This window comes from Melanotaenia boesemani, chromosome 13 (genome assembly GCF_017639745.1).
Source record: "Melanotaenia boesemani isolate fMelBoe1 chromosome 13, fMelBoe1.pri, whole genome shotgun sequence".
Classification (NCBI taxonomy): Eukaryota; Metazoa; Chordata; class Actinopteri; order Atheriniformes; family Melanotaeniidae; genus Melanotaenia; species Melanotaenia boesemani.
The window spans coordinates 16,994,473-17,116,368 of record NC_055694.1 but is presented as its reverse complement, the minus strand read 5'-3'; the positions used below and the strand labels follow the sequence as shown (position 1 = coordinate 17,116,368).

The 121,896-nt window shown below is 39.0% G+C and overlaps 4 protein-coding genes across 6 annotated transcripts; 2 read left to right on the top strand and 2 right to left on the bottom strand.

Annotated features, from left to right (window-relative positions):
- Nucleotides 1-702: 702 nt before the first annotated feature.
- On the top strand, nt 703-46,710 carry dip2ba (disco-interacting protein 2 homolog Ba). Of its 2 annotated transcripts, XM_042003589.1 has the most exons (39): nt 703-961; nt 22,914-22,985; nt 24,679-24,834; nt 24,945-25,070; nt 25,276-25,512; nt 25,606-25,734; nt 26,112-26,123; nt 26,470-26,589; nt 26,717-26,914; nt 27,182-27,273; nt 27,357-27,467; nt 27,743-27,866; nt 28,277-28,386; nt 28,682-28,784; nt 28,905-28,969; nt 29,073-29,166; nt 29,387-29,506; nt 29,619-29,733; nt 30,308-30,447; nt 30,564-30,700; nt 31,194-31,274; nt 31,775-31,902; nt 32,058-32,172; nt 32,636-32,837; nt 33,385-33,497; nt 35,244-35,324; nt 35,494-35,617; nt 35,785-35,906; nt 36,320-36,431; nt 37,559-37,668; nt 39,644-39,774; nt 39,856-40,024; nt 40,405-40,575; nt 40,753-40,814; nt 40,949-41,006; nt 41,120-41,194; nt 41,387-41,561; nt 41,870-41,993; nt 42,106-46,710. In XM_042003589.1, exons 1-39 carry the CDS (start codon nt 877-879, stop codon nt 42,356-42,358), a joined length of 4,752 nt encoding a protein of 1,583 aa, XP_041859523.1. In that variant the 5' UTR covers nt 703-876; the 3' UTR covers nt 42,359-46,710. The 2 variants fall into 2 exon arrangements, with proteins under 2 accessions (XP_041859523.1, XP_041859524.1); XM_042003590.1 differs by lacking the exon at nt 26,112-26,123.
- Nucleotides 46,711-49,339: 2,629 nt separating this feature from the next.
- On the bottom strand, nt 49,340-54,162 carry LOC121651411 (transmembrane protease serine 11D). 2 transcript variants are annotated; one of them, XM_042003591.1, is made up of 6 exons: nt 53,917-54,162; nt 52,931-52,968; nt 52,496-52,679; nt 51,234-51,511; nt 49,671-49,813; nt 49,340-49,589 (listed from the first exon to the last, which is right to left on the bottom strand). In XM_042003591.1, the coding sequence occupies exons 1-6, from the start codon at nt 54,126-54,128 to the stop codon at nt 49,347-49,349; spliced, it is 1,098 nt and encodes a 365-aa protein (XP_041859525.1). In that variant the 5' UTR covers nt 54,129-54,162; the 3' UTR covers nt 49,340-49,346. The 2 variants fall into 2 exon arrangements, with proteins under 2 accessions (XP_041859525.1, XP_041859526.1); XM_042003592.1 differs by lacking the exon at nt 53,917-54,162 and having other exon boundaries at nt 52,931-53,119.
- Nucleotides 54,163-57,600: 3,438 nt separating this feature from the next.
- Nucleotides 57,601-101,509, top strand: scn8aa (sodium channel, voltage gated, type VIII, alpha subunit a). Its single transcript, XM_042003579.1, has 27 exons — nt 57,601-57,698; nt 60,345-60,678; nt 64,881-64,999; nt 66,362-66,451; nt 67,425-67,553; nt 68,411-68,502; nt 72,467-72,688; nt 72,961-73,024; nt 73,171-73,312; nt 74,912-75,118; nt 75,211-75,492; nt 76,217-76,531; nt 78,042-78,177; nt 78,415-78,653; nt 80,683-80,856; nt 81,173-81,529; nt 81,614-82,087; nt 82,721-82,841; nt 83,429-83,583; nt 84,095-84,268; nt 88,660-88,782; nt 94,193-94,477; nt 94,855-94,908; nt 95,279-95,416; nt 95,512-95,616; nt 95,720-95,990; nt 96,110-101,509. Exons 2-27 carry the CDS (start codon nt 60,400-60,402, stop codon nt 97,267-97,269), a joined length of 5,907 nt encoding a protein of 1,968 aa, XP_041859513.1. The 5' UTR covers nt 57,601-57,698; nt 60,345-60,399; the 3' UTR covers nt 97,270-101,509.
- A 2,829-nt stretch (nt 101,510-104,338) lies between these two features.
- LOC121650988 (exendin-3-like) lies at nt 104,339-105,438 on the bottom strand. Its single transcript, XM_042002821.1, has 4 exons — nt 105,329-105,438; nt 105,093-105,189; nt 104,579-104,719; nt 104,339-104,393 (listed from the first exon to the last, which is right to left on the bottom strand). The coding sequence occupies exons 1-4, from the start codon at nt 105,384-105,386 to the stop codon at nt 104,354-104,356; spliced, it is 336 nt and encodes a 111-aa protein (XP_041858755.1). The 5' UTR covers nt 105,387-105,438; the 3' UTR covers nt 104,339-104,353.
- Between the last annotated feature and the right edge of the window lie 16,458 nt (nt 105,439-121,896).

Sequence of the window (121,896 nt, the reverse complement as noted above, 5' to 3'; positions counted from 1 at the left end):
TTTTTTTTTTCCTTTTTTTAATTTATTTTTTAATACTTTCGTTCTAAACTCCAGCATTCATGGAAATATTGATGTCTCATGAAAGAAACAAAATCATAAGTTTTTTGTAAGTGGACTCCACTTATTTAGGTTGTGGTCGTAAAAGTGTAATAAAGTGACCTTCAGTGTGTATCCCAGAGGAACAGGTGAATTCATATATGAACTTTGAGACAATGAAAAATTCAGCTCTTCATGCAGAGAATGATCAAGGTGACCTCTAGCCCTGGGAAAATCCTGGAAGTGATTTATGTGCTCAACTTTAACAACCCATCACTTCCTGTGTAAAGTTTACATTTTTTTAGTTTTGTCAACTGAATGTGCATTTCCACCAAAGTGCCAGTCACATTAGAAAAACTAACCTAACCACAATACTATAACACACACACACACACACACACACACACACACACACACACACACACACACACACACACACACACACACACACACACACACAAAGAGTTCTTTTTGTGAGGAAAACTTAATGAACGCTACATTATTTTCCTGCAGCTCAGAGTGAAAACAGTGTGTGTGTGTGTGTGTGTGTTTGGCGACGTAACGCCAGAGGGAGCAGCTCCTTTAGTGTGATTCTAGGCTCGGATGCGGTGAAGCAACACGGAGGCAGGCGAGGTAAAGGCGGTCACGTGACCGCACGTTACCGTTGGTGAGTTTCCCCCATTATGGCGGAAGGACCAGCCGTGCGGATGGACCGTCTCTCCCACTCTGATGCTTGTTTTGTGTCTTGAGGGAGGGGTTTTATTTTTGTTTTTTAAACATTTCCCCGCAACAGCCTGGTGTCTTTTCAACTAGACTTTACTCGTGTTTCTTCGCGAAGTCATGGCGGACCGCAGCGTGGATTTGTCCGCCCTGCCAAAGGAGGTTAGAGACCAGTTGGCGGAGTTGGATCTGGAGCTGTCTGAAGGTAAACGAGAGGAGGGGGCTGATGTGGCTGATGGAGGATGCTATAGTAGATTTTCAGACTAGCATTAGGTATGTCTCTCTCAGCTGTCTTAGTTGACCAGCTTTGTTTGAATCTCAGTTTGTAATTCTCCTGATTTACTTTGTTTTATAATGAGCTAAATAAGAGCACACGTCAGGCTCTGCCACCTAGCTTATTTGGTGCTAATACAGGATGTGGGTATACGAGCTAGTAGAGCATGACAATCAGCATTGTACAGGAGGCGAAATGCTTTCATCCTTTTGTCCGTTTTTCAACAATCAAACGTTGTTATGAAGACGCATGTATGTCAAATCTCTTCCTTTGTTTTGTGACAGAATGTCAAATCAACAGCTCATTGTGTGTAGCTGCTTGACACTGGTGGCCACAGGCAAGGTCTGGCTATCAAGGCTCGACCTTTCTCTTACCATCTTCCTCATGTCTTTATATTAATTTAACATGTGGCCTCATGTTCATTCAGTTGGACATGATATGAATCTTAGACAGGGTGTGTTTATGTTTAAGTTTCCGCTTAAGACATGCTTTATTGCTATAAAACTATGAGTCACTGATTAGTGTTTACATGAAACGACTACAGGCCTACAGTCATCATTTGATGTGTTGTCATATGACGATTCAGTCTGTTGTCACACGTAGTGTGGTAACATTCACTTAAGGGATAGTATATACAGTACCTGATACAACAATGCAAACCTGTCATTAGAAGAATTATAGGTTTACCTGGCTATGCACGTCATCCTCCCACAAACAACAAAAAAAGAAATATATTCTTTGTAAGGTGGGTGAATGGGCTCTCATATAGGTGTTGTATGGACGTGTGTGTCTATTGTGGTGTACTAGTATGTGTACAATCCATTCATCCGTCCAACCAAGACATAGTCTTAGCCAGCCCCTCCCCCAGAGCAGCTGCTCAGCCCCTCTACACCACCAATGACACGCTGTCACACATCCCTGTTGGTATCCTCTCTGCTTTTCTTCATGGCAGCTAGGCTAATAGATCCAGCTGAGTCCAGTCATCCTGTTTAATGACCACTTAAGGTCTACTTTTTCATGGTGTGTGAGCAGATATTTTATTTTAGATGTAAGACTTTTATTTCTGATAACCAGCATTTCCACATTTTCCTCTGAGACTGGCAGATTGTTAGTATAAATGCTTTATGAACATTTCAGACATGTTTGTAATAAAACCTTTATCAAGGGTCATTGGACAGTAAAAAACAAAAAGAGGCTGAGAATGATAATCTGAAAACATAAAATGAAAGCTGGATGTTACACCTGGGTCAAGATTGTTGCTGAATAACCACTTCCACTAACTTGTAATGCAAATAAAGCAAGTAGCTCTTTTCACATATAGGTCGCACCGTAGTGGTAGAAAAAAGAAAAAGAAGTCATTGTTAACCTGTGTCTGTTTCTCTGTTAGTTTACACATGCTAAACAAAGACAGCTCAACCCTGTATATATTATGCTTATTTAGCCCATTGTTGGTTGGAGCAGCACGTTCTACTATCCACTATCCCATGCTGAGTTGTTGTGTTTACCTTGCTGACTCAGAGGCTTACCAAGGACAGATAAACTTTGATGCCCCATGCCACGTCTGAACTTTAACTTTCATTGCATGAACATCATCCTAAGGTCTTAACTAAATGAATTTGACCTGATTTGGTCAATGGTTGGTCATGTTTTTTTGCAAACCATGACATCATTGATGGGCAAAAGCTGGGTTCATCATCATCTGTAATACAGGCTACGTTTCAATAAAGTTAAAAAAAAAAACAAAAAAACACTCGACCAACTAATCTGTAAGCTTAAAGTGAAGAAGAAATGCTGTGTAAGTTAAAAGACTGGGCTATTAAAGACATTAGGTTAACTACATACTATCCCTTGAAAATAAAGTTCAGACATGCTAACATAGATCAGTCAAACAAAGGAATATATCAATTTGCATAAATGTTGCCTATAGGTAATGCTTTGTTGCCTGGCAACCAGTTGAAATTTCAGTTGACTAGACTTACAAAATCACTTTACAGTTGTGCTTATGCACCAATATACTTGGGACATTGTGTAACATTTTTGCTGTTTACTGGTCAAAATCGATGTCTGCATGTATATATGTGTTATCATTGGTGTATTATAACCTCTACTAATGATCTAGCACATTCTCGTAAACAAAGTAAGTAAGTAATTTATTTATAGAGCACCTTTCAAGCACAACTGCAACTTAAAGAGCTTCACACAAAGAAAACAGTTTAAAAATGCAATCAAGCATTACAATAGTATAAAACATGAAGATAATCTAAAACTGTTCAAGAAGGTGAAAGATTTTTAAAGGGATGCTCAAGTTCCCAGCTTTCTTCTTCACAAGTATGTCAACAGTACTGCCTAAATGAACCTAAAACTAACCTAAAGCTAACTCGTTGGTTTTGTTAGACAGTGTTGCTCGTTACCATGGGCAGCATAACAGTAGCTTCTGCTAAAATACACCAGCCTCGTTAGTACAGAAGTGTATGTTTACATGGTTTCAGTTGCTTTCAGTTGCTTTCATAGTCATGGTAAAGGCCAGCTTTCAGTTGTGGCAAAGCTGGACGAAAAGCCGGCGGGAAGGCTTTATAAGCTGGCTTTTACATTGACAAAGAGCTGGTATTGTGTCAAGGCCAAACAACAAGCCATCTATATATATATATATATATATATATATATATATATATATATATATATATATATATAGATATATTTTTTTTTTAGGTCAAGATCTAAAACCACTAAAGATGCATCCACGTTAATGTGGTTTAATTTCCAGTACATAACCTTAGCTACACTTAAGGTTTGAATTAATCAATACTCAGGCATTTTGAGGCCCCCGAAGTGGAGACTTTTTGAAAAATGGTTTATTTGGTCTCAGTTTTCAAACTTCAGCATTGTTTGGTAGCCAGGATGGGCAAATCCAAATATGGCTGACATGTCCATGTAATTATTAGATAGTAAGCCTGAAGATTAGACAGACAGTGGACCTACATAATATGTCTGATTGTATCCTCATGCTCCTTTCCCATTAGTTTGGATTACTTTGGCAATGGATCATGCTGTCAGTGGGTTTCCATATTTCCTTGGAAGGAACCCCAATTTATATTTTTTGTGGCCTCCAAGTGTTTCTTTTAGAAGTAGTCCCACCAACTATTGTTCATCCCTTCCTTTTTTAATTCTAAAGAATTCAACACCATTCAACCCATACATTTTTAGTGGTGATTTTGAGAAATGTTTATGCTTCTGTGGACAGATTCTTTACAAAGCTGTCCACAAGCACTCATCTGGAAGCAGGTGTGTTTCATTTTAAAACTCTGGATTAAAGGTTTGCATTAAAAATCCTAAAGCAAAAAGAATAAAAAAGAAAAGATGCATCTTCAAAAGCAAATATTTTTTTAAATTAGAATATTGGCAATATCTTTTCAATGGTGAATCAAATGGACTGTTACTGCTCCTTTTAGCATTTTGATGGTAAAAGGTAATGGAAGGAGCTAGAAAAATGTGGATGCAGAAGAACTTGGCTAAACAGAGCAGCACGACAGTTATTCCAAACTACTTTAGTTAAAAGATAGATGACACACAACAAACACAAGGACTCAGAAAAACATGTTGAATACATGTGCCAAACATCTGGGGACACAAGTTTAATCTCCGCCTTTATTGCGAGTCCTAATTAGCTCGTATCTGCTGACAAGGGCAGCGCTGTGAATATCTGGACTGATGACGTTAGATAGCGGTCCACCTTTACTGACGAGGGTATCTTATCAGTTATTCTGTTGTTCATATTAGTCATCGGTCCATTAAGGTCTACAACTCTGCTTCATCTGACAGAAACTACTTTTGACCATAATAACCACATAATATAATTCATCAAAAATTGGTAAAGAAACATTTTCACACTTTAGCAAAGGCTGTCAATTTTTTATTTTATAGTCTTTAGGCCGAAGGACACCATATTACATAATCTGTTTGTGTTGCTGAACAAATTAGTTTTTATTAAGATAAGTTACTAAAATCTAGCATTAGCTAAAACAAGCTACTAGCATTATTAAAGCACAAGCTATAAAGTTAAGCAGATGTCTGTGCATGAAAATTTTGCCAGTGGAGCACCGCAAGAGAAAACATAATAGCAGCAGCTTTATTTATTATATTTATTGCAGGTCATATCATCACAGCTGTCAACAGTGTTATCGCATGTTTTCCTGATATTCTACAGCCCTACTGTATATTAAATTAAATGTTCTTGAAACAAAATGAATAAAAAATACTTTTTCAATGACCATAACAAAAATACAATTGTGCAAAATGCAAAAAGAAAAGATACTTTTAACTCAAAACAAGCTATCTCGATATAAACGATATTCCATCATTCTATATAGCATATGATAAAGTCTTGATATACTTGAAAATCTCAATGCCCAGCCCTACTTGTTAGGAGAGTTATTGATTATAAATCAACCTTATTGTGAGTATGAGCATGAGTGGTTGCTGGTCCTGTTTTTATAGCAGGTATAGAAAACTGATATCTGACATAAATCATATATGATATGTTTCTTCAGCACAGTTTGATCATATTATGCTGCGTTTTGAGTAATCATAGATGTGACGGGAAATTGAAAAAGCATTTCGACAGCTGTGTTTATTCTTTGGTAACTGTTATATTTGCATCGATGTGATTGAGAGTTTGTGTTTTCTGGACTCTTATTTGCATTGAAAATAAACTTTAGTTATGTTCCAAGAATTGTACATGAATGACATAGTAATCTGTTAATATGGATTCAAATTTCATACATGAAGTGATGGATAGTTTAACTGGTTGAGCGGCTGTTTCATGTATAGAGGCCAAAGCTCCACTAAGCAGACAACATGGGTTTGAGTCCCAGCCTGTAGCCCTGTGCTACATGTCATCCCCTTCTCCTAACCAGCTTTCCTGTCAAACAAGTTTTAAATAAAATTCCTCAAAATCTATAAAATAAACAACAAACACAAAACAAACAAACAAACAAAAAAAAACAATATCTATATATATATATATGTATATGTATATATAAAATTATATATATATATATGTATATATAAAATTATATAGATTATTTTTTAAATACTGCCTACCCTTGTGTCTTTGTAATTGTGTTTTTTTTGTTTTTTGCATGTTTTTTGTCTGTTGATGCTACCTTGTGACAGAATTTCTTTCATAAACTTGTGACAGTTCCTTGTTGTGATCTTTGGTCAGTTAACCACAGTAATGTGGCTGTCATCGTGCTAGTGTTCTTCCTTGTTGTTCAGTCGTTGCTAATAAGAAGTGTAAGAATTTAAAGTTGGTTGCCAAACATCTTTTCTCAAGAAGCAAGTTAGTTCACATTATTCTGGTATTTGTTTTTATGCTTTATGTGTTTGTCTTAGAAGTTAGATTGTCAGCGAAATGCTTTTTGATTGCACTCTAAATCATTTCATAAAGTGGAAGAAAGAGCTGTGGTAGTTTTGATATTTCAGTATTTTAGCAAGATGTAAACATAAGCCTCCTTGTTCCTTTATGACTGGATGTTTGCCTCATGTATTTGATAGGTTATTTCCTTGAATCCACAACAAGCCTTAATGTGGACCAAGTGGAAATTCCTGTTTCTGTGTTGCTCGGATAAGAACACAGGCCTGCCAAATGGCCTCTTAAAAACAGCTCGGTTCTGCTAGCCCCCTGTGACCATGGGGACACAATGAGAACTATTCAGCTGTTCGGAGCTGTAGTGGCTAGGAGCTCTGCTACCATTTAGGCCATTAAGTTAAACCCAGTCTTTATGTGCATGTTGGATTGAGCTGCAACTTTATGAAGAGAAGAGAGTAGCTGGTAACTGGTCATATTTGAGAAGATGATGCCTAGTGTGTACCCGTGCAGGGAGTGGCTCCTTCTGCCATGCACAGTGGCTAGGCTCTGCAAGGAAAGGAGTAAAATGCCTCATCTCTGTTTCCAGCATACTTGGCTGATGTGCTCTATCATATATATATATATATATATATATATAGAGAGAGAGAGAGAGAGAGAGAGAGAGACAAAGAGACACAAACAACCATTCAAACTCACACTCGCTCCTAGGGAGAATTTAGAGTGACCAATTAATCTAACATGCATGTCTTTGGACGCTGGGAGGAAACTGGAGTACACAGAGAGAACCCACGCATACACGGGGAGAACATGCAAACTTCACACACAAAGGCCCCTGTCCCACAGGTTCGAACTTTCCCCCAGCTGAGGCTAAACCAGCGACGTTCTTTGAGGCTGTGGTGCTAACCACCACACCACCGTGAAAGAAGAAAAATATATATATATATATTTTATTTTATTTTAATAGTACACTATAATGTGTGGAGTGCTTATGCTTGTTCATATGGACTTGGATTTCTATGACTGCTAGTTGCTTCTTTTCTAGGCCAATGTTAGATGCAGCAGAAATAGGCTATGTGCATCTGTATATCTGTATATTAAGGGTAAGCGTCCTCAGCAGAGGGTAACTTCACTAATATGTACCCAGTCTCCATGAAATAGCTATTATCTTGATCTTGGTCAGTGACAGTGTGTGTAGAACAAGCCTGATGTATCTTTGAGGATGATTCTCCTCCCCATCAGGAAGGAGGTTTCTGAAAACATCTCTTGCCTATATTATTTATGACTTGGCATACAGAAAACAGCTTGTCTGACAGAGTGCTTATTTTAAAACAGATTACAGACATTTGATACCCACTTCCTCAAACTAATGTGCATATGGAGCAGCACTCTTGTTCTAAATTGTGGAGGTCTACTTTGCACTTGTACAGAATAGGGGAACAAAGACCTCTGATTGAGAAGGTAGCATTTTTTTAATCAAATTAAAATACTTTCCCATTCTCACAGATTAATTACTAAATGATGCTCCTGAAAGTAGTTTTTGAGGGAAGAGAAGGGATAATTTTGGAAAAATCAATTTAAGGATAATAAAGAAGAAAATGAAGATTTATAAAATATGTATTTTATTAGTTCTGCTTGTAAGAAAATATTGGAGCATTTCTCCATCATTTCTCACCATATTTAAATAAAGCTTAGATAGTTTAAATAACTTTCATATCAGCTCAATGTTTGTTTTCATATATTGTTGTAGATACTCAAGTCAACTGAGCTTTGCTGGGTTTATAATAAGCTCTCTGTAGGTTAGATGCCAAAAAAGCTCAAATTGGCTCCCTTAAAACCCCAGAGCCAGGCCTTTAGGGCTAGCAGATGGCTGAATACTTTTGGCAAAGTACTTTTTGTGTATTGTGCATGTACAGTATGTTTGCACATACAAGTGAGTGTGCATCTGACATAATACTGTTTATGTTAATAGTTAATGATGGTTGCAGTCCTTGTTTCTCCTCCAGACTGAATTATTCACATGCTTTCATTAAATACCAGGGCACCCTCACAGAGCAGTGTGGGTGGGTGTGTTGGTTGTGTGGTGAGCTTGACTTTTTTATGTTCCCCAGATACAAGTTGAGGCATGAAAAAGACCCAACCTCACATCTTTGAGTATTTGCCAGGAGCTATATTGACGTCCCACTCATCAGCTGTTTAAAGGTGCGCTGTAACGGTGTGTGAAACATGCAAATTTTTTTAGGTGGCTCTTAGGTGGGGCAGGCTAGTATGGCAGAATCTAACTAAAGAATGTAATTTATATGTAGATGGTTCCTATCTTTTGACTGATACTAAATATATGATTCTGATATTCTAATTAAAAAGATAAGTTGAAAGAATTTCCCATTAGAAATTAAATTTAGATTTTTTTTGTCACTGCAGTTACATAAAGAATTACCTCAAATAATAATCAGGAGTTTAATTATTTTTGATGATTTTTTTCTTGAAGTTTTTTATTCATGAAAGAGTTTATTATAGAGTGGTAGTACTGTGTAATTAAATTGACAAAACAGTACACCATCAGCTGGGTCATGTTGAGTTGCTGCCCAGCTTCAGGATTCAGAAGCCATTAAAAGTGGAAAAGTGTGGACTGAATAACATTAAAGAAGTGAGCTGAAGTGTTTGAAAGCATCCACTCTTTTCAAGCGTCCTTGAGCAGCACTGACCGTTATGTGTATGAATAGAGGTTCACATTATATTAACACTTGAGCTAATTAGCTCACACATGTGTCTCAAGTAAAAGTTTAGAGAACGGACTTGTTTACAGTCTAGACATGCCTGTCCCTGTGCTGTTGTAGATCTGTTAGTCACTGCAGCTGGGTGTGTCGTCTTCTTTAGGGCACATTCATCCACCACAAAGCGAGAAAACCTGTTTTAGTCTCAGTATTGAAGGCAGATGTAAACTGTGACTCATCATCAGGGCAGAATGAATGAGGATTTTATGATATCAAACATTCCCTCTTAGTCTGCACAACAGCTTCAACCATCACTTAATCAACCTGTCATCTTAACTGGGTTGTAGGTGATGATCCCACACCTCTGATGTTGCACAGGCTTTCCTCTCAGTCATTTAGGAACAGTCCAAGTCAATGTTGACTGCTAAGCATCACGATCTCTATTTTATTGGTGAAATTGCAAGCAGAGTGGTTCAACACAGAATTTTCTTTTCTTTTTCTTTTTTTTTTTATATATTAAGTTGTCATTTTGAGATTTGCTTCAGAACCCCTTCAATCTATTGCTACTCTATATCCATGGTCCAGGGGGCCACATGACTGTGCTAATGCTCAAGAATGCTCTTGTGAATATAAATAGACCGAGCTGGCAAGGCAAATTCACTTTCCTGCCCGAGGAAGAGAAAACAAGCATCTCTTTGACACAAAAACCTCACCATTATTGCAGTGGAGACCACCCTCTTTGAGTCTTAAGGAGTCAGTAATTGTGTGTGTGCCTCTCTTGCTGATGCAAATTCTGGGCTGGTGAACAACAGCTAATAGCAAACACATATTAGCCCAGCTATCTGGCTGGTGGGCTGCTAGATGTGAGTCACTGTAAAATATCCCAGCTTGTTTGAAACAGCCTTTCTTAGACCAATCAGCCTCTTCTCTGAGCCCCTCAGAATTATTATTAGTGTGCTATTTGTTAAAAAATAAAACCAGTGATTTTATTCATTTTTTTAGGTTCTTACCTGTAAGCAGTTTTTGATTTCATGCCAGTTTACTCCAACAATCTGTATACATTCTTTTATAACCTGTTAGTGTAGTGTTTTGGTCACCTGGCCTGATGTCAGAGCTACCTTAAACACAATTTGAAGTCACATTTTATTGCTGTTCAAAAGAAGTATTTGTTTGTGCGTCTTTCCAAAGGAAAGTTGACAGCTTTACATAGTTTACTGTTTTGTAATCAATAACTGTTGCCAGTAAAATTTACAATCTAATGCCAGAATGAATGTACCATATCTTGCTTGGTAAACAAAGTGGAAAAACAAACCCAAAACAAAGCCGTTACTAATGTAATTGTGGAGGTTAGTTAGCCTGTTAGCTTCCTAGAGATAGCATGTTGAAGGTTAATAAGCTTATCTGTAAAAGTAAATTTTGCTGTTAATTTTAGTGGCTAAAACTGTGGCTTGCACCACAAAAACAATTAGAAGCAAAGTTTACATGTGACCAACAAATGCTGCTAACTCAAGACATGACCAGAATTATGACCATAAGGTTTCTGGTTGTTGTAAAGTCTCATACACTGTCCCCACTTCTCTGTCACATTGACTCTGTTCTCCATGTGGTCTTCAGCTGATCACACACACAGCTGACCACTGAAACTTTTAAGTGGGTGTGAGGAGCATGAAGTATTTTCTCAGCAGCCAGCCAGTTTCTATATATGAAAACTGAGGCCTACGTCACAGAAAAAGCCTGGTAGGGGAAGCCAGTGGTTGAGGGTAAAATAGTCCTGTTGTAAATGTACATTGAGTTTCCAAAAGGTCAAGTGCTTTCTTTGTTAGCTGCTCATTGTTAGTTTTGTTTTTCTTTTTTCTTTTGGACGTATGCCTTGCATTTGAATAGTTCTCTTCCTAATTTTTGTGCAGAGCCAAAGGGTTATCAAAAATTCCCAGTGAATAGAGGAGAAGTTCTCAGGAAACTCCTTCGACGATATGATGTGTATCTTCCCTCTTGGCACCTCAGAACACATTGTGCTGGAGCTTGGCTTGTAGTCATGGACCCCTTTAATTTAAGTCCCCAGAGAAAGAGGTAAAACAAAGACCTTGAATTATATTGAGTGGCGGTTGCTTTAGTTTCTTTATTTCCATTTGCCAATAGTGCCGGTCTTTATGGAAGTCCACATTTAGCATGTTTATTGTCTTGAGTGGAGGCATTAGGTTAAAATTCTAATTCCCTTGATAGAGTCATCTACAGATCTGGGAGAGCAGGCATTAGTCATTTCCTAGAGATGAGCTAAAGTTGATTATTTGCCTGTAAGCATGATGTGTCAAGAGTTTTTGGAATACGTTTTGCAATGCTAAAGTTGAGTATTTCTGGAAATATAAGCAACATGTTATGTTGAATGATATCATCATACCAACGCACAGTATTTTTCACACTTTGACATGGGTAGGAGGGCCAAGCTCTGAAGGAGGTTTGTGTCGTGTCTGAAATACTCCCACAGGCAATGACAACACACTGACAGTTGTCTGGTTGTTATTAAAATCACTTGGCGGTGATGGCGATGAAACAGTCAGTGGAGGTAAAAATCACAAAAATATCTAATAAATTACCTCTTTAGTCTTTGCTGGAAATAATATGGATCTGATAGCTCACTTTTTATTCTTCTGGCCTCCTGCCAGAAACAACTAATTCTGGGCCGTCCAGTCACAACCACTTATCTTATAAAGGGTGGGCCTGATTTGATAGACGCCAGTCAGGGCATGTTGCTAAACCTTATGTCACAACTTTGATTGCTCTGAATGGTTGGGCTGATAATGATCTCAAAATTTGATTATGATTGTAACTAACAATAAAGTAATACTTTTTCTCTTTGTTAACATATTTCACACACTTAATTCTAAATTCTAACCACACAAGTTTCGGACTACATACATTCACCAAGGCTACATAACAACTTCCTGGATGCAGCTGTGTGCTTCTCTATCTATTGCCAAGCATCGTTAAGTCACACAAGAGTAAGATCACTGTTGTTATTGGAAAAGAATCATTCAGGATCATAAGCTGTCACGAGAGTGTAACGTAAGCAAATAGGTCTGCAGTGTCACCTTTAGACTCAACATCCCAGAATACAAGTTTTTCTCAAAGATTACTCATGGTTTGCTTTTAATATTGATTCAGGGAGTCATCCGCCACAGTAATTAGTTCTACATTAGGGTTAGCTTTTTACTTAATAGCAATTAAACAAAAGTAGAGAGCAGCATAATGCACTTTACGAACTTAACAAAGAGTTCATCCCAGGTCCATCCCACATTTCTGATCCCTGAATCTCTTTGCCACAACTCAGCTGCACTGAAGCCTGAGATCACTTTCACCACTCAAAGTGGTTACCCAGCAATGCTGAAATACCAGTCTGTCATGCAGTTGGGATGCCAGGGTGCCTCTAAATAAGCATGCTCTCTATGTTTTTTTTTTAATTGTAGTTTGCTGAATTATGTCAATCAAGCTGCTGACCTGATTACACTCTCCTCTAGCGTAGCATAAATGAAAAAGAAGATTATGTAATTTATGTTCCCACATTGCTCATTTTATATCAGAGAGCAGATATTTTGACCTGTAATAGTGTTTACTAATAGCATTGTTGGTTGCCCAGCTTAATTCAAGTGTCCTTTTAAGTTAGTAATTTGTAGTAATGTGATAGGAATGTGTGACTTCTGGGCTAAACCAGCAATTTGGAATTCGGCCAGCTCTGATTTTATGGTTTAAAAATTTGCTTTTGCTTAAAGATGATTATTTGATATTGAAATGCAACATCTTAGCTAAGGAACTTTAGAGCTTTCTTTTGGTAAATGATTCATATTTTTGAGCATTGAACTTTATTTGCATACTGCAGTAGTAACAGACAGGAAATTAAAGAGAAGAGGCAAATTGCATTCTGCAGAGGCCAAGCTGCCTGGGAGTCAAACCACTGACTTAAGTGGTGAGGGCATTTTAGCTTATGTGGTAAGTGTTGCACAGACAGATCCATCTCCACAGTGCTGTGCCAGTGATAAAGAATGGCCTGGTTGGAATCCTTTGACATTCTTTGTGGGAGTGGGGGCTATATAGCTGGTTTTTCTCTCTCTTGGGCTGTGCTTTTTCCATGATGCAACAATGGTGTCCTTACAGAATTTCAAAATATTTTTGGTGGAACCAGTGGGCAAACTTCCCTTAAAAAAAAAAAAAAATTCCTCTATTAATGACTTGTTTTATTGCGTGATCTTGACCTTAAACAACGCGTGTCATTACCAACTCAGATGTTGTTTGAGTTTCTGCTTTAGTCTGTCTATGACTAAAGCTAGGAGTAACAATGGTCCTGAGATCCCAGTTCAGCTTTCTGTTCATGGACTTTAAAATTTGTAGCAACTGTTAATGTAATAATGGCCAATAACATAATACCTGCCAATAATGTAATGATTTTGGATACTCAGGTGCCCCTTGAGGATTCTTTATAGTTTTATTTTCAGGTCCAATGTGAAAATCTTGAATAACTGAGCTTATGTGTAGTCCCTAAATACACTCGATAAAAACTTGATGTGTGATTTACCCACATTATCTTAAAACAAAACTAGAGGTACCATATAAATATATATAATAATAATAATAATAGCACTGCTACATAGCCTTATGCTAACATCGGGTTATATATCCTTACATAACGTTAGTAGTTGTACTTGCAAAGGGACAAAATCTCCTTTAGAGATGGGCAGCTCAATGTCATTACTTTTCAAGGAGGACTTCAGAGTGTTGTAGTGATAGTGGTAATCCAGTGCTGGAAAGGCACCTCTGTCCTCCCATCATCTGAGATGGCACCTGGGGTGTCCAAACAGATTTCAGAGGTCGCCAGGGACTAACTGTTTCTTTACCAACTTTTGATAACTTTTTATTATGAGATTTGCCTTTTTATATTCCAGTGTTGATTGCCAGATGAATCATGATTTACATGAATGCATTGATGCCTAACTAATATAAATAACAATGATTTTTCAATCTCCAGAAAACATGCAGTTAATAAAAACTGTAGACCACTGTCTAACATTGTCAGTCCAGATATTCATGCTCTTGTCCATGTCGGCAGATACAAGGTAATTAGGACTTCCCAACACAGTAATGACGGAAGCCGGATTAGTACATTCTTTGTAGAAATTTTAAATAAGAAAATTATGTGGCCACACTCCATTTATCTGGTCAGTGCAGGAATAGTTCGTGTTTCATAAATAACATAAATGATGCTGATATTAGAGAGAGGTCTGTACATTATGTCCCCGACCCTGGAAATGTTTTTTGTAATCTAACTAAAACACCTCTGTTGTCACTTATTTGAAAAGAATCATCTTTAGTAAAATTCAAATAGTTTGGTTGGTCTCAGTGACAGATGATCTGTAAGGGATATAATTGCACAATCTATTGGAGCTCTGGATAATCTCCAGAGCTCCAATAGATACAATTCCTAACAGCAAAGGAGGTTTATCTGACGAAAAATTAGTTAAACCTATTTTGCTGGGATTTGACTTTTTGACCTTTTTGGCTTTACTCTATGCAACTAAAACAAACTTGTTACCTAAGAACACACTGCAGTCAGTTTGCTTTATGGCAGCACAACTGAAAATTGTAAAGATGTTCTTACTAAGTTGATTCAATTTTTTCTCCCTGACGTCATTTGTCTGATTCAGCAATCCAGTCTCTCAGCTTTTTAGTCATCTTATCACTTTTAATAAAGTCATGTAATCTGTAGAATAGCTTGTAGCTTCCAAACTTGAACAACCTGCTTGTTATTGTTTCAAGATTAACCAAGTGACCCAAATTAGTGTGTGAAAGTAGCACACTACAGTAACAGAAAAGAGTTTGGATAAAAAGAAAACAGAAAATGTACCTTTTATTATTGCTTTTTCATAGAGGCAAATCAACATTTTAATCCTGTATTAGTCTGCGGCCCATTTATAGTACAGTCTTACTGGTTTTGACGTGTATGCATATCCTTATTCTTTGTAACTGAGGCAACTTTGTTTCTGTTTTTCTCAAGTTTACTGTCTTGGTAATGTGTCATCTGGACACATTAATATGGTTTCGTTTCTAGAATCAGTACTTCTCACACCCTTTGTTACATCCTTGTACTGCATGCAATCTTTGAAATCTCTGGTTATTACCAAATTGTATAATGGCAAACGCATTAAAATTCCCCTAAGCTGTAGAACCCCAACAGGAACTTATCATTTGTACTTGAATGTCTCACTGAGTTTTTAGTTCTCTTTAAATTTTGACGGTTTTAATTTTTTAATCAAAAGGGAGGCAACAAGCAACTCTGTTACCTGAATAGACAATTGAAAAACTAAACTGATTATTAGATTATTAGCTGGTGAACATATTCACCATGTAATAGATTGTGCCCAATATTTGACACAAATATATATATATTTTAACTATTTCTGTGAAATATTTTTATTTGAACTGTTTGAGAAAGGAGTTGATTCTATTCTCAGAACAGGAAGTAATTTATGATACTCTTGATACTGATGCATTTTGTCAACCCATTTCACATGACTGAGGTAATCTGCATTAGTAGCACACATTGTTTATATTTTTGTACCCAGTAAACTATTAGGTGAACAAATATTTTAAGCATTATTCACCACTGGAAGTGTGTTCAGCAAAAGAGATGGGAGATTACTGTAATGGCTGGCAATTCTTTGATTTAATAAACATTGGACAGGACAGTTTCCTGTCAAGATCTCATAGCAACCAAATCCAGTCTCAGTTGAAGTATGTCAAAAAATAGTTAATTTCATCCTTCACATAGACTTCTTGGTTCTCACAGAAAACGCGAGCTTGGTTTTGGATTGGAATCCTAAAGGTCTATGAATAAATTTTTTATTCACCACCAAGATAAGGATAAAATATGCTATGATTGAGAAATTGTGGTTGTGGATTGTTAAAACTGTGATTCAACCTCTGATAGAATATGAAAAAGCTATAAAAACAAAAAAGGTACTATTCTAAAATATACTCAAGACAGTGAGCGACATTGCATCATCTGTGTATTTTGGCATTGTATTTAAAAATGAACTTAAATGAGGTTTCAGAGGAGTTCACTTATTCTTCTCTCAGTTGTCTGATTGTTTCAGTTATTGTTCATGGTACTAAAATAGAGTGAATTTCAGCTGATTTCAGCTTCCGGTTTTAAACATGCATGGTTTAAATAACCTGCCTAAATCTACTTTAATAATCACGTGCCATTAAATGGCCTTGGTGTCAGACACAGTCATTTACATTTACTGCAAAGTGCTATTTACCCATGTTCTCAGAACAGCCTGCCTATTGTTACTGTGTTTCTACTGAGTCTCTATAAATAAGATCTTGTGGGTGACGTTAGTTCCTCCTCTCACAGCCGCTGTATTACATGTAAATCTGAATATGGTGGCTGTTTGTGTGAGAATGTTTTTGTTGGTTGTTTGGTCCTATCTTTACTTGCAAAGATTCCCCAGTTTGTGTTGTTAAGTCCTTGTGTGATTATACAGAAATATTTGTGTTGAATGTTAGATTAGTCACAAACTGTTAAACAGTTACCAAATTCGGTCAGAAAACTGTCCTCTATTGTAGGGTTGGATGCTAGACTTGATTAAGACAGAGAAATGTAATCTGTTTGGTTAAATGTAATCTCAAATTACAGAATATGAAGTAACCTTGATCCAAATGTGCTGTCTAACTTTATTTATATTGACTACAGTTGGTATTGTGAAGTACTTTGGACAACTGAAGTTTTAATGTGCTATATAAATACATTTTTTAATTTGAATTTGAATTGAGTACAAAATGTGTGGATTTGCTATGTTTTATCATTTGAAAGGAAAGTTTCTTATCTTAATTTTTTTTAACTGATACCTACATAACGTGGCCTCTTAGCCCTGTTGAAATGTGCATATGTCGGTAGAGTTATGTGCAAGCAAGACACCTGTCACGTGTTTGTCTGTGTGTAAGCAGTAAACGGAAGTGATTCAATGAGACAAGAGGAAATTGTGGGTGGCAGTCACAGCACTTACTAATCTGCTCACAGTAATTATGCAGTTCGCTGGGGGGTGGGGAGCAAAATACTGTGTAAAAGTATGTATGTGTAAGCAGGATAGGCTCCTAGTGTGTTCTGCACTTTTATGCATTGGTTTATGCAATAAATATTCCATCAATATTCTTATGTTCCATTGTCAGATATGCACACCGCCCTCTACCGTATTAGATGCGTAGCTCGGTCAGACTGGAGCCGAAGAATTAGAAGAGGAAGAAGAAGGGCGGCCACTGACGTCGCTGTCCTGCGCTGCCTGGGATTGCAAATTCAAATTGAAATTTTCAACATGTTTTGCGAGGCAGACATGAAAAAGCAATGTCCTTTATGTTTTCTTTTTAGTTGTCATAAAAAGAGCAGTTTTAAAGTTGAAAATAAAATGCAGTTTGGATGACTCGCTATTATTTTTTTTGTTTATGAGTCAAATAATGTAATAATGACCTTGAAATGAAAAAGCCTTTCTGCTAATGCATTTTAATTTTCAAGTTTGACATTTCAAATTGAATTTTGGGACTTATTTGCTGCGGCATGTTTGGAAAATTAAATCCTAAATGTCCTTTTCTTTATCATTTTAATTAAGTTACAAAATGAGCAGTCTTGGAGAAGAAAATGAAAATTCAGTTTGTATTATTTGTTAGTCATTTTATTTCTGAGTCAAAAAATGCAGCTATATGCTGAAAATGAAAAAGCACCTCTGTTAATCCATTTTAAATTGAAACAAGAATCAATTCCATAATAGGGGCGCATCACTGGGTAAATGGCAAAAGTTCTGTAGTGCGTCTTTAATCCAGAGAGAGAGAGAGAGAAACCCAATTGCTTTTATTCAGGTTCTTAGGATCACCATGACTGAGAATCTACACCAACATGACATCATTTTTTTAACTTGACAGATATGTAGAGAAAAAACTGTTTTGTTCATGTAACATAAACATGTGAGTGCTGGAAGGTTAGTCAGATGATTCCTAAGGCATTCGCTGCTCTCACCACACAGCATACACACAGCCGTTATCTTTTGTTCCATAAAGTGCTCTTCTGACGTTGATTTGATTTGTGTGTGTGTGTGTGTGGTGAGTTGGGTTGGTGTATGGGCATGTGTTAACTGTACAGTTCGGACTCTCTCTTCTCTGCTAGCATCAATTATTACTTCCTATTAGAGGGATGTTGGCAGTGTTCTGTCCTAATATCTCTTGTAGATTTTGTTGTGAAAAAGCTAAATGTTCTGTCGTTGATAGTATCCTGAGACATCTTTTTCTTAAGTGTATCATCTACAGATAACTCAGTATTTTAGCTGCTTGGAAGTACTTTTGGAAACAAATTCTGAGACATAGCTGCTCTTTGTCTTGTTATGGAATCTGATGTTTTTATTCTCCATAATTCCTTAAAAATCCAGTGCTTATCCATATGTTGTGAATCATTTCTCTTTTTAAGAAAACATCTATGTTGGTTAAATGATATTGAAATCTCACTTATATATATATCTCAACTATTCAAAGGTGTTTAGGCTGATACAAAGGTGTCATTGGGAGCTAGAGCTTATCCGTGTTCAAAAAACTGTTACCACTGTTGCACATCCTCTCCCCCAAAATATAGACAAAGTTTAAATTTGATCTGAACACACCATGCCACTTACAAGTTCAAATCACAACCTGCTGGGAAAGATTTGTTGTTGAACTCAGATGACCTGCAAAAACACAAAAGACTCCAATGTGCTGGATCTCTGTGGAGAATGCCAGTGCAGATTAAAAGTGAAGTGGTCAGTAGTGTCTGAGTGTGTGGTTTATACTGTAAAAACCTTTTCGTGTCTAAATCTGTTTTAGTTCACCGCATTGGCTTGTGTGACTGGGATCGGGGTTTGTGTGAGTGTGTTTATCCTCTCTGTGACCCCATACTGTCAGCTGTGAGGAGATCAGCCCTCTTTCTGGCCTTAGGTCAGAGGTTTATAGCAGCAGTTGAAAGCAGGAGTCAGAGGTTTGCTGTTGTATTCTCTCAAAAGATGTCTGAAAACATCACACTGTTGTTCCTGTTGTACACCAGCCTGATAAATTCAAATTTTTAAAGCCTGGATAACAAAAAGAAAATTATTATGTTTTCTGTGTCTGTCAGCAACATAACTCAAAAAGTTATGGATGGATTTTGATAAAATTTTCAGGAAAACTCAGAAATGGAATAAGGGAACAAGTAATTACATTTTGGGCATGATCTGGATCACCATCTGGATCCAGGAAATTTTTATATGATTCTTTGCTATTGGGAGATTTTGCCTTTACAGCTGCTAACTCAATATATAATTTCCAAAATCACTGGCAAACAGAAAAAAAAAATTAGACGATGACATCCAGGAAGATGTTAAATACACTAACAGCTAACACAGATTGCCGCCATTAGAGAAAATGCACATTTCTTCAATAACTTCAAGACTATTATAAACATTTGCTTCATCTTGGTGTCTAAGGGTATGTTTCCAGGGTCAAGGATTCTATATGAGATGCGGCATCTATCCAGGTGATGGAAATAGATAGTGATATTAGCTTGAAGTATACTTAAGAGTGTTGGCATATGGTTGCTAACTGGGTGGGTTGTTGGGTCTTCTGGGGTCTGGGTCTTTTCTCAGGTGAATGACTCTAGTTCGGCGGAGGTCTGCTCTCTGAGTGCTTCTAGTTATTATTATTTTTATTATTATTATTATTATTATTATTATTATTATTAATTTTTATAGAAATAACCTTAGTGATTGAATTTAGGCATCTGAGAGACATAGTATGTTCAGACTCTACTTCAGTATGTAAAGTAGGTCCATCTTATCCCTGGATAAAACACAGTCTGATTTGACATACTGACACACATCTCAGTGAAGGCTTGAAATGCAGATGTCCTTCAGGCTCATCCTCAGCATTAATTTCTCTGAGTTCTGTTGCACTCTTTAACCTGCACCAGCTGCGTACACAGACACACACAGATACATTAGCTTTCTGCACCTCAGGAGATTTTTTGACCAATGAGCAAGCTCTCTTGGCCAGTTGGCCATCTCTGTTAGCACGGTGTTTTCCAATCAGCACATTCCTCTTGCACCAGACAGGCGCAGGGAGACAGTTTTGGCAGCATACACACAGGGTGGGGTAATGCTCATATCCTGTCCCCTGACCTCAGATTACACACACGCACAGTTACTGTACTGTGTTGCTCATGCTTGCACTCAAAACACCACATTCTTTCTCTTAAAACATGCAGCTTTTCTTCTGTTTTAAACCAGCTGTTAGAGCCAGTCTTTTAATCCATATTCATTCAGTGTCCTGATGTCCACTGTCAGCCACAGAGTTGGTGTGGCCGTGCCAATCTGTGCCTGTAGTTGTGCCCCACACCAACACAGACTCTCTTCTGTATTTGTTAATGACTGCCCTCCCTTCGTCTTTCCTTCCTCACACCAGAACTGGGCTTTGCATAACCCCGTCTCCAATAACAATGATGCTCCAGCTCACCATAATTAATTTGCTGCTGATTGCTTTGCTATCTACCTATAAGTATTTTCCTCAACAGAAACAAGCCTGTAGCATGTCTAAGAAATGGGTTAACAAAGAAAAAGAGACTGTAATACACATTTCCTGTTGTGTTTTTCATCCTGAATAAATTTCAGGCCAGTGTGTGCACCCAGGCGTGAACTCGGCTGAATGCTGGCCCTCCCAATTTGAGTTTTTTGCACAGAGAATGACAAAGCATCGAGCATTCAGTCGTACGCTCCCTCTTGTGCTAAAAGTGTCTGACTTTGAATTGTTGGCCTTTTCTCTTCAGGCACTCCTTCCACTTCCCCTTGTTTCTAATGCTTCTAATGTAGTGAAACTTGAAGAGTTTTCTGTATGGAAAGGATCAGATATTAAAGTCTGTATAACTCCAAAGTAACCCATAATGGCAATCTATATAGTCCATTCAAGAGGAGCTTCCTTTCTGATTCAGTTGTTTATCCAGTCAAATCCCACACTCCCATGGATAGTGGCCAGACTGTGAGAAAGCTTTGAGACACAACACACACTATCTGGGACTCCCCACCCAGCTCCAGCTTATCCAGCCCACCTCCCTCCATTCTGCCTGTTGAACTTTGGCACTCACTCTCTCCTCTTATTTTCTTTCCATTGTTGGGTCTCACACATGCACGCACACACACATACACACGTGCACACACACACACACACACACACACATCAGACTATTTTCTCCGCTGTTGCCTCCAGTGGCCTTCAGTATGTGTTTATCACTCCCTTTCACTCAAACTGTAATGTGGTTCTCAGGTCTTTCTCCCTTCTAGTTGTTGAACTAGTGTCTTCTTGTCGTTGTCAGTCCAGAGTAGGTGTCAGGTGATTGAGGTTATTTGTTACTTGAGACTCTTTGGTTCATTGCACTTGACACTGCATACCTCATTATCACTGGGCACAGAAGAAGAATAGATGTGCAGAGGATTGCAGCATTAGGATTGTTTGTGTATATAAGGGGGTGTGTGCATGTTAACTCTGGCATGCATGTTTGTTGCAAAGTAGATTGTGTATTTTGGGGTCCCAGATAGATGGTCTTTGTCATACCTCTGTTGCTTTTTGATAGAGTCCTGCCAGTCCAAGGCCAAATGAGGAAGGGGTCTTGCTGAGACAGCAGTGGAAAAAGGGGATGAATAGTTGAGCACCCATGTGAAATTTGTTCACATGGCTTCCTTTTTTGCTTTACTTACTATCCCGATTGTTCCCAAACTTATTCAGTTTTGTCACTGCGCTCTACCTAGCAGTTACAGAAATCGTACTTGGGCTTCATGGCAACGAGGATGTATTTGTTTACTAATAATGCTCTACAATGAGACCAGAGATGGTCTACGTTAGTGATGAGCTTAGCACCACAGTGGTGTAAACGTTAGCTTGTACAGCGGTGAAAACGTTAGGTTGTTACTACCTTTGTATTAAAAATATGTTAACTTTATCAGATTGGCTCCACTGAAAGTGTTCAGAAGAATTTACTGAACAGTTTCCATAAACAAATGATTTTGCCATGATGAAGTTAAACTTGGACCAAACTGAATTCACTTTAATCGTTTTTTTAATTTATATTAATTTCATATTCAATAGCATTTAATTTTAATTCATTTTTAATTAATATTCAGTGCGAACAAGCTGAACAGAAAATCTACATTGTGCCATCACACATCAAGCAGGTGAATATATATAACTTTTTCTCCACAGTGACTAACACTACTGTCTGTAGTCCCAGTAGCTACATATAAACAATTAAACTGAACGATTGCACTTAAAATATGTACAGTTCACCTGCTGTGGCCTGAACACACAGTCTCACACCTTCCCCCTGGTCTGCATGGATTTGAATTGCACAGCCGTTTGTGCATGATCAAATGTCTTGTTGTACTTATTACAACCAAAAATGACTTGACTTGGACTTGAGACTTGACTTGGACTTGCATAAAAGGACTTGAGTACATGTCTGATTGAAACTAATGTAAGGCAACACAATGGTATTATCTCTTTGCATAATTTTAATTAGCCTTAGCTGGCAACATATGAAGTTGATAAGATTTGCTTTAAAGAGGATTATTGATATGACTCAACCACTGCAAATGTATTAGCTGAAGAAGTTGTGTGTGTATCTGAGACAGAGGAGTGCCGCGTGTGTGCAGTTGCCTGGTGTTTGCGTGGTAATTATGACTAACATAACAGTTTGGTGTTGCTGTCCGCTCTCTCCTAGGTGACATCACACAGAAGGGCTATGAGAAGAAGAGAGCCAAGCTGCTGGCCTCCTACATCCCCCATTTGCCAAGTAAGACCAGCTCTTCTTCTGCTCTTTGTGTTTCCTCAGCATACTTCTGAATCTTCCTTATTTTTTTAAATGTTTAGTATTTACTTCTTACCTCAGCCTTGTTGTTGAGCCACAAACTTAAAAGTAATTTTTTCAAACTCATAAAGTCAGACTTTCATCAAGGTGGAAAGGACATTTTATACAATGATTCTCTCTCAACTGTAAAGAGAACTGGACTGAAATAACAGCTTTGTTGATGTGGTAGTGTAAAGATTTATAAGGTTTTCTTACTGACTTTAGAGAGACTTTAGTTCTCTTTGTTCAAGTTGGCCAAAAGGATTTTTTAGCTTTCTGTGGCACTCTAGTGGCCAAAAGGCAAACTGCATATGTGACTTCATGTGTAAACCTAAAGTAACATGAATGACTCTTCTAATAACCGCGCTGTCATTTTTGTGGATTTAAAAGAAATTTGACAGTGACTGGGAAGTACCAGTTTCTTGTCACTTTAAGCCAGTCACCTTTGTACTGATTAGAGAGCTGAGCTGTTAGATTTCTCCCAGTCAGCTGCTGCACACAAGGGTGCCGCGTTTCCTCAGGATGAATTGCACCACATTAGCAATGGCGTGAAAAAAAAATCCTTCTTGATGTGTCACTGTAAGCTAATGTCCAGAGAGAAACACTAAACTTCCTCCTCTCTTGCTAGTTTACCCTTGGCCTGCTTCTGCTTGTGCTACCACATGATTCATGTTGAATTATTACACCCAAAGGCAATGAAATGACCTGTATAAATTTAGATAGTTTAGATAGTTTATTCAATATTTAGGTGGTATTTAGTGGCTTCTGCTTTTTCTTGCATTATTGACAACTTACCTGAACAGATACCGAGGAGCTTTGTTCACTCAAGGGTGATTTGGTGCTCTTGTACCCATTTCCTTGGGTTAATTTATTCATCAAAGCTATCTGCTCTGCATTGCCTCTAATGCTACCTCCCTCTGGAAGATGAAGACTAAGAATACATTTGCTTGAATATACAATAGCGCCGCTTAAAGATGCTCTACAGAACTTTTGCAATTTTCTCAGTGATGCGCCCCCTATTGACAGCTAATTCAGCATCCATCTTGCACCTTACCTGTACTGAGTTCTCTCCAGCCAGCAGTCTTGTCTTGACTCTTGTATTATTGCTTGTTCTCTATTTCTTTCTTTTCCTCTCATACTCTGATAATGTCTTCTTGCGTTTCTTTGCTGAATCCGCCACGATGCTCATTCAAAACGACCTCTCTGTTTATATTTGTTTGCTAGCATGTGACGCAGTGCATAAAGCGAAACTTGGCTGCAATGTCACGCGGCGTCCTGGATGAAAACCTGCATAGTGCAGTTTCTTAGTTTCGGGATGCTGCTGGGCAGCCATCATTCCAGAAATGCACATGATAAGTGTCACTGCGGCATCAAAAGAGTCCGAAAAGTAGAGTTTTATGGTTGGAAGGTTACGTAGTGTATTTGTAATATGCTCTTTCAAGTATCAATCAAGTATCAATCAAGTTTATTTCAGTTTTAAGTGTCTGAGGCTCTGTAATGCAGATCCTTACAAATACCTTTCTATTGACATTATGTTCAGTAAGAGCATGCTCTTTCCTAAAGCTCAGGTTTGTTTGTTTTTTATGTTGACCTATACACATTTGTATTGAATCTGTACATGCTTGCCTCTATTTTGTAGATGCAGATCTTTCTCTGCCAGATGTACAGCTTTCCCCAAGCCACAGTGCCGACCCCAGCCCAAGTCCTGAGGCCCCAGGCCCCTCCACGTCTTCAGCCTCTAGACACCATCGTGCACACCGCAGTGGAGGGGCCAGGGATGAGCGCTATAGATCAGGTACTACACAATAAAAAGATCCTCTATGACAAAAGTAAAATGATAAACCTGCCAGTTTACTATTAAAATTAGTTTATTCTAGTTTGTCTTACTTTGATTTAATCTTGTAGACATTCACACAGAAGCTGTACAGGCAGCTCTGGCCAAACACAAAGAAGAGAAGATGGCACTGCCTATGCCAACCAAAAGACGCTCAGCCTTTGTCCAATCTCCCACAGATACCTGCACACCTCCAGGTAAGCATAATTTATTACATAGTAAGCTGGTGGCTTTAGGTGATTATGACATAAACGGCTAGAAAGTACCATGGGTTAGAATACTATGTTCCCGCCAAATGCAGTTCAATACCATAAATAAATAAAATATTTGAGACTTTAAAGAAATAAGAACCAGAAAACTGAATTCAGCCTATTTATGGTGGGCAATTCTTGTTATTCTCAGACACATCCTCTGCATCAGAGGATGAGGGCTCACTGCGCAGAAAGGCAGCTCTCAGTGCAGTGCTTGCCCAGAGCCTGCAGAGCCCCGATTATTGGATCAATCGCTCCGTCCAAAGCTCTTCCACATCCTCATCTGCTTCCTCCACCCTCTCCCATGGAGAGCCCAAGACTCAGCCTCAGCCACAGCCTCCACCTGCTGCTTCTGTGTTAGCAGATGTACTGGCCCACACACGCATAGGTAAACTTTGATGGAGATTGCCGCTGTTGGTTGATTTAGCCCAGTGATATTGTTTTAGTCTGTTATGGTGCAAAATTTTCTCTACTCCAACAGAAAACAGTGTCCCGCCAGATGTGACATCCTCCACTCCTCAGGAGAGAGGATCAAGAGTGGACCTTCCCCCAGCAGTCAGGGGCATGAGCCGTGGACAGAGCCGCTCCAGCATGCTGGATACTGCTGACGGTACTTTTACACAAACTAGGATGTGTATAGATGACTTTTGATGGCATACAGTGGGGAGAAAAATCTAACTTATCTACAAATTTTTAACTTGGGTTACTGTCATCTGCTTCTTTCTTGATCAGGAGGTTACACCACCATTTGCATGTTTTAATCATGGCAGCTGAGTAATTTATCTGTTTTTGTCTTGAACTTGGGTTCACAGCATTGCAGCCAGAAAGCTGATTGAATGTCCTCAAATCAATGAGAAATGTTGATCTAAAATCACTTCCAGAATCATCGTCATTTCACTGTGGTGAACGCTCCTAATGACAGATATTTTGTGTTCTTTCTTTTGGGTCCATTAATCCTGTCCCTGTCTTGCCTTTCATTTAAAAAAGGAAAAAGAAAAGGTAATATACTTCGAACCTGGGGAAGGGGTGGGATGCTGAAGAGGCCCGAATTAGCTTGCTTTCCAGCCTATCTCTTTATGTTTGTTTCGTGTTGTAGGTTTAGAAGTAGAAAACTTCCTAAATTTGATTTTCCAAAAAATTGTCTGACCTGTGTCTCTTTGCGTCCAAATGTCCCCTTTGAATCCTTCCTCCTGCTCATCCTGACTGTGCTAGTGCATAGGATTCTGCCTGTATGTATGAGAGTGTGTAATGATGTGGAAATATGTTTTGGAATAGAATGCATGTGTGTGTTATTTTGCCTGCTTACATATATTGGTGACCGCTCTTGTTCTTGCTGTTTGTCCAGGAGTCCCTGTCAGCAGCAGGGTGTCCACTAAGATCCAGCAGCTGTTGAACACACTCAAACGGCCTAAAAGACCTCCACTTAGCGAGTTCTTCCTCGATGACTCTGAGGAGATTGTAGAAGGTGAGACCCATAATGTGGATCTATTTGCAAAAGCACGTTTATCATGATTAATTTCAACATTCTGTAAGGTCATATCACATAGTCCTGATCTTTAAGAAGTCACTAATTTGTGCCTCTTTATGTTTAGTTCCCCGGGCCGATCCCAACACCCCCAAACCCGAAGGACGACAGATCATCCCAGTAAAGGGGGAGCCTCTTGGAGTGGTCAGTAACTGGCCTCCTGCCCTGCAGGCTGCCCTCGCCCGTTGGGGGGCCACCCAGGCAAAGAGCCCTGCTCTCACAGCCCTGGACATCACTGGCAAACCCCTCTACACACTCACATATGGTGAGTAGTATGTGGATGTTAGACAAATAAAGATTTTGTTGAGCTTTCTTAGTTTATGATTTATTTAAATAGTTTTTATTTTATAATTTCCACCTTATGTGGTCTTCTTTATGATGTTAATCAACTGTCTAGATATTATCTGGTCTGAGCCAAATAGGTCTTATTTATCAAGCATAAAGGTAATATGACTTAATGAGTTACAACACAATAACATGTTAACAAAGTTAAACTGGACATTTAAAAAAATATATTTTGTTTTTCTCACAGGAAAACTATGGAGTCGCAGTCTGAAGCTAGCTTATACACTTCTAAATAAATTGGGCACCAAGACAGAACCTGTCCTACAACCTGGAGATCGAGTAACTAAGAATTTGTTTGGTGTTTCTTGGTATCCAATATGGAAAGGAACATATGAGTGAAAACAAGTTTTTTTGCCTCTTAGGTGGCGTTGGTGTATCCAAACAGTGATCCTGGCATGTTCTGGGTAGCCTTCTATGGCTGTCTGTTAGCTGAGGTTATCCCTGTGCCCATTGAGGTGCCGCTGTCACGACAGGTAACAATGTCTCTGTTTCTTAGTTGATGATGCTGCAGTGATCTCAGCAGAATATGAAGTAGATGCAATTGTTTGTTGTCAAATAACAGACTAGATAAAGTATGATGGAAAACCCCATAGTGACTAATAATTTAATTATCATCATAAACTGCTAACTTTGTTATTTGACTGAATGGTTATTTTTGCTTTTTATCTTGTCTGGTAGTTTGTGTTTGACCTGCAATGATTACCTGCCTGTATCTCCTCAGAATCCTGACCTTTGTCTCTATCCTTAGGATGCAGGCAGCCAGCAGATTGGCTTCCTATTGGGCAGCTGCGGTGTGAGTTTGGCCCTGACCAGTGAGGTTTGCCTTAAAGGGCTGCCAAAGACACCAAATGGAGAGATCATCCAGTTTAAAGGTCAGCTGTCTTAAGAGCATTTGCCAGGGTTTTTGGCTATTTTTACTGTGATTTAATGATTTGCATTATTAGACTATAAGTAGGGTTAGAGGGTAATATTTTAGATTTTGTTTCCACATATGTCATTTTAAGTTTTTTGTTCTTTCTGGGTTGCACTTGAGCATGAAAAGTGCCACATAAGTAAAATTTAGCTGAGCCAGCACTACAAAGGAGCCATCTTTGTCTCAGTTTGATGGACTAATTTAGAAACATTATCTCATATATAATATGATGTGCACTGGTCAATGTAGTCCCAGAATTGTTGGGTTCCAATTAGTATTTGCTCTGTACTGTTGACATTTAAAATATCTCATAAATGTCAAATGTTTGTGTTCCATCTTCTTTACTGTAATTACCTGTGCATTCTGCAGGATGGCCGAGGATGAAATGGGTTGTGACAGACACCAAGTACCTGACCAAGCCATCCAAAGACTGGCAGCCTCACATCCCCACTGCCAACACAGACACTGCCTACATAGAGGTACTTTGATAACATAAACTCAAACTGTAATGCAGTAAGTTTAATAATCATTTTAATATTGCACAGATCTTATTGTATCACTGCAACAAAGATTTCTGTTAACGAAAATTAACTACACAGTAAAAGATCTTCATAGTTAGCATAGCAATATTTTTTGGAAACATATGTTTCTGTTAGATAGTGTTAGACTAAAGGGAAAATTACTTATTTGTCAGGAAAATAGTTTTAATTATTGTCTTATGTGATTTTCATATGCCAAGTTAACATTTGCGTGTCTGTTTCTTCTCCATCCAAGTACAAAGCAAGTAAGGAGGGAACAGTGATGGGAGTTGCTGTGTCCAAGATCTCCATGCTGACCCACTGTCAAGCCCTGACTCAGGCCTGTAACTACTGTGAAGGTCAGAACATTACGTAACATATGTTACATATTTATTTTTTTATGCTCCTTTATTTATGTACTAATGAGATGCTGAAAACTAAGTGTACAACTTGACAAAGGTTTGTGTCTTCTATCTTAGGGGAGACATTGGTCAATGTGTTGGACTGCAAGAAGGATATGGGCTTGTGGCATGGTGTCCTAACAGTAAGAATAGATACAGAGATTTCTAAATCCAGACCAGATACTACTGATGTCCATATTGTGGTATACCATGAAATTAACAATGTGTGTTTTTTCCCCCTTGCAGAGTATTATGAACAGAATTCACACAATCACTGTGCCATATTCTGTAATGAAAGCCTGTCCCATGTCCTGGGTGCAGAGGGTCCACATTCACAAAGGTTCAGGCAAAACGATTTCTTATTTTCGTATTAAGTTTTACATTGTTATTGTTTTTGTGGGGTTTAAGTAGATTTGTTTGAAATAATTATATATGACATGAAAATGACCATTTAGAAGACATGTGATACCATGTTAGAAAATTGCTTGGAAAATGTAAAAGGGATGTACTCCACTTTATGTAATCGTGCCGTATATAACATGCCGCTCTTACTCTCAAAGCACGTGTGGCCTTGGTGAAGTGCCGTGACCTCCACTGGGCTATGATGGCCCACAAGGATCAGAAGGATACCAACTTGTCTTCTATACGTATGCTTATCGTAGCTGACGGAGCCAACCCTTGTCAGTAACTCCTTTTACGATACTAATAAATGTGAGGGTTCTTAGTTTTGAATATTGTTTAACGTTTTGTTTTCTTGTTTTTTCCCCCTTTTTTATATATATATATATCTAGGGTCTGTGTCGTCTTGCGATGCCTTCCTAAATGTGTTCCAGTCTCATGGTCTGAAGCCTGAGGTCATTTGTCCATGTGCTACCTCTCCTGAGGCCCTGACTGTGGCCATACGCAGGTGCTACACCTAAATAAACTCCTGTTCTGAGAAGAAATACTCTCATAATAAAAAAATATTTGTAGGTTTACTTGGAAAAGACACTGGAGTTTTTTTGCATGTGAAACTCCCCAAAGTTGCATGTCACTTGAATTTTAGTTTGTCTTGACATTGGGAATCATAATGTTTATCAAATACAGACTAGTTTTATTTTATTGTTGATGTAAAATTTTGCTAAACTAGTACAGGAAAATTGTAATAGACAGATTGAACGATAATGCAAGCACATCAATACTCACATTTATTTATTAGATTAAATATTTTCACAGCTTAGCAGACAAATTAATGCCACAAGTATTATCTAGATTGATGGGTATATAAAAGTAAATAGATCACCTTACTGTTAGGCTAAATCTAAATACACTTTTTAATTCTGTTATACTGAGGCTTAATTTAAAGTTAAATCAATCTGTACAGCAAAATAGGAATTTATTTGTGTTTTCTTAAACTAATATATGATTAATTCACATTCAAAATGTTGAAGCTGATATATAAAACGTATATGGTTAAACTTCATCAATTTTGCTGTCTTCAGGCCTGGTGCACGAGGAGCTCCACTACCTGCCAGAGCCATCCTGTCCATGGGGGGGTTGAGCCATGGGGTAATTAGGGTCAACACAGAAGACAAGAACTCTGCTCTCACTGTACAGGATGTGGGCCACATTATGCCTGGAGGTTAGCTGCTTTCAACTGGCAATGTAGAAGAGCAGTAGCTGTCATTTACTGTAATTTTTTCCCATATAAGGAGCTTGAACATATGCAATGTAAATGTTTTGACCTGTGTGTTCCAGCTCTGATGTGCATTGTGAAACCAGACGGGCCTCCACAGTTGTGCAAGACAGATGAGATTGGAGAGATTGTTATCAACTCGCGAGCTGGAGGCACCATGTACTACGGTCTTCCGGGTGTCACCAAGAACACATTTGAGGTCTGTCAGGGACAGATGTTGAATTTTGCTGGCACAGTCTCCACATATTTGCCAATTATTTTATTTTGGGTAGACCGTACTCTTAGCATGTGATAGGGTGTAAGTGATAAAATACTAGTATGAAAGAGCAACTCTCTCTGTATTATATTGATATGCACTGTGATAATTTCTGGTCCTACCAAAACTTGCAGTATGGAAAACATTGACAAATGAGAAAGGAGCATTACTGTGTAAATATTGCATTTGACATAATATTTTAATTGTATTAATTCTCTTATCTGTTAATAAGAGACATAATAAGAGTTTAAGTTTCCATATCTTCTCAGTTATTCCTTCATCCATAATGTGTTTTTATCTGATGTTAAAAGAACATTATCAGTATTAGTGAAGCTAAAATAAAATTGTACTTGCATACCTTTTAGCATCCACTGTCAAGGATCATTTTTACTGTATAATTGAGTACAGTGTCTCTAACCGCTAACCATATTCACAGGTGATTCCTGTCAACCAGGCTGGAGCACCCATTGGAGAAATTCCCTTCACTCGAACTGGTTTACTTGGATTTGTGGGACCGGTAGGGAACATATTTACAGTAGTTCTTTATGTATGATTGTATTTGGGCTTGTATTCATCTTGCTGAATTAAATCAGCCAACCATAATGTCATAGATGAGAATCTAAATATTCAAAATGCCTGAAGTTTTTGAGTAGTACAGTAATAAAAGAAAACTGGAAAGGAAAACCTCTTTTTTTCCCTCCTGTTTGAGTTGTTGGAAGTTTTTCCTTTAAGCAAAACTTAAAATCCTGTTCATACTGCCATCAGAGTCTTAGAAAAGTCCCAGACTTTTAGTTTATCCCATCATATATTGCATGATATTACACTGTAGGTGTTAAACAGATGCCATTCATGGCATTTTCACTTAAAATACGTTGGCAAAGATTTTTTGTGCTTATCAACATTTTACACCCAAATGTTAAAAGAAAAGGGCCCCAGCTGAAAAACTGCAATTTCAGCTCAAGTCAAATACTTTACAGGGGGTGACCCTTGGCTGAGATAAATATGTCTGCTCCACAGGGAAGTCTTGTGTTTGTTGTTGGGAAGATTGAGGGACTCCTGATGGTGAGCGGTCGACGCCATAATGCTGATGACCTGGTGGCTACTGCGCTAGCAGTGGAGCCTGTCAAAACAGTTTACAGAGGGAGGTATGACACTGCCTGGCCTATTCACACAATTCTCTGATAAGAGTGTGTAGATGCACACTCTGGAAAAAAAAGTTCCAGTAAATATATACACAAAGGTTTTTTGAGAAGAGGCCTGTATTTTTCAAGTGCTCCCACCCTCATTGTCATCCATCCAGGATTGCTGTGTTCTCAGTGACAGTGTTTTATGACGAGAGGATAGTGATTGTGGCAGAGCAGAGACCTGATGCCAGTGAGGAAGACAGCTTCCAGTGGATGAGTCGAGTTCTGCAAGTAAGTCATATATCTTCTGAAATTCTTTATTTTTTTGCAAATCATAGTATCCACAAAATAGCATTAAGTACCAATAAAACCAGCTTAACAAATTGGTTATTCATAACTCAGTTGTTATTAGAAATGTGACAAAAATTACATTTTATTATCTGAAGAATATTTCAAGAGCCCAGTGGATTCTCTCTTAAGCTAATGCAGACCTATATAATATACTATACTATAGTATACAATATACTCTTATTGCCTGAAGGATTGATTTCTGCTATCAGGGTCATGTGTATCACAGCCACACCTGGTTAAAAACTCAGTAGCACTAATACTGGCTAAGACCACAGAGAGTCCATATTACATATATTTTAAAGACTCTCGATCAACTACCTGTCAGCTTGAGAGTGAGTTTCATTATGTTATACTGTGATTTTTCCATCTATTTAATATCGCTTGATGCATATTTCATCTAAAGGCCATCGACAGTATCCACCAGGTTGGCCTTTACTGCCTCGCTCTTGTGCCAGCAAACACCCTCCCAAAGACACCACTTGGAGGCATCCACATCTATGAAACCAAGCAGAACTTCTTGGATGGAAACCTACACCCCTGCAATATCCTCATGTGCCCACACACCTGTGTAACAAACATGCCCAAGCCACGTCAGAAACTACCAGGTGAGCCATCTTAGACATCATCTAAGCAAGCACTGTTCCTGGGGTCTGGTCCTAAACACATTTATATTCAGTATATTAAAAATAAATAAAAAGTGGTTGCTTCACTGACTTGATGTGCCTTTTCCGGTTCTTCCACTGGAGATTGCTGTTTGGCCTCTGAAATGTGTCCATGCTTTCCAACCCATTCATGAGCCTCAAGATGAAAGCTTGAAAAAATTCAGCTTGACACAGAATTTGAAGTATTTTCTCTTTGAAAGTTTGAGCTTCGTTTCTGAAATTACAAATGCACAACTGATAGGCAGTGCCTTCAGAAAAAAGACAAGATTTTCAGGAAATGTTCAAGATCACAATGTGTCTGTGTCTGTGGGAATATTAACCAAATTCAAATATTTATTTTTTTTTAATTTTTTGCTTTTTAGACAAACTGATCAATTTGTTCGCTTCTCATAATCCAGTTATCACTAAGCGTTTTTGAACCTGTGCTGTTGGTACCACATTAGCTGCTCCTCACTGTTGAAAGTTTCTTTCTTGTTTCTGATCTTTTCAGTGGAAGTTGGTCCAGCCTCTATGCTAGTTGGAAATTTGGTGGCGGGGAAGCGGGTTGCTCAGGCTACAGGAAGAGAGCTGGGTGTGGTGGAGGATCAAGATCTCATTCGAAAGGTACTTCAACAGGGACTAGAAAACATCCTTATAACACACTGTCTCCCTCAATCTGACTTAAGACAGGAAGTAGCTTCTTCCAGCATTGTTTCAGGGAAATGGAGCGTTTTTTAAGTGAGTTTTTCTGCAGTTCGGTTTGTGAGCAATCCTTCTCTGCTACAATAATATCAGTACCATTGCTTAAATTTTGTTGCTTTTATTCACAATGTATTGTCCAACTGATTAGTTTATTAGATAACAGAAAATTAAAAAGTTATTTTGCTAATTATTACAAAAAAAGCCAAATATCCATATTTTTAATCTAGACTTGTAAGACTTGTAGACTAAATGACAATCGTTGAACTGACACATTGATAGACAGTAATTTACGGGTCTGTTTATTACTTTTTAACTGACAACTTGGGAAAAGCTTTGAATGTGTTTGCCAAGTTAAAGATTATCCTGAGGGAAAATGGATGCTGATGTTTCATCTTAAACCTCTGTTGTTCTGCTTTTACTTGGGTTGGGCTTAAGCTCTGTATGTGGCCCACCATGATGGTAAGGCTCTAGTCTGGCCCCCTCCCACCCGTCTGTGCTTGTGCTGCTTCTGTTGGTCACATGTGCTTCTGCAGCTGCAACATCCTGACGGCGTCCAGTGGCAACTTGCCCCAAAGTGATGACAGTCCTGGCTGGCCCCTTTGCCAGCAGGGGTCCACACATTCAACTCTTACAAATAAATAAATATAATAAATAAATAAAGCTAGGATCTATGTTTCTGTGTTCTATTAAAGAAAGTATGCCCACCTTAAGCAAATAATTATCAACAGCCTACTTGCTCACAAAAGACCACTCCAAATAAATTCATAGGCGAATTATCGTGTGCACCTCTGCTTGCTGTGTCCACCGTGATGCGCCCACATGTAGCATGGCTTGCTCAGTTGTCAGGGAAACTGGTCTGCATGATGTCACTCCTGATTCAGAGCAAAACACATTGTTTGGCACGAAAAGATGACTGAAATTTATGGTTTAAATATGTCAAAAACACTGCTCAGTATTACTGTCGTGTGTCTAGAGAACATGGTAACTTTCCCTTTATTCACTTCCTTTTTGTTTGGTTTTTTATGTGCTTCCTGATGATTACTTGTCTTCTTCCTAAACAGTTCTTTGCTTACATGTTCTGTCTTGTTCTTGTCCCTTAACTTTTTGCTACCTCAAATATAGAAGCTTATGATTTACTATAAAAAATAGCTGGGGTATTGTTCCCTTAAGGCATTTTTTATCTAAACAGTGCTAATGTTACAGGCTCTAACACGTATGTGATATTTTTTCTAAAGCCAGTTAAAATAATAGTGGCTCTTTGTATCTCGTAAGTTTTTGACAGAGGCTCCAATTGGTCTCTTATCATGTGATAAGACATGACATGACCCTTCACTGGGCAAAATAATTCTCTGGACCCTCTTGTTCTCCTGTTGTAAATAGTTTGTGTTTGTATGGGACGTAAAAAACAAACCTCCTTCTACCGATTATTTAAAATGTTTGGTGTTTACTATACTGAAAGTAAGCCACAGAGAGTACGCTCTGCTTTTGGCTGTTGGTTGTTCAGTGGAACCTTATTTTCAAGTGTTTTTATATCATTATAATTTAATATATTATTATTTGTTAGTGATACAGCTTTATGTAATATTAAATTATGCAATTTAAAAAATATCTGTTTTTCAGATTAATCTTAGCCAGATTAATGAAAATCTTCATTGATTTTTTTTTCAGCACCAGTTCTTGTCTGAAGCTCTGCAATGGAGAGCTCAAACTGACCCCGACCATGTTCTCTATGTGCTGCTCAATGCCAAGGTAAATTAAACACATACAGTCTGAGTAATCATTAAATAATAGGAGCCTGAGCATCTAAACATTTCACACAAATCATGTGTAATTTTTACCTTTTGACATGCTGTAGTTTCACAATGGTGATCCATTTTGTTGTGTGAGTTCAGCTGTACCTACCCTATTTTTGCACTAGGGGGTAGCAGTATGCACAGCCACTTGTGCTCAGCTACACAAGAGGGCAGAGAAAATCACGGCTACCCTGATGGAAAGGGGAGGCATTAACACAGGGGACAACGTGGTGCTGCTGTATCCCCCAGGTGAGCATACATGTTCAAACAGCCTACGCTCTTGTAAATAATTTAGTTATCTTTCACTGTTTTTTGTCCTTTCATTTAAATGTGATTTTTTTGTTTTTTTCATTATTATTTTTTTATGTGCCATAATATTTTAGCTCACAAGGTTCTGTTGCGTCTCTCCACTGCAGGTATTGACCTGATAGCTGCCTTCTATGGCTGCCTCTACGCAGGGGTCATCCCTGTGACCGTGAGGCCGCCCCACCCACAGAACCTGGCTGCTACGCTCCCTACTGTCCGCATGATCATTGATGTGAGCTCACAAACAAATAAGATAGTATAAATTTGTTATATGTGTATTTTAATAAGGCATTTCCACAGCATAACTGAGTAATAAACAGAATTATTCATGTGCCAGAAGCATTGCTTAACCTTTACATTTTTAATTTTTTTTTATCTTTCTGTTTTCATTTTTATATGTCCACATTTTTTCAGGTTCAAGAACAAACATAACCTTCATATACTTTAAAATGAATCTTTTTCTTTTTATTAACCCTTTTAAATGATGCATTTCTCTGGAGGGATGCTAATACGATTGAACTTTACAGCAGGGAGCAATTCACTGTCAGTCATTAAATGCATTTTGGAAATCTCTACACACAGTGTTTTGTGTTCTTCAAGGAGCAAACATAAACATGTTTTTTTGTGTGTGTGTTTGTTTCACAGGTGAGCAAAGCATCTTGCATCTTGACCACTCAGCCCCTCATGAGGACCCTCAGGTCCAGGGAGGCTGCTGCCAGTGTCAATGTCAAAACATGGCCAACCATCATTGATACAGGTGCTGGATTAGAATAGTGTTAGAACCACAGACATGATGTGAAGCAGCTAAATCTTGGTTATTTTGAGATCTACCTTGTCTACTTTGTTGCTTCTATGACCCAGGTTTGGGAATCTTTAGGTACATTACAATTTAAATGGCTATTTAAATGGCAGTGATGCAATTGGCTGGGCAGATTTCACTCTCAGCCATTGTGTATCTTATGTGCACGCTCCGCAGCACTCCGCTGCTAATCGCTCTTCACTGGCTTCCAGTTGCAGTGCTCATCAAATTTAAAGCTCTGCTTCTGGCTTACACAAACAACAACCCAAATGACTCCTGTCTACCTCCACTCCTTAATCCAGAGCTACACTCCCTCTCGACAGTTACACTCTGCCAGTGAAAGACGGCTAGTGCTCCCACCACAACGTGTCACAAAATCAGTGGCTAGGTTCTTTTCCTCTGTTGTTTCCCAGTGGTGCAACGATCTACCGAACTCTGTCTGATCCGCTGAGTCCTTATCTACTTTTAAAAGAAAGCTAAAGACTCACTAGCTTAACTCTTCTACTCGTTGGAATGAGTTAAAAAGATTTGTCCAGCTCTTTGGCTCAACTAAGTATTAAATAAGCTACGTGCACTTATACTCAAGATGATACTGTGTGATGAAATAGTGATCTCGTAATTAAACAAAGGACTATTATAGAGACAAAAAAAAAGGAAAAAAAAAAAATAGCACTGTCTCTAGCACTGTTCGACAGCACCTGGGTCCAACTGGACTCACAGCAGTCTGACTACAACTTAATTATAATGTCCCGTCTTATTTGAATTCTTGCTTGTGTTGGTCTTACTCTCAAATGTAAGTCGCTTTGGAGAAAAGCATCTGCCAAATGACTGTTAAATAGAATAAAATAGAATAGAACAGCACAGACTGCCTGGGAGCTGCACAACTTATGACTCACATCAGATTTGCTGTTAAATGTACAGGTACAAGAAATATCCCCATCCTTCCACTAATCAAAGCCCAATAAGCAATTAGCAGGTTGAAAAACATTCATTTTAACAAACAGGAGATATTTGAAACTTGTGATTAATTTAGTCATATAAAGAAATAAATATCAGTTTTTATTTTATTTTTTTTCTCCTGACAGATGATCTTCCTAGAAAGCGGCCTCCACATATCTATAAACCTCCTACAGCTGAGATGCTGGCCTACCTGGACTTCAGTGTGTCCACCACAGGCATGTTGACTGGAGTCAAGGTAAATTATTGATACAAATGATCCATAACCTATATATTAAATAAATGGTTTGAATCATTAAAAAAAGTATGAATCCCTTTATTCCAGAAATTCTGGAATCCAATCAGTGAAATGATAATAGTTTTTTTGATGAGTAACCATTCATTACTCATTTATGGTGTTGTTATGGGGGTGATGGCTGAAGACAGGAGTGATCTCCTGTACCTTTCCTTGTTACAATAGACCTGAAGAAGCCTCTCACTAAACACTCTGTTGTTTCCTCACTCTGTTGTGTTGAGGGTGTGAAGAACCGTCCAATTATTTTCAGCATCTTGTGCAGCATTCTTCACTGTAAAATTGGCTTCAGCGTTGTTCCCAGTCCAGAGCCAGCCCTCTTCATCAGTTTGTTCCACAGTCATCTCCTATGTTATGTTCATGTTCAATACAAAGTGATTGTTTCCACGCCATCTCTAAAAGTGACTGACCGGTTCTCTGTACTCAGCTTGTCTTGATGACAAATCAGGTAGCAGGAAGATGCCAGCATCTTCAGTCCCCAAGCCAATTATGATAAGCAAACGGTAATTGGTCTTGAAAGGTGTTCACTTGCCATGTCTTTTGAAGTGTGCCTGACTTAATGAAAAACAAGGTGTTAGAAATATGTGGACAAATCATATCCCTGTTAATCTTATTATAATCTAAGACTTTGGAAAAAGTTGAGACATCAGATCTTTGTGGATTCTCAAACTTGTGTTTAGTGCATGCCTATTGTTTGAAACACTGAAAAAAATATCTCATCCATTAGCTGAGGAATTTTGAAGATAAGTTCATCTTCTACTAGCTTCAAGTAAGTCCAGTTTGCTGAGCAGTTTCACACCAGGACTCTGTTTCACATTGTTTTCAAGTGTCTCAGTTCAACTTAAAGGTCCCATATTATACACTTTATTCCCAATCTGAGACCATTCATTAATATCTAAATGAAATATTTCCGCCATGGTATGGACAAATCGACCCTCAGTTTGAGTGCAGCGGCTTCTCTTCACCTCCCTCTTTTTAGCAGCTTCAGAAATGTGCCGTTTATGGTGGGCGGAACCCTGGTGGAGCAGCTCAGCTGTTGGCTCCGCCCATCGCATCGCCCGTCATGAGGTGATTGACAGGTTAATATATTTTCAAGCTATCAGACTAATAAGGCCGAAACGATAAAATAACTGCCAGCTCTTACCTCTCCAGCTGTGTCACGGACAGTTGGTATTGAACCTGGCTTCAGCTTCAAACGGTTGGCGAAGCCTGCTTTCCATGCCCCCATGTTGTGGAAACAGTCCTCTTTGAAATGCTGGCCACAGACATGCAAAACCTTTGGAAGTTTTCCGGGTACATTTCCTCCAAAAATAAAATTAATCCACTCAGTCCTCGTGGGTTCAGTGGATGGAAGTAAAAAAACGTTTTCGTGTTCATTTATGCAGCCACAAACAGAACAGTGCTTCTGTCGCTTAGCCATGTCCGCTAACGAGGGTTGCCGAAGAGGGAAAAACACTGGGCGCTAGGTGATTTTTAGAGGGCGGGCTTTGAGAGCCGGTAGACGGGTCCATCGCTCTGTGGGGAGTGGTTATTGTCCCTTATGACGTCAAAACGTGCACGCTTTCAAACAAGCTCATTTCAGCGCTTACTTCCCTAGAGGTGGAGCAGGGGGGAGAGAGAGCGCCTGAAAGAGTTTCACACTTACGGGTCTCCTACACATGCGGGGGGACCAGTATGACTGTTCCAAAACCATTAAAAAGTGAATTTTGCATAATATGGGACCTTTAAAACTGAGCTTTGACAATCTAATCTACAAGTTTAAGTAATATGTGTATAACCAGGATGTTCTGCCATCTGGATGAAAAGTCTTTTTGGCATAGAACTGGGAATCTGTATTGCTGGATCACACTCAGTTGTACTGAAAACAGTTGTAAAAAAATGGTAATTCCCCTGTTTCTAAAGCATGTGTCAATTTCTTCAGATGTCTCATGCAGCTGTCAGCACTCTTTGCCGCTCCATTAAGCTGCAGTGTGAGCTCTACTCCTCACGCCAAATAGCCATCTGCCTGGACCCATACTGTGGCCTGGGCTTCGTCTTGTGGTGCCTCTCCAGGTAACTCTCTTTTCACATAACTTGCACTCCCTGTAAACGTTGCATCATTGCTGTAGTGAGTTTGTTTTTGTTTGTTTCCAGTGTTTACTCAGGTCACCAGTCCATCCTTATTCCTCCCCTGGAGCTGGAGATCTCGCTGCCTCTGTGGTTGAGCACACTCAGTCAGTACAAGATCAGAGACACCTTCTGCTCCTACTCTGTCATGGAGCTCTGCACCAAAGGCCTGGGCACACAGACTGAGATGTTGAAGGTCAGAACTGCCCTCACACAATTCTTAAATTAACCAATGTCATTACACTAGCAACAACACACTGATTATTTTTTTCTCTCTCACTGGTATCACAACAGCTTTGAAAACCACTAATTAGTATCTGTTTACCCATTTAAAATTGATATTTTACTAGATATGAAGGCAGAAGTAATCATTCAAACTTTTTTTTTAGTAGAATTAAGATATTTTGTGTGTCTTCACAAAAACAATATTTTTCTTTTACAGCCCTGTTTTTATATTAAATCACTTTAATCTTATTGTGCGCTATTCGCAAACTCATGTAGGTTTTTCTTTTTTTTATTTTTCTCTCTTTAGTCAAGCTCAGTCTACACTTAACTTTTTGCTATGTGTGTATTCAGGCACGCGGTCTGAATCTGTCATGCGTGCGGAGCTGTGTGGTGATCGCAGAGGAGCGGCCTCGTCTCTCTCTCACGCAGTCCTTTTCCAAGCTCTTCAAAGACATCGGCCTGTCACCCCGAGCCGTCAGCACCGCCTTTGGCTCCAGGGTCAACCTGGCCATCTGCCTGCAAGTTAGTGTCATTCAGACACATGCTGATCAGTCCCATCAGTGCACCTCAGTTTCATCCAGGCTTTCTTCTTTGTGTCTGAAAAGACATAATTTTCCATTTTTAACATAAAGAGTTATTGATGTTCTAAAATGAGTTAAAAAGCTCTGAATTTCTAAAATTTCCTCTCTGTTTCATCAGGGCACTTCAGGACCAGACCCCTCTACTGTCTATGTTGACATGAAGTCCCTCCGGCATGACAGGTAAGACTGAAGACCTCTGCAAGTGGTAAAGAGGTGGCTACAGTGGTCACATGATGCGAGTTTAGAAATTAACAGGGTGCGTTCATTAAATGTAATGAGGGGATTTACAGATTGTCTTCTTGTGTGTCCCTCAGGGTGAGGTTAGTAGAAAGGGGAGCGCCACAGAGTCTTCCACTCATGGAGTCCGGCACTGTAAGTATTGATTCCTAACTCATAAAGACATTTGTGTAAAGCTCAGAGAGAGGAAAGAAACAAAAATAAAATTTGTTCCAAGTTTAACTATTGTCTTTTTTTTCCCCTTTAAGATTCTGCCAGGTGTGAGGGTCATCATAGTCAACACAGAGACTAGAGGCCCACTGGGAGACTCGCATCTTGGGGAGGTCAGTGGGCAGAGAAAATAATCGGATAACATTTACATTTTTCTGAGAACATTAAAGCATAACTTCCTCACCCTAAAAGTAGGAGATACCTAAAAAATGTAATCTGTATAAAAAATAAACTTTAATAGCTTAGATTTTCTATAAATAGGGAAATTATTCTGGTATTACTCATGTGTTTCTATCTTTGTGCAGATCTGGGTGAATTCTCCTCACAGTGCCAGTGGCTACTACACCATTTATGGGGAGGAGAGTCTACAAGCAGATCACTTCAACACCAGACTCAGTTTTGGAGATCCTCAAACTCTGTGGGCCAGGACAGGATATCTTGGCTTCATCAAAAGGACTGAGCTGCTGGATGCAAGCAGAGGTCAGAGAATGTTTCATTAAAGCTGACTCGCGACCCTTTCGCCTTTTCTGTCCATAATCACAAGCTAATGACTAATTTAGGGCCCTCTGCTGCCACAATGTCTAGAGGTGTTGTTAGATTAAATAACTTGAGAGATTTTGTGTCTTTTGCGTATTTATATCAAATAAAAAATATATATATATTGTTGCTGATGGATTTGTAACATTGCCTACAGCAGCAAAACATTGCAAGAGATACCCCGGTATTAGCGGTACAGAATTTATAGTATAATCCCCAATCTTACTGTAGTTTTGTTTTTTCTGCAACAGATCGCCATGACGCCTTGTTTGTGGTGGGCTCTCTTGATGAAACATTGGAGCTGAGGGGCTTGCGTTACCACCCCATCGACATCGAGACGTCTGTGTCCCGAGCCCACCGCAGCATTGCGGAGAGGTGAGACTCTTCAATGCAGCACTAGTGATGTGCATAATATGGAGCTGTTGATTACACAGCTAAACAACAAACTAAATTCTCTACACACCTTTGTCCCCCCTTCTCCCCACAGCGCTGTGTTTACATGGACCAATCTGCTGGTGGTGGTGGCGGAGCTTAGTGGCTCAGAGCAGGAGGCCTTGGACCTGGTGCCACTTGTCACCAACGTGGTCTTGGAGGAGCACCACCTAATCGTCGGGGTGGTTGTCATCGTGGACCCCGGGGTGATCCCCATCAATTCCAGGGGAGAAAAGCAGAGGATGCATCTGCGAGACTCCTTCCTGGCGGACCAACTTGACCCTATCTATGTGGCCTACAACATGTGAATGACTTTCAGAAGTTGATGCAGAAAACTGAGCCAGGTTCTGCCAACAGACATGAGGGACAAAGATGTGAGCAGTACGCCCCCCCCACCCAATGTTAAGCCTCAGACACATTCAAAAGACCAAACAAAGTGGGAATGCGAGGACAGTACAACCACTGTAATAACAACATGCTTCCCTCTCAGAAACTGCTCTTTCTTTGCTTCCGCCTGCTCAACGGCTGCAGTCCAGGTTTATCAACATTTCTCAAACCAGGGAGGATTTTCTCTCCTTAAAAGTGAACACGTCTCACCTGGAAGAAATCTGATCTTCACGTACTGTTTGCTCACCACTTCTCCCTCAGCTATCCAATTCACGTTTTTTTTATTTTTTTTTAAAGCATTTTTAATTGCATACTTTCCTCAAAGACATACTTTCATTCCTCCTTTCATGCATTTCTGTTTTCATCTAGAACCATACATCTATGTGTGTTTGCTTTGTTTTGTAACCCCTATGTTCTTGAAGGCAGGGTGGTGCACTGGAACTTTCTATTCCCCTTGCACTTTACGTTCTCACCACTGACTCCCCGTCCTGTCTCACCTGCCCCAATGGGAGAACTCTTTGTCCCCCAGCCCCCCAGGATTTTTTTTTTTCTTTTTTTTTTTCTTTTCTGCTGTCACAACAGCGAATCTGCATCAGTATTAAAAGTGCCAGTAGTCAGTCCAGTCCGCGGCGGCAGTACTGGCTTACAACCTGCCCACCAGGTGCACAGTGGCTCTCACTTCCAACTACATACTGTATTTGCCTGTAGACGTGGTATCGGCATTCACTTATTGCAAAATGTCCTAAAAATACACTTGAATTACTTCTTGGTGCAAGAAAAGACAGACCAGCCTCAGAAACACACACACCTGGATAGTTAAGAGACATTCTTCATTTTCAGTGAGTTAGAGTCACCGAGCTATATTGTCGGAATGTGATAGTACTAATAATTTTTTTATATAAAAGCACCAATTTTCAGAACAGAATTTGCAGCTATACCTGATGTTAAGGTGTGCTTGCTAATTAAGAGTGCAGTTGATGTCTTCTTGCAGGCTACAAGAAAACAAACAAAAAAAAAGAAATAAAAAAACAAACTAACAAGCAAAGGATTTGCAGTAGTGGATTAGGTGGTTCTGAACAGCCAGGCCCCAGTTTGTGCCTCTTATTAGTCACAGCTCAGGAATAAATACCATGTATTATTTAGCCCACGTGTTAGATAATAGTTGATGCTGTTCTGAAGACTTCTCAAAGATTTTCTTTTAGCCATCTGGATGAATAAACACTCTTAGTACATGTGGAAATTAAAATGTGTCTACTTTAATCCGACACCTTGGACAGATCTTTGTATATCAGTTCACATTTGGATTAGAGTGCATCTCCACCTGCATCTTGAACGAATGCTTGTGATTGGACCTCACTTTCCTGCTTTCTATGCAAATAAACAGACTCCATCACACACAGCCAGCTGTGAGCAACAAACATCAGTGAGGCCTTCATTCAGGCATAAACATGTTTCACATCTCATCCATTTAATAGCATTACTTGATTGACATTCTAGTAGTTTATGTAATGGATGCAATGTAAGAAAAGTAAAGAAACCAAATTAGGAGGTTTGTTTGAAAGCTCTGTATGAGCATGCTGATAAATGATGATAAATTCTGCTGATACCAGCTCTTAGAAGCAGGAATAATGGAAGCTTGGCTCCAGTTTCTCAGAACAAGGAGTAATTGTTGGCCCCCCAAAACCTGCAGGAGGGATCCGTAGCTTTAATACTACACACACAGTTGTTTCCATTCCTGCTGCAGAAATTAACCAAACAAAGCACAGAAAGATTTCAGTCCTGGTGGAAATGCTTTTTTGTCACATATTTTTAAGACACTGCTGAAAGATTGCGGCCTCTTAAGGCCCAGACCACTTCCTAGTGTAGCTCATAGGATCTCAATGGGTCCAGAGTCCATTCCCACCTGCACTTAGTGCTGCCGATTTGTGAGCAGCTCACTAGAGAGTGCTGCTAGTGCAAGAACTAAAGAAACGGCAGTAACATTTCCTCATCCAAGAAGCTGTAAATAATCTGTATATATTCCTATAATCTTGTATTTTATATTAAGATGTAATCTTGAGAAAGGTGTTGAAGAGCTTTTTGTTGCGTTGGGGAAAAAAACATTTTCATCCAAATGGTTAAGAGTTTTACAGATTTGGAAATGCTTTCAGAGGAGCTGTGTGTGTGTGTGTGTGTGTGTGTGGGCTGTCGAATGACCTGGGTATTTATTCTCCATTTAGATCTGTTACACAGCTTTTACTCAACAGTAATGGTAATTTATGAGAGGCACAAACTGATGTTAGCAGAGCCGACAGATTTAATGATCATTTTGACATTTGATTCTTCATTTTGAGAACAGCAGCTGACAATAATAATAATAATAATAATAATTAAAAAAAGCAATTTAAGGTCCATGACAAGCTGGTTCAAACAGTGAAAAAAGTATGGAGGACTTAAGTTGCATATTTCCAGCTGATATCTGGTTTAACAGGACGATTCGCTGTTTACTGGCTTTGAATGATGAGGTTCTGAAGTGAGCCTCTAGCTTTCTGTCTGCATGTAGGTAAAAAAAACAAAAAACAAACTAAAATCCAACAATTTTCATTTAATGTCAGCGTGGATTAGATAAATGACGAGCATCAGAAGGCAGGTCAGTGCCTTTTACCTTTGAAAAATTCATATTTATAAACTATTGAATTAAGAAAACAGCATTCACTGAGTGAGGAGAAAACTTTGCCTTATCCAACCTGTGGAACTTCTCTAATATTAATGCTTTTAAAGAACAGTTCCACCAAATCTGCATGAGAAATGAGCTATTAGTTTATAAAGCAAACCACAATATGTTTTTCTTTTCTAGAGGAAGTGACTTTTTAAGTTAGTAAACATACCTTTTTATCATCAATATTTTAGCCAATTCTTTCTGAATGTCTAACACTGAAAAAAAGAGAATTAGAAACAATCAACAAATAAACCTGTGAATTAAAAATGGCAGAATCGTCTTTTCAAAGGAAAAAAAACAACAACACAAGGGTAAAAATGTCTGTATACTGTACTTTAGAAGTCAAATACTGTATTACTGGTGTTACTGTGTACATGGAGATGAACTCTGTAGATAAAAACTTGACTGATCTTTCATACTTGACAGCATTTTTCTGCTTTTTTATTTAAATAGCATCATATTACAAAAGAGACATAACAGATGATCCGGGCAGAAATGATGTGCACTTTCCCAGTATCATTTTATGTATGTGTGTTTGTGTGGGGAACATGTGTGTGTGTGTGTGTGTGTGTGTATTCAGCTTAACAGTGACATTTGGCTTTTATGGTGCAACAAGTTTTGTCTTTTGTAAGAAATTAATCTCAAAATATCAAACTTTTTCCTTCGTTTTTTTTATGTCGCCTCCACTGTATTTTTACTCTTTCCATCCAGAATTGGGATTTAATATATTTTATAGAGGTTTCATCAATATTTTCTTGATGTACTTTGCATTTGGAGCTGTACAACTTCTGCAAAAAGCTGTTTTTTTTTTTGTTTTTTTTTAAATTTAAAAGCAGCTTGACAAACAGTGCAACACATCCATAGATGACTTCTCATTCAGTGACAGACACTGAGGACATGTATGTGAGCCAGTAAGTTAGTTACTCATGAATAACGGTGTGATATTTGCTTTGTTGCTACTATTTTAATAAAGTTTTATAATTTCATGCCGGCCTTCAAGCCTTTTCAATAGACATTGGTGCTATTCAATAAGGGACTGTTGACAGGTTTTCACTCTCCAATGTCAATACACAAAAGGTTTCTTCTTGGGTGCCCTTTATGTTTGAAATTAGTCATTCTTTGTGCTGATATCTTTAAAAGTTTTTGCTTGCTGAAATCTTAAATAACTTGCTTTTCATCAGCTCTGAGATCTGATGAAAAGCTTCCTAACGTGTGACTCAACATGGACAATGCAACCTGATGTATCCACTGTACCCGTCTGAAATACACATTTCAGTTTTCAGTGTGTGCTGTGACAAAATTTCAAACCTCCAAGTTATTCTAAGCACAAACTAACTGCACATTTGAGGTAATGAAATTAGAATCTTTCACACACAAGCTAACATAACTCAAGGGTCCACACTGTATACCTCAACAACTGTCTGTTCACTATGCACCGTCGAGCTGCAGCAAAGACATTCTGGACTAGTTAATGGTGCGATAACTCTTGACAACATGTCTTAATTGACAAAAACACTGTCACGCTGTCATTGAATGTGTTCATGTCAACAAATAAAATACTTTGTCAGACTGTCATTTGCTTTGTTTTTCTCATTTTCATGCAGATTGCTCTTTGAAAGCTTCAGGAATGAGTTGCTGCTGAATAGAAAAATAACAGCCTTTTCCCGCCAGGTGGCAGTGTTGTCACTTCATCTGGAAAAATGCTCAACGTTGTTCAGAGTGATGACTTTCACAACTCAGTTTCTATTGAATGTTTTACTTTAAAAATAGTCAAATTCATTCAGACATTTTATATTTACTTCAACTCACATCTACCCTGAGTCAAAATAAATAATTTTGTTACGTTTTTATCAATAATAAGTGGCTTTCATATATTTTCTGCAGTGGTGGAAGATGTTTTCAGCATCAAGGTTTGTATAAATGATTTTAGCTAAAGCAGAAGAAACAGCTACTGTAATTATTGAGGTAAAAGTACTACTTTGATTCCTGACTGCCATTATAAATGACATAAGACCATTACTGAGGCTTCACTTTTAAAGTATTTTACAGTAAATTTTACAGTCACCAGCTAAAACGGAGGTATGATGCAATGCTCAGCAGGAGAGAAAAAATAAATCTAGTTCAGTTGTGCTTTCTTTTTGCAAGTCTTTAAACGGTTTTCAGTAATGAACCATGTGACTTTAACGCTCTGATGCATTCATTATTAAAAAAACATATATATATATATAAAAAAAAAAACAAAACAGCAAATGCAATATTGTACTTACACAGACATGTATCGTTATGCTTTTCTGTATTAATATTATTTGACTTTTTATAGACTTTATTCTATAAAAATATTTAGAAAATAATGTCTCCATATTTAGAAAATTTTAATATCCTATAAAACACAACTGTATTATTGTCCCTTTCTTTTTTATCACTAAGTCAAATTTGGTATATATTGAATTTTATACTCTATTTATTTGATCTTCAGTGTGTGACAGTGTATTGGATGAGTCACTAATATCCACTGAAGTGGCGAATTTACAAATATACCAGTCTCACCCATGTATATACTAGAAAACAGTCTTTAAGTAGGTGTCCGCTGTAGAGGACACTATGCATGGAAGAGTTAAAGAAAACGAACCAGTTCGATGGAGCTGTTGGCAACTCAGACATTTAAATTGTGATGTTGACTGTTTTTGTAAGAAGCCAAAAGCTACAAAAAAGGCTTGAAACCATAGGATAAATCTTTAACAAGAGTTTAATTTTGTTAGCATGTTTCATTATCCACTGTTCAAAATTTCATCCTCAAAATAATCTGATATATCTGTAATGTAGAAAAAAATATAGTCTAAAATAATAAGTACAGCACACAAATAATACCTGATATGTGTTTTTGTACACAACAGCTATTTGGGGCCATTTAAACAGCTGAATATGTTTTTTTTAAAGATGTATGTAAAAGTGTGCCCTTCCGCAACAAATAGAGACTAATATAGGGTCTATATCATTTATCTATATCTATATATGGTCTGGTGTGCCGGATGTGTCTATCTCAGACTTTCAAGACATTTCCATAAATAATTAAACAACATGGTTTCCTGCAACAAAAAAGCATCTACAAACAGAAATGATGGCCTGTTGTAGGCCAGGCTGTGAAATATCACTAACAACAGTTTATTTATGCTTCCACAAATGCAAGTTTAAAAAAAAAGCACACATAGAAATAAAATTATTGTTTCCACTCTTTCTGGATGTGAGTTTATTTAAGATGAACTAAGGTTGAGTGGAAAAACTGTCCTGAGGTCTGATGAATCAAAGATGGGCAGTAGTTTAAGTACAGGAACTGGTGGACGTGTGTGTAGTGTCCAGTGTGGGAATCATCTGCACACCCTCCTGGGGGATGATGGAGATCTACCAGTCTGTGGTGCTGAGTGTCATCGACTGTGCTGTGGTCTGCTTAGTGACAGCGATGCCAGCAGGCTCAATAAACATATTTATAAAGCCTGATAAAAATAGGAAAGAAGTTGTTGATGTTGTAGTCAGTGAGGAACAAGAGGCCACTGAATAAAATGCTCTCCAACACATACAGTGCTTCCCACCTTCTCCATGACTCACCACACTGACAGCAAAGGTCATTCTCAGACCAATTCATTCAGCTCTGCTGTCACCAAGAACATTTCAGAAACTCCTTCTCTGTGGAACAGTTTATCACACCATCACACTCCACATCTGCATATACTCTTCCTAAATTATGCTTAAATCCATCTTGCGGATGTACATACTTTATTTCTTTTGTTCTATTCTACTTTACTGCTTTGATTAATAAGACTAATATGCTGTTTTTTAATCATACCATTTTTATGTTCAAATTTCTTTTACCTCTCATTTCAAAATTGTCTTGATCTCACTTCTCACTAAAAAAAAAAAAACTTAAAACCTTAATAAATGTGAAAGAACTATTATGACACTAAAACAAAAAACTCTGTCACTGTTATTCTCTGAACAAAACACTGATGGAGGAAACTGACTGCAGGGCTTTAAAGAAGTTGGCAACTGTAACAGCGAGACTAGATGCTTGTAATACACCTGGAATTACCCTTAAGGAGATTTAACAGTCATGAGTGTTTGTATATTAATTCACCAGCTTGTGTAAAAGAAAAACATGTAACACTCAGACAGGTCAGTGATTTAGTGAATATTTTATTGCTGGCAGGCTGGATGTTTCACAGCAGTATGAGAGCAGTGCAGAGCAGAGCTGAGATCATCTTTGTGTTCAGTTTGTGTGCAACAGAAGCTGCAGCAGCCGTCCACTGCTTTGCCTTCAGCCAACCTGCAAACCTGCTGGTCCGGGTGTACACCCCAGGTCTGCGAGGAAGTCCACACTCCTCTCCAAAACTTGTCACTCCTAGCACATAAAACCTTTCTTCTTCTTCACTGTAGCACTGCAAGGGACCCCCACTGTCCCCCTGCGCCGGACATAAACATCACCAGTGTTACTCATGTTCAATCCTGCAGCTCGCAGCACTTTTCCCAAATCACCGCCCTACCTGACATGAATCAGCTGCTCCGCTCTCCAGTCCTGCACAGAGCATGTTCTCAGTGATGAGGCTGTTGTACCAGGTGCGCTGGTTGCACCTTCTCCTGTCAATGAGCTCCACCTCAGCTTCCCGTAGTCTGCCCATCAGCCTGCCTGCAGTGTGCACACCAATATGGTACTTGGCTTATAAAAGGGTTTTAAATGGTCTTTAATGAGTATGTGAAAAGCTAAAAAAAAAAACCCAACAAAAACAAAAAAGCCATGCACTCATTTTCTTATGGAATGATATCACAAGAGACAAAAAATAAATAAATAAATAAAATCATGAGTAGTATACGAATATGTAACAAATATTTAATCACATGCTGTAATATTACTACTGTTGCTGCAAGCAGGTATAAAGGTTTATTAATGAAATAGTCAAACTACAACTCATCAGCAGGCTGTTATATGAACAGGTAATGAATGAATAAATACTTATAACTAATGGAAATTACTCTAAATGCTGATAAGTATTTAGAGCCCTTGTTGTTTTATGTACTTCATTTTGCTTTAACCTGTAATAGATGAACCCCTATTTAAAAAAATGTTAAAATGTTACATTTAAGACATAATGCAATAGCTTGCAACTAATTTAAACTGTTCTTAGACAATCTAACAACTTAAAATTATTATTTCTTAACGTGTTTTCAACATTTTCTTTGATTACTACAAAATACTGTATTGTGAATAGAAATATGTTTGGGTGATTTTATCATATGCAAGCCTGTATGTTGCATGACATTTTACAGAATCTTCTAACATGTTTTCATTTAAATAGGGTAATAGAATCTTGTACTTTTTGCATTTTGTTTCTATCAATTGAAAACAAGTCACATTAGTGAATCTACTGAAATTTATGCAGCAGAAAAACAAACAAAAAAACGTTATAAGAGGTCATATTAGCTCATTTATGTTGCTGTAGCTTCTTAGTAACGGAACATCACTTTACTTCTGTGCTAACACTGAGTTAGTCATGAGAGTAATTTTCTCTTATTTGTTAGCCAACAGTGTACTGCATGTCACCACGACTTCTGATGACGTTGCTTCACATACAAAAGCAGTTTTGTTTCAAACAACTGCATGTCTTAGAGATATCTGTAATGCAAATGTGCCTCAGTGCAATGAGTGTATACACAGTTACAGATGTTGGTAAAAGTCATGAATAAATAAAAAGGGTTTTCATTTTAAATTGAACCATCAGGCTGCAGCCTTTAAATGCTATTGAGTTATTAATAAATTATGCTGGGAGCAGATGCTCTGTATCTACAGAAAGGATCTATTTTAATTTATATTTAACATAGAAAAAAATAACACATTTATAATTTATTATCAATCGAGGCTTAATAAAAGGCATCTGGAACTTTTTTTTCTTATATGCTGTCTGAATGTTATCTTCAACTTGTTTATTTTTTTATTTTTTTTTTTTTTTTGCCCAGCTCTCCCTTATAAATGACTTCCTAGTTACACTAAATGGTAACTTCTCCTTCTGCTGCGTCTCTGCTGCCACAATCAATGACTTTTTTACACCAACCTTTGAAGTAGGTGCTCCCCCATCCAGTGATGAAACAGTGACTGAAGTTCAGCATGAACTCATGGGTCACATTATGAGGAACGCAGACAGGTTGGATGTGATCTGTGAAGTTGAGAGGAGAATGGAGCAGCACCAGCATCACATCGTTGTCAGATGTGACAGCATCGTAGTCCTCGTGCATTATGAATTCTCTGATGGAGCAGATCTGGGCGTGAGCTCCAGGAGTGGATAGCACATGCAGGCCTGCCACCACACTAAACTGGCCTTTGCTGATGTGTCTGAAAACAAAACAGAATCAGCCTAACTTGCTGCAGCTGCTGCTTTATAGACGCTTACACACCAATCCACTGTCAAACTTATAATAATAATAATAATGATAATAATAAGTTTTATTTCTTGACATCTTTCAACACCCAAGGTCATCGTACACAAAAGGAAAAATAAATAAAAAGTAAATAAAAATAAATTACATAAGAGTTAAAAGCAGATAAAGCCAGATTGTGAATACCTTTGAAAGTGAGGACCAGTAACTTATAGTTGATTCTGTATTTTATTGGGAGCCAGTGGAGTTGTTGAAGTACAGGTGAAATATGTTTAAACGAAGAGGTGCGAGTCAGGATACGAGCAGCAGAGTTCTGGAGAAGCTGTAGTTTCTGAAGTGATTTATTGGGAAGACCGGAGAGGAGTGAGTTACAGTACACCATCCTCCCCAGTGCTTTAAGTGGAACAAAATAAGTGGTGGTACTCCCTTAATGACTTGCTGTCAGTTTGTCATACAGTACAAATATGGGACAAAAACATGGGTGATACTTATATGTAGATCTATAAATCGATCTATAGCTCAATAGTTTTATTGCATAGAAATGACAAAGAACAAAGCAAGTTCTAAACCAAATACACATTTGCCAAATTCAAAGTGCCATGGAGACACTTTTATTAACTTCAAGCCACATGGCATTAAAATAGACATTAAAAATAAAACTGAAAAGTAAATACATAAAGTAAAAGCTGATCCTCCCTATATGAAGTAATGATTTTTGTTGTATGTGTACAGCAGAATGAGGAGGATGAACTTTCATGCTCTGCAGCCATATCATTTAGTTACATGCTGGACACTTTGATGATGAATCTAGATGCCCTTTTAAATGTGTGATGCACACGCCACATTCCTGTTGCTTTAGCTTTTATCTCAGAGACAACTCACAGATCTGTCCTCCATGATGACCCAGACTAGATCAGTTATGTTTGTAAGTTATCCTCACCTGTATTTGTAAAAGCAGTGTGCAGCGGTGAGCACCCAGTGGCTGTTGAGGATTGTCCCGCCACAGTGATGCCTGGACAGAATACGGATGCTGACCTGCCAGGGCCACGCCCCCTCAGTGGCCTCCCGGCCACCCACTATCCGAGATGCACCTGGGGGCCCAACCAGGGTCCGCTGTCCACAACCTCGTCAACAAATCAAATAAAAATTTTGTGTGAATTTTAAAATGATAAGATTTAGCTTTTGCTAACATCAGCGTGTGAGGTCATTGTTAAAGTGTGGGCACAATGCCAAGTTAAATAAAAAAATTTCTGTTTCTGCAGTATGAAAGTGGAAACTGCTGCCATAATTGTATTCATTCAAAAACAAAACCGTTTGTTATAATTATGACAGGATAAAGCACATAATTCTTGCCCACCCTCTCAATTCAACTCACCATGCTGTGCTGAAGTTGGTGCAGTCAGACTTAAAACACTACCAAGAAGCAGAAAAGTCTTAATCTCCATTTAGTTGGGGACTTTTTGGGACATTTTAAAGCAGCAAATAAAAACCACTCCTTCCGTGCAGTGACGTTATACGAACGGCAGTTGGTTCACGCTAATTTGTTCTGCGCCAAATCAAATAAAGTCCCTTAAACCGCGATTTAAAACAAAATAAAATAATATATATATATATATATATATATAAATAACGTTTTCACTGTGAAATGACTGTGTTATGTCATTCAGAGCGGCAAAAGTTTGCATGATTTACATCTGAAAGAAAATAAAATCTATTGATCTGGCCTGGCTCTCCATGGCGACCGCCAGCATTTTTTAAGTAAATTGACATTGTTCAAAACCAAGGTATGCACCACATATTTCTGGATTAATGATCTTTAAACTAACTGAAGTACCATAAGAAATTACATCACCTGCATTCAAAAATCCAACTTCGAATAAATTAATGAAGGAAAGACGTCTCGACAGTATAAAGTATGCAACCTTTATTTACAGTATGCAGGTAGGATGATTCGACCGTTTAAATGACCCCATTAAAGCATGCTACCTGAGTTAGAGTGAGATGTATGTCGCTATAGACGATCTTTGCACGTACGTGCGTTGTGTTGTTTACGTGAGTGTTCCCGGTCATTGTTAAATAAAGAGCAGAGCCTCCTCTTCTCACGGACAAGCAAGTTAGTGCGGCGCACCAAATTCTGAACATGTCTCCGGTGTCTCTGTATTTTAGTGGCTAAGCAGGTCTGCTCATTTTGGGTGTGAGGGATGTCCACATCGGCTGAGAGTTTGGGAGTGAGCTTCAGAACTGCGAGAGAGACAATCGCTAGAGAGCCAATATATTGTATATTTATGCAGGTAGGATGAGTCGACAGAATAAGATACCCTATCAAAGTATGCTAAAGCTGATCACAACAACAATTTCTACCCGTTCAGAGTTGAGGGCAGCATGGATTGGTGTTGTGTGCTTGAGCTGAAGGTATAGGTAGCACCAGGGGTGTAGAAAACTTCAAAAGTGTGGGGGATGTGGGCGCGAGGGGGGAGTTCTTGATCACACTGCTGAACAAAGTCAGGTTTTTTTTTTCTGAACCATAACTGTGACTTGGTGTTAATAAATGGCCAAAATGCCAATTTGACCATCAGAGGGCCGTGATATATTGTTCTGCATCAACACTGAAAAATTTATTTTCATTGGTGTTTGAACCAGTGTGAGTTGTTTTTTTTTTTTTTTTAAACTCTCATTGTTTTTTTTTTTGTTTTGTTTAGGTTTTATTGTTTTTTTTCTTTTTAATATATATATATATATATATATATATATATATATATATATACATATATATATTGCTTCTTAGTTGAGCACTTTCAGTTCATTAAGGTGCTTTATAAACAAAGTTGGCTTGGCAAATTGTTCAATTGACTTGAATTAAATAATTGTTTATTGTGTTAATAAACTTGAAAACAACTACATCAGCATACAGCTGTTTTTTTATTATTTACATATTCATTACAATCCTTTTCCAGACTACTAAAGGATTTAAACAGCCATTTAACCATTTAACAAATGCAGACCAGAGGTTCTGTTCTCTAAAGAAAAGCACAGGCAAGTTAGCAAGTACAGAATGTAATTAAATGTAGTTTAAGACACTTTCCAATCTATTTGCCTTGTCGTTCTTCATGAACATGTCTCTGTATATAATCCAGTTTTAGCTCCTGTCGGTGCTATTTTGCTGATTTTTGGGACATTTTCTTCTCTATCTGTACTGCTCAGTGAATCCAAGGAGGCAGCCATCTTTCTTTTCTGTTTACCAGAAGCTGACCTCTGATTGGTGTAAAGCGATGACGTGACGGCTGTACCACCACTTTCGAAGTAAAATGCTGTTACGCTGAACAGTAGCGAGACAGCGGTGATCACGGGACTTGTGGGGGATAATTAGCTCCGAACTTTCGGAGTAATGCTAAAGGCAAACCAGTCTTTTTTTTTCGAGGAAAAATTGTGTGATCCCTTAGACTGTGGAGCGAGATGAAACGATAACAGGGTTGACATTACAGCCTACATTTTGGAGAAGGAGTTCAGCAGGAACCCTGAACGCCTGCTCGAATCCCATTTGCTTCGCACAACAGTTTCTTTTCTTGGTTTAACAACTGCAGCATGCCAGCTAACTGGGTCTGCTGCACTTCTAACTCCTCCCACCAGCCCTGACTATTGAAGAATAGCTGGTGACTTTCATCTTACATAAAGTCAATGACACACGGCCCCTGGCCCTGACAGGCTCAGAGGCAGGGTGCTCAAAGACTGCTCCACTGAGTTAGGTGGGGTTCTCACTAGGGTTGTTAAATTTAATCATTTCTACAATGCATTGCAACGTGGATGTGGACGATTCTGCATGGATTTAGCAACAAAACAATCGATTATGTAAAGTATATATTGAGTAAAATATGTATGGGCAAATGTTTTCTGGACATAAAGGAGAACATCTTAATTTCAATATTCTGGCTCAGCTGACTATGGAAAGAATGAAGGGACAAAACACACTGACTTACTGCAAGAAATCTTGCCACTAGAGGGGTGCTTAACCATTTCGATAACAGAACGACACAGTATAATAATGATGTTTCTTGATTTTCTGGCAATGGAACAATAAAGTTCAATAATAGGTTGAAAATAACATCATTGTTTGCATCTTTATGATGTTTGTCAGTATCAGGATATTCAGATCGATTTCTGAAATAATTCTAAATAAACAGAGAGTTCGAATTACCTGACTGCTTGTATCCATTGATGAAGAAAGTAGCAACATGCGGTAATAAAGAAAATTAAGGATGCAACACATAGTCATGTGTTATGATGCATTGTTGAATCAAATTGAATTGTTGACAAGATAATCATAATCAAGCTGAATCGTGAGACCAGTGAAACTGAACAGCAATATCTGGTACTATCCAGTTACTATCTGGTACTATCCAGTTACTATCTGGTACTATCCAGTTACTATCTGGTACTATCCAGTTACTAGGTACAGAGGGAGAAAATGTTGAGTTGTTGGAGATGTGTACTCACATCTTCTGTGAGTTTTTGTGCTGCTAATCAAACAGGAGTAGATAGATAGATAGATAGATAGATAGATAGATAGATAGATAGATAGATAGATAGATAAAGACATTAAAGATTTTTAGAATAAAGAAGGTGTAGATAACTTTACTTTAAATCTTTTGATGGACTTTGCAGAAGAGATGTGGGAGGAGGCAGGAAGTTCAGATGAAAGAAAGGCATAGAATAGATGGAAAAAAGAGACAGGGCATGAGAGAGAGGGAGTGTTTTGTGTGAAACGTAAGTTGCTTTCATTTTTCAGTAGAGTTATGTCTTAATTTTAGTCTTTTGAAATGTGTGGGCCATAATGGGTGGTGGACCTCAGTATTTCTAAAATCCTGGCTACAGCCCTGCAAACAAACTCCATCTTTAAAAAGGTGCAACGCCTTCACCTGCTGGGGAAACGAGGACTTTTAATATCAGCATGAACATTCTGCTTTGTCAGTCACTCATTGAATGCGTTCTCAGTGAGTGAGAACACACATCGTCTCTAAACTGTACAACCGCTTGTGATCAGGAAGGCCACCCTGATCAGAGGACCCTTCTCATCCTCCCCACCACTCCTTCCAAGTAACATCAGGCAGAGGGTGTAAGGTCACACTGCTTTGGATAAACATCTCTACAAAAAATTTCATCCAGTAACAATTTTGAACAAACTGAAATAGATATTGCACTTTTAATACTTTTTTTTTTTTTTTCTTTTAAACAGTTTTCCTATGCTGTGCTGAAGTTGTCATATACACTATTAAAAAGCAGAAAAGTATTAATCTCCATTTAGTTTGGGAATTTTCTGGACGATATAAAGACGCAAATAAAAGCAATTCCTTCCGGGCAGTGACGTCATGCGAACATTAACTTGTTAAAGCTGTTCTGCGCCAAATCAAAGAAAGTGCAAAAGTAAAGCCACGACAAAAATTCAGGTGATAAATGAGTTGATATGGTAATACAGGTATAAAGTTTGTGCCGTTTCAAACATATTACATAATGACAAAGGGCAGGGCAACAGTCCACCTGCATATCAAGACAAACTATTAAACAGCTAAGTGCGCGAGGAGGGCAGCGATTTGCTTAAAATCATTTAGTTATTTGTATTTTAAAGTATTGTGGCAAAGGAAATTAGTTCAGTTACATCCATAAAAATTAAATAACTTGCTTGTATATAATGGGATATTACTACATTCAAGAGTAGCCTACTATATATCATAATTGGACGTTTTTGTTTCTGTCCATCAGTGATGAGGTGGCTTGCAGTAAGTCATCTCCAGCTGAATGCCTACAGCCAATAAATTCATCCAGAAAACTAATCACACAGAGAGCCAACGCTTATTTCCCCCAGAATAACCCTGTGCGCGTTTCTTCATCCAGATTCTCTGAGCCTCTTTCTCGAAGCGCTCACTGGCGGGTTTAGAGGCTGCAGGCCTAAATGACCTTTACGATTTTACGAAACGCACTTGCCGACACTCCCTTACATTCTGCTGAGAGTCATCAATTATGCAGGGAAGCTGCTCGCACTGAGGGGGAAGATAGCAGCAACAATATGGCGACAACCGCAGTTTCTCCCCAATCTTTTCCACATCTGCAGTCCTGCAACGCCTCTCCGGATTTATTGTAACCTTTACAAAGTGAGTATCTTTCTATTATAGCGTTTTTTGGGAAAAGCGGGGATGTGTCGTTATAGTTAATGGGAGGAGGCGGAGGGGATTTTCTCGGTCGGTCCTTGTGTAGCCTAAATGTCGCAGAGCTACACACTGCCCGTCTTCTTCTTCCCTCTCTCTCTTTCTCTTCTCATTTTTTTGGATCGGGTCGAGAGAGGGTGTCTGTGCTTGTATTTGCTGGACCAGAACAGAGATTTTTTTTTACATTTACTTATCAGTGGATGTCCATCTAAAGGAAATTTATGGGAATTCGTCGAGGACCCGAGGCTTGAGCAGAGAGAAAATGTTTCATGTGTTAGGTTTCAGGCAGGGTGCAGTCTGACGGCACAGAAACCCCCCCAAAGAACTGAAATATTGTTAAAATTTGTTTAAAAAAAGCTTTATTTTTCTGGCATTTTACACCCTCTGGACTACAAGGATGTTGCACTTGAACGAAAGGCTTCGAAAAAGGGGATGATGCTGTGTGAGTAACCTGATCTTCCTCCTTCCAAGCGATAGTCAAGAAATTTCCATTCCTCCAGGTGATCTTGGTGTGTCAGTGCCATGATCGTTGTCTAATCGTCGTTTTGGACATGTTTACCATATGTTGCACACTGAGTGTTGTTCTTGGCTTCATTAGACCCTTATTGATTTGACTGTCGACATGGCTTCACGGGTGTGGTGCAGATCCTTCACGCGCAAAAACGCACAGAGTATCCAGGGGGGGAAGAAAAATCAGATATATTTCCCCTCTGAATAACAAGTAAAGTCTATTTAGTAGATTTATTGAATGGCATCGAAATGTAAGTCATGGCTGTGACAAACTCACGGTGCGTTTACCTCAGCGAGACATTTTTTTAACATACAAACCGCCCACTGCAGCAGTGTTTCTGTGGCCGATTTGGTTGGACCGTTCCACTTCTCTGCGCAGTATAACCTCCAGTTCCTCTTAGAGGCGGAGTGGGACTTTTCTGTTTGATTAAATATTTAAAAGAAAAATAAGAAAAAGAAAAGTCAAGTAAAAACACAGATTATGACCTTTTTTATGGACCAGCTTTGACCAAACACACAGTTTTGCTGCGTCTATAAAAATGACCGAGAAGATGCCAGAATGTGCGTGTTTTCTCCGTGAGAATGACTGCGTTACCTAGCTCGGATATCACCAGTGTAGCGCTCGAGACTGAGACACAGCAAGACGAGAGCTGCCCCACTGAAGGATAAACTGCAGGCCTGAAGGCTGCGGCTCATCTAAAAGGACTGCTGGAGAGCAAAAGGTTTATCTTTTTTTTTCTCTCCCCTGCGTGTATAAGCACTCACGCGCGCACACACTAGTGTTGTGTGTGATGCGCGCGTGCGCTCGTGTGGTGCTGTAGCGGACAGCGCCAGCAGAGCAGCAGAAGGTTCCGGGGTCCATTTTAAAACAGACGTCTTGGCACCCAGGGTGCATGTTTTTTCTGTGTATTTCTGCCCCATACCAGCACATATAGAATGGATACTTTTTCTGTGTGATATCAGCTTCACACGTCGAGCATTTGCAATTAGAGGATGTTATGCAAGAGAGGATCAAGGGAGTGACAGGCCTTGTGATTCAGATAGGCTATGGCTGACACTGCTGGTTCCCCCACCACAGGCTGAAAATAAAGATTTGTGTTAATAGAAGGAAACTGATAAACGCAGGGAACAGGATAGGATATGAGGGATGAAAAGACCAATACATTTAATCAAATTATTATTTTTTTTTTCAGGTGTGGCTGAACTTTTCTTTTAGCTCTTTTCTCATTCCTCTACACTGCATTGCATGCAGCCTGAGCAGTTGACATGTAACCATGATACCCTTTTAACATTGAGCTATGCTGGAGAAAGGCTTTATTGAGTCATGCAGCCATAGGTGTGCTGGCTTTGTTGTCAGCGTCTCCAAAACTCTTCCAAAAATCACAGGGAGTTAAATCCTGAAATGGCTCTCTGCTTGATATAGAGCAGCCTCTCCAACCGCCAAGAAAAAGAGAAAAAATGTCATATCTTTTTACTGTTGTTGCCTAAAATGAACAGAAATAACTAGCAAAAGCATCTCTTAGATGTGTAAATGAGATGAGATAGATATGCAAATTATACTATTTTGGATATGCATATGTTTGGCTCTAAGAAGTGATCAAATAATCCTATAGATCTAGCAAATTCTGAGATTGGTGACATGTTATAACCCCTCTCCTCAGTTTTTAAATTTTTTTTATAAACGACTAAAAATATTGTTTATACAAAATATTTCCTCTTCAGATTCGATTGATAAAATAACAAAAACTACATTAAAAGATTGTCTACCAGCTGATACATCTCATGAGAAAGTACAATTTGTTAATCTTGTTATTAACGCTGTTAGTTCTTTGTTTTTGCATTTAAGTTTTTTGTAATTTGACAAAAGGCTGTTAATGGTTCTGTTTAGCTAGTATTTAGCTTTACACATAGAGTAGAATATATCATATTGTCACTATTACAGGTTGTGTCTTATTTCTAACTTGATCTGGAATTGTTATAATGTTCAAAAATTTGTTTTGTCAAATCTTTTATAGTAAATGTAAAAAATAGCACAGCAATTCTTCGTGTTGCAATTAAATGATGTCCCCCCCCCCCTTGCAGAGCTGCTACTGTGGATGGTACAAACCTAATGACCAAGTAGCTGCAGGATGAAAACATGGCTGCACCCCTTATTGCACCGCCAGGACCTAATAGTTTCAGGAGGTTTACTGTGGAATCTTTGGCGGTCCTTGAGCAGCGCATCCAAGAAGAGAAGAACAAGAAGCCACCCAAGCAGGACAGCAGCTATCGTGATGACGATGATGAGAACAAGCCCAAACCCAACAGCGATTTGGAGGCTGGGAAGAGTCTGCCCTACATCTATGGGGACACCCCTAAGGGAATGGTGGCGGTACCACTGGAGGATCTGGACCCATTCTACCTGAATTCTCAGAAAGTGAGTTTATAAAGACCCCAAACACATGCAATTATTTTTTTGAGAGATAGATGGATGTTTCTGCTTAGGCTGGGGCATACCTCAACAATGTTTGATACAGGCTAAAATGTGACCAGATTTAAATTGTTTGATGAAGATTTTTCTTACTTAAATTCAAGCTGCAAATTTCTTGTATTATCTAATATTTAAGACCTCTGGCTGAAAAGAAAACAAACAGTTTTCATATGGTTACATTTAAAAATAAAAGTCATTATATTGCTGCAGGTATTAATACTAAGCATCTGGCATGTGTCCCTTTTTCTCAGGTTTTCAGACTTTTTTTTTTTTATTTATCAAAAACTCAGATCTTGCACTTCTTGTGCATGGTATGTTTTACCTTTGTATGCAACTGTAAAAGTTTTTATCTTGATTGTTAAGTCTTTCTTAAATCTTTTAATAATAATAATAATAATAATAATAGTAATAATAATAATAATAACAATCTAGTGGCATCTCAAAAATGACCAAACACATTGTTTGGCATTTTAAGCCCCAGACGAGTGGAAAGTTTCACCTTGATTGCTTCATTTCTATCTCTTGTGTGGCTTCTGAAATAGCTATACCAAGTAGTTCTGGTGATTTTTTTCCTGCTTTATTTAACATCGTTCATCAGTTGTTTTGCCATGTTGACAGACTTTCTAGTTTAACATACACATGCCTCCCAGTGGCTGGTAGATTAGAAGCCTTGTATTGTTATGGTGAGTCATACATTACTGCTGGAAACAGACAAAGGAAACGTTTTATGTTTGGCGATGTTTCACTTCCAGGTGTGCAATGTTTACAATAATTTTAATATCTGAATTAGATGGCAGAACATAGTTATGTTTTCTTCCTTTTAAGGGGTTTGGGGTGTGTGAGAGTAGAGCTCCTCTAGATGTTGAGTGGGCTGTTGCCGTATCTCTAGTGTGCTCACAGGGCTTTGGGGAAAAGGTCAGACGAAGTAACCATTGAAAGGCTGTTGTTCCACATGACAGACTTTTCTAATTGTTTAAAACTTAATCTGAAGCAGGAGAGAAAAGAAGTATTCGGCAGAGGGGGCTGTGGTTAGAGGAAATGTGTGCCTCTGGGGTTTCATCTGACATTCAGCGTAAGGATGGCCAGGTGTGACCTTGAAAGGCTCTGAATATCACCAGCAAACTGACATCCAAAACTGCTGAAAGAGAAGTATTTGTTTTATGCCCCTGTGTTTACAGTATCTGAATGGAGATTATGAGATAGGGAGGACATTACCTACACATATTGAAAGAAGCTGAAACAAAAGAGAGGTGTAAAGGATAGATATTTTGGAAAATCTGAGCTACAAATGCACAAGTCTTTTCATCAACTGCATCCAAAAGCATGAATAGTTTATCATGATATGGCTGTTCTTTCCCTGAGGATCAATCCAGATTACATGTTATATGCTTGTTGTCTATTTTTACCAGGCAATATATAACAAAAATATATTTAAATTCCACATTCTTTAAAAAAAATTGCTTCACTTTGTAAAGCAGTGCTGTATAACTCTTAACAGTCCACATGCTGTACCTTGAAATGTTGCTGAAAACAAGCTGCTAATAATGTGTTTAGTTATCTTCATTAGCTGAAGAGATTTGTGTTGATATTTTTGCACGTGTGCGTGTTTAGGTTCACAGTATCAGTCTTTCTCTCAATCTGCCTCCCCGCCTTTACATTGTGCACGCTGCCTGTTATGCAACACACCAGTCCAGCGCACAAGTCAGAGACACGATTCAGATGACACGTGGCAAACATGTCCAGTATGATGTGGGACTGTTGATTTTTTACTGCTGCTAGAATGCAACTTAATTCTTTTTTTTTCTCATATTCCATGCATTACTGTCGCAGATGCATGCTGGGCATTCAGGCTTCTTTGAGCTTTTTGCTCCTTGCGTTTACTCCTGCCTTTTTTGGCAGCCCTGTCAGCTCTAGGCTTCAGGCAAATCTAATTATGGCCCTCAATCTAGTCTCCTTCCAATGCCAAGGGGAACTGATGCTGGCTTGAATCTCGAGCAGCCCTGACGTCAGATCAGGTGGTGACCTTGATGGTTGATCTGTGTGTCTTTGTCACTGAGGGCTGGCAGACTGTATCCTTGCAGGAAAGAGAGGGGAAAAGTGTGAAGGAGGGAGATTAATGTGTCCTCATGACAAATCTTAATTTGTGACTCTTAGATCGTGTCATAGCTGAGACAGAGAACCGTAGGGTTAGCTGGGGGATGACGCAGCATCCAGCCCTCCCCTCCTAGCTGGTGGTCAGAGTGGGTCTATAGCATGCTGAGCTGAGCCAGGCTGGGCCAGGTCATGTTCTGCGTCACTGTACAAGGCCCGTGAAACATAATTTTCAAGGAGAGGTGAAAGATAAAGGGAAGGGGGGTAGATGTGCATGAGTGCAGTTTCTCTTTTTCTTGCTGCAGTCAGGATCACTCAAGAGTGTTTTGCTGAAGATCACTTAAATGTGCAAAAAAATGAAAATATAATGTCATAAATGTCTGAGAGCGTGTGACAAATGATGTAGAGACTATGTTGCTACGTGATGTGTAACTCTGTATAAGAGCAAATGTACTTTATGAGGAAATCATACTAATTCTCACAAAGATGTATTTTTTTTCTTGTATAACAGCCGTAACAGCAAATATAAGCATGTCAAGGAATACATAAGCAGGATATGATGGCAGTAGAGTTGTTGCTCTACTAATGTATGTGAGGCACCATAAAATGCAACCCATTTACCATTAACTGCAAGGGCCGAGAGAGGGCTGCTCTTTGAATGGCTGCTGCGGTCCTCATGGATGCAGATGCTGTATCACTGCCTGCTGGCTTGAGCTTCTGTGTCGAAGCCGCTGTCTTTTTCTCTCTATCTCCCTCCCCTCCCCCTTCCTCCTCTCCATCTTCTGCCCAGCTCCCTAGCTCTGGCTCCCTCCGCCCTGCTTCTCCTCAGCCTGCTGCTGCCACAGTTGCTGCCTGCCTGCCTGCTTCACTTGCTCTCCATCTCCCCCATTTTTTCTGCCTTCCTCCTCTCTGCTCTCCTCTTTGCTCAGCTCTGGATTATGAAATTTTCAGTAGCTTTGCAGCAGTTTAGTCATGCGTTACAAAAAAGGCTCCCTACATATAGAGAAGTTTTAAATGTGTGGGATTGTGTGAATGACAGTATTGCCAACTCATTTTTGTGCGTCGTGCATGCAGGTTTGTGTGCACGGTTCTCTCAGTCTATGTGGTCTTGCATGTATTATTCATGCATATGCACCTTACTTAATGGCTGTATTTAATAGAAATGCCACATAACCAATAACTGGGACATGTGTCATTACATCTGACCAAAGTGTTTCCTGGGAATGTTTATGGTACATATGAGAGTATTAACACTGGGAGACACTGCTTATAATGAGTGAGGTCATCTAATCGTGTTCAATTTAGCCGACTTGATCTGAGTTCTCTCATGTTTTTTAGTTAAATTTATATTGTGGGTCAGCTGTGTCTCGTTCTCTGATCAGGAACATTTTTTGTCGTCTCCCCTGAGATGTTTATTTGTCTTGTTAACAACACTTCACACATGGTCCTCAAGTCTTGGCTATGCATAGATCACCTTCAGTCATGTGACACCACCCATCTCCTGCTTCTCCTCCTTCGTCCTCCTTTTCACTCTCTCTCCCGACGCTGCTGTCAGAGAATCTCTGGGGCTTGATGTCATGAGGGATGCCTTGTTAAAAGCACAAGAGCCCATATCACTTGTGTAAATGCATAGATTCATTAAAGTTTCAAGCAAATCGCCATGTTTTATTTAAACAATTATGAGGTTATCCACAGACAGTGGATTGCCAACTCCTTTTGCTCGTTTTCCTTCTTTTGAAGCTGCTGCAGTGTTATGCTGGACAGCACTGAGAGACTGGGACAGTATGAGAAAATGCTAGATTTTCTGTTTTCTCTGCTTTCAGTTCTGTTTCATTTCACGTCGAGAAAAAAATGCACTGTATGCTACTATATGGTTAGAAGTGCATATTCTATTTTCTTTAATATTTTTTTCCACATATGTTAATATGGCTTGTACACTGAAATGCACAAAATGTGGTCACAATCTTTGCTTTTGCAGAACGTGTTTCTTGTATGTGCATTACTCCTGCTTGTTAACTGATGTGTGCTTTCTCTTTCTCCTTTTCTTCTCTCCACAGACATTTATAGTGCTAAATAGAGGGAAGACAATCTTCCGTTTTAGTGCCACACCTGCCTTGTACTTCATAAGTCCTTTCAATCCGGTTAGGCAATTAGCTATTAAAATTTTGATACATTCATATCCTTTGAAATGGTGCTGTTAATAGCAGCTACAAGAGGGTTTCCTGTTCATGTGAATTATTTATGGTGATATGTTCTGTCTTTCTGTTCGTGCTGCTATTGGTGTTGCCACTTTCTGGTGCTGCAGAAGAGGGCCAATGTGTTAGAGCCAGATAACTTCTTCACATGCATGGGTGTACGGGGTGCCATGCAGTAGCCATTTTATCACTGAAGGAGAAGTCTGGCACGAATGATGAGTCATCCTTAACAGTGTAAGCTAGTCCTCTTCAGGTGGCTAACACATTATCTGTGTTACCTACCTAAGTACCAAGACTGAGTCAGTTTAGGTCTTTTTGTCTAGTGAGCCATCAAAGATGCAGTGTGAGGAGATAAATAGTTTTTAGACAACAAACAACTAAATTTCTGTAGTGTTGGTCAAATTATTGAATGAACAGAGAAAGATTATCTGTGTTTGGTACACAGCAGATTAGAACAGTCATGCACAGGCAACAGTTAACTACACATTATTGCGTATTACAATTTATTGAATTTATTGTACTGTTTTATCTGTTGTTATGCTTTTGTGGTTTAGTTTAAGTTGTATGGGTGAAACGTATTATTTGCCATCAGTCTGTAGCTGCAGCTGTGAAAACCCAAGACAAATTTCACATAGCAGGACAATAAAGTCAATCTTGAAATTTTAAATTACAACATATTTGATGCCAAGCACACAAAACTAATACACAGACATGATTCTGAAACAGTGCTGAAGCAGTTTCTCATTACATTACTACAACAGTGTAAAATAAACAAGGAACAGTAAAAAGGTACATAAGAATCAGATTTTTGTAAATCATTAATGCAGGCATTATTCTTTCTTATCTAAACCTGGGGTCTACATTAACTACTAAAAAGCATTAAACATAAACAGCCTAACTGGAGATAAGGAGTCAATATGAAGCTACATTTTTTGGTAACTTGATCCCTAAATTAGAAAAAATATATCTAACTTTATGAAAACCAGGAATATATCTTATAAACATATGATATATAATTGATGTTTTCTTGACTAACTTTGAATGCAGAGCCTTTAAATGCACCCTCGCTTTCATCATGCATTTGTATTTCCACAAACTGTTCACCATTTCAATATTTTATGGGTAAAATAATGGTCTCTGTGATGGTGGGCTCACATAAGCAACTTCTGCTAAGTGCTTGGTGCTGACATTTATGACTTTGTGGGTTGCAGGCTGTTAAGCCTGGCAGGACCATACTGTATCAATCACTGTATGGAGTTTGATATTATTTTACTTTGACAATTTACTTAAGGTTTTGATGTTTTTGTCTCCATAATACATGTTTTCCTTAACCTGCTCTTCACTCTTTTCAGCATGATCATTATGTGTACTATTTTGACCAACTGTATATTCATGACCTTTAGCGATCCCCCTGAGTGGTCAAAGCAAGTAGAGTAAGTACACATTTTATATTTCTAGTCATCACGATAAATGTATGCTATTTGAAGATCTATGTAACTGTTAGATTAGTTTTTCCTCTTTTTTTTGTTGGATTTTTGTGTTTTCTTTTCTTTTTGTTCTTTGGCTGTGATGCAACACGTCAACCAGAAAAGTCTTATACTGACAAGCTGAAAGGAGACACATCGCTACCTACTGTTGTGAAGTTAGACAGTTCTTGTACATTAACCCCTTACGATGCTTACGTACCAGTACATGACTACTAATCAACAACATTGCAGCCATGTGTGCAAGCCCCTCCGTCATGAATGCCCACAATATACACATCAAATGAAAGCTCAAAGTCTCGTCTTTCCGATGATATAAACCATTTTGACACACAACAACCACAGCGCTAACACTAAAGCCTTTTTTACAGAAAAGCAGAAAGTTTAAATGTTGACTTTCCTTACCTTTGAGGACTCTCGTCAAACATCAATATTTCCCATCAAGATTGGTCTCATTCTGTCCGTACAGGTTAGGCGAGGACAAAAAATATTTTTTTTCTGTGTGTTCTAAAGTGTATAACTTTTTATTAGTAATACTTACAGTGATTCTAATTGCTGTGGGTGAAACTAGAGAGTGTTACCTTCACAAAGAGCCCAAGCCTGTACTTACAATGCAGAGGGTTCAATAACAGCAGTAATTCTAATCTAGAGAGGTCATATTACAGGCGTTTTTGCCAAAGTGACCCCGCTTGATAAGGGGTTAAGTAAAGCCCAGTTAAATGGCCTAGCAGAGTTTTAACTATAACATAGTTGTGCATGTAAATGTACTGATTGAAGCAATGTTAATACATTGTTAAAGTGTTCTAAAACATTTCTATCTAACATTGCCACAGACCATTGCCAGTTTACCTTTTTTTTTGAAAGAAAAGATTGAGCTTTAAACTGATGTGGTGAACTAATTGTCACTGCTTTTGTCTTTCAGGTACACATTCACGGGAATTTATACATTTGAGTCTCTTGTAAAAATCACTGCTCGTGGATTCTGTATAGATGGGTTTACATTCCTAAGAGATCCATGGAACTGGCTGGATTTCATGGTCATTTCGATGGCGTAAGTATTGTAGTACTGATCAAACTGTCAGTAGATAATTGAAGAAAACTGTAAATTTGATGTCTTACTGATTCCCTTTCTGCCTTTTTGACTTTTTTCTTCCTGTGTTGTAACCCATCTTCTGTGTTTCCTCCATTGATCTGGTGCTCTGACACTTCTTTGGTTTTTCTCTTTGAGAATTTAAGCTGGTGTCCATCCGACTCTCTGCGACCTCCCTGAAAACAACCACACCTCAGTCCCATTCGTCCAGTTCATTTTCATCTTTGCATCTAGCTCTCCTTCTCTATCACCTTTTCGCTGTCAGTCCTCCAGAGTCTGCAACATTCAGTTTAAGGCCTCTCATTTCTCCTGTTGGCTATATGTCACCATGTGGTTTACACCAAATTTACCTGCCTCCATCTGAACAAATATATACCCAAAAGTGATCAGCTTCATGCAAAATTCACAATTTCATGTGTTGAAGAGTCACAAAGCCCATCTTGGTGTGAATTCACCTTTTCACCTTATATCTGCATGTAAATAATGAGCTGTTGTAACTGTGGTCTGATCCTGCAGGTATATAACAGAGTTTGTAAACCTAGGCAATGTCTCAGCTCTGCGCACGTTCAGGGTGTTGAGGGCATTGAAAACTATTTCTGTAATTCCAGGTAAGACAGGATGGGGTGGGGGGGGTGGACGGTGGGGCGGGGTCGGTGTTAGGTGTGTGTGTCTTTCTTTCCTTTACCTTCCACCCTTCTCCTCAGTGGACAGGCTCTGTGAGTGGCGTCGTCTCCTCCCGGTTCGGTAGTGTTGTGCTCTTGGTGTGTGTGGTTTTTGTCATCGTGATTGTTCTGTGTGTGATCCTTCCCCTATTTCAGATATGTAACAGAGTTTGTGGACCTGGGCAATGTATCTGCGCTGAGAACGTTCAGAGTTCTCCGAGCATTGAAAACTATCTCTGTCATTCCAGGTGAGACTCAGTTTAAACACTAAGGCTGATCCACTCACCCTTTCTTTTCCTCTCACTATTATTATGATTATAGTTATGATTTAAGCAACAATAAAATAATTGGAGACAACCATTTTTTGATTTATTTTTCTCCAAAATTATCAAAAATGGTACTGATACATTTTTGATAGGCTTTGCAGTCTCCTCTAGGGCCATCCAAAGTGTCTGTACTCTCTTCTGCCCCAGTAGCACTCTCATAGAGAGGCTTATCCCCTAGGCAGCTGTGTTTCTCTAAAGAAATAGCTTTAACCCAACTGCAATCATAATAAGCAAATGCCCTTTTCTGTAGCAAATTTGTCAATACAGTATCCTGTTTTTACGGTAAAACATCAGGTGATTATACATAGATTAAAATAGAGCAGAGCTTCTCAAATTCACTATCAACCCTTATAGTTGCCCTATAACAAAAGAAATGTGTTTTGTTGCACATTATGAGAGACTGAATTGGAAAGACAGGATTCCTGCTGTAGGAATTGTAAAGAATAACCTGGTGTATGTTGTACAGTATGACAAATGGCATAGCTCTCCGAGAAATCCCACAGAATTCATTTATTATAAATGCATGAAGACTGCCAAGCCTAGTTTGTGAACATATCTCTTATGCTGCATGACGCTTTTCAGTCACTTGCTTTTATAATATAAGTCTATCAAGAGCTTGGCTGACAAATGGCATTGAAAGTTTGATTTGCCCTCTTTTTGTTCTTTAGTTTGATTATTGATTTTTCTGTTTTTTTTTCTTTATGACCTACTGGAATGAAATATCACTGAAAAAATTAAAACAGTGTGTTCACATTGTAGAGGTCGGGGATGCAGACTGGACATCTGTTGATAGGAAATGTCAGATTTTGTACTTAAAAAACACAAGTCATGGTTGACTTTTTATCAACTGATGACACATTACTTGCAAAATCTGACAAAGGAAGACAATCTCAAGTAAAAACAGTATGGACCTTGTTTCGATTTATTGTTGTGTTTAAATTAAAAATTAAACATTTTTGAAAAATTTATGTCACTTCTGTGTCAAGCAGCTTGTTAGCTTAAATGAAAGACTACAAACAGCTGGCTTTGCTTTGTCCAAAGGTGCAGCATGCTTTTATTGTGGTGCTACTCTCTACCCAGTTTTGAGCACATTATCAGGTATTAAAAGTTGATGCTATACTGATATTATATCATGAATATAGGACATTTTAGTAGAGTCATGCAGTGGTTATTCCTTAATTTTAAACAATATACAGAAAGAAAACCCAACTACAGTGGTGTGCATACCACAACATAAAATGTCAACATCTCCATAACTTCTCATGTGTTGGTCTTATAATGTCAAAATATGAACGATTTGATGAAGAGGACTGTTTAAATACAAGCTGTCATTGAACCAGAACATTTAATGGTTGATTCATGGTTCAGACACTTCTTTTGGGTTTTCTTGTAGTTTATCATCTTGTCAGAAAACAGCAGGTTGTGTAATAAATACCGAAACAGTGAAACATTTTACATGTGCGTTCAAATGTTTAGAGAAGGTCAAATTACGTTAACCTGTAAGGGTTATAATGTATTTTAGGTTCATTCTGGCATCATACAATAAGCTGAATATCCCCAGCTTTTTTTGGTAGCTGTAGGTGTGTGTGTGTAAAATGGGGTCGTATGAAGTTCTTATAAGTAGTCAGTGTCTTGCCTACACTAGACGGCAGAAAGCTTTAAATTTTAAGAGTAAAAAGATTTCCTGAAGGGGCAGCGAAGTTAAAAGGTGCTCAGAAGGGAGCAATAAGACCACAACATACCTTCATAGGTGTTGGAGCAAAAATTATTTAGTCGCTTCTGCATTAGACAGACTGGGTCTGAGTTTGTAGTTTGCTGTGTTAAGCTACTAATGCTCAAAAAGGAGATCTCTTAGTCTGCTTTCTGCTACAGGTAAGACGCTGACTACCCATAAATACTACATACAACTCACTTAAAGAAAAACTTTACAGTGTTAGTTTGGATTTGAACTAATGTGTTAAAACATCAGTCACACAATATCAAATGTATCAACAAAATGAGGCATTGGTAGATCAATAACGCTTGTATTCTATAAGATTTGTAAATTAGATCCTTACACCCTTACAGTATCTCAGAGGTTCTTTTAATGGAAACTGATTGGAAAACACGGCCTCTGTTATGGTCTCTTGGCTAAACCACTTATGAAAACCTCTTTACAACCCCGCTTCAAAGAAATTAGCTACAGGACAGTGAAATGGAGGCTTCGCCGTGGTTATTTGTTGCAGTATTTCAGAGTGATATGTTATCTGTCTTACAGTCTCAGCACCAAAACCAGTTTGGTTGTTGCTTTGACATGAGACCATACTTGTCACAGCTTTCAAAGACCTGTATGTGCATTTCAAATAATCCACACACCAGCACCCTTAAAGCACACTCTTTAATGCATATTTAATCAGTTTGTATGACAGCAACAACAAATGGGGTTATTTATGTGGTAGTTTGCAATTTATAATGCAGTTTTTTAACTTCAGAAATATAGATGGGTAGATTTTGTCAACCTTCACACAAAGTAAGGCTAACTGTTTCTTCTTCTTTCCAGTCTTTATGTTAAAATAAGCTAATGAGCTGCTGGATGGAGATTTGTCTGAAGTATAAAGGAGTTATTAGTCCTTTCCGCTAACACTATTCAATAAATTACACTATTTTCTTAAGTATTTACGTTTTCTAAATTACTGCAAATTTGGCGTTCCAAGTTTGCTCCGAGTACAACGGAGCATCCAATTTACAGGGACCAAGGAGGTCTAAAGATCTATATATATATATATATTAAAACCTCCCCACAGTTGTTTTTCTCTTAATGAAATATTCTCCATGGGATCTTCTCATGAACTTTATGATAAGAAATGAATTGAGCAAGAGTACATTTTTTACCTGTCAAGCTGTAAAAGCTTTTCTAATATTGTCTGAATTTGTAAGGCTAAATTGAAAACACCTTTCAAAAGAAGAAACTGCATGTACAGCTGGTAAAATCCACTGTACTTGCAGAGTCTGAACAGAAAAGGGAGTATGGGTCATCCTGCCTCTATGTTTGAGTTCCCTGTGGACCCATGTGAACGCTGCCAGAGGATGCCTGTTTGGAAGGTAAAGCGATTTTATCTTTAGTGAAACTGTGGATGAGACAGACTGCAGGGTCACGGTATGGGGAGTCAATGCTTTCCTAATGACACCTTAAACAAGACAGTTCAAGAAAGTGCCTGTACCGGCACTGGCATTGAATTGCTCCTGTTCAGCCTTGGAGTTTAAATGACCTGCATGTGGTTTCCAGCCCCCCTGCCTGTGCCCCTGTCCCTTTCATGGCCCCTTGTTGTGCTGCTGTGCTCTCTTCCTTATGGATTTCCTCTCACTTATCTGCAGTCTTCCCCCTCTTTTTCCACTCCATCCATCATTGGAAATAAATGCGAAATTCTCCAATTTTGACTTGAAATGCTTCAATATATTCTGTGTGGATGAATCTGAAAAGAGTGGGAAAGCTACTAAGTTTTTTTTATTCTTTACTGTTTGTTTTATCTAGAGATATATTGTGTGTAATCTGTCAGTTTTTTGAAAAATATATTAATTGACATGTTTGGAATTAAAAGATTTGAACAATTTTAAATTAAATTATTGGAAATTATCCTTTTATTTGGGAATTTGAAGTTTAAAAACATCACAAACTGAGATTTAAATAATTATACTGATAATTCAACAATTTAATAAAAATATATTTCTAATGATAGGTTTTATTTTAAATCCAATGCAAAGGCATTTAATGTTGCTGGGTCCAGATTTTTAGTAAAATCTTTGGATGTCCCAGTGACAAAATAACAACAGAACATCTACTAGGAATATAAGCAGCTGCTGCATCATTTCTGTGGTTTGTGTATGTGCGTGTGTGCCTGCTCTCCAGGTCTGAAGACCATTGTGGGTGCCCTGATCCAGTCTGTGAAGAAACTTTCAGATGTGATGATCCTGACCGTCTTCTGCTTGAGTGTCTTTGCCCTTATTGGTCTCCAGCTGTTCATGGGCAACCTGCGCCACAAATGTGTCATCTGGCCAATCGATGTCAATGAGACTTACCTGAACAACGGCAGCAAGGGCTTTGACTGGAATGAGTACATCATGAACGACAGTAAGTAGAGGCGAAGCGTCTCCATCGGTAACCTGGCAAGGATGTAGGAGCATGAGTCATTCCATATGCTGGAAAGAAAGAACAGTGTGTCATTTTGGCAAAAAGAGCTGGGTTTGTGTGCTGAGTTAAAGATGTTTGCGCAAACTGAAGCTAGAAGTGGTTCTGAATGGATATGAAGACTGTTGCTAAAAAACAGTATGACTGCAATAGATTGTATGTAAGATGACTTAATATGGCTGTTTTTTTTTTTTTTTTTTTCTTGAAATATACAGCCAATTTCTATTTCTTGCCTGGCCAGGGGGATGCTTTGCTTTGTGGGAACAGCTCAGATTCTGGGTGAGTTGCCTTCCAAAGCCTCCTCCAAATGTTTATACTGTCACTCCCCTACTTCCTGTAGTAAGACTGCATTATGAGTTAATACAGCTGAGTCATTGAGTCAGGATGCCCTGCTCTCTCTCTCTCTGCCTTTCTTTACCCCTCAGTCGCTGCCCGGAGGGCTACACATGCATGAAAGCTGGGAGGAATCCAAACTACGGCTACACCAGCTTCGACAGCTTCGGCTGGGCCTTCCTGGCTCTCTTCCGACTTATGACACAGGACTTCTGGGAAAACCTTTACATGCTGGTAAAGCAGATGTGTCAACAGGTCCAGCTGGTGTCATAAAATGCTCATTAGTCCTTAAATACTGCTGCATATATATATATATATATATAAAAAAAAATTAACTATGTGTTAAAGCTCTTAAATGTGAGCTTTGCAGCCTTTTTGTAATTTTTATAAATGTAACTGATTAGATCTGTCTGTCCATCCAAAGTAATTGAAGACTATTTCTAGGGTATCAGAAGCAATCATTTTGATTTATTTATTTTATTTATGAAAAGGAATAAATTGGTAAATCTTAAACATGTGATTTGGAAGACGCCTCTTCAAATCCTGCTGTAACACCCCTGCATCTTTCTCCATCTCCCACATTTGACTTGCACCATCTGAAAATGTGGTTCAGTTATATAGTATGCCAGACTGTTCCACTCTTGTTTCTCTGAAATGGTGGCGACATTCCTGACTCCACATGTGCTTGTTGAGTGGAAGGAAGGGGCATGAAATATTAACAGCTCCGAATTACAGTTTGGCCAACAAGAGATGAGACCTAATGAGATCTGAAAGGAGCTTCCCATCATATATTTCTGTTTTTGATTCAGGAAAAGACTCCTTCTGCTTTTATGTTCAGATTCATCTTTACCTTAATGTGCTTAATGTTAATTGTTCTGTCTTTGATGTTCAGAAACTGAATCAGTCATCCTTTTGGTCAAAGTTTCCTCTAGATAACAAATTAGTGTCTGTATGTTTACATAACTGTGGCCTCTTTCTGCTGTATTTGCTTAAGGTTCAGTGGTTGGAAGGATAATAGGGAACATTTTGGCCCGATTTTGTGGCACCCACACTGCTCAACAATACATGTCCGCTGCATTTATAATTGATGTGGGAGCGATTTTCACTTCTCTATGAAGAAGTCATGCATTTTTAGTCTGTTCCCTGAAGAAAATAGTTTGCCTTTAGAGGAGTGAACCGAAGTGTCCCACAGTCAAATGTTACGCTTCTTAAATTTATTTGTGCAAGACTAAAATAAGAAATGTGTAAAAACTTTACAATTCATAAATGTGTCTTAATAAGTTTAGTGGAAGCAAAGTGGGGTTTCCTGATCAAAACTGATTGAGCTATTTTGTATCAACACTAGGAAAAAGTGAAAAATCTTTTTCTAGAATTCTCTTAGTTTTGCACCTGAAGCTCCTCCTTGCACATCTACCCTGCAAACAGCAATCCAAATCCAAAGGAATTGTTTGACCAAACATGAGTTAGTGAGCATGGAAATGTAATGCAACCACATACAGTACTTGTGGAGAACCCTGAGGACAATGGGTGATCTGTTCCATGAGAACAACGTTTTAGGTGGCTGGTATTAGTTTGTCATATCAGCTGGCATTGCAGCTAAGAAACAAAACATTAACATAACTGTAAAAGTTTTGTCTGCGTTGTGTTTTTTAATTCTACAAGAACCAGGAAACAATTACTGTATGTTGGGCTTTGTACCCAGAAATGCTCAGGCCAACAGGTTAATTTGGTGGTTAGTGTCATGTATCAGATGTCATATGATGGATTTTCTATTTCCTTTTCTCCCTTTCCTCCTCTTTTCTTCCCCACTTATGCCACACCGCCTCTTTCCAGACCTTGAGGGCAGCAGGGAAGACCTACATGATCTTCTTTGTCCTGGTGATCTTTGTGGGCTCATTCTACTTGGTGAACTTGATTCTGGCTGTGGTAGCCATGGCTTATGAAGAGCAGAACCAAGCCACCATGGAAGAGGCCCTGCAGAAGGAAGAAGAATTCAAGGCCATGCTGGAGCAACTGAAGAAGCAGCAGGAAGATGCCCAGGTCAGTTATTGGCAAGATGAAAACTTAAATTGCTCCTAAATGTCCTATATGTTATTCTTCTCATTTTATCCATGTGCTTTTTCTGCCCGTAGCAAAACAACATGGCGACTTCTGCAGGCACAGTGTCAGAGGATGCCGTAGAGGACGATGGAGGAGGGCATCTGTCTTGCAGTTCCTCTGAGATGTCAAAGCTTAGTTCCAAGAGTGCCAAAGAACGTCGCAACCGGAAGAAAAAGTGGCGTCAGAAAGAGCAGGAGAAAGAGAAAGGCGACAGTGAGAAGTTTGTCAAGTCAGAGTCAGATGATGGCAGCAAAAGGAGCCGCTTCCGTTTCCCTGATAACCGCCTTGGTCGAAAGTCTTCCATTATGAACCAGGTGAGAAAAAAAAACAAAACATCTTTTTTCCCTGAATTTTTCTGTTGTTGTCTGTTTTCCTTCTTTTCTTTTGGTTGTCTTTGAAAACATAGTTGATAAACTGGGAACTAAGTTTGGAGTAACCTGATTTTCAGAAATACAAGCTCCTTTTAAGCTGATTGGAGTTCTCAATGCTTTGAGGTCCTCATGTTTTGGGTGCTGTTGGATGTATTGTAGAAAAACTAAATCTCAAAACCTCAACTTTAAAAACACCTTGTGACAATTATTTCCATCAAACACTAAAAGAAATTTAAAAAAAAATCCTGTGGCTGCTGAAGTGTTTATTTATTTTTTAAATTTAAAAATCATAACAGACTATGTGTTTTTGGAAAAACTAACACACTGACGAGCATATAGCAGCCAGAGCTACTGAAGGACAAATCCATATCCTGAATTATTTACAATTAAAACATGAATGTTTCAGAAGGAAACATCCTGATGCTTTGTTTAAGCCTCACTTGAGTTCCACTGGTGCTTGTATAGTGTGTTATAGTGTAGTTTTAACAAGCCAGAGGTTAACAAGCCAGCATTAAAATCAATCATGATCCATGCATTAATTACTTCTTGTTTTTCTTGATCTTCTACACATAACTGACTGCAAATTGTCGTCAAAACTGTTCATGTGGAATGATTACACACATTGTTTTCTTCTTGTCTCATCCCTTTTCTGCCCCCTTTTTATCAGTCTCTCCTGAGCATACCTGGCTCTCCTTTCCTCTCCCGCCACAACAGCAAGAGCAGCATCTTTAGTTTCAAGGGCCGCAGCAAGGACGTGGGCTCGGAAAACGAATTCGCCGATGATGAGCATAGCACGGTTGAGGAGTGTGAGGAGCGCCGTGGCTCCCTGTTCAGCCCTTACCGGCGGAGCAGCTACAGCGGCTTCCACGGAAAGAGGAACAGCACAGTGGATTGCAACGGGGTGGTGTCGCTCATCGGCCCTGGGCTCGGTGGACGCCTTCTGCCTGAGGTGAAAATAGATAAGGCAGCTACTGACGACAGTGTAAGGAAGTCAATGAGTAGACCTATCTAGGCATGGCCCCCCTCTCGTCCGTTACGTTTCTTTTTGGCTCTCTTTCTTCTACTCTGTCATCTTTGCAAGTCCGTATGTATCTCTTGGCTAAGCGCTCGCGCCTCCCCTCCCCCAGCCCCGCAGTGTATGCTGCCCTCCAACAGTAGGCAAAGGATGGAGATAACAACTACAGTTATAGCGAATATGCTATACTCAGTCCTGCTTTTCCTAAGTCGGTGAAATTTGGTATGTCAGTGTCTTCCAGTCAATTTTATTGGTTGACTTGAGGGTTGAATGTTTTAAATGCATAATAATCTAATTTAGTCAGACATGGTTCTGCCAATCACCTCTTTCATTACTGACCAGCTAGATTTTCACACTCAGTTGGTTAAGAATTAATATACAGTTATATTCTGGATGGTATAAATCTCACAACAAATTAACTCACAATATTTGTTGCCAAAGTATACATAATGATGATGAGTTAACATGCTCCAGTGTGTTGATGTGTTCCTTCAGGCATCCAGGTCCTCTGCTGTGTGTGGGTAGATCTACAGTAGGAGGCGGAGGAAACAGAGGGGACCAGCACTGTAGAGCCACAGACATTTTTATCTTCTTCCTTAATTCCCCAGTACACTACCAGAGCAGATATAAAAGTAACACACACACCACCCTGTTTGGCCTTTATAAAATACTTAAACAAAAACAAAGGAGGGCTGCTGTCCTTGTCTGTCTTTACCTTTCTCTGTTTTCCAAACTCCCTGGTCAATAGTAGTAAATTAGTTGTGTCTCCTTCTAGTTAGCATGGTAGATTTTAAAAGTAGAATTTTAAAGTAGAATAAGCATGACATAGAGAAGTAGAACAATGGTTATGTTGTTTGTAATTTTCCTCTCCTTCTCTTTGACTTGGAGCATGCTCATGCATGACAACTGGATGGATCTGAACTATCTGTCTCCATATGATCTTTTGACAATGCTCTTGACTTGATGGTTGCAATATAAGTTGTATGGTTTCAAAGTAGGAAGATATTTCAGCATCAATTTGCAAGTAACATTAAAATGGCCAGATTTGGGAGACAATTTGTAAAGTAACCTAATGATTATATTGCAATGGCAGCAAAGCCTCCATTATTGCATGACATGACTGAAAATGCATTCATGCAGAAGCAGTTCTCCCAGCACAATATCTCACAATCCATTTATTATCCAATTGGGATGAGCAATTATATTCAAACACAATTAGGTCAAGTAGCCCTAGATCACTGCTCCCACTTTGGCTGAGACCTGCATGCATTAACAGCATACACACATCTTCCTTGAAACCAGCATTGAGATAGAAAAGAATGAAACATGACCTGCCTCCAACCCCAAAAATCTGATCCTCGACTATTTTATCCTGCCAATGCTGTTGTGCACTTCCCTCCGCCGGCCACCGGTGGTGATGTGGGATGGTGTTCATGTCCTCTCCATGGGTGCTTGATTCTTCCTCTCCTCCTGACAGCCGACTACTGAGGTTGAGGTGAAGAAGAAGCTGTCGGGCTCCCTGATGGTGTCTGTGGACCAGCTCAATACCTCCTTTGGGCGGAAAGAGCGGGCCAACAGTGTCATGAGCGTCATTACCAACACACTAGTGGAGGGTACTGCCACTTTAACCCAGCTATTTAACTTGCTCTCTCATTATTCTTTAACTAGGGCTGCTCTCATTGGTTGAATTAGTTTGACATGAATTTCCTGCTTATTTGCTTTGCATATCCAACAGTACCAGATACATACAATGCATACAATTTTTTCTGTCATATTATACCATTGCATGCAGAATGCTCTCACACACTATTATGTTTGGTTTTGATGTATGGTCCGCGCTATGTCTTCAGAACTGGAGGAGTCTCAGCGCAAGTGTCCGCCATGCTGGTATAAGTTTTCTAACACATTCCTGATCTGGGAGTGCAGCCCCAAATGGATTAAGATCAAGGAGATTGTAAACCTGATAGTCATGGATCCCTTTGTGGACTTGGCCATCACTATCTGTATCGTCCTCAACACCCTCTTCATGGCCATGGAGCACTACCCCATGACCCCTGACTTTGAGCATATGCTGTCTGTAGGCAACCTGGTGAGTTTTTTTGCTGTTATTTCTTTTGTTTGTGTGTTTGTTTTTATCTGTTTCACCTGTAATGAATATCATCTGCCTCCTTTCAGCAGCTCAGAATGAGGTGTTATTTTTGGGCCATAATTGGCAGCACTGTGATTGCTTGTTCCAAGTTGAAAAAGAAGAAGAAGAAGAAAAAAAAAAATCTGACTGTCGCTGGATTTTTTTTTTCTTCACACACATGCACACATGTTCCCTATCCTCTCTTTCATCCTTTGTTTCCTCCGTTTTTCTTCTGGATGCATGGAGCTGCTGTTTGCTTCAGCAGGACCAGACTGCCTCTCTGCTGGTCGGCTAACTGTTGGGAGGCCAGCATTAATATTTCATGGAGTCTGATCGATAAACTGCACTGAAACGGTGCCTGAATAGTGGCTCAGTTAACTTGAATATCATAACTTAGTATGTTCATTCCCATCTGTTTTAAGTGAGTGAGTTGTTTGGTTGCATATATTCAGCCTCTAGAAAAATATGATAGGTTTCAGATGATACTGACTCAAGTCTAATCATTGTAACAATGAACCACTTCGGGTGCTTGTGTGTGTTTGTGTACGTATATGAGTTCAGTTGTATTAACTTACAATTGAAAGCATTGAAAGATTAAAAAAATTGCCAGGAAATGCAAATGGTTAGGACAGGTGGACATTTTTAGGTCATCTCAATACAAAATCAGTTATCTTCTTTCACACAAGTACACACACACACACACACACATACATACGCACACACACAAACTCAAGTGCATTATACAATGGATTTATTTATAACTGTGTGTTGGTTCAATGATTGATGGCATACTTCAGTAATTTATTGGAGGTGTTATAAGTGTTTTTCATTCATGCCATCTTCAAAACAGCAGGAGCACATGCTGACGTCAACAATATATGCTTTCCTCTTTAAACTGATTTATCCTATTGGTGAAATATGTTAATAGGTGGTTATTGTTAAAACCATGGTTAAATAAAATAAAATAAAAATAAAACATTTAATTTATTTTATATACTCCAAGTAGAAATACTAAAGACTTAAATCAAATTTGTAGGTTTGGCTCTGACTACTTATTAGCTGCCCCTTTGTGCTGCAGAGATAAACTAAGTGATACAGTATAAGATTAATTAAAAACTGCTGGAGCAAGACGGTGGCATGTTTCAATGATTCATCAAACAAAAAAAAAATAATAAAAAAGCACAAAGAAATGAACTGTAACAAGGGTAGGGCTCTTTCTAGGCTCCGCATCATCACATGAAGTTCAACAAGCAACATGTTTAAACATGACCTAGTAAGAGAGCAGTCTGGTCGAGCCTGACAATCTCAAGTTATTAAAGTAATCTGCAGAAGTCTCTGCTAACAAGTGATGAGATAAAAACAGTGGTCATCATTATCAGGCTGAACTGCATTAAAGCTTTATTATAATTCTGTTGTGGAAACCACTGGAAAAGCTCAAGAACAATTCTTAAAATCATTTCCAGTTAACACAACCTCCAAATCTACACATGCAGCTTGTGCATCTTTAAACATGATACACAAACTTCATCAAACTTCTGTTGGCCTGAGAGAGCAGCGAGACTGAAGTCAGTGTTCAGATAATCACCGTCTTTACTGGGTTTATAGGTGTTTCTGGCTGCTCTAATTAACTAGCAGTTGAACGGATATAAGTTAATAGCTAACCAACCACAAGCGGACCCGCAAGGGCTTGTAATAATAGCACAAAATTAAAAGTGAGCACATATTTCCACAATCATTGATATTTATAATTTATTTATTTGATAATTTGAATATCAAATAATAAAAATGAATTAAAATCTAATGAAGGTTGTAAACAATTTGCTTATCATTGCATTCCATTCTCTGTTGCACTTCTGCATCACAACATTTTGGAACAGGACTGAATATAAAAAAAGTCTTTAACACATCTGATCTGGATGTTTCACACTCTTTCTTCCTTTTATTAAGCCCAAATTATATGTTCAAACCATCTCTCTGTCCTACCTACCAGGTGTTCACAGGAATCTTTGCAGGGGAGATGCTCTTCAAGCTAGTGGCCATGGATCCTTACTATTACTTCCAAGAGGCCTGGAACTGTTTTGATGGCTTTATTGTGACGCTGAGTTTAGTGGAGCTGGCTCTGGCTGATGTTGAGGGTCTTTCTGTGCTGCGTTCATTCCGATTGGTAAATATTTATTTCAGCTCGTTCCCAAATAAAAGCAGCTATAGTTAGCATAGCAGTGAGTATCTGATCACATGAATGAATGAATGAATGAATGAATGAATGAATTAATGAAAAATATTTTATTAATCACATGAAGGGATATTAAAGTCATGAAGTATGTATATTCTGTACTTCAAAATCATAAAGTTGTTACTGCATTTTGAATGAAATACTTTTTCATTTTTCCTGTTTTATGTTATTTGAGTGAATTATCTTGGTAGTTAAGAGGATATGTGATCTTAAATCTTCCTACTCTTTTCCACCCATCCCACTGTAGCTGAGGGTGTTTAAGTTGGCTAAATCATGGCCCACGCTCAACATGCTGATCAAGATCATTGGTAACTCAGTGGGAGCCTTGGGAAACTTGACTCTGGTGCTGGCCATCATCGTCTTCATCTTTGCCGTGGTGGGCATGCAGCTATTCGGAAAGAGCTACAAAGACTGTGTGTGTAAGATTGCCACTAATTGTGAATTGCCTCGCTGGCACATGAACGACTTCTTCCACTCCTTTCTGATTGTCTTCCGGGTGCTGTGCGGCGAGTGGATCGAGACCATGTGGGACTGTATGGAAGTGGCAGGACAGGCAATGTGTCTCATTGTCTTCATGATGGTCATGGTCATTGGTAACCTGGTGGTGAGTGTCAAAACTGGAATTATTAGAATATGTTCAGAGATGGGAAAACTAGCACTCACTGGGTTTGTTGTTATGTGTTTCAAGGTTTTGAACTTGTTCCTTGCCTTGCTGCTGAGCTCATTCAGTGCTGACAACTTGGCTGCAACAGATGATGATGGAGAACCCAACAATCTGCAGATTTCCGTCATGCGTATCAAGAAGGGCATTGCATGGATAAAAGCTAAGATGCGAATTCTGGTGGCAAGTCTACTGAGGAAATCACCAATGGAGGACGAGCAGAAACCTTTGGATGACATGTATGACAAGAAGCCGAACTGTATTGCTAATCACACTGGGGTGGACATAAACCGAGACATGGACTATGCTAAGAACGGCAACGGCACAACCAGTGGTATTGGCAGCAGCGTTGGCAAATATATGATTGACGAGGACCACATGTCATTCATCCACAACCCGAATCTGACAGTATGTGTACCCATTGCTGTGGGAGAGTCCGACTTTGAGAACCTAAACACTGAGGACTTCAGCAGCGAGTCAGACATCGAAAACAGCAAAGAGGTCAGAATACTGCATTACTGAGTCAGGAAATGAATGCAATAATGCTTTTAAACACTTATTTAGCACTTATCTAAAGTATGGAAATGTTAATGATTGTCCTCATGGTGTTTGTAAATCTCAGCTGCTCCACACTGCAATTCTCTCTCTGGACAGTAAAGCCATGGGTGTGGTTGGCTTCTCTGCTCTGCTCAGACACTAATGCAACTTAATAGTCATCAAGAGTGGCTGAAAGAGCCAGGCATTGTGGAAGAATGGACACTTGCTGATCTAGGCTTTCTGATTAAATACATTTAGAAGACTTTCAAAGCAAATGATATGACATTTGATATTCCATTTCAGCATTCATTCAAGTAACATATAATAGTCATGATTGCTGTGAAGTCCATCTCAATACAAAAGCAAAAAAATCTTAGTAAAGGTTGAGCAAATGTCATTTGAAAATTACATGGTATGTATAGTTCCTTAACAGATGCCTGAAGGCATCATGAACTTGGCGTCAAGTATAAATAGCAATTCCCTGCTCTGTGATAAAAACTAAAATGTTTCTGCATCACTGATATGTTTCTGTGCTGATGTGCATTCATGCTTGTGTTGTTTGTCCATGTGTGCACTCATAAATCTGCTTCTCTACAGCTGGATGACACCAGTTCCTCAGAGGGCAGCACCATTGACATTAAGCCAGACGTGGAGGAGGTGGTGGTGGTGGTGGAGACGGTGGAAGAATACATGGAACCAGAACCATGCTGGACAGATGGTGAGGCCACTGCTTCCAATGCACCCATTACCTCCACTCCACAGCACTCAGACTCCCCCAGGCTGGGTGGAAATTACATGGTGGCAGGGTGAAAGAGAATTTCATTATGAAGGATCACTCATGCATGGAAACTGTTTATCAGTCTCTCTAACCATTTTATACATATACAAATACACTGATATACGTTTTCAGATAAATATTTATGTATGAAAGCACAAATTCTTTTAATTAGGTAACTTATCTGTAAATTCCTCTACTTGTTGTGAAAATAAATTATGCACAATGTAATCTGATTATCATTGCTAAGTTCAATTACAGCATATTCCTGTTCGGACAGTACTTAAGCATGGCTTTGCCAAATGGATATTAAAGCATGTACTCAGAAAAGTTTTCAAAATTTTTTGCTGGAAGAATATTTGCCTGGGGGATAAAAAGACAAATCATAAAATTTTTGATTGATTTCTGTAAATACAAATGTCTTATTCAGTAATCCCTGAAGCACTTTCCCTAAAATTTCTCAACCTAATTTAGCAGAAAAAAAAATCCACTTTCAATAAATAAATAAATAAAAAATTCTGTGTCCTCAGCTTGTGTGGCTAAGTATAAGTGCTGTGACGTCGACATCACTATGGGCTGGGGGAAGAGCTGGTGGTTCCTGAGAAAAACCTGCTACCTGATTGTGGAGCACAACTGGTTTGAAACTCTCATCATCTTCATGATCCTCCTCAGCAGTGGTGCCCTGGTAAGGAGGCCTGTATTTGCATTCCTTTACAGGTACAAAGGAATTCAAATCTTCTTTTTAAAAGACATATAACAATAAAGGCACTAAATTTAAGTTTGAATAACTATGACTTATTTAAAGTAGTGGCGTTTTACAGGCTCCAGTGTGTCTGTGGCAGTGAGGAGGTAAAACAAGTCAATCAGTGGTGCAGACTGTTGTGTTCAGGCCTCTGGAACTGGTGATTAATGGACAGCGCTATCTATGAAATAATTTATTTTGGGGGTTTAGGGTGCCTTATTCTTAAGCATGTCAAATTTTACCAAAAAGAGCAATAATTTTTATAAACATCTAAGAAGCGGTTTGAAATATTTCTGTACACTTTTTTCTGTCTTGTAAATCACTACTAGTGATCAGCTGCTCACAGGGCTGGAGAACCATGTGTAATTTCATTAGCAGGATCATAAATCACTGTGTGTAATTTTTCTGCTGCTGTCTTGATTGTAACTAACTTATGTTTTCTGTCTGTCCTCAGGCTTTTGAAGATGTGTACATCGAGCAGAGGAAAACAATTCGGATCATTCTGGAGTATGCAGACAGAGTTTTTACCTACATCTTCATTCTGGAGATGCTGCTTAAATGGGTTGCCTATGGTTTTGTCAAATATTTCACTAATGCCTGGTGTTGGCTGGACTTCTTCATTGTTGATGTAAGTGATGCTTTTGTTTTCCTCATATGTAGAAAACTAGATTAGTTAATTTGTCTTCAATCACACCCTGGTCCAAGAGCAACACACTTTAAAAGACTTATTTTGACTATTAGAGAGCAGAGCTAAAGCTAATCTGGAGTTTTGACTGTAACCATTCATTCATAATTTGTCTTTTGTTTTATTACACTGTAAGAAACTAAATTAAATGCCCTATATATGCCATATAAATATGGTATTTCTATTATTCCACTTATGTGTTGCCCCTTTGTTGTTTACTGGGTGTTGTTAGATTTAGAAGGTCAAAGCTGTACTTGAGTATCTGCTTAATGGTTTGCACCAGGTGAGAGGATGTGCTGTTTAAAGCAAAAAGTTTGTGTTGTTTTTTTCAGAAATGTATTTAGGACAGTGTTTTGCAAGACTCTTGTGCAGTCTGTCTAAATCAAATACACACATGCCTCTCACCTTTTACAACTCAGTCTAGCAATTTTTTGTTTAACACTGAGATGCTTGAATATGTTCACCTATCTGTGTACCTGCAGATAAATGAAAATGTCATTTGTGGCATGCAAAAGTACCCATCTGTTTCTCCCTTTGCAGATTTCTGCACATTTCAATGTTTTAGACTAAATTAGATTACATAATTCAGACCTGAACACACAGCTGTTTATACCCGGCACAGATGCCAACCCCAAATTAGGTTCAGCTAATCAAAACTTTTAGCTTATTGATTAACTAACCATATTCAAGTCATGCTCAGAGTATCAGGATGTGTCAAAGATGTTTCTGTAAAGCTGCTGTCTCTGCCTGTGGTTTTGACCTGTAACATGTTTCATATGCGCCTCTGTCCTCTCTCTCTGTGTGCTGCTCTGCTCCTTATGTCATTCAAGACAGAAAGTCCAGAAAAGGAATTCTTAACTCTATTCTCTGGTAGCCACAAATACTAATATAAACACCATTTGATGTTATGATGTTTATTTTAATAAGACTTCCTTAGATTGTAATGGTATTAAGATGTATGTCATGATTTCACTCCAGTAACATTGAGGGGAAGAAACATGGGAATAACTTGCAATGCATTGATTTTTAAGGTCTGTATGTGTTAAAGTCTTTGCTTACATTCTAAATCTGGGCTTTATCTGCAACGAGTGGCACAAGTGGATAGAACAAGAATTTCCCTGATTTCTGACTTTCTACTTGAACTAACCACCTCTCCACAGTGTCCAACACCTCTGCCAATACCTGTGAATGGACTTCTATCGATGGCCAGAAGTTGCCATGTTGGTTCATTTTGAGTTCCTCCTATTTAGACCCCTTTCAGCAAAAAGCACTATCAAATAGATAATGAACATTTAGTTTAGCAGCATTATACATTTATGTATTTATATATTCTAAGACTGAATTCCTTAATAATACATTTAAATATAATAAATAATCCATTTTAATCAATACTTACAGCATACATAGACCTTACGTTGATTACAGCCACACTACATTGCCCCTGATCCTGAATATAACTACTCCAGACTCCTTCTGTCTTGGTGTGGCATCTAGCCAAACACTTGGGGCAGTGCAGGGTGTCAAGTTTCCCAAGTTGTGATTATGTTATAACAAGTGACATCCCTCCTCCCCTCTTTACCCATCTTCCTTTCGTACCCTCTTGGAAGTGTAACCTTAGGAATGTGGTGATACTGTGCTGAGATGTAATGATGGTGGGTGACAGGCGGGCAGCGGTAAGTTTAGTCTTCACTAACGCTCCCCCTTAATAAAAAAAATGTGCTTGATGAGTCTAGGCTGTGTTGTGGCCGGACTGTGTCTCTGCTGTCCTGTGTTGTGGGGTGAAACCCTTGCCGTGGACTCACAAGGGGGGAACCATCATTAGACCGGCCTGTATTTTTCTCTGTGACTCTTTGTATGATTTTTATCCTCTTCATTTCCCTGTTATTGCATCCTTCTGTTTTCCATTTGATTTGTGCCTCTCTGATTTTCATTATAAAATCTTTTGGCATTTTATCATGTGTCCATTTTGTCAGGGGCAAGTAAACAATGTTAAAAAGTTAAGTGACATGCTAAGACAGCAGCATCATCACTGGGTAAACTAGATATTTGCAACATTAACCACAGAGAAATAAGAACCCTGATATTTCCTAAATTATGTATGCATGATGATAAAAGTTTGTGGGTGTGTGAGCATGAGGGTTGTAGGTGTCACACTCCATTCATCTTTGTTTTTCACTCAGGTTATTATCATTGTTTTGTTGTGTTTTTCACTTTGTTTTGGTTCATTTTATTTCTGTTTGGTTTGTGCTGTCGTCATCCTGGGATCACAGCCCCAGATGTCATTGGCCTTACCTTGCAGAGCTCTGTGCGAAGGACGTTGAGACACTGAGGCCGCTACCACACAGCTGGCCAAGCGGGCAGGGGGGGGCCAGAGGCCAGACACCCCTAAGGGGGGCTCTCCAAGGGGTCAGGCTAAAGGTGACAATTACCCCAAACACTGTAGTGTAGATCAAGGCAAAATCTTTATTTGCTGTGTACCTATCAGAATAACTTTTAACTCATTTAAGAGGCAAGTTAATTTATTTAAAGGGGCTTGTGCCAAAGAGTGAGTGCTTGGAGCAATGCCAACAGGATCTAAATGAAGGGCCTGTCTAGACATCCTGGGCTCAATGCTTAGAAAGCATCCAACATTTACAGTATGGAGACCAACTGAATCCATGCTCACATCTTTCCTGTGGCTACTCCTTCTCTTGTAGTTTTTGTTGACAACACCATCAGTCAAAATGAAGATTTTGCCTGTTACAAATCTCCCTCTGTGATTTTGGTAAGCTTTGGATGTTGTGTCCGATGAGTTTGACCGGTTGGTGTCGATGGCTGGTTGAAGGTGCTTTCACATGTGTTTACTGTTGATATTATTCCTTGTTTGTAAGTAACTGGTACTCCCCCTGCTATAGCTCCTTCAGCGTCTATGCCAAAATAAATTACAGTCACGTAACAAAATGACATCCAGAGAATACAATTTCTGAGAACAAGTACTAAATCTTGAAAAACATTTATCTACACATTGATCATTAAGATATAACTCTAATGTAGCTTCCTGCTCTTGCCTTTAGTATCGTGAGCCATTTGTACCCAGCCACAAAAATCAAACAAACAAACAAACAAAAAAAACAAAACAAAAATTCACATTTACAATTCATCACTGTGGAGCAGACAGCTTTTAATAGCCATCTTCATGAGGCAAAGTCAGTCATTCACATCTCACCACTCATAAAAGAACATGAGTGCAGTTTATTAACCACACTTCCAATTGTCCATTTCCTTCTTGGTTAACAATGCAATATTGCGAATGCATTAATCCTAGATCTATTAGAGCCTAGGAGTCTCTTACCAGATTACGTTGTGAGGGATGGGTGCACTTTTGTGAGATAATGAATAGATTTAAACATTAATGAGAATAACCACAATAACCCCTTGGTGGTTGCTGCTGCACTTAATAAGGGGCTGCACCAGTTTCTTTGAGGTAATGTGCTGTTATTGTTAACTGTTGTTTATTGTGTGTAACTTGACTGTACTCTGTGTTTATTTGTTTTGTTCTGTTTTTGTTTTTCTTTGTCTTTTCAGTGCCATCCAGTGCTAATAACTATATCTGATGTGCCCTTAACCTCCATACCTGTTTCCTGTGTGTGGTTCATGTGACTGTGGCTCTCCTTTTTTACTCTAAACTCTGTGTGACATGTTGATTTGATGTCTGACAAAGACAATTGCAAAATGACACACTTGTACATGTTCACTTGTATTCTTTCTCTTAGGTTCCATTAGTTTGTCTGTCTTAAATTATATGGGATTTTATGCCTCAGCCCAAGAACGACATGGAGAGACAATGTTAGAGGGGCAAGGGTAAGGCTCTCAAGTCTGTTGGGTTTTTATCAACTTCCACAGGATAACCTTTCTCCTTCCCTCCCTCCCCAAATCCTCTTCCTCTGCTCTTCCAGTCCTTTCACTTGTATCTTAATCATGTAGCACTCTGCTCTGCCTAATTTACCCTCTATGAGTCGTATGTCTTTATCTCCTTTCTCTTTCTCAACCACAAATTTCTTTGCAGGTACAAAGGACTTTTCACATCTCGTCAGCTGCCCCAAAATAACAGACAAACATCCCCTATGGCCTTCTGTTACTAAAATACTACGCACATAAAACCTATACTAAACACTGACCTTCTCTCTCAGTGTATATACATGTATAAATGCAATATTATACATGCATATACATGCATAGATTTATGTGTGTATGTCAAGCAACTCTCCGCCTATACCAGGGCCGTCTCTCTTCCGTAGTGACTATTCTCACCTCTAACAGTTTGGAACCTCTTTTGCTTCTCTGTTTTTGTGTAGGTGTCTATAGTCAGCCTTGTAGCTAATGCGCTGGGCTACTCCGATCTAGGGCCCATTAAATCACTCAGGACACTAAGGGCCTTGAGACCCCTCAGAGCCTTGTCACGTTTTGAAGGGATGAGGGTAAGATCCAAAGCTAAGCAGCTGATCCTTCCGCATGCCCATTCAACAGTTTAAAGCATGCTAGAACTGATCTAAAACAAACTAAGAGGACAAAAGACAGAACAAAACAAAACAAAACAAACAAACAAAAAAATACAAATTATTGGGGGATTGATTTTAAACCAGAAAAAGAAAGCCAAAAAAAAGTCACCTTTCCATGCGCAATCCTGTACCATGCCTTTGTTAGAGCGAAAGAATAAGTCATGATGCAGCTGGGACATTCAATAAAGTTACACTGAAAATGTATTACCAGCAGAATGACATTTATTTCAATTGAATTTCTTCATCAAACTAACAGAAAAGTCTAAATAAAAAACTTGATTTGTTAAAAAAAAGACTCAAAAAGAAAAATATTTTTCACAAGCTGCCTCATCACAAAAGAGACAAACTACAAGTTTTTATTATCTCATTTTACTTTGTTTTTTTCTGGATTGGCCAAAGTGAATGTGAAATTGGTCAAAGCTAACCAAACTTACATGCCATCTCATAGAGCATTCAAACCAACAATTCAACCACTGCTTTCAAGTGACAACCCCCCTCTCCTCCACATGCCCCCCTCCCGCTCCCATAACCTCCTCCCTCCCCGGCTCACACCATCCCTCAATGCATCTGGCATCGAGAACAACCAGCAGGAACCGGGGAGCTGCAGGACACCTAAACCTTTGCCCATCCAGTCACACTAAAACTGCATGCAGATCAGCTGGCAAACAACCATTCAGAGGAATCTGTTATATTTACAGAGTAGAAAAGATTTGATGCGACAGTACCTGTGGTTGCTTCAGCCATTGCTTCCTAAAATCTGATTGGTTATCTCTGTGACTGGTAGTAGCGATAGGTTGCACCTGGTTGTTGTCACCTGTACTCCCCTCTGTCTTTCTCTTTTTCTAAATCTCTTGGCCTCTTGATCACATTCTTCCTTATCTCTCACTACCTTTGGACTTGTCTTGTCTTCTAGTTTGAGATTCTCCTCCTCACCTCAAACTTCCCACCTGCTCCTCCTCAACCCCACATGTGCAGCACTGTACAGCTCCCACTCCCCTCCTCTCCCCCTCCTTTACCTGTGCACCTTTAATCCCTCCACTACTCACTCCACCTCGACCCAGTACAGCTGGGCTGGACCGTTGGAGGGTCACAACACTCTCTCCTGCTTGTCCAGGATCTATTTGCATCAGGGACTGAGACATAAACCACACACTTTTAGTGTTGTGGCTTTGGGAGGAAAGTATTTGTTAAGCTTCTGCTAATGTCACATTTTAATTGCACCTTTTGACCATATGATCTGCTATCAGTCCATTCTGGCAGCAGATTTTCTATGTAATTATTTTTCTCCATTGGAACACATAAATGCAGTTTTGATGCTTTCCTTTGGGAAGTGCAGGTAGAAGCTTAGCAAATATGCAAGGCTACCATTTCACTCAAAGCATTTCTGCTGTCATGTCATGGCACTACATACTGTAGCGCATACAGCAGGCACTGGCTTCCTGTTGCCTTCCACTCCCACAGGAAGTGAAACTGGGAGGCAACAATCGGCCCATTTAAACTCTGACTTTACGTTGTGGGTGGGTGTGGCCCATAACTTGACTAGCACTGCAGCACTAGACAACAGTCTAAACCGTAGACAGACAATGTGTCCCCTCTGTTTAGCATGTCCCAAAAATGACAGACCAGCACATGGAGAAGGTCTGTGTACTCATTTAGAGGGTGGACTGATTGCAAATTAATTAAATAATCAAATTGGACTCATAGTGAAGTCTCATTCATAGTAGATATCCAGTGACTAAAATGTGATGCCGTTGCACTTGAGCAGACATCAATGCTTTTAGGCCCTGGATAGGCTAAGGCTATGGATGCTACCATGACAGTTTCACCGAAATTTTCTATAAGATGTCATTTTTGGGGTTGGAAAGCATGGCACATTTGCTTAATTTAGATATCAATGCCAATACCAATGCCCCAGGGAATCAACTCATTCACTGGGTGTATGTGGTAAAAGAGGTGAGGGTGGCCCAGTAATGCAAAGGGAAACAAACTGAGGAATTTGACCCTGCTGTATCAGTTTTTCTTTCTTTATATAACTATAATGTTTGTCTTCATCAATTGAATTACCATTTTGTTTGAACTGGAAATGGAAAATTTGAGGTCAAAGCAATAAATAAATGAGTTGGGAAGCACATGAATGGAGAGATGACACCATAGGGAAAGAGATTCTGAGGAGTTTGAACAACATGAACTTCTGCATTTGTACCAGCTGAGTCAGCACAACACTTGGAAAGTTCTAGTACAACTCAACAGCACAGTGACCAGTGTAGCTTCACTCAGGCAAATTGCACTGCTAAACATGCAATGATGATGGGATGCTCAGGCTGTATTATTTTTCTTAATGTTTCCTTGAAACCTTAATCCCTGGTTTTTGCACAATGCATTGTAAAAGAATAGCTTTCATAACTTTTTTTTTCTTTTTACTGAGAAACCACTTGAAATTTAAGAAACATAAGGGAGACTTTGAAATGATACCAATCAGGTAATTTTAGGATTGCCATCTGTTGAAGCTTTTAATCAACATGAGGTATTTTTATGTAACATCTGAACCTGGGTTTTAAACATATTAAAGGCCAAGCTTACAAGTGTTGGTTTCTCACGTAGGTCACATTGTGTCACAGATATTTACAATGCCATACAAGCCACATACATTTGTGTATTCCTCATCAGATGCACAACAAAGAAATGATTTAGCCACAATCTCTCTATCCTAACATTCTCTATTTATTTATTTATTGATTTGAGCGGATTTTTGAGATTGCACAGTGCCATGTAACACGCATGTATTATAACTGCTGATGCACATTATGCATTTTTGAAAGCCATTTTCCCTCTTTCTGAGAATGCTTTCTACACAGCATGGCCTAATTCTGTTTTTTATTTTTATTTTTATTTTTCCTTTAAAACAGAATTTTTTGAAAGCGGATAAATAGTATCTTAGATCAAGCAAAGAGTCATTCTCTCAGCCAGTGCACTGGCATCACTGTGGAGGTTTAAACTGTAGTATGTTTATGTTTTTGTTTTGTTTGTTTGTTTGTTTTGGTTTTATATGTTTTTTACATTTGAAACAATGTTTTTAAATCCCACATATACAATTTGGATTCCTCCTTCAGCAGGCTGTGAGGGTTGTGCACACGCTGAGAGAATCCTGCTCTAGAGCTCCTCCCTGTCTGTTTGTAATGAGGAGGGAATATGGCTCCACAAAACAAGTCTGCCAAAGACATGCATGCTCAGCTGTCTGCCTGAGAGCTGCTGGTCGGCCTGCCTAACACTGGTAGTGAGCGGTTCACTATGTGCTGAGCTTATGAATCTCTGGGAAATCAAACTGAATTGCTAGAGAAATACATTTTTGGGTGGTGGTGGGAATTATCCTTTTTTTCTCTTTTGTTTTTTTTTTACTGTTATATTGTTGTGTTGTTTGACTTGGGCTAGTTATGAAGAGGAGCTATATAAGGAATATTGTTTGTTTGGGGTGGTTGGAGTAGACACTTCATAGTGGTATGGCAAACACTTTATTTTGTTATTGAAAAACCAAACATAGTAAACATAAAGACTAATCAGACTTGTTTAATCTTCAGTACAAATATTGATTCTAATCTCAAATTCTCAAATTACTGTTAAATGTTCCTGTTATTTCATTGATAACATACATCGTTAAATGTTTTAATGAAAAATATTAACCCTTTAGATGCCAGAGTTTTTTAAAGTTTTTTTAAGCATAGCCTACTGTAAATGAGAAAAAATGTTGAATATGAACCAGAGTTTATGATGGCAGTAAAATTACTTATTTAATTTTAGCTAATCTTAGTTTCCAAAATACTCAGTTGTCTCATCAAACAGTCTGATCCACCTGTGATGCTCTTCTTCATTTTTCAGATACACCCAGCCACCATCATTGCTATTTATAGCACTATTTGGATCAATGAAGCTCTCACAGATTTTTAGTGTTACGTTTTCAACCCCTGTAACTTCAACCACATCCAGAAAATCTCCTAAATATTCAAATTCTGCCTCTTTAAACTGAGTTGTCATGTCCCACATGTGCTGCTTCAGGTAGGTTATTTTTATTGACGGACACACCATTATTTCCAACAGAAGCATCACTTTGACTGTCGTTAGATAAGCAATCATTATCCAGGAGGCAAATATTCCCCACAAGAATCAGAGATGGTTTATAGCTGAGAAAATACTTCATCTACAGTAAAAAAAACGCATTTTCTTTGCTTTCTCTGTAATCTACTCTGCATCACAAACTATGAGCTCTTCCGCATTGGCTCCATAGATGCTCCACCCTGCCCTTCCTTCGTCTCCTGTCACCTAGCAATTGTGTTAGCTTACATTGAAGATTCACATATCTGTAATCTAACGGTGGAGTAACAGGTTAAAACTCTCTGGACATGCTGCTTGGTGCATATCATAGTTTTACAACTTTGGAGCTTAAAGGGTTAATATATTCATAACACAATAAATCTACAGTATGTACATTATAACTCATAAAAGGAACATTTAGCATATTGCTGAATTTTGAAACAGATATCACTAGGAACTGATGTGTGTGTCTGTGTGTGTAATTTATTAAATAAGTTTTATAAGAAATGTTTACAAGTGTATCTTTTTCAGTAATTTCAGTACATCAAATCACAATCTATTTTAAATTTCATTTTTTCATTTTCATTTTTCATTTAATTTTTTATTTTTTACATTAGAAGAATGATTACAAGAAATGAGAAAAAATACTAAATACTACAACACAAAATAAATAATACTAAACAAAATACTGTTCCAATAATTTAATGCCCCAAATGTCATGTATGTTCTCATAGCCCACACTACATCCACAAAGCATAACAAACTACCATATAACAAAGAAAAAAGTTTTTCTTTTAAGGTTGCTTTAATTGCAAAAATGTATAAAATATTTACATTATTACAAATTTACATAATTTGATTCCTATAGATTTTCACATGATAGGCTGACACATCTGTGTATGTGTGGATGTGTGCTTGAGTGTCCCTAAAGCAGTTCTAGCTGCATTCTTCAACAGATCAAAGAGCATCTCAGTCACATCAGTGCTGCTCTAATTAGAATAGTACTGATGCAGCCCTCCTTACATTTAATTGTTCACTCTTCAGTTTGCTCATCACAGCACACAGTACCTTTTTTTTATCCAACTGCTTCCCTTCAATCTAAGACTAAAAGCAGTTTGATGTTAATTTTTTTAACACTAAGTGTAATGCCATAACAGTATGTAGCGTCTTATCAGAGGGGTAGAATAAACTCTTTGTTTCTTGGTTCTCACACTCATATCCTGTCTTCCCTGATCTGGTTTAGGTGGTAGTCAACGCCTTGGTGGGTGCCATCCCTTCCATTATGAATGTGTTGCTGGTTTGCCTCATCTTTTGGCTGATTTTCAGTATAATGGGGGTCAACTTGTTTGCGGGCAAGTACTACTACTGTTTCAATGAGACATCGGAGGAATACTTTTCTGTCGACGTGGTCAATAACAAAACCCAGTGTGAGGAACTCATTCAAAGCAACTTTACTGAGGTCAGGTGGAAAAACGTCAAGATCAACTTTGACAATGTGGGCGCCGGCTACCTCGCCCTGTTGCAAGTGGTGAGAGTGCCACTCTTCATCTCGTCTCCTGACTCCATTTCTTTTTTCACGCTAACTTGTGTTCTTTTCTTATTTTCCTACACACTTGTGTTTTTGTCTTATGTTAATTTGTTTCACCTGAAGATCTGTTTTTCATTTAAAGTTCATTTGCTTTTTGCTTTTGCAGCACTAAAATGATGCATTTTCTCCATATTCATTCTGCATATTGTGCGCTTTTTTCATATACTTGTTTCTTTCCATGCACAAGCTGTGCCACAGGACATTCATCAGTTTCGGTTTGAGTATTCTTTGAGGATTGTTTAAATTAGTTATTTTCTTTGTATTATTGCATGAGAGTATGTGAAAAAATGCATAAAATCATGTCTCTCTTTTGAAAGGCCACATTCAAAGGCTGGATGGACATTATGTATGCAGCTGTGGATTCCAGAGAGGTATATTTACTGCTTTACTGCAGCATCTCGTTGTATGCCTGACTACAAGTAAAATGTCATAAGAAAAAACAGGTTTATCCTACAACATTAACTTACTAGCTAGCAGTCAAATAACTTGTATTGGCATAAAGATTAGAAATTTGATTGCCTGTATCCAATTGCAAGGCAACTAGGGAAGGCTCAAGTCCTTGCTAAGAAATGTTAGGGCACAGAAACCCTGGAAAATAGCTAAACTTTGTTTTTTATGCTAACCTAAATTAGCCAGGTTGGAAGTCAGTTGACAAGCATATTTCCTAAAATGCTGACATGTTCCTTGCCAGTAAGTTGCAGTGATGTAACCTTTTCTTTAAACTCTATTCCTCAATTTAAGGTGGAAGACCAGCCTAACTATGAAGTCAACATCTACATGTACATCTACTTTGTTGTCTTCATCATATTTGGATCCTTCTTTACCCTCAACCTCTTCATTGGTGTGATCATTGACAACTTCAACCAGCAGAAGAAAAAGATAAGTCATGCTTTGCCTTCAAATTTCAGAATATTTAGCTTTTTTTCCCCCAAGTTTGAGTGTGATTATAACCAAATTTTTGCTTATCCCTATACTTTGGTGGTCAGGATATCTTCATGACAGAAGAACAGAAGAAGTACTATAATGCCATGAAAAAACTGGGGTCCAAAAAGCCACAAAAACCCATTCCTCGACCTCAGGTATGGTTTTTCTAGGGGTTACTGCTCATAAATGTTTTTGTCATATAGCTTATGTGTTGGACCTTCAGTCAATCTTAACTTCATGTATCTCCTCACCTTGCAGAACAAGATCCAGGGAATGGTGTTTGATTTTGTGACGCAGCAAGTCTTCGACATCTCTATCATGATATTAATCTGCCTCAACATGGTCACCATGATGGTGGAAACAGACGACCAGTCGGATGAAACAGAAAATGTCCTCTACTGGGTCAACTTCATCTTTATTGTAGTCTTCACCACAGAGTTTTTATTGAAGCTTTTTGCTCTGCGTCATTATTACTTCACCAATGGATGGAATATCTTTGATGTGGTAGTGGTCATCCTGTCCATTGTTGGTAAGTGACAGAGATGGTGGAAATCCACAGCGAGTGAATTATTTGAGAATGTCATTTTTAGAAAGATGCTATATTCTGACTATGTTTTTGCTTTCCTTTTTTCTCTTTAACTCTTTCAGGTATGTTCCTGGCTGATTTGATTGAGAAGTACTTTGTGTCACCAACCTTGTTCAGGGTGATCAGGTTGGCTCGTATTGGACGTATCCTTCGTCTAATCAAAGGAGCTAAGGGCATCCGGACTTTACTCTTTGCCTTGATGATGTCACTGCCAGCCCTGTTCAATATTGGCTTACTGCTCTTTTTGGTCATGTTCATCTTCTCCATCTTTGGCATGTCTAACTTTGGCTATGTGAAACATGGAGCGGGCATTGATGACCTGTACAACTTTGAAACTTTTGGCAACAGCATGATCATCCTGTTCATGATCACCACATCGGCTGGCTGGGACGGCTTGCTACTGCCAATTCTCAACTACCCACCAGACTGCGATCTTAACTTGGAGAACCCTGGTACATCAGTAAAGGGTGACTGTGGTAACCCCTCAGTAGGAATCTTCTTTTTTGTCATGTATATCATTATTTCTTTCCTGATTGTGGTTAACATGTACATTGCCATCATTCTGGAGAACTTTAGTGTGGCCACAGAGGAAAGTGCTGATCCACTCAGTGAGGATGACTTTGAGACCTTCTACGAAATCTGGGAGAAATTTGATCCCACGGCTTCTCAGTTCATTACTTTTGCCAAGTTGTCGGACTTTGCTGATGCTTTGGAGCACCCTCTTCGTGTGCCAAAGCCCAACACCATAGAACTAATTGCCATGGACATGCCCATGGTGAGTGGTGATCGTATTCACTGCCTGGACATCCTGTTTGCCTTCACAAAGCGCGTGCTGGGTGACAGTGGTGAGTTGGACATGCTGAGGCAGCAGATGGAGGAGCGTTTTGTTGCAGCCAACCCCTCCAAAGTGTCGTATGAACCCATCACCACCACCCTCCGCCGCAAACAAGAGGATGTTTCTGCCAGAATTATCCAGAATGCCTACCGCGCTCACCTCATCAGGCGTGGCATCATCTTCAAGCGCCACGCTTTTGCTAACAATAAACTTGAAAATGGTGGGACCAACCAAGAGAAGAAGGAGAGCACACCATCCACAGCTTCTCTCCCATCTTATGACAGCGTGACCAAACCTGACAAGGAGAAGCAGGACAAAAACAAAGAGGATTGGGCCAGAAAAGAGAAGGACAAAAACCAAAAAGATGAATGGGAATCCAAGTGTTAAGATTAAATGACTCAAAACCCAATGAGATACAGCGAAACAAGACTCTGAGCCCAAACACTTAACAAATGTAGAAAAAAAACAGTAAAAACAACAAGTAAAAACACACAAAAAATTGTTTACATACTCAAATGCTATTGAGGATATTTGGTTTCCTATGTTGTCAAAGACAGCTGAACCAAACATAATCAGTTTACCGTGGAACTGTTGCTGCATAGTGACCAAGTTCATAGAAATGAGGGATAAATAAAAAACTCATAAACAGTGACTCACAGTGTGCTTGCCAATGGCACACATTTCCTTGGGGACCAACTGCCACAGAATTTACTGGTAATGATTGGAGAAATGCGACATACCTGCCACCACCAAGTGTGGAATCCTGCAGCAAAGCTCCGATGCTACGGGACTGGATCATGCAGATCCTAACAGAACTGTATCAGCAGTCTAAAGGAGGGTCTGTAACAATGAGTTTGCCATCTTTATCAAGAAGAAAATTAATCAGCCAAGCAAGTTTAGCAATGAGGGGCGCACTAGCAAGGGAGGGGGAACGCAGTATCGTAGACAAAGAGTTTTTTTGTTTGTTTGTTTGTGCAGAGTATACTTGCATCTTTACATTATTTGAGCAGCAAAAAAAAAAAAAAAAAAAAAGAAAAAAAAAGAAAGCATTTGGCCCATGTCACTGGTCTTTTCATCCTCTCTTTGTTATACTGACATTGAAATAGACATTTTCTACATGGGCTTTCACACTGAGCGAGTAGGGGTCATTAGTCAGTGTTTTAACTTGGGCTAAAGGAACTTGCTCACACAGACTTCCAGATAAATTATTATTGTGCTCGTTAAATGCATAGAAATGACTTGCATGAAGGCATGTTTTTTGATCAGGAATCATGCATGAGTATTCATAGTCCACAAGACACGAATTCTCAGACCACTGCAGTGGCTTGGCTGTAAGTTTGAGGCTGTCCGCTGGGGAAATTATAAGAACTATTAATGAAAAATGAAGATTTTGGATTATGATGTAGGTAATTCTGAGGGAATAATGTTTGTATTACCACACCTTTAATTAGCTTTTTCTTTTCAATTGACAGATATTTTAATTCAGACCCTAATTAAAATTTCAGTTGAATAAAAGATGTAAGCACTCAGAGGCACAGCCTTAGTCGGATCAGCCAGCAACAACTGACAAAGGTTTTTTTGCTGCTCTGAATGTTGATAGCAGACGAGTGTGGAGTATATACAGTAAGTGTTAGGAAGCTGAATATCCTCATGTTGAGGTTGCACAGATTTGAAAGGCAATGCCAGTAGTCCTGAACCAAGTCTGGGGCTTAGATTTCTTTGTTTACTTACAGCCATCTAACAGTCACTTACCTCTGGTTCCTGTTAAAGCAATGAGAGCAGGTGAGGTTTCACGCCAAGGAATAAGGAATATCTGGCACTAGTAAGAGTCCAATGGGCTCATGTGTCAATAGGTATCCATAATACTGCCGTAGTTCCTGTAGAAAGGACTGACATGTGGTTTAAAGTTTTGGTTTCGTTTCCTTTTTCTTTTTGGGATTTTCTTTTGGGCTAGTGGAAGAACTGAAAACTGTTAGGTTAAAACAGACAATACTTTTACTGAGTCATTTCATTAAAGTTCCTACTATGTCAGGTCCACACAAGAATTTCCCTGGGAGGGAGGTTTTAGGCAGCGCTTTTCAGACAATTTGAGTTGCCAGCTTTAGGGAAAAAAAGCTTTGAAGTCTTTTACTGATGTCCTAGTGATGCAATCATTCTCAGAAAAGGCTTTGATCAGTGAGAATGACACTGACCATCTCATAAAGTGGAGTTAGCGGAAAAATTATCAAAAGGACATGCCTCGTTGTGCCTAGCATGTATAGAAAGTGGATTGCTATGAAGGGCTTGTGGTTTGGACTGTAGAATTAAATGGATTGTGTTTGATTTTCAGGGAGGTGTTTGGGTGATAAATAACAGTTAAAAAGTGGTCCAACACAAAGGTAAAGGGCCCTCCCTGCAGAGTTTTCGACTGACTGCCATGAGAACAAGAAGGAACACAAGAGCTGAAAACGAGAACAGTGCTTTTGTCTGAGTCAGAGTGCTGAAAGTCCCATGTTTGTCAGTGTATCATTGTGCTTTTGTGGGACCTCTTAAACACTGTGTGGTCTTGGACCCAGGCTTGCACCATCTTTTCACATACTTGCAGGCTTTCAAACTCTTATCACCTGCTTCAAAACTAATTATCCAGACATGGAGGTAGAAAAGCTAACACTTGCCGAGAAAAATCATCAGCAGACCTCACATCGAAGCAGCTATGTTGTCTAATAAGCTTTGTGGGTGTTTTTCATAGTAAAAACAAAAAAATAAAAATTATAAACTGAGGCTTTGTCAAGCAGTAAACCAGACACAACTGCCTCTATAGATGTTCTGCCATTTCTTTTCTACACAGGAGCGATGGTCCTATCTCTAAGTGGATGACCAGACATAAATCTGGCATCCACTGTCACACCACTAATGACATTTGGTGTGTTAAACACTGCCTGTACCAGAACCCCCTGTATAACAATAAAGGGGGTCTGTTTACAATATGAGGTCTCTAAATCAGTTTGGCTGCTGCACACTGAAACCAAATACATTCCCAATGAGAACCACAGGAGAAGTGAGTAATGTCTTTCAATATACCCATGTTCATCTTGGATGTAATGTTTAAGAATGATACATTTACACTTGAAAAACAAATTAAAAATTAAAAAAAGCAAAAAAAAAACAAACAAAAAAAAAAAAAACAAAAAAAAAAGAAAACACACAAAAACATATATATGTACAGTGCGGGCTATGATGTAAATGGCACAATCGCTAAAAACAGAACGACCTTTTTGAGAGAAACTATAAATATTGTATTATATTGTTTTATTTTATCAGCATGCTTTGTTGTGTTTTTTGTAAATACAGAATTTTAAAAATGTTACTTCTAATAATCAAAAAAATGAATAATAATAATAATATAGAATGGCTTCCAGCTATGCCCTTTGTCACATTTGTTACCTTTTGGATTTTTTGAGACACTTTTCACTTTGTTGACGGAAACTGAATGAAATATAGATATTATATAATACAAAAGATATATACATGTATACATATATGTCTATATGTATATAAATAAACAGAAGAACACTGTCACATTTGATTTATGTGCAACACGTTCAGTGGATATCTAAAACTGGTTGTTTCCAGCACTCTTCTATGTTGGGGAATAGCTAATGTGCAATGTTACTGGATGTAGCCTGATCATGACAAAAGGATAATGTTACCAGCACATTTCTCACTTAAATGTCATATCGTTCACCTTCAGAGTATACAAGACACAGCCACAAACACAGACACACCAAGGTGACTCTTCCCACTGCCCACCAACTTTACTGGTGACGTCAGCTGGTGTGACTGAATGCTTCACACACCCTGAGATGATTCCTACCCCAGGGACTTTCCCTCCTACCCATACCCACACTTTAGTGCCATTACAGTTCAACACACATGCAATCATAATGCCATTATCACACTTCTTTTGTTGAATGGTTTGTTTCTAGTGTTCCACTCAATGGCATGTGCCTTTTTTCTGCTTTTTCTGCAAATTTGGATGTCAATGCCACACTTAAAAAAAAAAAACAACAATTAAGAAAAAAGAGAGAGAAAAAAACAAAAACAAAAAACCAAACTTGTTTCCAAATGGTTGGGTGGGGATTTGGGGTTGATTTCAACATTAATTAGGGCTGCCGAGTCAGAAATACTGCTGGAGGATCATCCAGACACCCCACTTCATCTTAATATTCAACAGTGTGTGATGTTAACAGAAAAACAGCTAACTCAAAAATGTCCTGTTCTTAGTGCTATGTGTGTCACCCACTTGGCTTGTGAAAAAGCAGCTTGCCTTCTATATTTTGGTTTGGTTTCTTCTATATTTCTGTTTCCATCTGAAATTTATTTTTGTATCAATATTTGATTATAGAACTCATTCTTTTTTTTAAGCATGGCATTTTTCTTTTTTTCTTTCTTTTTTTTTTTTTTGCTGAAAAATAAAAAAGTGCTTTTCAAACTGTTGTTATCATTTGACACCGTGATAAAAGAGGTTATACCGTACAATATGATGGTGTGTTGCACAACCACTTGGACTCTTGGTTTAGAATATATGAAAGATTGTCTTCATTTGAGCACGAACCTTTTTATTACCAATAAAGCAGCCTTCCAGTTACAACTTGTGTGTTTGTTTATGATTTTAAATAAGAAACTGATTAATTTTGAAAGCGGTTGAAAAAAAATGTAACCAAGCCTGATGTCAAAGAGGGTTTTAAGTTTCTTTTCTAACTCCCTTCAGGCTTACTTCAGATTCTTTATATCTACTTAAAGTGGTGGTTACCATTTTGTGATGCTGGATACCACAGACAAAACATCCTGTGAAATGGAGCGCTAACACGGTTGTGAAAAGCAGCCTTTCAAATGTAATGCACTTATTGAATTTGTTAAGAGCTCTGTCAACTTCCCCCTCACAGGCAGAAGATGGAGTACAGCCCATTTGTTGTTCAGTCCATGTGTACTATGTTGCTTGTGTTTTTGGTCCACCTAGATATATTATAATCAACACCTGTGCCATACAATATGAGCAAAGATTTTCTGGCCATGTTGTTTCCATCAGGAGGAGGGCAAGAAATACTTTCTAACTAGGTGGAAATCTACATAGTGATATATGATTTCTTGAGACAGTGCAGACTCTGATTGCATGGCACATCCTCTATATGCCTCCAATACCTTACTCTCCTGCAGTTCTTCCTTTTGTCACAAAAAATATCCCTGGTTCCTTTCTTTCCCAAAAGTCACGTGGACTTTTCAACTCTCAGCATCCCCCTCCACCTCCCCAGCCCTTCCTACATATTCCTGGATTTAGGAAGATATTTTAAAAACTCCTTGTCTGTGTGTTATGTATTATCAGATCATGTAGGCAACTGAAACAAGCTCATTACCGATTATCGTCCCTCTCTTATAAAAGCTATGTACCGGGATGGCTGTATGAGACTGCAGCGAGGTGGAGAAGAGAGAAAAAGGGAGTTCAGACAGGGAGGGGGAGGTATGAGAGAAGGGGATGGGAGGTGGTTGAGCACTGCAGTGCAGATAAATTAATGCAGCAGTCGAGGCTGAGTCAGCAGCACACTCCCAGTTTGGCTAAACGCCTCGATTAGTTTGTGCCCATGGCGGCACCGCTCACCATTCGCACCAAAATAAGGACATTTGGTTACATAAATGGTCTCGTTCACAACCCTTGAACGCCGCTAATGGCTGACAGCAGCGGGCGTTGCTGCGCGCCGTGCGGGGGAGCTGTCCCTGGTGCTGGAGGTGGAACCAGTGGCAAGAACATCTTGTGCCCGGCTCTGGGGCTCTCTGGGTGGGGCTTTATTGGACGAGGACAGCGCTGAGTGGAAGCTAAACGCGACATAAAAAAAAAATAAATAAATAAAAAAGCGTTCAGCATTCGTGGGAACTCGATCTAATTCGTGAAGAGCCACACCTACATAGTCCTCTACCTTTCCCCCCCTCTCCTAGCTTTCCTAACACCTCCCTCTGAAGTGACCTGTCACATAGCATGTGGTTCCTCTGTAGGTAGGTAAACCTGAAAGTGACTAAATATAACGTTTTGTGTAACACCCTTTCATTTGCCATAATTAGCCTTCGAGAAGTTTCTGTCTTTTAATAGCCAACTTGTAGCCTGAAAATGTATACAGGCTTAATCCTTCAATCGCTGAAGACAGCTGTGCATCATTTACAAGTTAATCGTTGCTGCAATACAATGCTTCTTAATGTGTACTGTTATTTTTGTGCTACTGTAATTCCCCTGCCCTGCCCCATTTTTCTGCAATCCTATTGGTAAATTAATGTTAGACATTTGATTAGATACCCAGAGGTAAAGACAGTTTTCCTACTTTCTACTCTGATCCCATATCAGAACTTGTGTGTGGGGAGTGTGTGTACGCTACTGGTGTTCCCTCCCCCTTTACCCTTTCCCCCTACCTTGTCCTTTCACCCCTGAGAGTCAGACTGGAGAAAGGAGGACAGAGCTCAGAGAAGTACCCTTCCATCATGATCAGAAACCAAGAACTCCTGAAACAGCTGCACCATTTCACATCTTACATTGTTGTCACTGTGGGTCTTGTTTCAAAAGGAGAAATAAGACCCATCTCATACATGCCCACTTTAAAGATATTAAAACCTACACAACCACCACCAGTTACAGCCTACAGCTCATTTTCTTTGACCTAAAATCCACCATTCCTTCCTTCAGTTTAAATTAGCATCTTGTATTACATAACTAGATTGTGCAACAATGTACATTTGTGTGGACAAAGGAGTCTACACTGCAAAAAGAAACAAAATGCCTTTATACTCATACACTGCTTTTCCTATTAAAGATTTCCCAAATCAGCCATAAGTTCCACGATTTGCCAAACAACAGCACACCCCAGTGGTCAGTATAATGTAGATACATTACATTGCCATATCTCTAGTCATTTTATTTGAAGAGCATAAATAAAGCTTATGGTCAGCCTGTGGTAATACAGAGCATTGCAGCCTTAAAAGATTTTATTCTCAAATCTTAAATAACTTAAAAATACATTTGTGAGCCAAACGACATCCAAACACATACAGCCAAATTCACAGTGCATTAATAAAAAACATAAACAAACTTTCATTATCTATGCATCAATGAAAAGCCAACATTTCAAAACAAAAGACAGACACACAACATAGATTATTTTTTAATTCTTTGTAAGGCATGGATATATGTGCATTTTCCTCTAAAATTGAATGAGTTTATCAATTAAGTTAAAAAAAAACAAAAACAAATTCCAACTCAAGATACAAAGTTAAATATCTCAATAATATAAAATAGAAATTAATTTAAATAGTGCAAAAATGTAAATGTGTTCTAATAGTACTCTAAAATACATAAATTGACCAATGCTACCTATGTTGCTGCAGAGTAGCTGTTTTTTATGCTGCTAGATTACACAAAGCAGGGACAAACAAACATGGCTGCAGGGGTATTTTATACCTCTGCTGCAAGTTGGAGCAATTCCTCACGACACCTGTAAAATATACAGCTAAATAAGCAACAGGAAAATACATCAAGTTGAAGGTACTGACACACAAGGCTGGATAAACTTGAAAACATACTGTCTAGTGGCTGCAAATTACTTCTAACTGAAAACTGATCATATTGTTAGCTTAATCAAAGAAGCAGCTTTAGTTTAAAGGTTACTTCTGAGCTCACCCTTCTGGTTTGGTGCTTGTAAGCCATTCTACAAAATCTTTAGCCTTCTTCTTATCCAGATAGTTGGTGAAGTCGCTGGTGAATGTTCCATCTGAATGCCTTTTGATGTTTTGTCCCTTTCTCATCTGAAATGACTGCCATCTAAAATATGAAAGAATCTTCTAAATATTTAGTCAATTCTTGTGTTAAACAGGATATGGTACATATTTAACATATTCAGAATAGACTGGAGCCAAATATTTCAGTTTATAAAGAAATATATAAATAAAATTGTTCTTCTGTAATAATTCAGGTTGCCTCAGTTTTTCATTCATTTCTTCATTTTCTATAGTGCTTATTTCAATTCAGGGTCATGGGGAAGCTGGAGCCGATCCCAGCAATTAGCAGGTGAGAGGCAGGGTACACTCTGGACAGATCACCAGTCCATTCCAGGGCAGCCTCAGTTTTTATATATAAAATTTATAAAAGTCAACAGTGCAACTTAAAGCTCAAAGAAAGAAGAATGTAACAATACCTGGATGATATAGGTTTATCCATGACCATCTCCTTAGTGCTTGAACAGATATAAAGGACCAGCATACACCACATGAGTAGCTTCATCCTCAGTTCACCTAGTCAACACAAGACCAAGAGGGTGAACGCAGTTTATCCCAAATTTGACAAAAAAACAAAAACAAAAAACAAACAAAAAACAAACAAAAACGAAAACATAGTAACACTTGGAGGTTTGGTCAGATTTGTGAAACTCACCTGTGGGAAACTTGACTTGTCTCCAGTGAAGTGAGGTGCTTGCTTCCCTGGTGCACATGCAGTGTATATTTGATGATGCCCAGAAGAAGTCCTTTTACAGCTTAAAACAAGCCTCGATGATGCACTGAGTCTGGACTAAACTGCAAAACTGGTTATCTCTGGCACTTAACAAAGACAGCAGGTGTCCTGTGTGACACATAGGTCACATCCCACACCTGATGACCCTCTCTCTCATTACAAAGGTTTGGATCAAAGCAGATCTGGACTGGAGTGGCGAATATTCTCAGCAAAGGTCAAAGGTAAAAGCCCCCATGCAATAACTCAGAAAGTAGCAGGTGTAAAGAAATCTTGTTCTGGTGTTTGATGCCAAGAGCATGACTCCCAAACTGTATTACTCACTTTTTTAATGTTGGGAAAAACTAGAATATTAAGCATGTTCAGCCACAGCTTAGAAAATGTCCAGTTCTAATCTGCTATCTTGTATAACAATAATCAAACTTTGAAAGCTAATATTTGAATTGAATTAGGTTCATTCTTCTTTATTTTTTTGGCTTAAAGAGGACTACATTGCATCAAACACAATGCTAAATAATAAAAGTTTCAATATAAAGCCATGCCAGCATCTTACCCTCTCAGCTCATGGTTCATGTCATGGAAATACAAATTTTTTTTATTTTGTCAGTAGTTCATGTAAGCAGCAGAAATTCATGCATATCTCCAGCTGAATTTATGCACAATTTTGTTAGCCACCATTCATTGCAAAAATGGGAGCGGTTTTCTAACATGAAGGTCAGTTTGGCCATCACCATCTTCTCTCCCACCATCTCAGCTGGGTCCAAGGGGCATCCCAATACAGAGCTGGCCTTCCTGCTCAGTCTGTCTTCCAGTCCATAGCTGATATATTACTGCTCCAGTAGGCAGTACTGTGGTGGCTGATGAGCCAAAACCACAGATTGAGTAGTTGGTGCTATAGGGCATGAATGTGGGACTTGCTGAAGGCTGATGGGGACTGAAGTGCCGGGCATAATATCTGCTACCACCTGGGAACTGAGCATACACTGTCATGAAAGGGCATCAGCACTGCAGTTGATACAGCCTGAACGATACTTAATATCAAAATCTAAGGCGGCAAGCTGGGCAGCCCAATGCTGTTCAATTGCACCCAGTTGCTTGGTGGCCATTAAACTCCAAAAAAAGGCTGAAGGGAGTACAGAAAGCGGTTTTGGGTCGGTTCTGTTCTGACACAGAAACCTGTTTGTAGCCGCTCACCTCAATACATGTAACGGATAAGGCATCTTTCCTGGTGTTGTGGTTAAGGAGACTGTAGCCAACGCACAAGTGAAAACTCCCATCCTTCTTCTGGACCAATACAATGGGAGATGCATAGGGACTGCTGCTCTCCACGATGACCTAAAACTCAAGAAGCTGGTTGATGTGAGTCTTCACTGCCTCGTATTATGATGGAGGGATATGCCGATATCTCTGCCTGACTGGAACATCATCCAGCAAAGGTATGTCATGTGAGAGGAGCTTGGAGTACCCCAGATCACCATCATGGTCTGAAAAGACACTGTGGTATTGGCATGACAATGGCTTAACACCTGTCCTCCAGCTCTGTCAATACTGACAGGTCAAGCAACTCTATCCTGTCTAGCACTGTGGGGGCAGCAGTTTGAGACGAAACTGTTACAAATGTGGATCCCACCTCAGTCATACTTGCAGGCAGGCTAACAATTTCAGCAACCGCTATGGTGCCAAGGCCAGTCCGCTGGTAAAGAAGGACCTCAGTTGTCCCAACATTAACCACGGGAACATACACTGTACCCTGAATGACCTGCACAAGACACAGGGATGCCAACAGCCCAGCTGGTAAGCCAGCTTTGGGGGGCTCAAACAAGGAATCTTCTTGACCCTGAGAGCTGTTCAGGGCAGGTACTGACAACCAGGATCATCACCCCACCTGGTATACGCACGGTTCACTTGCCCTGGACCCTAACAGTAAGGTCCCCTGGGACTTGGCTGGCAGACTGGAGGCACCTCTGCAAAGCTGCAAAAATTGGACCAGGTGCCTGCGAAATACAAGGTGAGTTAAAAAGCGAAGGGCCAAATGTGCCAAAGAGTTCTTGGTGACACTGGTGAATCACATTCATTCCCAGGACTCCTGGGACAGCAAGCACAGCACAATGGGGATCCTTAACCACAAGGATCCCACAGTGGGGCATCACTATGCCACACAGTTCAACATCAAGTTCGAAATAGCTGATATATGGAATGGCTAGGCCATTAACCGCTCACAGCTGAAGCCAGTGACATGAACTGAGGTGATCGTGGCCGCAAGGTGCAAACCGTTCCAGAAAGAAACTTTCAGTAACAGTGGAAGCCATAGAACAGGGCTACTCAGTTCGGTCCTACGAGGGCCGCAATCCAGCAGGTTTTCCATGTATCTCTGCACCAACACACCTGAGTCAAATTAATGAGTCATTGTGTAGAACCTGATTGGCTGTTAGAGCCACCTAATTTGACTCAGGTGTGTTGGTGCAGGGATACATGGAAAACCTGCTGGATTGCAGCCCTCGTAGGACCGAATTGAGTAGCCCTGCCATAGAACCAGTGTCCACTAAGCAGGGAACAGTAACTACACCAAGTGAAACATCGATGGTTGGACACGGAGCAGTTAACTCAGCCATGGCGCCTTCCTGTGACCCTATGGACTCCCCAACTGAGCTGTGGCTCGAAGGCTCCTGACAAAGTCGCTCATTGTCTGCCTTAAGCTGCAACACCAGCTCCCTGAGCTGTTGCATATCATCCTTCATGCTGACCGTGGGGGAAACTAAACAAAAATTCACAAAAACAAAGATAAGACAATTTGGATCCTTGGACTGAATACTGCTGTTTTGGCTCTATCTATATACATACAGAACATAAAACACCAAGACACCTACTGAAGAAAAAAAAAAAAAAAAAAAAAAAAAAAAGACACACACACACACACACACACAAAAGAAACAATAAGCCAAATAAATAAATAGATAAAAACACGTCTCTGAACCAAGCTGCAACCTCCGAATGTAAAATGGGAAGCCTATGCGGAAGTGCAAAAAATTGCTGTTCACCCCTCATCCGCTAGGGGGTGGCTCCAAAACAGCAAATCCCCATAGACTCCCATGTTAAAAAGACCAACTTCTCAGCAGAAATAAACATGTTTGAAGCCTGGTACAAAAAAACATTTTAGGATTGTTAGGTTAAGTTTACCTTCATGACAACTGTGAGGGGGGGGGTGAATTTTTTCTAGCTTATCCATTTGAATGTTATTTAACCTTGAAATTCAGCATAATTAGGGGCATGTCTTTTTGATTGACAGGTATCCAACATCTGCGGCAAGAAGGGAGAGTACAGCACAACCGCGGGTTTTAGCTGGCTAACAGCACGCATTAGCTTTAGCCCACCTACCTCCGTTAGGTGGTTAGCTACCATTAGCTCTGTGTTAGCTCGGTTAGCTATTAGCTACTGGCATCTTGGAGTTTGATGGGTGTCAATCATCCACCCCCACCTTCACCATCCCCCTCTCACCTCCACCTCTTTGACCATTTTTGGATTTTCCAGGAATGACAACACGCATGACGCTGCCAAGATGGCGACGGTGGAAACAATTCAGCTCTTCAGAAACCTATAGATCATGTCACGGAGGCTCCATCCATCTTTTATATACAGTCTATGCTCTGAACCCTTTAAAGTGGTATTCCGCTAGAATGTAATAGAACAGGATGGCAGTACACAGCACAAACCACACAAACCACAGGTGGTTGGTGTGGCAGAAAAATTACCAAGAGTCTGGAAAAAAAGTAAAAGTATATAAGGTTTATTTACAGGAGTATTGAAGTAAGTAATTGAGTAAGTATTGAATACAGAATTACTTGCAAGTAATGAGAGTGGTCGTCCCGACTCGTGTGAAGTCGGGAGAGACTCTGGGGAGGCAAGAGGAAAAACAATAGTTATACATTTCTGTAGAAAGAATCCTCCTTCTTAAAGACCTTGGGTGGACACACAACTCCAAGAGCTGCCGTCAAAACAACCTCACATAGTTGTGTCTCCACCAGAACCAGCCTGACTAAGGGTCTAAAGAAGGACCAGATAAAGGTCATCTTACCTTCGTAGTGAACTTTTAACAGAGCATGTATATGAAGAGAATAAACCTTAAAAGTGAATTAAAGCATGATGAGTAAAAATGTACAATGTAAAAAGCGTAATATAGTAACATGGTATCTTTTAATTTATAAATCCATCCTTGGGCTACTTCCCCCATACCTCAATAATCTCTTTGAGATGAGGAGTGATAGCAGCTATAGTCTGCGCTCTCAGGACTTACTTCTGTTCTCTGTGCCCCGCGTTCGCACTGATCTGGGGAAAAAGGCTTTCAAGTTTGCTGCACCGTCCCATTGGAATGACCTACAGAAAGACCTTAAACTAAAAGACTTAGTGTCACTCAACACTTTTAAGTCGCTCTTAACTGAACTTGAAACTAAATCTTTTGCCTGTAATTGTTTTAGTTAATTTTGTTTGTATTGATCTTGTATTGTATTTATTATGTGTGAATGTGTGGAAGTATGTTGCTGTAACCCATTGTTGTAACTGTGCTGCTCCTGCTTGGCCAGGACACTCTTGCAAAAGAGATTTTTAATCTCAATGAGTTTTTATCCTGGTTAAATAAAGGAATAATAAAAATAATAATAATAATAATAATAACAATCAGTGTAAATACAATTTATAAATAAACACAGTACAGGAAGTAATTAAAGGTGTGATTATAATATTTTATATAGAGCATAATAAGTAAAATTTCTTCCACATTGGCAAGACTGACAGTGCCATGTAGTGGCCAGGAGAAAGACAAACTCAGCCACATGTACAATACTGGAAAAAACATATGGGAGACGAAGGCATCACATAACAGTGAAGCACAGCGGTTAAAATTACTAAGAATGGACCACAGTGCCCTCCCTGAACAAAGTCCCGTGAGCATCACAATGGCAGACATCCAACAAAGTCTCTCAGGTATAAAGAACTGGACAGCACCTGACCCGGACAGGATCCAAACATACTTAAAAAAAACTCCAAAACTCTAACTTCACTTAATGAGTGTCAAGCAGCACAATTGAACTGTTGAGGAATGGCACCCACCCTGAATGGCTGACCAAGGGACAGACAGTCCTGATTCTGAAGGAACCCCAGATGGGAACAGTCCCATCCAACTAGCAGCCAATAACCTGCCTCTCCACAACATGGAAGCTCCTGTCGGGCATCATAGCGGTTAAGATAAGTGGGCACATGGATCGATACATGACAGAGACACAGAAGGGCATTGGTAAAGATACCAGAGGAGCAAAACTGCTGCTGGTTGATAGAACTGTTGCCCAAGACTGCAAAACCAGACAGACAAACCTGTGCACTGCCTGGATTGATTACCAGAAAGCCTATAACTCAATGCCACATACATGGATCCTGGAATGCCTGAAGCTGTACAAGATCAATAACACTCCAAGAGCCTTCATTGCAAACTCAATGAGGCTGTGACAGACCATCCTTGAGGCCAACTTCGAGCCAACTGAACAAGTCCCCATTAAATGGGGTATATACCAAGGAGATGCTCTGTCCCTGCTGCTGTTCTGCATAGGCCTGAACCCCCTCAGCCAATTAATCAACAAGACTGGCCATGGCTACTGACTCAGGAATGGGGCCACCATCAGTTACCTCCTCTACATGGATGACATCAAGCTGTACGCTAAGAGTGAGACATTGTCTCACTGATCCACACCAAAAACAAAAAAGGGACACTGAAATATCATTCGGACTGGAGAAATGTGGCCGAATGGTAACAAAGAGAGGGATGGCTGTGCATACAGAGGGCATTGCACTCCCAGAGGGCAGAATTACAGATGTTGAGGAGAGCTTGAAACACCTTGGCATACCACAAGCAAATGGTAACAACGAAGAAGCCACAAGGAAAGCTGCCACAGCCAAATATCTGCAATGAGTAAGGCAAATCCTGAGAAGTCAGCTCAATAGCAAGAACAAGATTCAGGTAATTAACAGCTATGCCCTGCCAGTGATCAGATACAGTGCTGGGATAATAAACTGGCAAGTGGAGGACCTTCAGACCACAGATGTTAAAACATGGAAGCTGTTCACCATGCATGGATGGCTCCACCCCAAATCCAGTGTCCAGAGGCTATACACTAAGCACAAAGAGGGAGGCCGAGGACTAGTGAGCATCAGGGCCACTATTCAAGATAAAACATCAAAACTCCATCAGGAAGATGGTCCCAAGGGATAAAACACTGAATGAATGCCTCAGGCGATGGAACCTGGAGGAGAATGAAATGGAAGAACCATCATGGGAGGACAAGCCCCTGCATGGGATGTACCACTGACAACTGAAGTGGCAGATATGAACAAGTCTTACCAATAGCTAGAGAAGGCTACGAAAAGAGGGCCCTGAAACAATCCAGCACCTCACAGCAGGGTGCAGGATACTTGCAGGCAATTAGTACATTGAACACTATAACCAAGCAGCCGGCATTGTAAACAGAAACATTTGTGCAAAATATGGACTGGAGACCACTAGGTCACAAAGGGAAAAACCTCCCAAGTTGATGGAGAATGAGAGGGACAAGATTCTTTACAACTTCCAGATACAGACCGACAAAATGGTGGTGGCCAACCAATCGGACAAAGTGATCATGGATAAGCAGCAAAGGAAAGCCATAGTAATTGATGTAGCCATCCCCAATGATGGAAATATCAGGAAAAAGGAACATGAGAAACTAGAGAAACACCAAAGACCCAAGGAAGTGCTGGAGAAAGTCTGAAAGGTGAAGGCAACAGTAATATCAGTGGTCATTAGAGCACTGGGGGCCATGTCCCCCACACTGGAGAAGTGGCTCCAACAGATACCTGGAGAAACATATATAGGGACCATTCTCACTGACCATGTGTGACTTGCATGTCAGTGATGTTTGTGGGTGGCAAAAAGATAAACAAGGCAGGCATACTGCTATTGGGCTTAGGTCTACAGTCAGCTTTTCTCATATAATCGTAAATGTATTTAGGAGTTAACATTACTAAAAATTACTTTTAGAAAGCATTGCTATTTAAAGACTGTTTCATTTATTGAGACCATAAAGAAAAATACATGTTCAGCTTTTCATTAACACTGAAAACTGTCGTCACCTTGGTGACCTGCGGTGGAGGTTGAATTTGTTGAATATCTAACCAGTTTTACCGTGGTCGCATTTACACTATGAGAAACTTGAGAATGTTTTGTTCGTTTGCTGCTTCACATAAAACATAACTTGCCTATAAACATATTAGTTGACTGTCCTCCTTACGTTTTTGTATTTCTTGTTGAATGAACATGAATATCTGTGAAACGAATAAACAAGACCATTTCTAAAAACTTTGATGTAATTTGTACTTTTCTCTTCTTTGCTTGCTGTTGTCTTTCAGACTTCTTCAAATCATCCTTTTGCCTTCTTTTCTCAGGAGTGCAGAAAAACACGAAGATGGTCGGTACATAGGCTGGAGAAAATGAGTTGTCTTTTACCTGGGGGAAGACAAAATTAACCTCAATTAGATGTCCGTTAACCACAGACGAGCGTGAAGTGTCTGGTCTGGGGTGCAATAACTTTAAAGCACTGCAGTTTGCTGCATTCAAGTCTTTACTTTTTGTCTTTACTTTATTGTCTTTACTTTTTCATAAATAATTATATTTAACATTAGAGCTGCCCACCATAAGTAGACTTGGAAAGCGTATGAAACTAAATTTTCGATAAACTTACCACAAAGTGCTTGCTACACAGCTGAGAGCTTTCTGACAGTTTCCAGTTATCTTGTTTGATGGCAGTAACCCATTTAGCCTGTTGTTCATAGTCAGCAGGCTGTCTGTAAATTAAAATCCCATTCTTGGGATGCCCATTGGAACATCCAAAGGCACAACAAAGATGTACCATAATTTTTTTTTACATGAAAAGCTAGCTGTAGCAGCTGAGACCCATAGCAATATGTCTGCTTTGTTTATCTTTTTGCCATTCATGAATGTTGCAGACGTGCAAGTCATGTGGTCAGTGATGAGACCTGAGAATGGTTCTCAGGAAAGACCAGCACTGACACATGGTGTCTGTATGTGGTGAAACAATGACACTAGGTGACAACAGGGAAACTTGCTGTGTAGCAGAAATAAAGTTAGGCTGTACAGGTTACAGATAGTTTGGCAAAAATATAGCTAATGAACAGACTAAGCTAATTGTTGCTGACTAAGAGAAGGAGGACCCAGCGATCAGGTCAGTGAAAATCTTCTGTTTGACTGCAGTGCAAGGCATTAAAGATAGAGAGTTATTGTTTGATTTATATATATAATAGACAGACCTGGACAAAGTTGTTGGTACCCTTCGATTAATGACAGAAAAACTCACAATGGTCACAGAAATAACTTGAATCTGACAAAAGTAATAATAATAATAAAAAAAATTCTATGAAATTTAATCAGTGAAAGTCAGACATTGCTTTTCAACCATGCTTCAATAGAATTATTTAAAAAGAATAAACTCATGAAACAGGCCTGGACAAAAATGATGGTACCCCTAGCAAAGACTAAAAATATTGTGAGCAAAGGGACACAGTGTCCACTAATTAGCATCACAGGTGTCTACAATCTTGTAATCAGTCAGTGGGCCTATATATAGGGCTACAGGTAGTCACTGTGCTGTTTGGTGACATGGTGTGTACCACATTCAACATGGACCAGAGGACGCAAAGGAAAGGGTTGTCTCAGGAGATTAGAAAGAAAATTATAGACAAGCATGTTAAAGGTAAGGGCTATAAGACCATCTCCAAGCAGCTTGATGTTCCTGTGACTACAGTTGCACATATTATTCAGAAATTTAAGATTCATGGGACTGTAGCCATCCTCCCTGACGTGGCCGCAGGAGGAAAATTGATGACAAATCAAAGAGACGGATGATACGAATGGTAACAAAAGAGCCCAGAAAAACTTCTAAAGAGATAAAAACTTTAACTTCAAACTCAAGGAACATCAGTGTCAGATCGCACCATCCGTCATTGTTTGAGCCAAAGTAGACTTAATGGGAGACGACCAAGGAGGACACCATTGTTGAAAACAAATCATAAAAAAACAGATTGGAATTTGCCTAACTACATGTTGACAAGCCACAAAACTTCTGGGAGAACATCCTATTGACAGATGAGACACATATGGAACTTTTTGCCGAGGCACATCAGCTCTATGTTTACAGATGGAAAAATGAAGCATATGAAGAAAAGAACACTGTCCCTACTGTGAAACATGGAGGAGGCTCTGTTATGTTCTGGGGCTGCTTTGCTGCATCTGGCACAGGGTGTCTTGAATCTGTGCATGGTACAATGAAATCAAAGGATTCTAGAGAGAAATGTGCTGGCCAGTGTCAGAAAGCTTGGTCTCAGTCGCAGGTCATGGGTCTTGCAAAAGAACAATGACCCAAAACACAGCTAAAAACACCCAAGAGGAAAACATTGGACTATTCCAAAGTGGCCTTCTATTAGCCCTGATCTAAATCCTATTGAGTATCTTTGGAAGGAGCTGAAACATGCCGCCTGGAAAAGGCACCCTTCAAATCTGAGACAACTGGAGCAGTTTGCTTATGAGGAGTGGACCAAAATAACCTGCTGAGAGGTGCAGAAGTCTCACTGCAGGTTACAGGAATCGTGTGATTGCAGTGATTGCCTCAAAAGGTTGAGCAACAAAATATTAAATTAAGGATACCAACATTTTTGTCCAGGCCTGTTTCATGAGTTTATTTCTTTGAATAATTCTGTTGAAGCATGGTTGAAAAGCAATGTCTGACTTTCATTGGTTAAATTTAATAGAATTTTTATTTATTATTACTTTTGTCAGATTAAAGTTATTTCTGTGATCATTGTGAGTTTTTCTTTCATTAACCGAAGGGTACCAACAATTTTGTCCACATCTGTATATTATATATATTTATGGCAGTTTCCAGAGCCTCAGGTATGGACATCTGGCTGTTGTGGTTGTACCCTTCTTGAGTTTTGACAGATGACTAACTTCCCTTCCCCTGGCTTCCAGCCTCCTCCTTCATAATGTGTGGGTGGGTCACACACACACACACACACACACACACACACACACACACACACACACACACACACACACACACACACACACACACACACACACACACACACTTATATTGCATTTGAGAAAATGTACATGAATGTAGACTTGACAACTATAGCTAGGCAAGGCAAGTTTTTTTGTGTAGTACAATTCAATGACAGGGTAATTCAAAGTGCTTTACAGAAACATTGAAACATCAGAAAATAAGAAACATACTATACAGCTTTACTGTACCTGGAACAACACCCAAAGCGCTTTACATCATACATCACATTCACACATTCACACACACATTCACGCACTGATGGCGGAAGCTGCCATTTAAGGTGCTAAACCATGACCCATCAGGAGCAATTAGTCTTGCCTAAGAACACCTCGACATGAACTCGACTTGGCCGAGGATCGAACCAGCAACCCTCGGGTTACAAGACGACCACTTATATATAATATATGTTCTTATATATAATATAAGAACACAGCTAAAAACACGATGAAACTAAATAAATGAATTGATAAGATATAAAAAGAGCACCTCAGAGTCTCTCAGAGGTGGGGATAAGCAGAGGTTTAGCAACCTTCAAACCTTCCATAACATTGTTTTTTAATGTGAGTTGTTTAGACTTAAGTGGAGCAGCAGTGGCTCAGGTAGAGTGGGTTTCTCAATGACCGAAAAGTTGCTGTTTTGAATACTGCTCCCCCAATCAATTTGTTAAGACACTTCACCCTCCTTGCCTCCAGTGTTGGCATCGCCGGTGTGTTCAGAGGTGGTTGGTGAGCCCATTGGTGCAGATTGACTGCCAAGTTTCTGGCAGTTTGCTGTGGCTAACACATGTAACTATCACCAAGTATGAATGAGGAGTGAATAGATTCAATGTAAAGGGTTTGGGTGCCTTGTAAGGTGCAATAGAAATCTAATCGCTGCCTGTGAGGGGCACAGTAAAAATAAGTATTGGAAGCTCCTGATCTTTTGGCCCTCAGGTTAAACCTAATAAAAAAACCAAAACAGGCTTGGTTCTGTCATGGAAATCACCATAATGGCCCAGCAACACTTCCGTTAATTACTGTTTTTAACCACAGTTTGCCATGCCATTTACAACTGGCTTTATTATGAAAAGAAGTCATAAATGATGCTGTTTTCTCTGCAGCAAAACTCATTTACACTGAACAGAGGAAACGTGAAAATTTCTTCTTTAGTCAGATGAAAAAATAAATTTGATTTGTATTTTTTTTTTTTTTAAATAATGAATGCCTGGACTAAAGAGGAGAGGGACTATCCAACTAAAGTACATGCAGGTTTTAGAACTTTTAAACATTACACAGCATCCCAAATCATTACTGAGTACTGAGGTTGCGTGTATTTGTATATCTGAGTCAATTTAGATTCCCCCAAAACAATATCTTGTGAGGTCTGCTGATTTTCATACACTATTGAGCACTTTAAAATGATATTATGTTCTTGAGTATATTATTGTTAAAGGTTTTTGGTTTTTCTTTGGCACCTGCAACAGGTCCTAACCGGTCTTCCCCTCAAAACCAGTTTATCATATACCCATGTAAGTACAAGCTATTTTCAGCCGACTACAATGTCTTTCCTGCCACAGGTTCAGATCAGAAGTTTAACATGGCTCTCATGTAAAAGGAAAACTTAATATCTGTCTTAATAATTAGATTTTTTTTATTCTAATTTAATCAAATTATCGTGTCATTGACAGTTCAACTGGCGAGTAATATAATGCATAGTCTGAAGTGAGGTTGCAATGGCTGAAATGACCAGATTGCTTTGTAAGAAAAAGTTTTTTGAGGGGGTAACTGGGTTTGGTAATTTTTTTTCTAATGTTTTTCTCCTCATTAAGGTAAGGGTTAGGAATTTTACAAATTACTTTGTGCAACTTCTATTTTCTGCACAAAATAAGTTAAAACAAAGGCAATTACCAATAAGAAAACATTTTTGTGCAGGGCAGCACAAAAGGTGTGAAGGGTGTAGAAAATGGATGGATGCATGGACTCATGTCTGTCTGGAAATTCTGTGTTAACTAAATGTCGTTTTTAATGTTTTTCTATTTGCTCTGTGAATAAAAATGTATAACTAAGGAAAGACTACTAGCCATAATTAACAGTCCAGCTAAAGATAGTCTCCCCTTAATTTTATCAGTATATGTGACTTTATGGATATTTGCAATGTAATCCATATCTCAAACCTGGCCACCAGGGGTCAGACTTAACCATAAAATCAGGCAGTCTGTAACCTGTAAACTCTGCATGATGACTTTCACTTCAGCTCTTTTAAACTACTTCCAGAGCTTTTTTTTTTTTAATAATAATGAGATAAGTTTTGTTGTGAATGTGGCCTATTAAATATAATAACATATTAATGCAATCACGAGGAAACTACTGTCAGCAGATAAGAAAAATGGCTGATTAAATTGTACTCAGTGCTTGAGTTGAGACATGATGAGATTCTGTTTTCATTAATCACTTTGCATGATGCTGTAACAAATTTACATACTCTGCATAGTTGTCATGTTATGACAAGTTGTAAATCATATTGTAAAAGCATGAAACGTTGTTTGGTACAACATGATTAGTATGTATTTTGTAATAATGAGTAAAAAAACATTTTTATAGCAAAAGGAAAATGCTATTAAAACATTGTCCTTGAGTAAAAGCAATACACTTCTCTAGTCAACTAATTTAGTCAGCTTACAGACAATTCCAGTTGTCCAGTTGTTCCAGTTCTTAAAGATAATGTTTGTTGTATCTGTACATGCTATGTACACCTTGTTTGAAAGTTGGAGATGCCTGACCAAATGAGATAAAAGTACTGATGAGAAAAGCAAATATTTGACCAGGACGGTTGGATATAGAATCTCTGGAAGCAAGATTGGACATTGCAGTAATATAGTATTCATAGGGAACGTGTTGGATCCTTGGAAAAATATGTGCACTCCCTATACTCTCCTGAGATTTTGTTGGGGAAAAAATGTTTGAGTCTATATTCCATATATTATTGCATAGTTGAAGGGAAGGAGTTCAGTTCAGAGATGGTATGTATAGCTATAGAGGGACATGCTTACAGGGCCTTCGTGCTGTTCTGTCAGCTGCTGCTTGACAGCTTGGTGATGATTGATATATTAATATTGCAATAATCTGTTGAAAATTGGGGGGATAAATAGATGCAGCATCTGCGTTTGTCTTTTACTGTTTTCTTTCTGGATTAATTTAGTTATATCTTTCTTTCTGTTGTTAACCATACTTTTATTTTCTCTTTGTTTTTTTGTATCTTTCATTCTGACATATAACCTATAAGAATGTGGAAAAAGTGTGCTTGGTCTCAATATGAACAGTATGTGATATTTAAGATTGGCTTACATTAAGGAGAAACTCCCACACAAAGCTTCTATATGGATTGTTTCTCACTTTGGATTCGAGGGCACTGTGCAAGGACGCTACACATTAGACTGTTTATTTGCAACAACAAACACTTTCCCTGGTGAGGCATAACATGTCTTTAAAGCACCACAGGAGACAAAACAATAAGTATATCACCTATAAACATCATCACTGTGAGCAGTGGCTTAGTTTGAGATTTTTTCTTCAATTTATTTGGGCTGTTAATGACAGGCTATCAGATTCCTATCTTCCTTTCCTGCTCTTTCCCCCCCTCCTTTGCTCCCTGCTGTAGCCTGGAGGAGTGTTTTGGTGAACATCTGGAGGCAGGCTGTTGAATAGGCTTCATTCTTGCAGGGCCTTGTGCTCCAGCGAGCGTACTCAGGACATGGATGCTTGGCCACAGTCTGCAGTGCAGGCAGAGCCGACAGTGGGGGTGGGGAGGAGGGAGGGAGAAACAAAAGGAAGCCTGCAAACACATTGCAGCTTACTCTAGTTGAGAGATTTCTCCCAGGGTTAGGGTTAGATGGGGTTGGATGATTTACTTCCATGCACCACATGAAATGTAGTTGATACTGAACAATTTTCTATAGGATTATTGCAGGTCTAGTAGAGGTGGGGTTGGTGGAGCAGTCATCTTTAGTGATTGTGGTGTTGAAGCAGCGGAGGAAGTCAATTTTCTATTTTAGAGCTTATTTGTGGACAACTGTGGTCTCAAAAATCTGCCTTATATCCTTTCCAAGCTTCATCCTATTCCCTGTGGGTAAAGACAGGAGATTAATTCAAAGCAGTTTGAATGTTTATGTGAGTAAGGTGTGCAGTGAGCATCAAAGAAGTAATTTAATATTAAGTCTATAATTTAAATTTAAAATTTTATGTATTTAAAATGGGAGAATGCATAATAATTGACATGGGGTTCACCATGTAAATATGCCAGATTTAGCTCTTCAGGACTATCTCTATAGTCATTTGGCAAGTCAGTGTAAGAAAAATATGAACACACAAGGATTGTTATGATAAATAAACAGTTCATTAAAAAACTAACATAACACAACAATGTTAATACATACATGACACAGAGGACATGGTTAAAAAATGTCGACAAAAGACTAAGTACAAATGTATGCACGTGTTGTTCAGGAGCCACCTTTTGACTAATCAGGATAAAGTTTTTATTGATGAGATGGGACAGTGTTCCAGGTGTGTGATGCTCTGACAAAAAATTAAGGCTATTAAAACATTGGCATGCCATAACAGGAGCAGGGAAAGATTTAGTTAGAGGTAGTTTATTGTGTCATCCTATCATACCAAAAGGTTAAAGTAATTTCAGTCTGTATAAAATGCTCAATCCTCTAAGTAAAAGCTACTTGTGACATATAATGAGGTGATGAATCTGAGTGCTTTAACTTGTCCAGACGTTTGCACTTTTTTCCTTCCCTTATAATTATGTTGCTTTGAATCTAAAGCTACTGGTGCACTTATTCCTTGCCATTTCAGATGTTGGATCAATGTGTTTGTGTCTGTGAAGGGAGGCTCAGGCTCAGGCCAAAGCTAATCTGTAAAAGGTAATGGGATTGTAAGTGTCTGGAAGATAGAAGTGGTAATGAAATGAGGGACCAGTGTTGTCAGGGCAAGAGGTTTTTACCTGACAGCTACGCGTATCAGGGGATACACACCATCTTGTGTGCTGTGCATGTTTTTTCACGCATGTGTGAATGTTGGCATATCATTACACATGTTTATACCCATGTGGACAGAGTGCTTTCAGAACCTTGCTGCTCCTGCTGACAGAGTACCAGGCAGAGTCGTTTGAGTTAGTGTATGCTCACTCTCATTAGCTTTGTGGGTTTGTTGCTTTGTCATGCTGACAGACAGAAACCTCAGGATGACTATGTAACAGCAACATGTTACAACAGAGTAGGTGTGACCAGCTGCGGCATTTCCTATTCTACTGAAAGTATTAATTTTTAAAGGTAGTGAAATAGGGTTATACTGCGACTGCAGCTGTAAAAACCTTAGATGTCTGTTTACTGGATGTATGTATCTGGGCAGAGAAAGAAAGGTTTATGGGCAGTTGTTCAATTGTTGTTTTTTTTTTTTTTTTTTTTTTTTTTTTTTTTTTTTTGGCTATTTGGGCTGACCAAAAATGCATTTCATCTTATTGTTGTTATATCATATTCTGGCCAAATCCATGTAAATGATCTCCTTCTTATTCATGTGAATTGCTCTCATTTCGTCCGTGCTTTGAAATCATCATATCAGTACATAAGCCTTATATGTATCCTATTGTGATTTGGTTCAGAAAGCAGAAATGGCAAAGTAGTCTTAAATCCGCCCAAGTAGATTATCCACTTATCTCTAAAGCTCATGCATTGAGGGTTTCTCATAATTGCCCCTTGTAGTTTGGGGGCAGGAGGGCCCAGCTTACCCACAGGCAGGAGAACGGAACCGATCTGTTTCAACAATGCCGTTCGTGTCTGCATACAAAAGGTGTGGTCAACCCCAGTTTTTCCCATGTGTACCTCTTCCCATTGTATTCTATCTGACTGATGTTGACTAAGGTCACCTAAGCACATGCAGGGGATCATAGCACAGTGTGCAGGGGGCTAAATGTTTATATGCATTCACTTGACTTGATTCAGAGGCCTGCTGGCCCAATCTGGGATTGTCCTGCAACTGGGCAGAATAGGCCATATGTCATACTTTTCTGCACCACTGGTCTGACCACCAAGTTATGGAGGCTAGGAGGAATAAATAATCTTTGCAGGTGGATTCTTTTTCATGTTTTGGCTCTGAGCTTTCAGCCATGAGACTAGACATTACTATTAGCATGAGTGGTTGAAGAACATGCATGACACTAATGTTTCTTCTCTGATTAACCTGACTGACATGGCAGTGTAATATGTTCAGAGTTGCAGTCATGCTGGAGCCAAATGACAGTGAAAAATGGAGATTAACAAACGATAAATAGTTGAGCTCAAACAGGAGAAAA

Excerpts from the sequence above, each read along its gene's own strand:
- dip2ba (XM_042003589.1), top strand. The coding sequence starts at position 877 with ATGGCGGACCGCAGCGTGGATTTGTCCGCCCTGCCAAAGGAGGTTAGA. Across the intron at positions 26,590-26,716 it reads CTCTGAGGAGATTGTAGAAG|TTCCCCGGGCCGATCCCAAC; the intron begins GTGAGACCCATA and ends CTTTATGTTTAG. Across the intron at positions 35,907-36,319 it reads CTGTCCGCATGATCATTGAT|GTGAGCAAAGCATCTTGCAT; the intron begins GTGAGCTCACAA and ends TTTGTTTCACAG.
- LOC121651411 (XM_042003591.1), bottom strand. The coding sequence starts at position 54,128 with ATGGTCAAATTGGCATTTTGGCCATTTATTAACACCAAGTCACAGTTA. Across the intron at positions 51,512-52,495 it reads CACTGCTTTTACAAATACAG|ACACATCAGCAAAGGCCAGT; the intron begins GTGAGGATAACT and ends TTTTGTTTTCAG. Across the intron at positions 49,814-51,233 it reads GGGGAGCACCTACTTCAAAG|GCAGGCTGATGGGCAGACTA; the intron begins GTTGGTGTAAAA and ends TGCACACTGCAG.
- scn8aa (XM_042003579.1), top strand. The coding sequence starts at position 60,400 with ATGGCTGCACCCCTTATTGCACCGCCAGGACCTAATAGTTTCAGGAGG. Across the intron at positions 73,313-74,911 it reads GGGAAAACCTTTACATGCTG|ACCTTGAGGGCAGCAGGGAA; the intron begins GTAAAGCAGATG and ends GCCTCTTTCCAG. Across the intron at positions 78,178-78,414 it reads TACCAACACACTAGTGGAGG|AACTGGAGGAGTCTCAGCGC; the intron begins GTACTGCCACTT and ends CTATGTCTTCAG.
- LOC121650988 (XM_042002821.1), bottom strand. The coding sequence starts at position 105,386 with ATGTGCACCAGGGAAGCAAGCACCTCACTTCACTGGAGACAAGTCAAG. Across the intron at positions 105,190-105,328 it reads ACAAGTCAAGTTTCCCACAG|GTGAACTGAGGATGAAGCTA; the intron begins GTGAGTTTCACA and ends TGTGTTGACTAG. Across the intron at positions 104,720-105,092 it reads GATAAACCTATATCATCCAG|ATGGCAGTCATTTCAGATGA; the intron begins GTATTGTTACAT and ends TTCATATTTTAG.